The 144,179-nt window shown below is 38.1% G+C and overlaps 1 protein-coding gene and 2 pseudogenes across 2 annotated transcripts; 1 reads left to right on the top strand and 2 right to left on the bottom strand.

The window, feature by feature from the left end:
* Positions 1–33,332: 33,332 nt before the first annotated feature.
* On the bottom strand, positions 33,333–37,359 carry LOC123953640 (annotated as a pseudogene).
* An 877-nt stretch (positions 37,360–38,236) lies between these two features.
* Positions 38,237–39,970, bottom strand: LOC123953554 (annotated as a pseudogene).
* A 16,813-nt stretch (positions 39,971–56,783) lies between these two features.
* On the top strand, positions 56,784–136,974 carry ABCD3 (ATP binding cassette subfamily D member 3). 2 transcript variants are annotated; one of them, XM_046013898.1, is made up of 23 exons: positions 56,784–57,237; positions 82,697–82,733; positions 90,313–90,411; positions 94,157–94,245; positions 101,198–101,267; positions 102,608–102,705; positions 103,063–103,186; positions 106,492–106,548; positions 108,924–109,066; positions 111,786–111,855; positions 115,764–115,833; positions 115,923–116,020; positions 116,136–116,227; positions 117,345–117,436; positions 117,518–117,593; positions 117,721–117,784; positions 122,783–122,860; positions 122,967–123,032; positions 123,129–123,218; positions 123,657–123,776; positions 131,265–131,369; positions 134,528–134,584; positions 136,821–136,974. In XM_046013898.1, exons 1-23 carry the CDS (start codon positions 57,128–57,130, stop codon positions 136,896–136,898), a joined length of 1,983 nt encoding a protein of 660 aa, XP_045869854.1. In that variant the 5' UTR covers positions 56,784–57,127; the 3' UTR covers positions 136,899–136,974. The 2 variants fall into 2 exon arrangements, with proteins under 2 accessions (XP_045869854.1, XP_045869864.1); XM_046013908.1 differs by lacking the exons at positions 56,784–57,237; positions 82,697–82,733; positions 94,157–94,245 and having other exon boundaries at positions 90,315–90,411.
* The last annotated feature ends 7,205 nt before the right edge of the window (positions 136,975–144,179 follow it).

The following is a 144,179-nucleotide window of genomic DNA, read 5'->3' as shown; positions in this document are numbered from 1 at the left end:
CCCAATAATGGGTCCGTGATTAAAGGAGCGAGACTGATACAAAGCGAAGGTGAAGCAAAGCTTTATTTTGCGCCAAGCATCGAGAATCAAACTGACTGGTCAGGGCTGTCTCTTAGAAAGAGGCGACCTCTCTCTGCCTTACAGACTAGCTTTTAAGGGCAAATGCCATGTGGTTGGGCCTGGCCACACACAGGTGGCCAATGAGATTGTAACACACAGAGAAAGTTGCACAGTCATGCTAGGTCACACACGAGTGACCAATTGAATCAACTGAACTACAATTTACCCTATAATAGATATTTGAACTAGCCTATCACCTTGGTCAGAATTGGCGCCCAAAAGGCTCCCAAAAGGTGTCCAAAAGGCAGGGCCTATACTCCTCAGTAGCTAGGGAGACAGTATGCGCCCCCACTGATTGGATACCTCCCCTGGGGGAGGGGGGACAGGGACAGTTTAAGTTTTACTGTATAAACAACAAAGTCATTCAAAGTCATTGTTTAACCGGATGGAATCCCTCTGGCTAAAGAGGCCCTTACAGTTTCCTACAATGTTACTTAAGGAGATTTAACTTAGGGCCTCATAGTAAAGTGAAGTCCTCAAGAACGTAGTTTCTCTGAGGGAATGAAATGTTGTAGTTCAAATACGAAGTTCTTTAATTATCTGACTTGATCCAGGGATAAAGTCTAATATATCTGAAAGAAATGACAGATTGCATCCTTCTATAGATGTTATTTTCTGCAACAAAGCTTTGATAAGAATCAAGCAGCAGAGAAGTCAAGGATAGATTGTGTGGCAGGGACCTAACGTTTCAAAACTCTGTACTTCTGATTTGATGCAGGTATACACCAAAGAACTTGGCATTCATGTGTGAATAACGAAGGTCCCTAACCAGGTCCAGTATCTGCATAGACTACCTCTATAAAGAGGCAGACCAAGATGTACCCATGGGCCAGGGCCAGTTTTTCTTCAGAAAACAGACTTCGTTTGCTCTAACACAGCACATGGACAGCCAAAGCCCCATGGAGCATGACCACTGTGTGACATAAATAACAACCCTCCCACAAACATACATTCCACAGTTAAATATAAACTCAGTTTTCTGTTATCCTGTTTTGGTTTATTTATCCCATGCCTCCCCACCCATTAGGGCAGATAGTTGAGAACTGACCGTTAAAAACAAAATCAACCTGCAGAGAAAAAGTCATTTCGGATTCATGACTGGGGCCCTAGGCTGTTGGCTTCATGTTTGATTTGGCTGCTTCTCAATCCAGTCCTATAGGAGATAGCCTCCCCACAACCCCCCCGCCCCCAATATAGCTTCCTCTACCAGCAGGATGATTTTGTTTTTCAGAAAATATGTCCACTTGGTAAGCTGTCAAAATGAGTTGTACTCGAAGTATGCGTTATTCAGAGGGAGAGCATATTTTCAGCCCTACTTGAAGTCTTCATTTCTGACAACATATTAAGAATTCAACACAGTAATCTTATTGTTTTAGCTGTTGCTTTTACCATTACTCATGCAACATGACTGGAAAAAAAACTAATGATGATTTTTCCCTCTCGCCGTATTGTGTGTGTGTGTGTGTGTGTGTGTGTGTGAATTTTTTTAAACTTTTGGTTTGGCATGAATGCCCCTAACAATCCACCATCTGGTGTCCAAATATTTTTACAGACGTGAATCCAAATACCACAAAATCATTGCCACAGCTCAGGTTATGTGAGTCTTTTTCTGAGGCAGACTTTTTATTAAATGTGATTATTCTCGAACTCTGAGAATCTCAGCCAGGAACGTTAAGATTTAGCCTCGATGACCAATATAAAAATAGATGGAAGGGAGAACTCCCCTGGAGCTAATCTCGAGACCAAAAAATGAACTTTTATTTTTGTTATCGTACACAGCAGTATACAGACTGAATCCAAGTGACAACGTCTGCTGCAACATTCCTGCTCTAATCATCAGGAGTGGAGAAGATAAGGTGTGAGTAAGCTCTGTGGGAATCGAGTTTCAGCCCTGTCAGGTGTAATCAGAACCGTGGTCTTAAAACAAAGGCCTTCACTCCACCTCCCTGGTCAGAGGACAGTTCACTTCCCCATTCCCCCCCCTCCCCCCCCCCCCCCCCCCCCCGCCGCCAGACACTAAAAGGGAAAAGAAGGATCAAGTCTCCGTGTGAGAGCAAAATAAAACCAAACCGAACAACAGTCACATGTCTGAGTGCTAGCTATCTCCTCCCTCTTCCCACCCTGGGATTAATGCGTCTACATTAAACATTGGATACCCCCCTTCTCTAATGTAACAATGGCAACAGTTTTTAAAAATGAAGATTTCCTTCTTAGCCCTCTGTAAAGAAACTTGGTTTAGAGAGTCTGTGCATTATGAGGAATTCCTAGGACACCACCATGTCTTTTTCAGGAAAAAAAAAAAAGCAGCATATGTTTGCTCAAGATGTCACCCAAATTTTTAGAGCACAGAGAAATTTGCTCTTGTCAGCGAACGTGCCACACAGAGAAAATTAGAATTTGTATGGCTAGACTCCCTCGCAAAGTTAAAAATAGGGACAAACAGAGCCCAAAGGATGACATATCCTCACGGCGTCCAGCTTTGCTAGTGAAAACAATCGGAATAGTCATGAAAATAATCCCAGAACTCAGAATGTCCATAGTTTGTGACGGGTAGAACTGTCCTAGAAAGACCGTATTTTGATGCCGCTGCTTTGGAAAGAAAGGGAGAGTTACCGTTCCCATTTCAGCGACAGGCAAACTAAGGTATGGTGGCAATTAAGTAGCTGTGCTAGGGTCCCTGCAGGTCAGCGGGGAGCTGGAGATAGGTCAGAAAGGGAGAGGAAGTGTAGACAGGGGTGATAAGGCTCTAACTAGAGGAAATTAAAACCCTGTAGTGTGGGAAAAGAACAATTAGCCGAGACTGAGGAGCAGGAAGGAATACCGAATGAATTACAATCAGAGGAAACGAGCCAGCAACAAAGGAGAAGGGATGGGAGGTGGGATGCGGCAGGCTGGGAGCTTGAGAGGAGTCAGGAGAAATGATTTAGGAAGGCTGGCTCTCTTTGCCTCTGTCAGGGCCTTATTGTTTGGTTGCCGAGGCTCATAATTTAACCCCTTTAGACCTCGAATGTCACACTCTCAGGCAGCTATCTTTATTCATGAAGCTCTTCGAGACTGTTATACGAATGTTATGAATTCCAGATGAGAATGACTTCATGATTAGTTTAGAAAAACCTGTCCTTCACCCCTAAAAAAGGGCAGAAGTCTAAGCTTGCATCAGTAAGGAAAATCTTTCCATCAGAAACCCAAGAAACACTTAGAACGTGGGTATTAGCAAGAATAGATGGTTTAAGACCAAGAAGAAAACATTTGTGAAAATATATTGTGAACATGAGATTCTTCTTTTTTTTTTTTTTAGTAAAAACACATAGAAGGGTTTAAAAGTAATTTCTATGACTACCCAAATTACCTAAGGAGAAGAAATTATTTATAATTAGTGGGAGGTCATGGGAAAAAGTACAGATGCTTTATGACAATAAGAATGTGCTTCTCTTTTAAGTCAATGTGTGTAGCATACATGATGATTGGCACAAGCGAAAGAGATGTACCATGAGCCCAAAACAAAATTATGTTTGACTCACTCCTAAAAATCAATTGGCAGAATGCTACAAGGAAGCGCAATGTTAATCAGCCGAGAGGTTCATATCATGGGTGAAAGGCAAAGAGAAGGATGAGCTAACAGCTAGTCATTGAAGAGAAGGGAGAGTTGATTATAAAGTAGATGAGGATGCTAAATGGATTAGAAGAACCAGCTACTATTACAAAGGGTTGATTGAAGGGGCAAAGTGGATAATGAGGCAAAGTCAGGATTCTTTAAAATCCTCTGTGTCCAGGAAATGAATGAACTGCTCAGAAAAACTACTAGATGAGGAAGGATCACATGAGAGTGACCAAAAGTGACCAGGAGAAAAACAGAAGGCTCTTGATTTATAAAATCAGCATACCTAAAAAGGATATATTTTTTAAAGGGGGATGGGAGGACTGAAACAATACTTAGAGGGTATAAAAGAGAACTGAGAAAATTTGAAGTAGACAGTGATGGAAGAATGGCTTTCAAAAAAGCCACATGATGAAAGATTCTTTAAATACCATAAAAGTGACCGTGGGTGAGGGAGAACACTTGGGAACTCGAAGCATTGAACTCGTTTTTATTTTAACTTATTTTAGTTTAGTGTTTTGATCTTGTCTTCAGGAAGCCAATAAAATGTATGGACAGAAGAATGATGAATTAAGGACAATTGAGAATTTCTGTCCAATAAACTAAGCTGACTCAAGAAGAGGAGCTTCTGAACTGGAAGGAAACTCTAAAAAGATGAATTTTGCCTCAATGCAGCGTTTTGAGGGCTCCTTGGAAAGACAGAGATACTCGGGGAAACCAGAGTCAAGTAAATCTCATACATTTCTGGAAACAGACTGGTGAAGAAGTAGAAAATTGCTAGCCTTTCCCTTTTAACTCAGAAGCAACTGAACAATTTAAAGGAAGATAAAGCCTGGGGATGAAATTATCAAATGCCTTGCTAGGTATCAGTTCAGAAAATAAGACAATCTAATTTCAGGAAAAGTTACCTCTTGATCAAAATCCTTACAGAGGTTTGGGCCATTTACATTTAGAGAGAAAGCTGGTGAATAAGCATTTGTTGAGGTCACCATCATATTCTGCAAATGTTATGTGTTACCTAACATCACAGAGTGGAGACTGGTTAGGACATATGAAGAGCAGATTAAACAAGTCCTCGATGCTTTGAGACTGGATCACTCTCGAGGAGCCAACATCCATGCAGACACGAAGGTTCCTGCAAGCTTGGTCATCCAGAGGTGCAGTGCGTATGTGAGCAAGAGAACCTCAATCTCAAGATTCATCCACAAAGAGATGCCATCACAGAGAAGGTGTACATGAAGAAATCTTTGAAGAGAGGGCGTGGGGAAACAGTTTGCTTGGCAGACAGGGATGGAGGGATAAGGGTAGGCATTTTGATACAGGAGGAGCCTCTGAGAAGGCCCAGAGCCCAGGGTAGGAAATCAGATTGAGGACTCCCAAGCAGGTCTTGGTGAGAACATAGGTTTGGTAAGGCATGATGGGAAAGGTAAGGTATTCTAGAAAAACCACAGTTTAGGGCCTGGGCTCTAAGGGCATGGGCTCCGAGACAAACCAGGTTGGAATTCCAGCTCCATCACTGTCAATATATTTTTTAAACCTCTCCATGCTTTTATTTTCTCCTCTTATGAAGGGGATTTTAACAGAACCTAGCTTAAGGGTTGTTCTAAGAGTTAAGTGACTGAACAAGTGGAAAATAAGGACTTCAAAATAGCTATGGGTGTGAATGAATTGTAGTCAGCTTGAGGCTGAGAATACACATCCTCCCAGCTTCCTCAAGGTCATCTCTGGCTGACTTCTATGCCTTTTTCAAAACTTTTATGCTCTCCAAAGACCACAGCCCCACCTGGCTCTCTCTCTCTAAGACATTGTGGGAAGGCCCACTTCCCCCTCAATTTCTCTTTCTTCCACTCGGAGCTGGTCCATTTCTTCTCTGCTGATCTCCCGCCTGTGGTAGAAGACCCAGTGCTTCCACTCCTTTCCAAAGCTAGCCTTTCCCTTGAACCAGAGATTCAGTGGTGGCCTTGAGGTTCTGGAAGGATGATGTTTCCTGCTCTCCTGGCCACAGTAACTCCTCCACAGACTCCTTCCTCTCACGCTCAGCTTTTCTCTGGCTTTTATCTTTTCTGAATGCCTGACTTCTCTCCTTCCTGAAAGAACTAAACTCCTCTCTGCATTGTTGTCCCCTCACTGTTGAAACGGCTGGTCTCAGGGTCACCGAAGATGAATCTAACCATTTTTTTCTTCCTATTCTATCCTAGCTTCTTGCGATTCTGAGTTTACCTTCACTGACAGGTTGTTTCTCTCTGTTCTGATTGTTCCTTCTCAGCTTTCTCTTTCCGCATTCTGTTCCAAATGGAACCACGAGGATTCCACACGTCCCATCTTGTATGCTGTCCTTCCTCTGGGCAGCCTTTTCAAACCTACGATTTAACCATTTCTCTGGGTCATTCCTTCAACCTCTCCTATGGTTGGAATTTCCAGTTCCCTTTGAAAATCTCATGTCATTGTCTTTTCATTTCATTTATTTGTCCACTCAAAAAATATTTGAGTGCCACTGAAACCTCATCCACCTCTAAAATCATCTATTTCTCCATTCCTACTCCCATCTGCATTTTGTCCTGTCCTCTCTCTGCATAAATGACATCTTAATCACTCCACCTGAATGAGGATCTTAGAAGCTATGTTCAGCCTCCTCACCTACATCTGCTCAGCTACTAAGTTGGTATGATGGTATCCACGGCTTTTTTTTTTTTTTTACATATGCTTACTTTTCTCTCAAGAAACTAGAACCTAGCTTTATTTCTTAGGGGCAGAAGCTAATTTTATTTCTCTTTGCAATTTCTTTTTTTTAAAAAAGATTTTTTTAATTTATTTGAGAGAGTGGGGTGTCTGAGTGTCTTAGTCATTAAGCATCTGTCTTTGGCTCACATCATGATCCCCAGGTCCTGGGATTGAGCCCTGCATTGGGCTCCCTGCTCAGTGGGGAGCCTGCTTCTCCCTCTCCCACTCCCCCAGCTTGTGTTCCCTCTCTTGCTGTGTTTCTGTCAAATAAATAAATAAAATCTTTTAAAAAATTTGAGAGAGAAAGTGAGAAAGAGAGATCATGAGCTGGGGGGAAGGATAGAAGGAGAAGCAGATTCTCCGCTGAGCAGGGAGCCTGACGTGGTACTCGATCCCAGGACCCTGGGATCATGACCTGAGCCAAAGGCAGATGTTTAACCAACTGAGTCCCCCAGGTTCCCCTCTCTTTACAATTTCCCAAAATGACTTAGTAACATTTCTAGGACTGAGTAGAACTCCATAAATATTCTTGAATTATACTGAGTTGAAATCTCTCATGAAGTCATTGTTAAGGATCTTATAAGACATATCTGTTAATTCTCTGGCAAAAAAAATGCAAATGTACTCAGTTATCAATTAATACCTACAGTTAAGATTCTAAAACTCTGTAGAAATAGTACAGAAAAATTATGTAATAGGCCTAAAAACGTTAATTGTAAAGAGGGAAATAGAATTGTTCAGAGAGAAGACGATCCTTTATTTCACAAAAAACCTTGCATGGGAAAGATGAAATCCCCAAGGATAAATTGTCTTGTATGAAAAAAGTATCAAAAAGTGAAGGCTGAAAGCCAGAGGGAAATGAAGAGAGGAAGAGAAAGAGGAGCCAAGGGAAGTGAGGTGAGGGGTGATGTCAGGGAGCCAGGAAGTGGTTCAGAACAGTCTAGTGAGTTTTAAGCACAGTGGAATCCAGTATTTGTTTCCCAGTGTTGGCTGTGCTGTGCTGTAATTTCCCATAACTCCCATCACTCTCCCCTCTACCTCAAGAAAAGCCGGCTATGTGGTGCTCCAAGTCAGCAGTGGAGTGCCACTCAGATGCCACCCAGATTTCTCTCCAGGAGAAGCTGCTGCAAGGAACAAAGTGATGCTCACCTCCCCCTGGTGCACCTTCAGGACCCGCCTTAGTGTCCACGCCAAGACCACCATCTGCCTGAGCTTCCCCAGTCATTGACTGAACTCAGTGAGAGCTCTAACTGGGCCATTTCTGCCAGAGGGAGGACTCCTCCAGTGGGCTAGCTTGGCTCTAGATTTCCCATCTGCCTGCTCAGGACTTTCCCAGAGCTGTGCTGTGCTCTGAGGCTCTTTCATTTCTCTCTTCACAGGTGCCAGATCTGGGGTTCCCCTAACCCGCTCCTGTGCACATGCGCACTTTCTCTTTCTCTCTCTCAATCTCTCTCCCCTTTATCTTTCACAAGCATTTTCTGAAGAAATCTCTTGTATTTCTCATTCTGTCCTGGTGACTGAATCTCAGAGGAAGTGAACTGACACAGTGGGATGGATGTGTTTTCTCGGGAGTAGGGTGTGGGGGTGCTCGATTGGAGCAGTTTCCATGGTGGGGTGACATGGTATAGAAAAGGGGCTCTGCATGCAGGAGGTGATGGGCCAGAGGGGGGATGGAGAATTAATGGAAGCAGAAAACTGAGCCCAGAAGTGACTAGGAAAGAAATAATCTAGAGATTTGGAGAGAGAAGCTGGGTTTTCCATTTCATTTTAACCTTAAAGGGTAAGTTAAGCTTGCAGCTGGAGAACTTTCCAGGATATCCAGGCATCTTGCTGTGTGTGAGCAGGTACAGAGCAAGACGCTCATAATGTGCTCTGAAGGGAGACCTGCAACCCAGGGGAGGTGGAGGCTGGGAGCTCTCACAGAGAATTTACCTGCAGCACCTACCACGGGGCTCAGCAAAGAGGAAGCTGGAGAGGCTAGGCGAATGAATGAAATCTGCTGCTCTAAGTGAGAGCAAATTTCCCGATATAGATGAATTACATTAGATACTCAATGAACTTGTGAATGATGTCCCCAAACTACAGTTAGTGACCATTAAGAAATTCTGAAGAAGGAAACAGCTGTGAGCTAGGTATTGAAAAATGACACTGTGGTATTTCAAATGAAACCAGGATGACCTGCTTTGTTTACTCACAGTAGGAACACAGTATTCTCAATTTTACATTACTTTTTTTCATGACTTTTAATATAATTGCTTGATTCTGCAAGATGGTCCATATCTTTCTGCCTTATGGCCACATCTGGCTCACTTACTTCCCGTTGTCCAAAAACTCTGAGACTCAGTCCAGGTGGGGAGGTGGTGATATGCTAGCTGCTTCCCATGCATTTTATGAAACGATGTTTACCCGATTAAGAGGGTCCAATAATGAGATTTTTTTTTTCCCCTGGGGTGCCCAGGTAGCTCAGTCAGTTGAGCATCTGACTTTGGTTCAGGTCATGATCTCAGAGTCTTGGGATTGAGCTCCACATTGGGTTCCCTGCTCAGCAGGGCGTCTTCTTCTCTCTCTCATAAATAAATAAAATCTTAAAAAAGAAAAAGAAAGACTTTTCCTGAACAAAGAAAGCCTGCTCCCAGTTCTGGTGTACATTTTAAACACCTCTAAGACACCTTATTACCCCAAACTGTCAGGTGATTCTACCGACGAATGACCAGTTATTTGAGGAGATGGTCAACCAGATTCTAGAATGTGTTGTAAAGGGCAGTTTTGAAAGCCTGTTGTATAATAAATTATTGAAGAACTACCAGTGTTTAACTGAGGGTATCTGGCCCTGCGTGGTCACGGGACACCTATGAATCGCTACATAAAAGGAGAGTTCCTACAAAAATTTACTATTAGAGGTCTTTGTTCTGAACTGTCTTTCTGAACCAATTCTTTCTACTGTTTCTCTTCGCCTCCTAGCCCCCTGAGCTAACAAATTTACTGTTTGGTGTCCTTCTCCTGTTTCCTTTTCTACTTTGGCTTTAATGTTGCTCCTCCCAGCAAAGACTCTGGTCGTCCCCTGTTCAGGGCTGCATTTGGCAATTTCAGGTAAACGCCCTCCTAGAAAAACCGGGGAACCCTTCAAGTGGGCTCTAGTCCTGGGGGTAGAACACCTAGAAGGTTTGGTGGGAGAACCGGATACCAGGAAGGCGAGCGCTGACATGGTTTAGCCTTCAAATATTTGGTAGACGCCTTTAAAAAAATTCTCTAAGGCCCCAAGAGATAGAGGAAGGAATAGTGGTACATTAAAGGGACATAATATGGCTTAAACGCAAAAGCAAAATGTATTTCACAGCAGTCAGAGCAGCCACACCTGTCATTTCTTGTCCCTGGAAAGGTGCTTAAGCAAAGGCTGGCTAGCCATTACATGGAAACGCTTGATCGCAAAAGGTGTCGTGGCGTCGAATGGATTATGTTGCTAGAGGTCTACAGCTTTCTTCAGTGCTGAGCTTCTCAGAGTCAAAACTTTCACGGTTCTTCAAGTTGAAAAGAAAAAAGTCGGATGCTTGCTTCGAAGGAATAATTTGGAGTGAGAATTATTGGAGGGTCCCTTGTATACGGCTACTGCCCAGAAGGAAGCTATAGGTGGAGATGAGAAGCAGGACAGTTTGAATCTTGGTTGGAGGACGGGACCTGGTAAACTGTGTTTTTCTGTTAACTGTGCTATTCTCAGAAGGACCCGGTAAGCTGTGTTTTTCTGTGTCAACTGGATCAGCTAAGACCTGAAGAATGCTGGCAATTTCCATCTTCCCACATGGCCAATCTATAATAATTAGTTTTACTATTTTTTTTCACAAGCTATTACTTTAATTATTTTAATTAGATTGTTCATGCACTCAAGTTGTTTACAAGCACTTTCCTTTTCATAGCGCATCAATAAACAGAAGAAGGGAAACTACCAGCTTGGAGGAAGCCAAGTTTTTATCAGGTAGGCTGCGGCCGAGAGCATGGAGGTGCTCCTCCTACTCTCAACTGGGGACCACCCAGCAGGCCGACCTCCTTAGAGAGGACGCGAGTGCGAGTTCGTTCCATTGAGCAGACTAGGTCACGCGGGTATCCTCTGTTGTCTCCGCCCCTGCAGTCAAAGCAACACAGAGCAAATACTCGTTTTCTGTGTGTTCCTCCGACAACCACCACCACAGAGTACATACTACAGGCTGTGGATGGCTAATAGTCGTCTTTTATTAAAATTCCACATCCTTGGCCTCTCAGTTATTTGGTTTGAGTTCTGGTTCCACCCCTTACCGGTGTGTGACCTTGAGAGAGTAACTTCTCAAATTCTCGAATTGCCTCTCTGTCCAAGGAAGGCAAAAGCACCAAACCGGTCGAATTCTTTTGATTGCTAAATGAGTTTGCTTCGGGAGGGTGCTCACACGGCGTCAGCATAGAGCAGTCACTGGCCCTCATCCCTTCCCTCTTGCCTTCTTCTTTCCGTCCTCTTCTACTCTTCCCATCTCAGCCTGACAAAATTGGGACTTAGGGCTCCAGACTTCAGCCTCTTTCTTACTTCATTACTGTTCTTAAGCCTGTACTTCACGTAAATATGAAAGAGAGAAAGTGAAATAACGATTTCCAAGGAATTATCACTATTCGAATAGTCCTACTGGGACATCCGAAAGACCTCAAGTTCCTTTTCTCTGGGGTCGTTACCTCATGCACTCAGAAGTTTTGCGAAGGCGCCCTTTGGAACGTGTGTCCGGCAGCAGCGGGGTCTTCGCACCTCCTGGAATAGACCAGCGGCGGTGGAGGTGGGAAGCGGGTGTGCAATGCGGGTGCAAGAAGCTCCTCAGGTTCCCCCCACAGCCTCAGGGTATTGGCCCTCCCGGGGGAGGAGAGAGGGACTGAGGCAGAAGACCCTGCATGCCATTCATTTTTGTGATCTAAAATCCTACTTTGAGCTTTTCTTTAGCAAAGCCCAGCACTCCAGAAAGCCTTGTTGCTGTGCTCCTAGAGCTGTCTTTGTCCTTTGCTCAGCTGTAAACTTGGAAGAGAAACCAGGAGTCACCAAGGCAGCTCCGCCTTCACCATAATCTGTCAAAGTAGGGAACTGGGACTCTTTACAGCAGATCCCAGGAACCCCATTTTTTCCCCTCAGCAATGAGGCTGCTAAATCCCCACCAGTGAAGCGTAACTCAAAATTTAAAAAAACAAAATAAAATGAAACTGTCTTTAAATCTTTAATAGATTAACAGAAACACAAATTTTTCTCGAGGAGTTCTTCTATGGCTCGGATTTAGAACTGAGAAAGAAAAGGTTTAGTGTATGTTGAATTGGGATGTTGTACTTGACCCCATGTGTTGTATTTTTGTTCCAATTAAATGTAATTGTGTACTATTTTTGGTTTAATTTAAACAACCAAAGGAGGAACTGATCACTCAGGTTTTCAAAAGGAATCTTTGGGCACCATCTTGTGACTATTTATGGTACAATAACCAAAACCAAAAGCAGCCCTCTGAAGTTTTTAAAAGCGTACTTCTGGAACTCTCTAGTGGCGTATCATGGAACTGAGAAAAACAGCAGGTAATGAATGATGCTTCTCCTCCCAGATATTGTGAAGAGTTTGGCTCCTTCTGCTGTTATAACTTAGTGATTTGCTGAAGAATCAGTGCAGTCACACTCATTAATCTCTGTGTAAATTTCAAACACATACAAGAAATAACAATAAAGTCTCATTTTAATCTCAAAGATGGAAAAAAAGGGGAATCTCTCCAACATTTTAACATTTGTTAAGAACCCCCCAATTTTAAAGCTGGTCAGTCAGGGTGCCTGGGTGGCTTAGTGGGTTAAGTGGCTGCCTGGGGTTCTGGGATCGAGTCCCACGTGGGACTCCGTGCTCAGTGGAGAGTCTTCTTCTCCTTCTCCCTCTTCCCACCGTACTTGCTCTCCCTCTCTCAAATAAATAAACAAAATCTTAAAAATAAAAGCCTGATCAAAGAAAATGTTAACTGTCCTCATGCCATTGTAATGCAACACTGCATAAATGGAAATGCCCTCCATCTTGGTAAGCGTATTGTACTTTCTAATCTCTTTATGTGTGCCAGTAGTTAATTCTCACAACAGCTCTAAGAGCTCTAAGCTCATCCCCCACTGAGAAAACTGAAGCCCAGAAAGGCAACTAACTCCGAGGCCAATGACTGGTGAGTGCCAGAGCTGGGACACCATCAGACCATTTCCTCAGAATCCACGTCCCTCACCCCTACCTCACTCACCACTACCTCATGCTGTCTCTAGCTTAATGGTAGTGACTCTGGGCATGATGTTAGTGACTTTCGTTGTTCTGTGTTAGTCTTCACTGTTATGATAGCCCTTGAGCAATGTCACCTGAGTGCTTGTTAAATGGTGATGGTAATGTTAGTAATGTTAGTCCTGAGACAAATGTCTGAAAATCCTCCATTGATGTGGACTAAAAGTTAACTAAAAGTTTAACTAAAAGTTAAAGCACAATGTACGATGTCAATAAAGTCTCGTTTTTTAAAATAAAGTCTCATTTTAACCTCAAAAATGGAAATAAAGGAACTCCCTCTATACTTCCCACATTTATTAGGAAACACAATATTTTAAAGCTGGCCAGCCAGTTAAGTGCTGTAATGTCTGTGCTGTTGTTATAGGAGAGACTTCTCGGGGTTCCCCAGCCTTGGCACTGTGGGCATTTGGGGCCTGATAATTCTTTGTTGTTGAGGGATCTCCTGTGCAATTTAGGATATTTTGCAGTATCCCTGATCTCTACCCAGTAGATGCCAGGTTTGTTGAAGGTCCATGGAAGGAAAGCAAGAGCTCTTGGCTGGTGATGGTCTCTCATTGGCCAAGTTGTGGTATTTTCTTATGGGCTGAGCTTGCCGCTAGCCAAGAAGAAACTCCTCCTTCCTCCTGCTGGAGCAATAAAGTAGGCTTTTTTCTTGTTGGAAATGTAAGTGAATCTCTTCTTCTTGGGGTTTGCAGTTGACGATGAGTGATGGGGCATGAGAACTCCTTGTGGCCTTTGGTCTGTTTAGGTTTCCTTTATTCAGTTTCATTTAAGATGATTTCTGTGTTTTTATATATAAAAATACATTATAAATAGAATGTTTTTATATCCTCAACCGAGGCCCCACCCTAGAAAATGTGGTCTCGACCTTGACAAATCCATTGCAACTCACTTCTCCACTTTGGGAATGAAATGTCTATATCCTAATCCACTTGTCATCCAAATGTCAAATCAATCCAAATGTCATCTTCCTTTCCTTCAAAGTTTACTTTTCTCTGTAAGTATTTGGAAAGCTTTTGTCTGTATTCTACCTGAGTTATCTACCGGGAACTGTTCTTCAGTGTCACACGCTTCTTCCTCTTCTCATGGATGCTCCCTGCCTGGAATTCCTTGGCCTGGACCCCACCAGAAGTGCTCTTCCATCTGCACCAGTGGAGGAGTGAGTGTGGGCAGGCCACATTTTGTTTATTATACACTCCCTTTATTTTTCAGGAATACAGATTTACAAATGTTATATCCTCTGATTGGATTGACCCCTTTATCATTACATACTGCCTCTCTTTGTTACTTATTACAGTCTTTGTTTTAAGGTCTATTTTGTGTTGGGACACCTGGGTGACTCAGTTGGTTAAGCGTCCAACTCTTGATATTGGCCCTGGTTATGATTCCCGCACTGGGTGTGGAGTCTGCTTAAGATTCTCTCTCTCAGGGGCACCTGGATGGCTCAGTGGGTTAAAGCTTCTGCCTTTGGCTCAGGTCATGATCCCAGGATCCTGGGATCGAGCCCCGCATCGGGCTCTCTGCTCAGCGGGAACCTGCTTCTCCCACTCTCTCTGCCTGCCTCTCTGCCTACTTGTGATCTCTGTCTGTCAAATAAATAAATAAAATCTTTAAAAAAAAAAGATTCTCTCTCTCCCTCTCCTTCTGTCCCTCACCCATTCCTTGCTCAGAAATTAATTAACTAATTAATTAATTAAAGAGAAAAGATAATGAACATCTCATAGGCTAATGAGGGAAGTCCCTGGGAATTGCTAGTAAGCATGTTGACCAAATTTTATGACCAATGAGGTATTAAATGGTTCTCCATGCTTTTGCCATTTATCAGGAGGAACTGAAGTACAGGTTAAGTACCAGGAAGTAGGTTCAAAATCAGCTGTGCGAAACAGTACTTGGAGAGTTGCTAACCCATATCTGTACAGGGAGACCCTCACCAATCTGGCAGGCAGCTTCAGGTCTGCCCCACTGTAACAACTAGTACTAAATATTCATCCTGGATGGTTGGGAATTTTTTATTTTTTCCCTTTTTTTTGGAAGAATGGCAACAGCTGGATCATTTTTTTTTATTGTGTTACTTTAGTCACCATACAATACATCATTAGTTTTTTGTTTTGTTTTGTTTTAAAGATTTTATTTATTTATTTGACAGAGATCACAAGTAGGACATTGCTGCTGTTGATGACATTAGCCACACCAACTTCTTTCAAGACATATCTCCAAAAGCAAAGGAAACAAAAGCTAAAATGAACTTTTGGGACTTCAGCAAGATAAAAAAACTTCTGCACAGCAAAGGAAACAGTCAACAAAACAAAGAGGCAGCCCACGGAATGGGAGAAGATATTCACAAATGACATTAAAGACAAAGGGCTGATATCCAAGCTCTGTAAAGAACTTCTCAAACTCAACACCCAAAAAGCAGATAATCACGTCAAAAGATGGGCAGAAGACATGAACAGACACTTCTCCAATGAAGACATACAAATGGCTAGCAAACACATGAAAAATATTCATCATTATTGGCCATCACAGAAATTCAAATCAAAACCACATTGAGATACCCTTACACCAGTTAGAATGGCAAAGAATAACAAGGCAGGAAACAACAATGGCTGGAGAGGATGGGGAGAATGGGGAACCCTCTTATTACTGTTGGTGCAGCTACTTTGAAAAACAGTGTGGAGATTGCTCAAAAAATTAAAAATAGAGCTACCTTATGACCTGGCAATTGCACTAATGGGTATTTACCCAAAGACACAGATATAGTGAAAAGAAGGGCAATATATGCCCCAATGTTCATAGCAGCAATGTCCATGATAGCCAGACTGTGGAAGGAGCTGAGATACCCTTCAACAGAAGAGTGGATAAAGAAGTTGTGGTCCATATATACAATGGAATATTACTCAGTCATTAGAAAGGATAACAGCTGAATCATTTTATGACTTAGTCACCCTAGGGTCCATAATCCCACCCTTAGATCCATTCAGACAAGAACAAAATATCTCAGGAGTTTTTGCAGTCATAACTATCATGGCGTTTTGGGAGATTTCCCTGAGATGAACTTTCACGGGAAACCATAGATGAAGTTTAACTAATATTTGAACACTTACTGCCTGGGATTGGATTGACAATGCTGATGCAGGTGATCCATTGGAGAATGAGGAACTGACCCAAAGAATTATACTTAAATTCTTATGGTCAGTTCTCAGCCCTGGAAAACTTACACTGGAACTAGATGAAGTTCTAAGAGATATTATTTTGATATGGACTAGCAAATGCCTCAGATTGAAGTAGACTCCTTTAAAAAAAAAAAGAGTTGTTACTGTGTGAACCAAGCCCAAGTCAGTCAAAGGGTGAAAACCCAGTAAAACCAGCCAGAAAATAACATGGTGTAGCTACTGAGTCAAGAGGTTCCCAAGGCTGAAATAGATGGTATCAGTCATGAGGATCTTCACTCAGGGTAAATTGTTGAACCAGCCAAGAAATCATTGCAAGCTCATTTGGTTGAGCCATGAGCATACACCACACTGTTTGAAAGTAAACATAACTGTAAAGCCTTATTGGCCTGAGAGGCTCTTTCCTTCTTTGCCCCCTTGAGCCGTTCCTCCACCCTCTCTTCTTGTTTCAGCTACAGATAGTACAGATACTGTATGGACTTTCCATGCTCCTTAGATATCTAGCATTGACTCAAAATCCACAGATCCACAGATATCTAACATTGACTAAAAAAATGTCTGACTCTGCCTCCTTCACCTTCTGCTAGTCCATACACATGAGGAAGGTGGTTTGGTCACTGAATGCAGCTGTCCTTGGAAAAGGATCACTTCCTCATAGCTGCTTTCTAGGTAATGATGAGGACACAGGGATGGGAGGTGATACGGGCTTATTTTGAAAATCTGAGATTTCTCCCTGACCATTCTTGAGCATGGTATGTCTTTCTTTTCCCTAACAGCAACCCCAGGACAAACATGGTTAGCACACCCTCTAGATGGCAGCCCAATCAGATGGCTGGGGAGACTCGGACTTAATTCTGGTTCAGTCACCTGATTCTCTGGTTGGATCAGTATGGTCCCAGACCATAAAGATAGTTGTCACTTGGTTGAGTAATCATCACCAAATTCCCCTATGTTGCCTATACAGGCCAAAGTGGGAGCTATAACAGGTCTGTATAACTTTTATTAAAATGTCCAAATTATCCTTGAATCTTTTTTTAAAAGATGGGCTCCATGCCCGGTGTGGAGCCCAACACAGGGCTTGAACTCACCACCCTGAGATCAGATCAAGAGTTTGAGAACTGACTGAGCTACCCAGGTACCCCACTCTTGCACCTTTTTTTTTTTTTTTTTTGAATAAAAGGTCTGGGTGTGATTAAGTGATTGAAGAAAAGATGAAGTTATCAACACTGAAGTGGATACAGTGATTTTTAGGCAATTTTTAGGTATTTGACATCAATCCATCTTATTTACAAATGGGTTAAAGTTTTCCATCAAGTAAACTTAGGATAATCCTATTCCTCTCTACCCATAAAATGAGAACTAATGAGGGACTAAGGTGATGTTTGGTGTTCTTCACAGCTTCCTCTCCACCTGCAAGCTTGCCCATGCTCTTTAAACAACCCTCCCCCAGGGTCAAATGACCTCAATGGATTCCTCCAGGCTCTGCTTCCTGCTCTCTCTTGTGACATCCTATCTTGCCCCTGCAGCCTATTTTTTCTCTTTGTCCACCTTAGTTGTAGTGGCCATTGTTGGTTGGTATCTGGTGTCCATTCTCATCCATTTCTCCTAGCCCCAGTATGAGTCCCTGTTGGGGAAACATGTGGGAAACCAACACCATTCAGACATTCACTAATTTCAAAGCAGTCAGGGGATGCTGACCCTATCCCCATCTTCAGAGGTGGCACTGATTGGTCTATGAGCAACCCATTCTTTCTTTTTGTCAATAGATGAATTCCAGCCAATGAGATGCTAGAGGAAATGTGAGGAGGAACTTCTCAGAAAAGCTAGCTTTCTCCCAAAGGCCACAGAAAGAAACACATCCTATTTCTAGTTGTGACGTTTGGAGTTTCTGTAGCAATTTGATCCCAGCCAGAAAATGAAGCCACCATTCAAGATGGCAGAACAGAGAGAGGATGATAATGTTATAGTGCTCAGTGAACTGTGAAGCCCACCCTCCCTCTGGGAGATAATATATTTCCTAAATATATAAGTCTGCTTGAGTATTCGATTCTGTTACTTGTTACCATACACTGGGTTAAGTAACTACATGAATTCTTCTAAGTGCCTTAAATGAATTCATGTAGTTGAGGCTTGTAACAAACCTCTGGGTTTATTCTCTCCTTCCTGTGGAAGATAAGGAAACAAAGACACAGAGAGCTTAACTGCCCTGCCCAGGTGACACAGCTACTTAAAGTGACACAGCCAGGATTTGAAACCAGATCAGACTCAGAATCCACAGATATAACCACTACTCTATCACCTCTCACTATTTTGTTAGTCGTAGCCTAAAGCCTTTCAACCTATACTAACTACACCTTGCTTTTAAGACTGCTGATACTGACTACACCTTACTTTATTAAGACTTTTAAGACACCTTGCTTGTTAGACAACCAAGACTCACAACACCTTCATTTTTAAGACTCAACTGACACTTGGGCTTTGGACCTCCAAAGCCCACAGCAGCAAGCTAGCTTCACCTTCCCATGTCCACCTGCAGGGCCCACTGCTTGCCTGGAAGAGGAGATTTGACATTAACATCTAACTTCATTTCCTATTTGAACACCTAGGAAGGCAGCCAAAATTTAACATGTGAGCTCTGTTTTAACATTCTGTTTATTTTAAGCACCTTGATGTGAACAACTGGTTCAAAGGCCATCTGCTGTATGGACCAAATAATGCCTTTCAGGAGAGACCCTTTGCTCTTATGATCTGGCTGGCAATAACTGGGAGATCTTATATTTGCCCTGTCCCCATTGAGGAAATAGATAAGCAGCTCCTCAAGCCTGTCTCAGGGGTACACACACACACACACACACACACACACACACACACACATAACAGAGTTACTCCCCATATATGACATGGGGCAGGTAGGGATATAATTACCAGAAAACAATTACCCCTGTTCGCCAGCTCTTTGTCCTGGGAAGCTCTTTCTCCTCTCCCCATTGACAGTTCTTGGCTGTGATCAAGGGGAAATATGGACTGTACTGGATAGTTCTACAGCCCATTGTCCCCGCCAACCCCACCTCTTTCCACCAATACTATTGATAACCTATCAGAAAAATTACCAGATTTATTTTTTTAAATCATCAAAGAAACTAGGGCAGAGGTAAAAGACATTCTAAGTCTGGGGCGTGACTCTGTTTGGTTAAGTCAGGAGGGCACTGTTGCTTAACATTTTTACAGTAGAAATATCGAGTAACTCACTTTCAAGTTTTTCTGAATTACAAGGTGTGTAAACTTGAACAAAATGGACATACGAAGATGCCACATTTGAGGCGTTGTAAAATGTTATAGGATCTCCTTAGATCTGTACTTGGAGGACTTGGTTTTTTTCTCCTAAGGGTTTTTGTATTATAAACATCTGAAGCCTCCTTTAAAAAAGATCTTAAATGAAGCAGATGGTTCAAACTGATCTGAGTTTAGAGCTCAAAAAACTAGAAGGTCTCTTTTGTAACTCACACTGGGCTTTGAAGATAAAGGTCAGAGCCTTGAGAAGTCCCCTGTTCACATGGATAGCTAAAGAGGAGAATGCCCCGAGAGGGTTGGGATTTTTCTTTGTGTGCACCATGGAAGAAATTATTTATTTCACATTTAAGAAATTCAAATATTCTTGGGGTGGCTTAGCTGGTTAAGCATCTGCCTCTTGATTTCCACTCAGGTCATGATCTCTGGGTCACAATCTCTGGGTGGGGGGAGCAAGCCCTGCATGGACCTCCACGCTCAGCGGGGAGTTTGTGCGAGATCCTCTCTCCCTCTGCCCATCCCCCGCTCATACATACATGCACGGGCTCTGTCTCTCAAATAAATAAATAAAATCTTTAAAAAGAAATTTTTTAAAAATCCAAGTATTTGTTTCTCTAGACCGGAGAGAGAGAGACAGGGAGAGAGAGAGATGATAATAGGTATCAAGAAAAAAGGTGGAGGGACAACAGCAATGAAAGACTCTGGATTCTATTAGAATGCTTTGCTATCTGGGAGGCTGCCTGGTTTCTTAAAAGAATAATTCACTACCCAGGAGATGGTCAGGATGATGTGTTTGTCTTTTGGAATGAAGTACTAATCCTTACTTTAGATAACAAGCACTTATTTAATTATTCTTTTAATAATATTATTTTTAGTATGGTATATATAATATGATATAATATTTTTTCTGATTTTAAAAGCAACACAAGTTTCATGTAAAGAATAAAAAGACACTTCTCCTAATACATTCAACATAAATATTTTTGAGATCCTACTATATGTGTATACTAGGAATGCAATACCAAACAAAAACAGACTTCATCTCTGCTCTTTTGGACTTCAGAACTGAATGGAAAGGACGTAGAAGAAAAGGCATTCATTTATTCATTCAGAAAAATATTTATTGGGCCTTTCTTTTCATAGCCAAGTGAAAATTGCCTGTTATAGTGGTATTTGTTACACTTTGATAAGTAGTCAGACAAAAGGTGGGAAGATAATAGATACATACATACATACGTATTAAACACTTCCTGAATGAGTGCATTGCTGAGTTAATGTAAATTGTGCCATAAACTCAAATGAAAATACACTCATATCAATATTATTTTTTCCAAGTAATTCCTTAACCACTGAATAAGCCAGAAGTCTAGGAGCTTCCCCTGGAGGATTCTTTCTTTTTCTGAGCAGTCCAACTAGCCAGGTGTTTCCAAGATCTTAAAGGGAGGGTCAGTCTGATTTCCAGCTAAGGCTCCAGTCATCTCATACTACCCTCCAAGCTATCCTCTGCAGCTGACCTTGTGCCTCAGTGACCCAGATCATGATACCGTGTGCTCAGTTCCCTTAGGAAGTATGAAAAGGCCCTCAGAGCCAAGGGCAGTCCATGTTACTGTCTCCTGCACTCCAAGTGTTGTAGAATGTAGGGCACAACATTTTCAGCTTACATGGATAGTCTGGGGCATCAGCCAGCCCTAGAGGAATGGCATAAGACGGATCCCTGAACCCCTGACCTTCCTCTCGGCCCACTAAAACAATTGTCTCAGCGCACAGTAAGAAATACATTCACTCAACCCAATGGATGCACACACATGCACACCCACACATGCTTATAGATGAATCTGAAACAAAAGCTTCACAGAACTTGCCCGAATTACATGTGATTCATATGGCTATAATCTCTATCCTGTTATTCTATTTAAAAAACACGGGTTGTCGGGGTGCCTGGGTGGCTCAGTGTGTTAAAGCCTGCCTTTGGCTCAGGTCCTGGTCCCAGGGTCCTGGGATCAAGCCCTGCATCTGGCTCTCTGCTCAGCAGGGAGCCTGCTTCCCCGCCACCTCCCCCTCCGCCTACTTGTGAACTCTGTCGGTCAAATAAATAAATAAAATCTTTAAAAATAAATAAATAAAAAACACTGGTTGGGAATCATTAATGATTCAAGACCCACTGTTTGAAAAACGCTGTTCTAAACTTTGGTCAAAATCACAGAGGTTCTGATTGCCCCCTCATTTCCCTGGATGATAGAAATAAGGTTAAATTCTTTTTTTCTCCCCCGACATTTCTTTTTTAAGTAGGTTCGATGCCCATTGTGGAACCCAAAGTGACACTTGAACTCATGACTTGATCTGAGATCAAGACCAAGCTGAGATCAAGAGTCAGATGCCTGGGGGACCTGGGTGACTCAATCAGTTAAGTGTCTGCCTTTGGCTCAGGTCTTGATCCCAGGGTTCTGGGATTGAGCCCCACATTGGGTTTCTTGCTCTGTAGGGGGCCTGCTTCTCCCTCTCCCTCTGCCTGCTGCTCCCCCTGCTTGTGCTCTCTGTGAAATAAATAAAATCTTTTAAATTAATAGATATTACTTTAAATAATTATATAATATTTGAAATCAAAATAGCAGTTATTCTTGAAACATAGTGAGAGGAAGGGAACGGAAGAAGGCTTTTGTTTCTGGACCTAAGTTTTGGTTACATAGCTGTGTTCAGTTTGTGAAAGTTCGTCATGTATCACTCAATCCCCAAAGCAACTCTACAAACCTAAATGCCCAACAAGAGCCAAATGGTAAATACATGATGGAACAGTCACACAATGGAATACAATACATTAATGTGAGCGAGCAATTTACAATTACACATGATAGCTGAATCTCAGAAAGTTATAGTTGGAAAAGATGCCAGATACAAAATACTACACTTTGTATGATTCGTTGACAAGAAGTACAAAGCAGATAAAGCTAATCTGCCATTAGATATGAGGATGGTGAGAACTTGGGGACATAATGAAAGATGTCTGAAGTCAGAGAAATGTTCTATTTTACAAGCAAGGTGCTGGTTATATAGGTGTGTTGAGTTTGTGAAAACTCAGTATAGCTTAAAAATTGCAACAGCTCTATGAGAATATAGTTATTACTATTTCCATTTGCAGAGGGGGAGTCTGCGGTTTTGAGCTGATGACCTGAACAAGGTTACATATTTCTTAAGTGGTAGAGCCATGCTGTCAGGGTCCAGGTCCATGATCATTCTGAGGAGTTCCTGTTGCTCCACATCTTGACAGCATTTGATGTCAGTTTTTTTATTTGGGCCACTCTAATAGGTGTGTAGAGGTATCTTGTTATTTGAATTTGCAGTTCCCTAATGACACGTTGAGCATAATTTCATATTATTTGGCAACCACGTATCTTATTTGGTGAGAAGTGTCTGTGCAGATCTTTTGCCTATTTTTACTTTATTTAAAAATTGGTTTTATTTAAATTCACTTTAGTTAACATGCAGTGTATTATTACTTTCAGGGTAGAATTTACTGATTCATCAGTTGCATATAACACCAGTACTCACTCCATCAAGTACCCTCCTTAATGTCCACCAGCCAGTTATTCCATTGCCCCACCTCCTTCCCCTCCAGCAACCCTCAGTTTGTTCCCTATAGTTAAGCATTTCTTATGGTTTGCCTTCCTCTCCATTTTTATCTTATTTTATTTTTTCCTTCCCTTCCCCTATGGTCACCTGTTTTGTTTCTTAAATTCCACATATAAGTGAAATCATATGGTATTTGTCTTTCTGTAACTGACTTATTGCGTTAGCATAATGCAATCTTGTTCTATACACATTGTTGCAAAAGGCAAAATTTCATTCTTTTTGATAGCTGAGTAATAATCCATTATATATATACTTCATCTTTATCATCTGTTGATGCGCATTTGAGCTCTTACCATAGTTTGGCTATTGTGGACATGGTTTCTTTTTTTTTTAAATATTTTATTTATTTATTTGACAGACAGAGATCACAAGTAGTCAGGGAGGCAGAGAGAGAGAGAGGGCAAAGCAGGCTCCCCGCTGAGCAGAGAGCCCGATGCGGGGCTCGATCCCAGGACCCTGAGATCATGACCTAAGCCGAAGGCAGAGGTTTAACCCACTGAGCCACCCAAGTGCCCCGTGGACATGGTTTTTTATAAACACTGGGGTGCAGGTGTCCCTTCAACTCAATATGTTTGTATCCTTTAGATAAATACCTAGTAGTACAATTGCTGGGTCAAAGAGTTTTTAACTCTTTGAGGAATCTCCATACTGTTTTCCAGAGTGGCTGCTCCAGGTTTCATTCCTACCAACAGTGTAAGAGAGTTCCCCTTTCTCTGCATCCTCACCAACATCTGTTGTTTCCTGAGTTGTTAATTTTAACCATTCTGACACATGTGAGGTAGTATCTCATCACAGTTTTGATTTCTATTTTCCTGCCCTTTTGCCTATTTTTAAAATGGATTTTTTATTCTCTTATTATTGAATTTTAAGTATTATTTCTGTATTGTAGATAACAATCGTTTACCAGATATATCTTTTGCAAATATTTTCTCCCACTGTAAGCCTTGTCTTCTCATTCTCTTTGCAGTGTCCATTGCAGAACAGAAGTTTTTAATCTTGGTGAAGTCCACCTTATCAGTTATTTCTTTGATGGTTCAGGCCTTGTGTCTTAAAATAGTCATCGCCAAATCCAGAGTCGCCTAGATTCTTCTCCTGTGTTATCTTCTAGGTGTTTTATAGCTTTGCATTTTATATTCAAGACTGTGCTCCATTTTCAGTTAATTTTTTGATGGGTATAATTTTTTGATGTGTGTAGATACAGTTTTTTGCATGTGGTGTCCAGTGGTTCCAGCATTAACTTTCAAAGACTCTTCTCTCCATTGTATCACTATTGCTCTTTTTCCAAGGATTGGTTGACTATATTTATGTGGGTCTATTTCTGGGCTCTCAGTTTTGTTTTGTTAATCTATTTATCTTTTTTTTTTTCTGGTACCACACTGTCTTGATTGTTGTAACGTTATAGTAAGTCTTGAAGTTGAGTAATTTTGTTCTTCTCCTTTAATTTGTATTGACGATTCTAGGTCTTTGCCCTTGAATATAAATTTCAGAATCAGTTTGTTGAAAGCCACAAAATAACTTGCTGGAAGTTTCATTGGGATTTTGTTGAATCTATAGATGAAGTAGGGAAGAACTGACATCTTGACAATATTGAGTCTTCTTATTCATGAATATAGATTATTGTTCTATTTGTTTAGTTTTCCTAAATTTCTCTTATTAAAGTTCTTTAGTTTACTTCATATAGATCATGTACATATTTTGTTATATTTATACCTACATATTAAAGACTTTGGCTCTAATGTAAATGACATTGTGCTTTTAATTTTAAATTTCATTTGTTTGTTGTTAGTATATAGGAAAACAACTGACTTTGGTATATTAACTTTGCATCCTACAACCCTGTTATAATTCCTTCTACTTTCAGATTTTCTTTTTATTCTTTCAGATTTTTCTGCATGGGCAATCATTTTATAAATGAACAAAGGCATTTTATTTCTTCCTTTCCAATCTGTATATCTTTCATTTTATCTTCTTGTCTTATTGTATTAGCTAGGATTTTAAGTATGACATTGAAAAGGAGTGGTAAGAGGGGACACCTTTACCTTGTTTTTTATCTTAGCAAGAAAGATTTTAGTTTCTGCTTATAAGTGTTTTGTAGATTCAAAAAAAAAATCAAGTTGAGGAAGTTCTCTATTCCTAGTGTGTGAGAGTTTTTATCATGAATAGGTGTTGGATTTTGTCAAACGCTTTCTCCACAATTCTATTGACATGATCATGTGATACTTTTCTTTAGTCTTTGATATGATGGATTACATTAACTGATTTTTGAATATTGGATCAGCCTTGCATCTCTGGAATAAACCCTACTTAGAGCAATTGGTCATGCTGTATAATTCTCTGCTAAATTTAATTTGCAAATACTTAAACTTTTTGTGTCCCTATTTAAGAGGGTTATTAGTCTTTAGTTCTCCTTTTTTGTACTCTTTTTATTTGGTTTTGGTATCAGGATAATACTGGCTTTCCAAAATGAATTAGAAAATATTTGCTCTTTTATTTATAGGTTCTTAAGGGGAAAGTTCAGATTATTGATTTAATGCTTTTCCTTTTTTATAATGTATGCATTTCTTGCTATGTATTTCCCTCTCAGCACTGTTTGAGCCATATACCATAAATTTTGATATGCTCTATTTTCATTTTTATTCAGTTCAATTGGTGTATTTTTTGTTTGTTTCTCTTGAGATTTTCTCCTTGACCTATATCTTACCTATCAGTGTTGTTTAGTATTCAAGTACTTGGAAATTTTCTTGTTGCCTTTATTGATTTCTGTCTGACCCCACTGTTTTTGGAAACACACTTTGCATAATCTCAGTTCTTTCAAATTTGTTTAGGTTTCTTTTATACCCCAGGATACAGTCTATCTTAGTATATGTTTCACCGGTACTTCAAAAAAGTATGTTTTCTACTATTGTTGAGTGGAGTGTTCTATCAATGTCTCTTAGATCTTGTTGGTTGATGGTTTTATTAAGTCCTCCTGTATCCTTCCTGGTTTTCCATCTAGTTGTTCTATCAATTGCTGAGAGAAGACCTTGAAGTCTTCAACTCTAAGTATAAAGTTGTCTATTTCTCCTTGCAGTTCTATCAATTTTTCTCAGATATTTTGGAGCTCTGACATTTGTGCGTGTGTTTTTTTCTTTTTAATACACACACTGAAGAGAGACTTAGTTCAAAAAAAGGACATGAACTTTGTCACATGAAGTGACAAACTGACATGACTGTCAGCACCTGAGAAGGACAAGCATTAAAAGGGCAAAGTACAAAGGGCAAGTTCTTACTTCACTGGACAAATCATCACTCACCAGACACCTCTTAAAATTGCTATTTTTGACTGAAATCTCTGAAATGAATATATCTCTTAAAATAGAAGTCTCCAAATTCTCCACTGCTATTTATTATAATGAGATCTTGAAATGGAGTCAGTCCCAAGGTTCTTAATAATGGCTCCTAAAAATGAGTTTTTAAATGTGAACTAATTTACTTAATTCAGGCATGGCAATTTCCCTTTCCCAAATAAGGATACTGATGCCCAGAACTTTTAAATAATTGGCCAGCGGTCACCCCAGTGTGGCTGAGTCCAAACCAGGAGCCTGTTTCCTCTATCCAAGCAGTCCCTGCTTTTTGGTTCTGAGTCATTCCAAAGACCACATTTGCAAAGTTTGGGTGACTACTTTGTGCTAGGCTTCAAGGGTGATAGAGGACAGGAAGACAGGGGTTTTGATTTCAAGCAGCTCATGATCTTAAAGCCTCAAGTGCTACCATTTAAACACTCATTGCATTCTTGACTGCTTGCAGTATCTTGTCCTCACCTTCTCTCACTTCAGCAGAGAAGGTAAAAGTGAAAAGATGGATTGTCTTTTGAAGGTGTTGATTAATGACTTGGTGAATGTCATGAAGTGAATAAACCACCCATAACTTACACTAGATTGGTAAGAAATGACAGATTGTTTTAAATAGCCAATCCTTCTAGGTCATGTAAAATATCATTTGATTTACAAAGCTAAATGTACCATAGGTTTGAGGGAAAAGGTACATTAGCTTTTCAAAAGCCTTTTAACCCTCGGCCTCCAATGTCAAAGTTTAAGGAAGCACGGTCCTGCCAAGGATGTGAGACACCCCTTGGATCACTGCTTACCTTACTTTTTCAACAGGTGTTTTGCTTGGCATATGATCCTCCCTGCAGAAAACATCTGGTCCTACAGGTCCTTACATAACTTTTTCCCTCAATGCAAATGCTGTCCCTGCCATTTTATGCCTTGGCTCTTGCAGTCCATTATTTATTTAAATCTTTCATTTCCTTTGAGGGTCAGAGACAAGGCACAGCTGCTATGAAGACCTCCCGTTCCAATCCAGCCTGGAGGGATTTCCTCACCTTCAGTACAGAATTTAACTATGTGTACTGCTCGCTCAAAAACATAGGAAGAGCAGAGCATAATGGTTAATACTTCATACTCCTTACGTAGGCATGTCGATTTAAGTTCACCACTGTCTGGGGAAGTTTTTTTTTTTTTTTAAGATTTTATTTATTTATTTGACAGAGAGTGAGAGAGAGAGAGAGAGAAAGCACAAGCAGGAGGTGCAGCAGAGGGAGAGGGAGAGGCAGGCTCCCCATTGAGCAGGGAGCCCAATGAGGAACTCGATCCCAGGACCCTGTGATCATGACCTGAGCCGAAAGCAGAAGCTCAACCATCTGAGCCACCCAGGTGCCCCTCTGGGGAAGTTCTTTAGCTGAGCCTCAGTTTCTTCATCTGAAAATGGGGATAAAACCTCAGGTTAAGTCAGTTCTTATGAAAGTGCTTGAACAACCCAAATGCCCATCAAAAGACGAACGGACAAAAAAAAGTCATAGATACATACAATGGAATATTATTCAGACTTTAAAAAGAACAAAATTGTCACATGCAACAACATGAATGAACCTTGAGACATTATGTTAAGTGAAAGAAATGAGACACAAAATGACAAATGCTGTGTGATTCCACTTACATGAGGTAGTTAGAAAAATTCAATACATAGAGACAGAATATAGAATAGTAGTTACACAAAATGACAAATGCTGTGTGATTCCACTTACATGAGGTGGTTAGAAAAATTCAATACATAGAGACAGAATATAGAATAGTAGTTACCAAGAGCTAGAGGAAGGAGAGAAAGGGGAGTTATTGTTTATTGGATACAGAATTTCAGTTTGGGATGAATGAGAAAGTTCCAGCGAAGGATAGTGGTGATGGCTGCACAGCAAAGTAAAACATACTTTATACCACTGAACTGTACACTTAAAAATGATTAAAATGGTAAGTTGTAACAAAAAAAAGTCTAAAAGTGGGGCGCTTGGGTGGCTCAGTTGGTTAAGCACCAGCCTTCAGCTCAGGTCATGATCCTGGGTCCTGGGATTGAGCCCCCTGTTGGACTCCCTGCTGAGAGGAGAGTCTGCTTCTCCTTTTCCCTCTGCTCTTCTCTACCTCCTCCCCTGCCTGTGCTGTCTCACTTTCTCTCGCAAATAAATAAAATATATATATTTTTTAAAAGTCAAAAAGTACATTATACCACAATTAAATTTTATTTATTTATCTATTTTTTAAAGAAGTAAGTTCTGCTAGAGAGAGCCGGCTGGCTGACTTGAAAGGGCTCACCTTTTGTCACCTGCATGACAAAAGAGTGATTTAAAAATGGATTATGCCAAACAAAAAAAAGACAATTATCATATAGCTTCACTTGTAGGTGGAATATAAGCAATAGGGCAGAGGATCATAGGGCAAGGGAGGGAAAACTGGTGGGAAGAAATCAGATAGGGAAACAGACCATAAGTGACTCTTGACTCTGGGAAACAAATGGAAGGTTGCAGAAAGGGAGTTGGGTGGGGAGATGGGGTGATTGGCATTAAGGAGGGCATATGGTGGGATGGCACTGTGTGTTATATGTAACAAAAGAATCATTGAACACTATATCAAAAACTAATGATGTACTACTGTATGTTGGCTAACTGAATTTAAATTTTTAAAAATCTAAAAAAGTAAACATAAAAATACCGTGGAAAAGGAAGTGCCATACCGTGGAAAAGGAAGGCAGGCACAAGACTGGACCAAATCTCCACGGTTTACTTGGGTGAAAGATAGGTCAGGTCCCCCTAAAAATTATTTTTTAAGTGAAAAACTTCTTCAGAAAAATTTAGACTATATCCATGTGGCAGCTGGGTGGCTCCGTCGGTTAAGCGTCCAACTCTTGGTTTTGGCTCAGGTCATGATACCAGGGTCCTGGGATCAAGCCCCATGTTAGGCTCCATTCTCAGCAGGGAGTCTGCTTGAGGATTCTCTCTTTCTTGCCCTCTGCCCCTCCCCCTGCCTCACTCTCTCTCTCAAGTAAATAAATAAATCTTAAAAATAAATAAATCTTAAAAACAAGAAGGAAAAGTAGGAGAAGAAGGAGGAGGAAGAGGAGGAGGAGGTGCTGAAGGAGAATAAGAGGGGATCCTAAGGAGCTAGAGTGAAGGTCCGGAGAAATAAAACAAGGAGGGAGCAAAAAAACCAAGAACAACAACAAAAGAAAACAACCAAATTCCATAGTGCGTTATTCCTTTGGCGACCAGTATGGGTACCTGGTGCTCTATCCTGCCAGCACGTATTATTACTTTGACATGCTGACTTGGCCGAAGGAAGAAATAGTTTCAAGTTTCTTACCATAGTGCCTCTTACTTCACAGGTTGGGAAACCAATGTGAATGTACTGGCAGCTACTGCCTGTATGTGTCTCAACTACGTGCTCAGATACCAGAGAAATAACAACAGGGTAGATCCAAAAGACCTAGTGAACCCATAGTAAGACACATTTGAACTAGAGCTTTTATCACTTGGTTCCCTATCATCCCATTTTAACTGGAGAATAAGGAAAAGTACTTCAGGTCCCTTGATTCAGTATCAACACAGAGCCATGGTCCCTGTATTCAACTGTTCTTGAAAAGTCTGACAATTCCCTTTTGCCAGTGCATAAGCACCGTGATAAGCAGCTTTAGATCCCTTTGGAGAAGGATCAAGGGAATGTTTACCATAAATACTTGTAGTAACATTGCATTGTCTTTCCTCAAAGGGATCTATCTCTTCTTCAGTGAGTGGGCTTTGGGTCTGTGAAGTGACATATTTAGAAACTGGGTGAAAGAATCTTTCTCTCTGAAAGAAATGCTGGTGAAGGTTTCTGTTCACCAGCTCTCGATGTTTTCCATTTTATTATACAGGTCAAATAATATTCTGGTTGACTTTCCATCTGTCTTCCCCCTAGGAACACCATGACTTATGAGCTGAGAGTCAAAGCATACCAAATACTACTATAGCCTTGCTGCCCAATATGGCGTATACCCTCTTTATTCTAACAGTTAAGAGCTGCCATTGGTCTCTGCCATTCCAGAATCCTACTATTGCCTTGATATTAGGAATCTTAATTCCATGGTAAATCTTCTGTCAATCCCAGCCTGCACAAGACAGTTACCACAGAGTTTGTCAAGTTAACTGATGCTCCTTAGCAATGCTTTCCTCCCTGCTTTAGTGAAAGAAGTGTTCTTTGGGTCCTCCTAGGGAATACTGTCCAGTGCCCATTTCTCTGATCACAAATAATAAATTCATTCTAATATTTTTACCTCCCTGAATCTTTGGATGCCTTCCTCAATTCCATGCCAAGGCCATTCCAGCATCTCCACCTAGTAATCCTAGGCTATCATGGTATGAAATCTTCAAAGAGCCTTCCCAGCAGCATGTTGGATGGGATCCTGGTTTCCTTTGCCAGAATACTGAGCTCCAAGTCATGAAGGAGTGGCCCCAATAATAATAAGCTATAATCCGCCCAGTTTCCTAACCCTGCCTCCGCATGACCATTCCCAATGCAGTTTTCTCAAGATCCCTACACATATGTGTCCCCCAGATTCTTGAAATATTCCTATTAACAAGGTCCTGCAATAATTTTGGTACCTAAGCCTCTTCCTCTCAGAATGAGTGTGGTACTTCTGCTCTGGGGGCTATGTTGTATTCTTACTGTAGCTGTCAGTTTTGTTTTGTTTTTTTTTTTAAGATTTTATTTATTTATTTGACAGACAGAGATCTCAAGTAGGCAGAGAGGCAGGCAGAAATAGAGGAGGAAGCAGGCTCCCCGCCGAGCAGTGAGCCCCATGCGGAGCTCGATCCCAGGACCCTGGGATCGTGACCTGAGCCGAAGGCAGAGGCCTCAACCCACTGAGCCACCCAGGTGCCCCAGTAGCTGTCAGTTTGAGGAAGAAAAGTACAATCGTGAGAAAGACCCGCCTCAGATATGACCCTTCAAATGTCCCCAGACAGGGGCAAGTTGCTCTCTTCTATAAAGGTCAAGAGCTAGTGGTTAGAGAGCTGGTACAGTTGCCGGTATGGAAAAAGGCAGTCCAGTTCATTTACTTTAGATCTATGAGAAGCTGGTTCTATTCTAATGGACTGACATTGGCGGGGACACCCTATATTCTTTCTGGTAAGGTTTGCGCCATTTAGAAAGTTAGTAAAAGTATGTAAAATCCTGGGTTGTCTGGCTGACTCTGTCAGTGAAATGTATGACTATTGATCTTGGGGGTTTATGAATTTGAGGCCCATGTTGGGTGTAGAGATTACCTAAAAAGTCAAGTCTTAGGGGAAAAGAAAGACTATAAAATCCTAACATATGAACAACGTACAAATATGTAATCAAGTTTATTAAACACTCCACAAAGAGGAGGATACCAAACTGATAGGACTAAGTACACCTCCGAGCAGAGTTAACAACGGGTCACATTTTATTCAGATTCGGTGTAGCCTAGAGTCAGGACACAACAGAGGGAGACAAGGAGAAGGCCTTGGGCAAGTAGAGGAGCTTGGATGCATTTTTTAGATTTTGGTTAAAGAAAAAAAAAAAAAACCTTGGAAATGGATGTTCAGTGCTTTTCATTGAAATTATAGTCAAAGCTGCCTTGTCTCCACTGTAGCACTATAAACCCTCCAACCCGTGGTCATTTCCAACCACAGGCAGACATTGTGATTGAAGGTGTCTATGTATGTAAACAGGTGAGCAGCTGTGAATAAAATTTAGCGAATTTAGAATTCTGTGTCTACGGTGATTTTTTGAAATCTTCTTATTTGAAATCTAGTTTAAGGAAGAAAAAAACCTTTGGTAGTTTAATTGAAAACATTCGGACTGAGGAATTTGTGGAATTTGCCCTAAAACATTCTTTTCAATAATTTAGTTGTACTGCAAGCAGTTTAAGCAAAACTATTTGGACTTAGTGTTTTAGGAAGTTATGCCCTCCACAGAGAAGAATCTGGTCATTGTGATGCCATCTTAGCCATTTTCCTGATGAGAGGGAATCAATTACTGCTTGACGGGGGGGGGGGGGAGGGGGGGGGAACTTACCCAGATAGTTAAATTCTTTGCTCGCTCGCAGTAGGAATGGGGTGAAATAACCTTTAAGTTAAGAAATTTGGAACAAAGAGAGGAGCTGATACAATATCTGGGACAAAGGTGAGCCTAAGATTCAGAGAAAAGACCTAAATGTTAATATGTAGTAAGGGAGCAATCTTGCCTATGGGAAAGGAGGGAACAGTCTAATGTAACAGAAGTATCAAAAATGCTTAATCTGGTCTCTAATACAAAGTAAACATTGTCTTTTCCAGAATAAAGGCAGAGCTTGAGAACAGCTTTTCCTCCATACTCTCTGTCCTACTCTTTTTTTTTTTTTAAGATTTTATTCATTTATTTGACAGACAGAGATCACAAGTAGGCAGAGAGGCAGAGAGAGAGAGAGAGAGAGAGAGAGGAGGAAGCAGGCTCCCTGCTGACTGGAGAACCCGATGCAGGACTTTATCCCAGAACCCTGGGATCATGACCTGAGCCGAAGGCAGAGGCTTTAACCCACTGAGCCACCCAGGGGCCCCCTCTGTCCTATTCTTAACTGGAATAGTATTTGATTACTGTCCACAACTTATTTGTTTTATATTTAAGAATTTTTTTTTAAAAAGGGCCGCGCCTGACTGACTCATTTGGAGGAGCATGTGACTCAGTCACAGGGTTGGGAATTCGAGCCCTATGTTGGGTGAAGAGATTACGTAAATAAACACACTTAAAAATAAATAAATATTAAAAGCCGTGGAGTTTTAAAATTCATCAAAATACAACCAGTCTTACACTTTATCTATTTCTTTTGCCCCTGACCACAGATGTATCAATTTAGATGCAGTTTTAAGTGTTAATCCTTTTACTAAAAAATCATAAGCATCTTCTCTAAGTTACTACAGTCTTGTAAATAATATGCTTACAAAATTAAGTTTAATGGTGGTTTCCCTTATAAAAGATGCTACTTTGTCATTCTAAGAAATTTACAATTAGGAAAAGTCAAAAATTAGAAGGAAAAAAAGCACCTATAGTCTCACCAAATATAAATTCACTCACTGTCTGTATTTTGGAATCATTATTACAATATTTAATCACTGAGTAATTTTTAATCTTTTTTTTTAGGTGTCTACAATTTACTTTTAATATAATCTAAACAGATATCATTTAGAAACTACCAAGAAAAATTTATGTGTAAGAGTTGATGTTACTGTGGCGCCTTGGTGGCTCAGTGGATTAGGCCTCTGCCTGCAGCTCTGGTCATGATCAGGATCCTAGGATCCAGCCCCTCCAGGCTCTCTGCTCAGCAGGGAGCCTGCTTCCCCCCTCTCTCTCTCTGCCTGCCTCTCTGCCTATTTGTGATCTCTATCTCTCTCTGTCAAATAAATTAAATCTTAAAAAAAAAAAGTTGATATTATTGCATTTGGGTAAAGCTGGCAAGTTCTTGCTACTAGCATAGATCAGGAAACACCTCGGAGGAAACCTAATATATTGGAATAGATGTTGTGGCATTTAGCCCCCAATGTGATAGCTCTGAGAGACAACTAAAATTGTCAATGTTTGGTACTAGATGTAAAGCTTCATCTGTTACTCTGCAACCTTTAAGACTTCTTATGCATCTTATATCTAAATTCTTAAGGAGTCTGTCATCTCATAAATCCAAGTCTTCTGGAAAAGTCTGCAGTGCCAGACTTGCAAACAAAACATCAGTCTCTAGCTCACCAAAACGCAGTTTGATGCCTCTTCAACAGCCTTTTACACGTATCCCTAGTCTGTAGGATCTAAATGTGAAAATTGTTCCTCCAACATTTTCAATTACAGATTGTGGAAAATTTTTGCTTTCACTGATTTCTAGGATCCACTCTTTTACCAGGTTATTTAATTTTCCCCAAATTAAAATCCTGCGCTGCAGTTCGTCTTCCTCTTCAAAACCCCCAAAGGGTTGCAGAGTCTCAGTTGGTATCTGTGTTAGTAGGCAGTGTCCTTGGGGGCTGCTAAGCTGATCCGAGAGGTAAGGTCATAGTGCTTCTGGGGCTTAAGTGTTTGCTGTGATCCCTGCTCTTTAACTGGAAACAGCAAGGTGTCCTCAGCGGGCACCGCCCAGTAACTTCTCCGCCCCCCATGCCAGGCCCTCCTGCAGCTGATCCATTGAGGTTGGTGGGTGGAGGCGGGGCGCCTGAGGGCCACAGCCCAGAGTCCAATCCCCTTCCCTCCCCCACGCCCCACCACCGCTCCCGCGGCTTTCAGCCCTTCTCCTTCCCCTTAGTCTTAACATGGCCCGCGAGTTTTTGGTGGTTTTTTTTTTTAATTATTGGTATGTATTTGTATATTTATATATAATTATGTATATATTTCATTATAATAGATGATTGTGTTGAGATTCCTGGAGGGAAGTAGGGGCTGAAGGGGGTGGTAGGATTGGTTTGTGGTGGTGTTTAGTGCTGTTCTAAAATCTTTCTCCTTGGAAGCATAGGGTAGAATTCTATTTCTCCACCCTCTTGAAGTCAACCTTAACTTTACCTAATGGGATAGGAGCAGGAATGGTGTGTGTCTGTTGCAAGCAAGCGGGAGCACTGAAAAGTTTGTCGGGCTTCTTTCCTCCTGCCTGATGTGGAAAGTACCGGACAGTGGAAGTTGCATCAGCCTGAGTCTTTGTGTAAGGAGGAGGCAGAACAGAAAGAGCGGGAACCTCGAAAAGGTGTTTAAAGAAAGTATGAGATTACTAGGTACAACGGTGTGACAAGATATAGGGAAACTATAGAAGCTGGAGGCATACCACAGGGCTAGCTACAGGAGGACACCTACTGTCTCTGCACTGGAGAGGGCAAGAAGAGGGAAGAATGGCTGAAACCAATGAGAGTACAGCAGCAGGAGAGAGCTGTGGCCTTTGGTGTAGGAATGCATAAGCTGTCACCTCTCCAAGAGGTGATCAAGGGAATCAACCCACCAGTGTTTCTCTGCCCTCCCATTTTCCAGTCTCCTGCCAATCCTTCCCATTGGCCAAACCCAGCTGGAAACCTGGTTAATGCTGTGCATAAAAGTTGGGATCTTAGGGCACAGAGCAGAGTGTGAAAAGATGGTGAATGGATCTGAAAGAGCAAATGAAGGCTCTGTTCCAAGTCAACCCGCCCTCCTTTTCCCCCTCAGTGTCCACTATGATTCCTTTTTTTTTCTTCCAGGTGAAAAATTCTTTTCCCAGCAAACAGGTTACACACCCAAAGTCCCATCAGCTGGTATAGCCTCCCCAGGTGTTATCAGTTAAGTCATTTTCACACCTGAAACCTAAGACATTAACCACAACCAGTGCTCTCCACTGTGGATCTTTTAAAAAGAAGAAAGAGAGATAGTCAATTAGTGTAAAACACTGTTGCCATTGTCTAACATGGACAATATCCAGCAGTATGGCCCTCTGGCCCCTTAACATCCATGTGATTCATTAACTTGTGTGCTTTGATTATTAGACAATTGGAGCGCCCTGGAAGAAAATGGCTTGCAGGTGAAAATGGGGCCAAGAAAGAATTGGACTAGGGTAGCAAGAAAGAATGACAAACCAGGGGCACCTGGGTGACTCAGTGGGTTAAGCCGCTGCCTTCAGCTCAGTCATGATCTCAGGGTCCTGAGATTGAGTCCCATGTCGGGCTCTCCGCTCAGCGGAGAGCCTGCTTCCCTTCCTCTCTCTCTGCCTGCCTCTCTTGTGAATTCTCTTTGTCAAATAGATAAATGGAATCTTTAAAAAAAAAAAGAATGACAAACCAGGAGCTTCTGAGCTGAGTTGTCTTTATCATCAGGATCCAATTATAAAGGACACAGTCCTGATCAGCAAACTGTAGCCCATCTTTAGAGGGACATAGGATCCAGAGAAGGGACTTAAGTAAAAAGGAGGTGAGGTGGTGGTTATCAGGCTAACAAGCTGGTCTTCGGGGTGAGGGTAGGGAGTACTAATTCTATCTGGTAACAGCCCAGAAGTTCGAGGAGACAAGCCTCTTCTAGCAGGGTTAGATAAACAGGAAGCAACCCAATGCTCATGCAACACATTGTCATTCCATAAATATTGAGCATTATTTTGGGTCGTGTATCATCTTGAAAACTGGAGGTATGATGTTTAAAAAATAGGGAAGAAAATCCTTGTCTTTATGGAGCTTGGGTAGAAGTGAGGAAGGCAGAAGTCAGATACACTCATTGAAATGGTTCATTCATTGATAATACAGAAAACATGCCATGGGGAACTCTGTGCCAATATTCAAGCACACGCCGGGGCCCTACGTAGTCCGGAAAGTAGGGAAAGACCTTTCAGGGAGACGGATGTATCTGAATGTGTCCCAAGATCATTAGTGGCCAGTTGTGAGAGCACTGGACCATTTCCAGACACCAGCCCATCTTGGTGAAAGGGCTCCCCATCACTAACCCACAAGCCTTGACTCTGCCAAGCTGCAGGCCTGCACAGGACAGAGCCAGATGGAAGACTGACCCTGGAAGAGTCCAGAAGAGACATAGCTGGGAATGGTTACATGTGGTGGCTCCAATTCCATTTCCTCCATGAGTCTAATATTTTACTCTATGTGTGTGTGTGGCGGTGGCGGGGGGTGGTGCAGGGACACTTTTCTGTCTCTGTCTCCGCTGCTATTTCCTTGTTTGCTCCAATATTGTGTCTGTAAACCATTAAAAGTGAATCTCGGATACTTGAGGCAAATGCTAAACTTTCTCACGTCATTCCTGCCTCTTCTTTCTCTTTGTGGTTCCTGTGTCTGCTCAGATTTCATTCATTTTGTGTGGTGGCTCAGAGAACTCTGAAGCCCTATGAACCTAGGTCCCAGTGCTGGCTTCACCAGTCACCAGCTGTGAGACCTGAGGTAAGTTCCTTTCTGTCCCTTAGCTTCAATTTCCCTGGCTATAAACAGAGGCTAATAACAAAATCTCCCTCACAAGGCTAGTGTGGGAACAGAACAACTCTAGTTGTTATTCAGTTTTTCCACTCAGACCTGACAGCAAAATCTAGATCCCAAACTTTGCCACTCATCCTCCAGTACTCATCCTGCAGTACTGACTGCAGTTACTCTCAGGGCTGCTTCCCATAAACACCTCATCCCGTGCTGGGCTGTAGGACGCCATGACAGGTTTGGCCATGAAGTCCCCGCCCCTGGGGATATCAGGCAGCTCCTCCTCATCGTTCTTCTCTCCATTCCTTCTCATGCCTTAAATGGTTCCTAATATGGATATAAGGTTTTGTGTGGTTCTCCCCATATGTATGGAAGAATTTTATGTAAACTCTTCTTAATTTAAAAGTCACACAAATATAATGTCACACATTTCTATATCTGAAAAAAAAAAAAAAAAAAAAACCAACCCTAACAACTGAAATGGCATTAAGTGGCTTTGTACTAATGCTAATGTTTTCTATGGGTCTATGGGCCTGGATGGGAATGAAACGGTTCCCCAGCCTGGAACTAGATGATCTCCTGAGGTTCTTTTAGAGATATGAAATGCAAACTAATGACAAAATAATGAGTTCTAGGCTACATGATGTGCAAGGTATGTGTCCAGGCTTTGTTGGTAGGGTCAAGATGTTCTTGGCCAGTAATTCAAGAAAAGAGAGTGTAATGGTCTATAATCCTTTAATTTTTTTTAGGATTTATTTATTTATGCTAGTTTCTTACTTGATCTCTGGATGTAACAATAGAGTTCCTGATTAGGCACAACACATTTTTAATTGCAACACCAAATGCAATTTAAGCTAACATTTTTCTAAACTTTTTTAGGGGAAGCAATTTATATTTATGGATGTTTCGAAGATAGTACAAAGATAAATTACATAGATAGCACAGAGATAAGTTACAAAGATAGTACATAGAATTCTTGTACAGATATTTCTTGGAGATCCTGCTGGTTTGGTTCCGGACCCACCACAATAAAGCAGGTATCACAGTTAAACAGGTATCACAGTAAAACACAGTAAAACAAGTCAAATGAATGTTTTGGTTTTCCAGAGCATATTCAAGTTATGTTTACACTACACTGCAGTTTGTTAAGTGTGCAATACCATTATGCCTATAAAAAGAATGTACATACCTTAATTTAAAAATACTCTATTGCTGAAAAATCTCAATGAGTCATCTGAGCCACCAGCAAATTGTAATCTTTTTGTGGGTGGAGGGTCTTGCCTCGATGTTGATGGCTGCTGACTGATGAGGGAGGTGGCTGCTGAATGGTAGGTGGGTTCTGGCAATTTCTTAAAATAAGACAGCAATGAAGTTTACAGCACCATTTAACTCTTCCTTTCACAATTTCTCTGTAGCATGTGATGCTGTTTGATAACACTTTACCCAAAGTAGAACTTCTTTTAAAATTGGAGTCAGTCCTCTGAAACCCTGCTGCTGCTAAGTGTGTGTCATACTCTAAATCCTCTATTTTCATTTCAACCATCTTCACAGCATCTTCACTGGGAATAGAGTCCAGCTCAGGAAACCACTGTCTTTGCTCACCTGTAAGAAGCAACCCCTCGGCCGTGAAAGTTCGATCAGTAGATCGCAACCATCCATTCACATGTTCAGGCTCCCTTGCTGTTTCCACCACATCTGCTGTTCTGCCTCCACTGGAGTCCTGAGCCCACCAGGTCATCCATGAGGGCTGGGATCAACTTCTTCCAGACTCTTGTTCACGTTGATATTGTGACCTCTTCCCATGGATCATGAATGTTCTTAATGGCATGTAGAATGGTGAATCCTTTCCAGAAAGTATTCAATGGACTTTGCCCAGGTCCATCAGAGGAATCACTATCCACGGCAACTGTAGCCTTATGAAATGTATTTCTTACATAGTAAGACTTGAAAGTCGAAATTGCTCTTTGAACCACAGGCTATAGAATGAATGTTGTATTAGCAGACATTAATCTTGTTGTCCACCCCCATCAGACCTCTTGGGTGACAGGTGAGTTGTCAATGAGCAGCAATATTTTAAATGGAATTTTTTTTTTTTGAGCAGTAGTTCTCAACAGTGGACTTAAAATATTGGGTAAACCATGTTGTAAACAGATGTGCCGTCATTCAGGCTTTGTTGTTCCATTTATAAAGCACAGGCAGAGCGAATTTAGCATAATTCTAAAGAGTTCTGGGGTTTTCAGAATGGTAAGTGAGCAGTGGCTTCAACTTCAAGTCACCAGCTCCATCAGCCCCTAACAAGAGAGTCAGCCTGTCCTTTGCAGCTTTGAAACAAGTCAGCGGCATCTGGTCTCTAGCAATGAAAGTCGTACATGGCATCTTCTTCCAATAGTTTCATGTAGGTTGAAAATCTGTGGTTTAGTGTAGCCACCTTCATGACTTATCTAAGCTACATCTTCTTGATACCTTGCTGCAGCTTGCACTTTTATTTTATGGAGATGGCTTCTTTCCTTAAACTTCACGATCCAACCTCTCTTAGCTTCAGATATTTTTCCTGCAGCTTCTTCACCTCATTCAGCCTTCACAGAATTGAAGAGAGTTAGGGACTTGCTCTGGATTACGCTCTGGCTTTAGGGAATATTGCAGTTGGTTTGATCTTCTACACAGACCGCTGAAACTCTCTTCATAGCAGTAATTAGGCTGTTTTGCTTTCTTATCATTCACGTGTTCACTGGAGTAGAACTTTCAACTTCCCTCAAGAACTTTCCCCCCGGCATCCACAACTTGGCTGATTGGCTCAAGAGGTCTAGACTTCAGCCTGTCTCAGCTTTCGACACGGTTTCTACAATAAGCTTTGTCATTTCTAGCTTTTGATTTAAAGAGAGAGATGTGCAACTTTTCCCTTCCCTTGAACACTTAGAGGCCATTGTACGGTCTATGAACTGGCCTAATTTCAGTATTATTGTGTCTCAGAGAATGGGGAGGCCCGAGGGGAGGGAGAGACATGGGAGACTGGCCCATCAGTGGAGCAATCAGAACACACACAACATTTCTCAATTACGTTTGCTATCTTAATAGGACACAGTTTGTGGTACCTCCAAAACGGAGCACCAGAGTAACATCAAAGATCACTGATCACAGATCACCATGACAAACAGAACAGTGATGAAAAGTTTGAAGTAGTGTGAGAATCACCAAAATGTGACACACAGACCAGGAGTGAACAAATGCTCCTGGGAAAATGCCACCAGGAGTGAACAAATGCTCCTGGGAAAATGCCGCCGGGAGATTTGCTCAACACAGTGTTGCCACAAGCCTTCAATCTGAAAAGAACACAGCCTCAGCAAAGTGCAATTAAGTGAGATACACCCTGATAGCTTTCACGCAGCTTCCCTTAATGTTGTTACATTGCATGTGAGCAGGTCCCTTCATCAAACCTAAGAAATTAAAATTGGCACAGCACTATTAACTAAACTTCAGCCTTCATGAGAATTGCAACCATTTCCCACGCATGCTTTTTTCTGCTCCAGTCAGTAGGCTTCAGTAGGGCGCTACGTTGCATTTAGTCACGGTATTTCTTTTGTCTCCTCCAACTGGGACAATTTCTTAGTCTTGCCTTGTTTTTCATGCACTTGATACTTTCAAGGAGCACTAGCTGGATATTTTGTATAATGTCCCTCAATTTGGTTTTGTCTGATGTTTTCTAATGATCAGACTGTGGTTGCCAGTGTTTTAGAATATCACAGAGATGAATGCCTTTCTCATTGTATCATATCAGGGTTACACAATATCAACATGTCCTAATCATCTTACTACTGCTGCTGTAAACTTTGATTACTTGGTTAAGGTGATATCTGTCTGCCAGGTTTCTCCACTGTGATATTACTAGGTTGTGGGTTTCTTCTCCTCTTTTCATACTCTTTCCATTAGAAGTCATTTACTAAATCTACTTAGCATTTGAGAGCTGGGAAAATAAATGACTCCTTCTAGAGGTGGGATTATCAAAACATCTGTGAACATATGCTAAAAACCACCAAAACATTTAACAAATATTTGGGGGGAGATAATTTGAGACTATGCAACTCTTTTGTTCCTCTTCAAAGTTTCATCCCCAAACCTTGTCCACAATAATTATTACTGTGATGTTCAAATGGTAATTTTTTCTCTTGCCCTCATTCCTTCTACATATATTATTTGGAATTTTGGAGTTTTTCTGTAAAGAAGGGCTTCCATTCTCCCTCAGTAGTTAGCATGTATGTAGATGTAAGAGCTTGTCTGCTTCTGTGGTTTTTTTTTTTTTTTTTTTAATCTCAGTTGGTATGTATTTGTCTGACACAGTCTTGGCCCTTTAAATCTGGAAGTCTCTCCTAGTAGTTAATACTTCCAACCTCCATTCTCAGAAGTAACCAGTATGAAACCCTTTATTTCACATATGAGAAAGTGGAGAATCAGAGACTAAGATCATGCAGTTATTTAGACAAAACTTGAGGTGGAACTCAAGACTCAAGACTCCCAGCCCATTGTTCTTTTCACATTCGGTTGTTTTTTCAAAGGCTCAGATCCACCTGCCACCCAAATACGGTGAGTGTGAACTGGATAACTTGTAAAACACCCATGACGTAGTAAGTAAGTGGCTTTGTCCCTCACTGCTGCTGCTGTAGATAAAGGGGCACTTGTGTGTTGGGAGAAGGTCTTAATCCAGACAATTTTTATTTTCTAGTTATGCTTTGGAAGACTGTTAAAAAAAAAAACAAAACAAAACCTTTCTACCCTGGCCACCACAGGAATTTAATGGGGATTTGTACAGAAGCTCACGGACAGCAGGCATCTGCAAAGATTTTTCTTGTAGAAGTCCCTGTTTTGCAAAGATTTGAGCTGTAGCAATTCAAAGTACAGATTCTAGAACAATAAAAGAATCACTGATAAAAATCTGTGCCCTTGAAATTGGACTTTGAGGAACTGAAGAGAATGAGAAGCTCTGGAATATGTGTAGCTGTGAAAACAAGAAGCGTCCCCCCGCCACACATACACACCTACATACACATACACAACAGACCAGTGTGACACTCTGCAGCAAAAGGGGTCCAGGAGCAGAACCGGCCTGACCAAAGATGGAGAGCGGCCACAGGACAAGCACAGGATGTCACCCTAGTACCTGGCTGAAGATTTCACCAGCATCTAGAGAAGATAGCAGCTGCTCTAAAATTGCACTCTGACTCCAGGACCCGTACTTGGAATATGGCACAAATATTTAAACTTAGATTATTTCTGTCATGTAAGTTAGTTTCTCTGAATGAACCCTTTTATTGCTTGAAGAAAGTGAGCTCCTTAAAGTGCTGTTAAAGAGAGAAGCTGGACTGGGAGGAACCTACTACCATGGAATCGCAGCCCTGGTTGTTGCCCAGCGGCCGCAGACTAGGACCATGTGTCTGGTGCAGGATGGTGCCCAAACAGGCCTCAAGTCTACGGAGAGGTGCCACTCCTTACACATAGGAAACAAAAAACTCAGGCAGCAAAATCCAGAACTCCTTTTAAGTGTAGAAATATTGGTATTTTTATGGATTACAAACTGGTTAGCTATGTTTGAAATTAAGTGTACATCCTACAGAGCATTCTTAAATATTCTAAAGGTTATTTGAGGGAAAATGGTTTCTCTTGGACAGTTTCAAATAGGTTTTCTAGGTCTTCTTTAAATGAATTATTTCCCTTTCGTATTTTTAGATACTCCAGGTCTTTCTCAGGACACAATAGTCCTAACTCTGAAACAAATTCCGCTGATGTTCAAGTGGATGCAACCTTTGTTCAACCCAAATTTACCTTTAGGTATCTCCCTGAAAATAATTAACTTGTTTGTTTTTCATTCATTCATTTAATTAGAGTTATAATTTATCCAACATAAAAGGCACAGGTCTAAAATGTTCAGTTTGATGAGTTAGGACATTTGTAAATATCTGTGAGACTACCACCCCAAGCAAAATATAGAACATTTCATCATCCAGAAAGTTCCCACACACTATCTCCCCATCAATTTTACCCCACCCCCAAATGCAACCACCTTCTGATATCTATCATAAATTTATTTTCCCTGCTCTTGCACTTCATATTCATTGAATCAAGTAGTATGTTTTGTGCATGTGTGAATGTTCTTTCGCTCAGTGTTTCTGAGGTTCATCCATGTTGCTGTGCTTCTCGGCAGTTTTTCCTTTTTGCTGTTGAACAGTGTTGCATCATGTGGCTATGCCACAATCTGTTTACTCAGTGTCTTGCTGATGACCCCTGAGTTTTCTAGTTAAAGGCTGTTACGGAAAAAGTTGCTATGGATATTCTTGAGTTAGTCTTTAATTTCTCTTCTTTAAAAAATGTCTTATTTTGAAAGAATTTCAAACTTACCAAAAGTTGCAAAAATTAAAATGACAGAAAAACACTCATTTACCCTTTATCCTGATTTCTCTACTGTAAATATTTAACTTTGGCTTTTTCATTTGTGTATGTGTTCTCTACTGTGTGTGCGTGTATGTGTTTTCTCGTACCATTTGATCTTTTGCCCCCAAATGATGGCGCTTTACTACTAAAAAGTTCAGTGTATGTTCCTTTAGAGTATGGATATTCTCTAATAGAATCACAATACAGATCTTCCTTGGCCTATGACAGGGTTATATTCTGATAAACCCATCATAAGTTGAAGACATTATAAATTTAAAAAGCATTTAATACTCCTAACTTGTTGAACACCATAGCTTAGCCTAGCCTACATTGAACATGCTCAAAACACATCAGCCTGCAGCTGGGCAAAATCCTCTAACACAAATATTGTTTTATAGTAAAGTGTTGTTGTCATATCTTATGTTGTAACATGTTAAGTACTTACTAAATTACTTATGTAATTTATTGAGTACTATACTGAAAGTGAAAAACAGAATGGTAACTCAGGTACAGAATATTTGTCAGTGTATCACATGTGGTTACATGATCCCACATGCCTGGGAGCTATGGTGGTTGCTGCCCAGGTCATAAGACAGGATTATTTCATGTATCGCTAGTCCAGGAGAAGATCAAAATTTAAAACTCAAAGTACAGTTTTCTACTGAATGTATATCACTTCTACACCATCATAAAGTTGAAAGGTTGTAAGTTAAAACATCATAAGTCAGGGACCATTTATATAGTTACCAATTTCAGTGAATTTAACATCTACGTAATACTCTAATCTACCAATCATATTCCAACTTTATCAGTTATTTGCATAATTATTGGCCCAATGTCCTTAAGAAAGTCTTATACTGCTCTGCACGCCCAAAACAACAAAATCCAAAGCTCTTGCTTTTAATGGTTGCCTGTTTTTAGCCTCCTTTAACCTGGAATATTTCTAGAGCCTCTCTTTGTTTTTATGACACTGACATTTTTCACAAATATGGTACTCCTTTCTTGTTTTTTAAAAAAATGTTCCTCATTTGGGGTTGTTCTGCTCTATCTTCATAATTACATTCATGTTATACATTCTACACCAAAATACTGCATAGGAGGTATTGTATCCTCGGATAGCACATTTAGAGGCATGAGATATTCACTTCTCCCACAGTGGTGACATTAATTTGGATTCCCCCATCTAGATGTTATCCAATTTAGCCTCTAAAATCACCATTTTTTTTCACTGTTGTAACTAATAGGTGGTCTTGGGGAGATCATTTAGGATTATGAAAATATCCTGTCCCTTATCAAAATTTCCTCCTAGATTGAGTGTCCATTGGTGATTTTGCCTGATTCAAACTTAAGTAGTTCCCACTACTGCAATATTGATTATTGCAAAATGATAATCTTCCAACTTGTGTATTTCTCCATATTTATCAGTTGGCCCCCAGCTTTCAACTAGAATCAAGAGCCCTGTCCTCTGCTTGCTTATTTATTTATTATAGGTATGAACTCATTAATTTCTATTTCTTCAATGACTTACAGTTCATTACTGTACTTATTTTGGTACACAAATTATCCCAGATTTGGCTAGAGGAGTCTCTTCAAGAGGCTCTTGTGTTCTGACATGTCTCATCTTTTTTTTTTTTTTTTATCATTTCTTATTTTCTGGCATAACTAGCCATTCCAGACTCTCATTTACCTTGCTCCAGCATGGAATTAGCCATGTCTTTGAGGAGCGCTGGTTCATCTTAGTGAAGAATGATATTAAAGATCAAGATCTAGGTACCAGGTATTATCATTGTTACCAGAGCATCTTTGCTTCTTGGCCCTTTCAGTGGACAGAATTAATATATACACAAGTGTATATATACACATATACAAATGTACACCTATAAATACATTTACATAAAGACTTACACACATGCTTATATATATATGTATGTGTGTGTGTACATGTATATACACACACACCATATATACTTTTTAGAAATCATAAATTCATGCTTGAGATCTCCAATTCCAGCCATCCCCGCAAAGTGCTTTTTAGTCTTCTTCCATTCCCTATTTGTATGTCTCTCCTTCCTCCAGAAGATCTCTAGCTCCCCAAAACACCATTATCTTTGCTCAGTCTTGTAATATATTCTAAAATAATTTAGGGGCACCTGGGTGGCTCAGTTTCAAAGGTTAAAGCCTTTGCCTTCGGCTCAGTTCATGATCCCAGGGTCCTGGGATCGAGACCAGCATCCCTGCTCTCTGCTGGGCAGGGAGCCTGCTTCCCTCTTCTCTCTCTGCCTGTCTCTCTGCCTACTTGTGATCTCTGTCTGTCAAATAAAATAAAATAAAACAAAATCTTTAAAATAACTTAGAATCACATTGCTGATACTACTACAATAAACAAAACTCTAACATGAGTTCAAGATTCACTTGTAATTCTTCCCTGCGCCCCACCTTGCCCAAGACTAAGGGTGTATAATCAAACATGTTACTTGGCTCCTTCTTTCTTTCCTTCCTTGGCTCTTTTCTTCCTTATTCTTCTTTCTTTACAGTGTGGTTATAGTATTCCTTCGAAATACAATTAGTTTTCTTTTGCTTTCAGTTTTTCATTTTCCCCCATTCTTAGTGGTCAAATTTAATTTTTGAATGTGTAGAACACACATATGCTTTCAAGATCCAAAAAGACTGCATGCTGCCAATTTCAGTTATCTGGTTTTTCTGTTAGTGTTTCTTTTTGTAAAGATAAGCGAATGTATGTATATACCCCATTTCCCCTTCTTTTGTGCATAAAAGGTAGCATCCTATTTAAGCTCTTATGCTTTTTTTTTTTAACTTAATGGTAACTCCTGAAATAACTCCCTTTTAGTTTTTTGAGATCATCTCTGCTATTTTTTTTACAGCTGCATAGAATTCATTGTGTTTCTGCATCAAAGATTTTTCAAAGTCCTATGCTTGAATATTTGATTAGTTTCCATTATTTTGTAAGTTCAAATCAGGCTTCAAGAAATAACACTGTGCACACATACTTTTATAAATTTCTGGAAGTATTACTACTTCTTTGTGCATCTACATTCTTAGAAGTAAGATTGTTGGGTCAGGGCATATATGCATGTATCAGTTTGTATTTGCTTCTGTATTACCAAATTTCCCATAATTTTTTTCATTCCCACAGTGATATAAAGGGTGTCTGTTTTCCCCACAGTCTTGCCACAGAGTCACATTGTCAATCTTTTCAATTTTTGCTAATGTAAGGGTAAGAAATATATTTTAGTAGAGTTTATTTTGCATTTCTTTTTTGAGTGAAGTCAAACATCTTTCAATATGTTTAAAGGCCATTTTTTATATTATTGTAAATTGTCTGTTTTTGTCATTTGTCCACTTTTCTATCGGATCTTTCCCCTAAAATTTTAAAATGTTATAAATTAGGGATATTAGCCCATTATCTGCAAAGTAGGTTGCAAATATGTTCTTCTAGTTTGTCTTTTGTCTTTTGATTTTGCTTATACTGTTTTTTGACATATCAAGTGCCTTCTTAGCACAGTAGGAAGCATGTCAGTCTCATACTATTTTTTGACATATCAAAGCTAAAAATTTTTATTACTTATATTTTTCTTTTTTTCATTTATTGCATCTGGATATTTAGTCATAGTTAGAAAGCCTTTATTGATACCTAGGTTATAGAGGAATTCCCCCATATTTTCTTCTAGATTCCCAATACATGTATAGCAGGATAATTTCTAGAGATGTAAGTTTTTGTTTTCTTTCCCCAGTTTCTCCATTCCCTTCTTCTATTCAGGGAGCAAGTTCTATGCTTCGTTGACCCAGTTGGGCTTAGCAAGAGAGCTGCATGACGTTTGACTGTCTAAAGTCTAAACTGAGACTGAAGTTTGAGGAGAATAAAAACATGCTGCCAGAGACCGGAGGAGACAGGGTTCTTTAGCTGCAGCGTGTACCAGGTCCAGCTGGACGCTAAGTCAGAAGATCCTAGCCTCATCCAAGATCTCCTGTTGTGGACAGAACTGTGTAGGCTGACACAATGACACTTCAGTCACAGCTAGTGCAGACAGAGGACTGATAAATGGAGGTGCCTCTACAATGCCTTTGTGATTTATCAGACTCCAGAATTCTGACACCGCAAAGGAAAAAAGACTAAGTTGATCTGTTTGTTTTGTATTTAAATTTCATTTTAAAAATAAAATAGGTTCAAAATAGTTCTGGGATAACTGGAGATCTATATGCAAATTAGATAAATGAAATGAGAATGAAATTAGAAAAATACTTCACAACGTGTGCAAAAATTAACTAATTCAAAATGGACCAAAGATCCAAATGTAGGAGCTAAAACAAGACAACACTTAGGAGGAAACATAGGGGATAAATTTTCACAACCTTGGACTTATTTGACAGTGGATTCTTAGATATGTCACCAAAAGCACAAGAAACAAAGGGAAAATAGATGAACTTGACTTGATCAAGATTAAAAACTTATGTGCATTAACGGACATTATTAAGAAAGAGAAAATACAACCTAAAGAACAGAAAATTCTGTTTGCAAACTATATACCTAATAAGGATCTAGAAACTAGAAAATACAAAGAACTCTTACGATTCAACAACAAAAAGACAACCTAATTTTTAAAGGGTGAAGGACCTGAAAGACATTTCTCCAAAGAAGATGCCCAAATGGCCAACAAGCGCAGGAAAAGATAATAGTTAGGAAAATACAAACCATCAACACAATTCACACTCACAGAGATTGCTATAATAAAAGCGAACAAATAGCAGGTGTTGATGAGAATGGGGAGAGATTAAAACCCTCTTTCACTGCTGGTGGGAATGTAAAATAATTCAGCTGATGTGAAAAGGAATTTGGTGGCTCCTCAAAAAATTTAACATATGTGGGGCATCTGGCCTGCTCAGTATATAGAGCATGCAAATCTTAATCTCAGGGTCATGAATTCAAACCCCTTGCTTGGTGAAGAGCTTACTTTTTAAAAAAGTTAACAAAGAATTACCCCTTGTTTGGTCAAGAGCTTACTTTAAAAAAATTAACATAGAATTACCATATGTCCAACTAATTCTATTCTAGGTGTATATCTCAAAGAACTTGAAAACAGGTATTCAGTATAGATATTTAGAAGTAATACTTCTGAAAACATCTACATACCTGTTCAATAGCGGCACTATTCACAATGTCCCAAAGTCCATTAGCTGATGAGTGGGTAAATAACTAAAATGTGATCTATTCATAACATAGACTATTATTCAGCCATAAAAATATTGAAGTACTAATAAATGCTACAAATGTAGATATATCTTGAAAACAGTGTGCTAGATAAAAGAGTCCAGACACAAAATGTCACATAAATGGATGATTCTATTTACGTGAAATATCTGAAATAGATAAATCCATAGAGATAGAAAACAGATTAGTAGTTGCCAGAGGCTGGGAGGTGGGAACAGAGGGGAGCTACTGCTTAATGTGTATGGGGTCTTCTTTTGGGATGATGAAAATATTTTAGATCTAAGTAGAGATGGTAGTTATATAATCTTGTGATTGTTCTAAATGCCACAAAATTGTTGAGTTCGGTTAATTTTGTTATGTGAATTTCACCTCATTAGAATTGTTTCTTAAATATGACAGATGATGTATTGTATTGTTAAAAACTTAAAAGATACAAATTTATTCAGTGCAACTATTTTCCTGCCTCCCACCCCCACTCAATTGCCCTTCCTACAGTCAAGTCAATATCATCATCTTCATGAGTATCCTTCCAAAGACACAATATTCATGTATAAGCAAATAAGTTTATATTACTTCCTCTCTATTCCTTTTATGAATGGTAACATACTAACATACTGTTCTGCTCTTGGCTTTCTTCCTGCTTAATGTTATATTTTGAGATCACTCCATATGAGCATATATGGAATTGCTTCATTCTTTTCATGGATGTATAATAAATATTCCATTACACTATCTAATCAGTCCTCCACTGATGGGAATTAAAGCATGTTCCCAATTCTCTGCTTTTACAAAGATACCTTATATCTATGACATTTCAGTTATGTGAGAGTACATCTAAAGAATCAATTCCCTGAAGTAAATTACTGAGTCACAGGATATATGCATTTCTATTTTTAAGCTATTGATCAATTGTTCTATAATTTGTACTAATTTACATGTCTTTCTGAAATATTAATAAGAAACTATGTAATGTATTATCAAACTTTGGGATCTTTGCCATTTGGTAAATGAGAGTTGTATTTTAGGGTAGTTTTCTTTTCTATCTGTAACTATGTGTGATAAAAGCATCTTTTCATATTAATTTTAATTTTTTATTCCATAGACTATACTTCATATTATGTACCAATTTTCCTATTCAGATTATGGTTATTTTTTTTTTTTTACTGATTTGAAGGTATTCTTAGGAAAATAAACCACTAGTCTATGAAATAAGGTGCAACTTTTTCCTACAGTTTTCTTTCTGCCCTGTTTACAGTGTTTTGTTTCGTTTTGGTTTGGTTTGCTTAAGAGGAAATTATTTTTAAGTAGCCAAACATCTATTTTTTTTCTTCTATAGCTTCTGGATTTTAATACTTGTAAAGGTGTTCACCATGCTAAGATTATAAGATCATTATTTCATGAAGAATTCTTTCCTCTTTTTTCTCATAGTTTTATGGTTTCCTTATATATTTTTTCTTCTTAGTTATTCTTTGAGCAATTTAGAAATTATTCTGTTTGCAGTATGAGGTATGGATCCAAGTCTTTTTTTTCAGATGATACGAATTTAAGAAAAATAAGACTTGGTTTCTTCCCTTGTAATGGTTCCTTCCATTTAAATAAATAAACACTGTAACAGCTATGACACAAATCTGAACAGGGTGCATTGGGAGAATATTGAGGGAAGGAAAGGGGAGTCCAGTAAAGCCTTCATAAAGAAATAGATCTTTAATACTTCCTGATAATTTCAATTACCATTCCTATACCCTTCTGGAAACTCTCTTGCATCTTGACTTCTGTGATCCTCATGCCTCCAAATTTCCATATTGCCTCTTTAATTATTCTCACTGTCCTGGATCCCTTTCCTTCCTCCATCCTTCAACTGTAGGTGTTTTACAGGGTTATGTCTCACTTCCCAACTGCCCACTCTTCTTTTTAATTTTTTTTTTTTTTTGGTTCCAAGGATTCATCTGTTTTGTATATGGAGACCTCTAAATCCATATATTTTTTTCTGAATGTATCTGTAAATTGCTTATTATATGTGGGATTACTTATGATCATTTGATTAGTATCTGTCCCCTACGAGACTGTTCTGGATGAAGACTGTTCTGTTTTTCTCACCAGTGGCCCCAGTTCCTGGCACATATTAAGTCATTAATAGATATTTTCACATAAATAAATGCTTAGCACTGATCGTTTTCCCTAAAAACTTGCTCTTAATTCTTTGATTACCTGCTGGGAATGCCCATTTCCACCAGGCATTCCTTTTAGCTCCTCAAAATCAGTTTGTTCAGTTTAATGAACATTTACTGAGACTCTGCTCTGTGCCAACAATGTATAGGGCCCGAGGATGTACTTATTATAAATAAAGAGAAAGCACAATTGTAAGTGCATGTGGTTTTCATCAGTATGACTTGCATGAACAGTCTGTGATAAAAGTCACATATCATTTCCTATCATTTATTTTTCTAAAGAGAGATACCAAGAAACAGACTCTTAACTGTAGAGAACAAACCGATGGTTATGAGAAGGGAAGTGGGTGGAGGAGGGATGGGTGAAATAGGGAATGGGGATTAAAGAGTACACCTATCATGATGAAATAAAATACAATAAAATAAAATAAAATGATTTTTAAAAAAGAATCATTGAGAAGCCCTCTCACTGTTATGATTGGAAGCAGAGTTAGGTACCAATTGAAATCTTGACCTCTTTGCTTTTGGGTTTCAACATTATTAGAGCCTTTAAAACACACTGAGGTAGTCCTATCTCACTAGCTCACTGTCCTAAAGAGAAATTCTTCAGGAGGTGTAGGAAGTCTGAGCTGGTGAACTAGTTCAACGACAGTGCCCTGTGCCTGGGAGAGGTGATTCCAACACAGTATGAAGCTAAGCCAGGAAGGCCATCCCAATTCAGTCATCTAGGAACTACCCAAGATCTTTGAGAATAATGTCCAAGCATAGAGAACCCTTGAGAGTCCATGCCTTGGTCACTCTACCACTTTTATTTCCTTTGTTCTTTGTTTTGTTTCTTAAATTCCTCATTATAAGTGAGATCATATAGTATTTGTCTTTATCTGACTAAATTATTTTGCTTAAGATTATACTCTCTAGCTCTATCCATATTGTTGCAAATGGCAAGATCTCATACTTTTTTTAAAATAGCTGAAATAGATATATATCTCCCACCTCTTCTTTATCCATTCATCTATTGATGGACACTTGGGCAGCTTCCATGGTCTGGCTATTGTAAATAATGCTGCAATAAACATAGGGATGCATGTATCCTGTTGAATTAGTGTTTTTGGTCGGGTTTTCTGGGTAAATAGAAGTGCAGTTACTGGATCATAGGGTAGTTCTATTTTTAACTTTTTGAGGTAACTCCATACTGTTTTCCATAGTGGTTGTACCGCTTTACACTCCTACCAACAATGCAACCCACCAAAAAGTGATTCTTTTTTAAGTAAAGATGAAAAAGATGAATTTTTCCTAGTGACTTGTTTACCTTGTCAGAGAAATGAATGCCAGTTTCTCTTAAGAAACACCTTACTATAGGAATGTCTGGGTGGGTCATCAGTTAAGTGTCTGCCTTGAGCTCAGATCATGATCCCAGGGTCCTGGGATTGAGCCCTGCATGGACTCCCTGCTTAGCAGGGAGCCTGCTTCTCCCACTCCCCATGCTTGTGCTCTTTCTCTGTCAAATAAATGAATAAATCTTAAAAAAATAAAAGTAAGACCCTGCTATACACTAGTAGAATTAAATGAGACAGAAGCAGCAAAAGGAAGGAAGGGGTTTACTTGGCAAGAGATGGGGGCTTGGGGAACATGATCAGAAGAGACAGTTTGGAGGAGGAGACCATCAGAGTTTCATTTTAAAAGACAGACTGAGTTGAGAGTGAGGATGTTAGGGCAGGAAAGGATTGGTATTTCTGGCAGAAGGAATAGAATATTCTAGGGAAGACCACAGAGGGGAATGGCAGTATGCATTTGTCTTCTAGGCAGAGGTGGAATACATCTGTTCGAGGAGAGGAGCGTCAGGATAGGAATTCAGAGAGGTAGGTAGAGCTGATCTCATAACTAGCTTTGTGTAAGTTGCTAAGGATCTTGGAGTTTACCTTGGTGATGAAGATCTAGTGAAGAATTATTCATTTGCTTCTCATTATCTTCCCTACAAGAATGTTTCACTTCTGTGCTCCTGGCCTCAGGTAAATAATATCCTCCTCTCTGGTGCTCAACCAGGAAATCTCAGAGTGAATTTAAAATTTTCCTTCCTGTTAAATAACTATCTCACCATCCCCATCCAATTTGATTCCACAAAGTGCTTTCCTTCCTGTTAGCTCTGTGCTGCCTGAGTAGGTGTTTACAATCTTTCACCTAGATTATTTCAAGAGTGTCCAGACTGGTTTCTCTGCTTGATATTTCTTCCTTCAATCCATCCTCCACATTGCCACTGGCACAGTCTCTTTAAATAAATGCTGAGGTTACCATTCTTCCTCCAAACCTGGACTCCTTCCTTTTACATGCAGAATAAAATCTCACCTGGTTAACTGGGTGTTTTAGATCTTCCAAAAATTGACCTCCATTAAACATTTCAAGCTTTTGTCTCATTTAGCACCACTTCATGAACCTCTGTCCAACACCGTACTTAAGCATCTTGCTTTGTACCTTCTAGCGTCTGTATCTTTGCTCCTATTCTATCTTTTCCTAAAGCACCTTTCTTCTATTTTTGGAGGCCTGACCTAAATCACGTCAGCTGCATAACAAATTACCCTCAAATTTAGTGGCTTAAGACAATGGTAAACATTTACTGTCTCCCACAAAGTTTTTATGAGTCAGGAATTTAACAGCTTCTTGGCGGAACGTTCTTCATGAGTCTGCATTCATCCATGGGGATGGAAGATCTGCTTCCAAGGCTGGTAAGCCGGCATTAGCTCTTTCTGGAATCCTTGATTCTTTTTGAGGACTGTTTGAGTGCACTTTGTGCTAGCTGGCTTCCCCAAAAGCAAGCAATCCAAGAGAGGGAGGTGGAAGCCACAATGTCTTTTATAATCTGGTCTCAGAAGTTGCAAACTGTCACCTTCACCACACTCTTTTGGACACACACCCATCCTGACAGGAGGGAGATTATATTGGGCATGAGTACCAGAAAGCAAGGATCATGGGGACAACGCTGGAGGCTGACTAGCACAGTATCTCTTCAGGAGGATTTCTGGATTCCCCAACTCTCCCGGCCCCTCTTCTCTCTGTCCTCTGTCCTGTGCATACCAAATTGCCTAATTGTTGAATGAGATTTAAAAATCAGAGGTCTTGGATATCTTCCAATAAAATAACATTTTTCTTATTTATTAACTATTTCTGTGATCCTGAACATTTGTTTTGGTTAATTATCAAAGGGCATAGTGCTGAGGAACTTTGTTCTCTAAAACCTTAAGTTGTCAGAAACTCTGTTGTTCGAACTCATGTTCTCGAGACAGCATATCTTTACAGTGCAGAGGTTCAGATAAGGGGTTTTGGGGCATTACTACTATACTATTACTACTATATTAATGTAGAATATTACTATATTCTACATTAATGTTAAATTTATGTTTCCAGGGGAATAGAACCCAGAAGATGCTTCTCAACTCAGATCTGATATTAATCCCTTCACATACAGATCTGATTTGCTATGAGCCTATTAAATACTGTTTCATTTCAATTCTACCTAAACCCCTCCCTTCTTCTAATACTATAATAACCCCCATTTCTTCCTTTTTTTTTTTTTGGAGACATGCCCATAATTCCTCTGCTCTGTGGTATCCTTTCTGTAACAAGTTAATGAACTTAGCTTTGTTGGGTTACAGGTTTGTCCCTAGTGGTCTTTACCTGATGGACTTTATGAATAGCTAAAGTTAATTTTTTAATTTTTATTTCTTAATTTACTTAAATTTAATTAACTAACTAATTAATTAATTAATTAACACATAGTGTATTATTACTTTCAGAGGTAGAGTTCAGTGATTTGTCAGTCTTATATAACAGCCAGTGTTCATTACATCACATGCCCCCCTTAATGTCCATCACTCAGTCACCCCACCTCGATCCGTCCAGCAACCTTCCATTTGTTTCCTGAGGCTTTATGGTTTGTCTCCCTCTCTGATTTCATCTTGTTTTATTTTCCCCTCTTTCCCTACTACTCTGTTTTGTTTCTTAAATTCCACATATGAGTGAAATCATATGATAATTGTCTTTCTCTGATTGATTTGTTTAACATAATACCCTCTAGTTCTTTTCATGTCATTGCAAATTGAAGATTTCATTTTTTTGAGGACTGAATAATATTCCATTGTACATATATACCACATCTTTATCCATTTGTCAGCAGACGTCTGGGCTCTTGCATAGTTTGGCTATTGTGGGTGTAGCTGCTATAAACAATGGGGTGCATTTGCCTTTTAGAATATGTTGCCCAATTGGTCATTCTTATTCTCCTCTGAACTGTAATCTATTTCCTAAATATATTTTTCCTTTAATCTTGCATGCTCTTCCTTCATTGCTATAAACTCCAAGATGATACACCTCCCATAGTTCCTAACACTCACGGCTCTTCGTCTGGCCCATTAAGCTTTAGCTACAAAGTCATCTTCTGTCAAACCCTAATAGAAAGTTCCAGACAGGGATACCTGGACAGCTCAGTCAGTTAAGGATCTGCTTTCTGCTCATCTCCTTTTCAGGTCTCAGGGTCCTGGGATTGAGCCTCACGTAGGTCTCCCTGCTCAGTGGGGAGTCTGCTTCTCCCTGTCCCTCACCCGACTCTCGTTCTCTTTCTCTCTCACATTCTCCATCCTTCTCTCTAATAATAAATACTTAAAAATAAGTTCCAGACAAAACTATTTTCTTTTTCTTGTGCTGTCACAGCACAAAACGTGTTCATACCTCTAACGTGACACTTAACATATTTATAATTTTTTTTTCATATATTTCCTTCTCTGGCAACCTTTAGAGATCAGGAATTGTGATCTGTTTTTATCTTTGTTTTGTTGGTACATACCAAATTTTCTAACTGTTGCAGGAGATAATGAAAATGTCTATGTGGTGAACTGAGAATTTAGTTGAAGCTCCACTTTAACAAAATTTAGGCAGTTGAACACCTCTCCACACACACACACACCTTGTGATTCTTGTGATCTGTATTAGGCAACTCCCAGTTCATATTAAGTAAACACCTAGGAAACCACTGTTTTGTAGGCTACTTTAACATGAGTGTGTATTATGCAAGGTTTTATGTACTTACTACTTACTTTCTGACAGATACGCCTTCCTCTGATTTCTTAACTGAAGACAGGGATTCACTAAGTTACTGTACACATGCCAGTCTAAAAGCTAGGGATAATGATTTCCGTAGCATAGGGCCAGCCAGAAGAATGCTGTAATCTGTAATGCCCTTCTGATTCTGGGAGTAAGGCCAGCATGAACACAACGCATGATTGTTATTCCTGAATATCCCTTTGCAGAGAGCAGTGTTTCTCAAACTTTCTGTTTGATCAGAGCCACATTAAAGAAATACACTCTATATCACTGCTAGGGACACATGGCTACAAGACTGCAATAAAAATTTCTCAGAACAACTTGTTTACACGTGACACACTCTGCGTGTTCTATTGTCTTCCTACCCATCTCTCTCTCTCTCTCTCTCTCTCACACACACACACACACACACACACACACACACACACACACAGGAGTGGTGGTCTCAATCTACCACACTCACTCCACAATCCTCTAAAAGTTATAACCCGTGGTTTAAGGAAAAAACCTGGCTTGGAAAAAGGTTTTCGATTTGTATAGTCATTCTTCCCACATTTCCCTATACCGCTTCGGAGTTTCCGACAGGTGTTTTCGTCTAAATAATCACTGTGCCCTCAGTTTTGTATAAATGCTCTATGATGGGGCCATGCCCCTTCTTCCTGCGCTCCTTTAAGAGGGTGGTAACGGCCCTTCACGGTGCGGGGGAGGGAGGTAGGCGGAGTGGCAGGTCCCACTATGCCCCCCGCGCAGGGTAGGCCTGCTCTTCCAGTTCTTGTGAAACCTTGGGTGGGTGTGTGTGCGCGCGGAGGTGGGAGTAGGAGTGAGGCAGGGACAGGAACGAGGCCCGGAAGAACCAGTGAGCGCCTGAGAGAAGATCAGCACCATCTCCGCGCGGGCAATCCGGGTGACCCTGCGGGGGTCCACGCGTGCGCAGAGAGCCTCCCAGGACTGTTCCGGCCTCCGCGGCGCTCGCGCGCGCTCCCGCGGAGCCGAAGTCCGTGGTGGGCTACGACTCGCGGACGACGCGGCGGCGCGCGCCAGGGGGCGGTCCTGCGCTGCCGGCACCGCCCTCCCTCCGCTCGCTCTTCTCCTCCCAGTCTCCCCCGCGCTTCCTGCATTAAGGGTAGCTGACGCCGCCGCGGCCCCATTCCCGGCTCGCTTGCACTGGTGATTCCATGGCGGCCTTCAGCAAGTACTTGACGGCGCGGAACTCCACGCTGGCAGGGGCCGCGCTTCTAATGCTCTGCCTGCTCCACAAGAGGCGCCGCGCCCTCGGCCTGTACGGGTAAGAAGGCCCTCGACCGCGCTGCCTCTGCGCTCCCGACGCGCTCTCCTTTCTAGCCTGGCGCCCAGCGGACGGGTCCCTTGGCCCGGAGGGGTCAAGCGTAGAGAGGGCGGGCCATGGCTACTGCCAGGCTCTAACGTCAAGGTGTCTGATTTTCTCGCGCAGTCATCCCCAGTGTTCCCTGCTTCCAGCATTCTGCTCCCGGGAATGTCTGTCTCCGCCACACCCGCTAGGAAACCTGTACCTCCTGCCCCCAGGCCTCGTCCCCAGTGTTCCCTACGCCCTACTCTGACTCCGGGAGCGTGAGTCTTTCCCCAGCGCCCGCTAGCAGCCTTGAGCCTCTGCCCCGAGGCTGTCGCCTCCAGCCCACCTCCTGTATCAACTTTCTGGGTGCGTTCTAGTTTTGTCATCTCATCTCCTAAAAGACCGTGGGTTTGCTTTGTGGGTGTGTATTTGTGATTTGAGGCTGAGGATTGGACTCTCCAGGATGGAGACTGTTGCCTCAGTCACTTGGATGGGGTTTGGCACGATTCCCTAGTAGTTGCTGTTTTAAGTCGTGAGGATGGTACATATGAACTGCCCTGGGTCTGTTGGGTAAGATTGCTTTCCAAGGTGGTGTTCCGTGGGAGCTGGTCATTTCAACCCGAAAGGCTGAATTTGGAAGGCAAGGTTCCCTCCCCTGGCTGTTCAGGTGGAAGGTTAAAGTGTGATTTAGCTGAGGATCAAGAACCTTTTTGATTATACTCCACTTCTTCCTCCTCGAGAGAATCTTAATGTTTAGCTTTTGGGCGATTATAAGATTAGAGGAAGGAAAAGAGAGAATTGAGTTACTGTTGTGGGATTACAGACATAATATTTTATTCTCTGGGAGACACTTGGCTTCAGCAAGCAAATGAGGAAAGGTTACTTGCCTAGCATTCTTGCCAGTCATTGGATATTCCATATTAAATCTTGGCATAGTGCTTTCATGTATTTTATTTCATTGATCTGTCTGGGCAGGTACTGTTGCCTCTTGTTTTTGTTTTGCTTAAACTATCTGATTAGTAGTAGACTTTGGACTAAACCACTAACAAGCGGACTCTCATCCATGAAATTCTTATTAACCTTCTCTTGTCTTCCTTACCTTACTAAGGTCTGAAGTGGGGGTCTTTCTATTCCTTTCTCAATTCGATTAAGAGTTGAAAATGATTTACATCTCTGTCTAGACAATACAGTGCCAATCCACTTTTCTTCTCTTCAGGTAGCTTTTAAAATGATTTCTTCTGGAAAACATAGAGGTTTTTGTTTTTGTTTTTTGTTTTTTTTTTCTGTTGTGTGCTTTCTGAGCTCCCGGTTGCAAATGGAAGTTATTTGTTATCTGGGAATATGTCAGAAAATGTGAAATGCTGTAAGATAACTTTGTATTACCTTTTATTAGAGAAATGTTTCAGTGCATAGAACAGGTGTTTTAGTATGATGTAGGGAATTTGAGGACAGCTCTAACAACTGTAGTTTACTTTATCAGAGTATTACATGTATAATAGGAATATAGAAAAGTACACATTAAATGTAGCGCTTGAAGAATTTTTACTGATAGAACTCACCCATGTAATCAGCACTCAGATCTGCACCCGTATAAGAACATTATCAGCATCCCAGAAATGCTTCATGTTGGTTCCAGTCACAGTTTAGATAGCTAGTGATTTATAAGGCTGTAGATTATTGTAAGGAAAGTTTTAAATATCATCTCCTGGGAAATAGCAAAACAGTGTAATAGAAACTGTCTTACTAAATTTTAGGTGTTTTTTCATTTACATTTTATTGTAAAATGCTTTGGAAATCTTTTTGAGAAACAGTTGTTTTTGAGGGATTAAGTTAGACAACAACTAATTTGCTGAACAAAAGATTGTTAACCTTGTGCATTGGCATGAATAAGGAAGATCTTTATTTTCCACATTAAATATTTTGTGGGAGGAGACTGCAAATTAAGAATAGATAAGCATGTAGGAGGATAAATAGGGTGGCTGGGTTATGGACATTGGGGAGGGTATGTGCTATGGTGAGTGCTGTGAAGTGTGTAAGCCTGATGATTCACAGACCTGTACCCCTGGGGCAAATAATGCATTATATGTTAATAAAAATTTAAAAAAAAAAGAAAATAAAAGAGTAGATAAGCACGAAGTTTAAATTACCCAGATAAAATAATTGAATTATTTTAAAACATTCAAGAGTCTGTTTTCGTCTGGTGTTGAGTCTGTTTTCGTAGTTGTATTTCCAGAAACTTTTGGACATATTTCAAATGCTATCTTCAGCGCATAGTTTGAAGATTAGATTAGTAAATTCTAACTTTATATTTTATTGGCTTTTTGGGTATCATTTGTAACAGGGCTAATTAATTTTCCTATCTGATGCTTAATTAAGGAACCTATGGCTGCTTGGCCTTTTTTCATCTATGCTATTAACAATACGTTTGTCTTAGAAGATAGTCCTTAGAATCAACTAGGTAATTCTAGAGCTAGTAAAACCACCTTAAAAGTTATGTCACATTATACCGAACATTAGGAGAATAATTCATTTAACTTTCTGAGTTATTTTTTAGTTTTGTTAATGCATTTTTTTCAAAGTAAGCAGAATAATATTATGAACCAGCTATATGTTTTACTGAAGAAGTATCATCAACATTTTGCCATTCATGTTTCATCTATAACCCCTTGCTCCTACCCCTTATTTTTACAGGTTTTTAGGTAAACTTATATATATTAAACAGTATAATCTTGGTTATACATTTTTTAAGTAAATGCAATACAACAGTGTAACACACTCCTATCATAAATTAGAACATTTTCATCTTCCTAGAAAGTTGCCTTGAGTTCATTTTCCATTACCATATACTAACTTTTTCCCCTTAATTTTAAATCATAATTTGAAAAACACACATTTTATTTTATTATTTATGGGGAATAGTGGAATCTGTACTCATGGATAAAGGAGACCATATATTGAGATCAAAGGAAGTATCTGTTTTAAAATGTTGTATTACTGCCCTAAGCGCTGTGGGGTGGATTGGTGTTTGTGTATGTGTGTATTGCACATACAGTCAAAAAAATATATGACATCTTTTCATAGGGAGCTTACATTCTTGTTAGGGAGGAGAAATTTAAATACAAATTAGTTAAAATTGTAAGGTGGTGACAGAATGCAGGGTACAGACAGACATGCCTTAGATGTTCTGAGAAAGGAGAGATTAATGTGTTATGGAAGAGTTCGGAAAGGCTTTATGAAGAATATGAGCTAAGCCTAGGAAAGGGGTAGGAGTGGATAACTACAGATAAATTGAATGTTAATAGCAGCTTTATCAGATTTTTGTTGCATATTGTGGTAGGAAGAAGTTTTGTGGTACCCTTTCAGCCCATCTTTTCACTGCCACCAGAGCTGTTTTTAAGAAACACAATTATAGGGGAGCTTGGTTGGCTCAGTGGGTTAAAGCCTCTGACTTCAGCTCAGGTCATGATCCCAGGGTCCTGGGATGGAGCCCCACATCAGGCTCTCTGCTCAGCGGGGAGCCTGCTTCCCCTCTCCCCCTCCCCGCCCCCACCTGCCTTTCTGCCCACTTGTGATCTCTGTCTGTCAAATAAATAAATAAAATCTTAAAAAAAAAAAAAAAAGAAACACAATTATAATCTTGTTATTCCTTCATTAGAGTCTTTTGGTTATTCTAAAACACAAAATTCTTAGTATGAGAAAATCGTGTTCGTGATCTGGTCCTTTACTATTTCCTATACTCATCCAGCATTGTGGAGTAACACTCTCTTGAGTATGACAGGCTTTGTTCAGCCTTTGCAGTCTGATTATAATCACTGTCACCCCCAACACTTTCCCCCACCTTTTGGTGTTTATTTTCTTTCAAAACCCAGTCCATTTAACACTTTCTCTTAGGTGTTTTCTATCTTTTCCTGATTTCCAAACTGATGTTCTTGTCCTTTGCTCTCATGATACGCTAAGCATTTCTCTACTAGTTAGCACTCTGTATTGTACTGGTTTATTTTCCTGTCTTCTGTCTATATCAGAGTGAGTTTCTTGAGGTCATGTACTGCCTCAAGTATACATTCTTAGTTTGGACATGTCGCAAGATAGACATTAAGTGTTGTATGAGGTGAACAAATTATGTAGGATAGTTGAGTAACTTTTTTTTTTTTTTAGTTGAAGAACTTTTAAGGTTAAGGGTAATTGTCTGGCAGTTCTGGATGTAGGACCAGTACAAACATGAGTTGAGGCATTAGGTAATAGAGGCGATAGTTGTATATCTGAGAGTATGTCACATGGGCGAGGTAGTAGGAAATTATGGGCCAGTTTTAGAGGGCAGACAAAGAGACCAGTCTGCACTGCTGTAGTATTTTATAATCCTAAACCAAACACGAAGAACAAAAACAGAACAAAGCAGTTTCTTTCCCTTCCCATGAAGCTTGTCAAGTTCAGATTTCTCATCCTGGATTTCAGAGCCTTCCCTCACCTGGTCTCGCCTTACCTGGCTGACCTTACATGCCTTTGCCTGCCAATCAGTCTGCTCTGTTTCAAATAGAGCAGTTTTGCACTGTTCTCCGAGCTTTGGAGCTTTATGCATATTAACCAAACCTGGAATCTCTCTCCTTATATTATCTGTTCTTCAGCTCTTATCTTTTAAGGGTTAGGTGACCATCATCCATTCCAGAAGTATCATTTAACAACTCTGGATGATCTAAATAATGATCCTTTTTAACTTTCTGAAGCATGAATTTAGGTACCTTATTTATTTTTTTTTAATTTTAATTTTTTTATTTTATTATTATTATTTTTTTGGATCAAACCATTTTATTGAGGGGCCTGGGCAAAAGGTCTGCAGGCTGGTAGGACAGTGAGATTTGAGTCCTTAGCCTGGCTGGGATGTTTCCAGCTTCACAGTTGTCAAAAGCTTAGGTGCCTTTCTTGTTTTATCTATTAATTGCTTGACTGGGTGTGATCTAGTTTTCAGCTATGAGGGTGTAGCCAAGTCCCCCAGCTTATGGAGTGATCCTTTATCCTTTTCATTTTTTTTTCCTTTTTATTTTTTCCTTTTCTTTTTCCTTTATCCTTTCCAAAGCCCACTCTGTAGATGGTGGGAACACAGTTTTCTCCTTCAAATATTTCTGAGGTGTTTCAGGGAGCTTGTATTTTTCTTAGTTACACTTTATTTAACATTTTTTTTTTTTTGCCTCTGCTGTGTTTCGTTTTATTTATTTTTAAAATTTTAATATATATATTTTAATTTTTTCAATTTATTGTTTTAAAAGATTTTATTTGTAAGTAATCTCTATACCCAGTGTGGGGCTTGGACTCATGACCCAGACATCAAGAGTTATATACTCTTCTAATTTAGCCAGCTAGAGGTTCCTAATATAAATATATATTTTAAATTGAAGTATAGTTGACATGCACTGTTATATTAGTCGCAGGTGTATAACACAGTGATTCTTTAAGTTCATTAGTTAAGCTATATTCATCACAAGTATAGCTACCATACAAATGTTATTTCAGTACCATTGATCATATTCCCCATGCTGTGCCTTTTATCTGTGACTTATTCATTCTATAATTGGAAACCTGTACTTTCCACTCCCCTTCACCCATTTTGCCCAGCTCCTTTCCCTCTTTTGACCATCAGTTCTCTTTATGTATGAGTCTGTTTCTGGTTTTTGTTAATTTGTATTTTTTTGGATTCCACATATAAGTGAAATCGTATGGTTTGTCTTTGATTTATTTCACTTAGCATACTATCATCTGGGTCCATCCATGTTGTTTCAAATGGCAAGATCTCTTTTTTATGGCTGAGTAATATTCCATTGTGTGTGTGCATGCATGTGTGTGTATATACATCACATCTTTATCCATTCATTTATTAGTTTGTGTCTGTATCTTCGCTATTGTAAATAATCCTGTAATAAACATAAGGATGCATACGTCTTTTTGAATTCGTGTTTTTGTTTTCTTTGGGTTAACACCCAGTAGTGGAATTACTGGATCACACAGTACTTCTTTTTTTAATTTTTTTTGAGGAACCTCCATACTGTTTTCCACAGTGGCTGTACCAGTTTACATTCCTACCAACAGTACATGAGGGTTCCCTTTCTCCACATCCATGCCAACACTTGTTGTTTCCTGTCTTTTTTGATACTAGCCATTCTGACAGGTGTAGGATGATATCTTGTGGCTTTTATTTGCATTTCCCTGATGATTAGTGATGTTGATCATCTTTTCATGTGTCTGTTGGCCATCTGTATGTCCTCTTTGGAAAAATGTCTATTTAGGTCCTCTGCTCATTTTTAGTTGGAGTATTTGTGGGTTTTTTTGGTGTTGAGTTGTAGGAGTTTTTTTTTTTTTAATATTTTGGGTATTGGCCTCTTATCAGATATATTATTTGTAAATATCTTCTCCCATTCAGTAGGTTGCCTTTTTGTTTTGTTGATAGTTTCTTTCCCTGTGCAAAAGTGTTTGCTCTATTTTAGACCCTACTTATATCTTGTCTCTTGAGCTTGTCTTTTTGGTATCTGCCTTGATTCCTATAAATTATCAGGCGCAAAGCAGGTAATTGTAGTAGAATTTTATTGAAAATTTGGGAATGATGGCAGCGATTATATCTCAACAAAGTGAACAGCTTAAAATGGAGACATTCTTTTATTTATAAGTTCCTTTGACATTTCCACTGGCAGTTTGTTGACTATTTTTCGCTGAGCCTCAGCCCTCTGGTCTTTTGCTAGATCTTTTCTGTACCTCTTGAATATTCTCATATCTCTAGCTTTTATTCCCTGTACTCTCTCTCCACTAACTTTACAGCTCTTTTTTGCATACTTCAAATTAGCTTTCCTTCCTGAGATCTGCTCCTTTCGAATCAAGCTCTAGGAGAGGCTGGCTTCCCTTTGCTTAGTTTCTTTCACAGGCCCACTGAATGTTTTGCAAAGTACAAGCATGAGTCAGGTGAGGGGCTGGAGACGCAGGAGACCCTTGGGAAGAACCCTGCGTGGATGTTATAGGCCCCATTTGGATCTCAGAATAAAGAGAATGGTTAAGTAAAAGGCCTCAAAGAATTTGCCAGGAAAAATATATCTGTGTACTGAAACCAACTGATTCAGGTCAGATCCAGAAGCAGTGTTCTTAGAACTCTGTAGCTGTCTGTGGTCTGCTGGGCGGGAACTGGGTACGGACTGTTTAATTAATTATACTTCTCTGTTTTTGGCACAATAACATCTTTCCCGGCTTTTTCTTATTATGAGCAAATGCGGTATTTATTTTACATATTTATCTTGCTTATTGTATGTCTCTGCTGCTAGGATGTAAGTTCCATGACGGCAGGAATTTTTGTCTGTTTTGTTCATTGTTATAGTCCCAGTGACTAGAACTGTGGCTGGCATGTAGTTGGCTCTCAAAAAAAGTTTGTTGACTGACTCTCACTCTGAGATACTCCTTTCTTAGGGCTGTGGTTACTGTTATTTTAAATAACAAATTTTTCTTGTTACACATGTAAATGTCTCCTTAAGGATATTATGAGCTGTTTAGGAGCTGGGCCCCTTATATATGCATGGGTAAAACAAGTCTTAGAAATTTATAAAAATGGTATCATTATTGTTTTATAACCTTTTCACAGTTAACAATACAGTGGAAACAATAAAAATAATTTAAAAAATTAAATTATCCATAATGTCATCACTGTAACATATGTATTATTTATTTTTGTTACCTCTTATTTCTCGTTTATATGCATGCATTTTTACATAATTATAATGTACTTGTTTTGCTATTTTCATTTAATGTGTAGACAGCTTCCCTATGTTTCTACATGGACTTCATAACTATACTTTTTTCTTTAAAGATTTTATTTATTTGCAAGAGAAAGAGAGCCCGAGCACACAAGGGGAAGGGGCAGAGGGAAAGGCAGAAGCAGACTCCTGGCTGAGCAGGGAGCTGCGTGTGTTACTTTGTTGGATCCCAGGACTCCTGCGCAGAAGGCAGATGCTTAATCCACTGAGCCACCTAGGTGCCCCTGTAACTGTACTTTAAAGAAATACATAAATACTTCTTTGTGTGACTATGTCATAATTTATTTTGGGCATCTAGATTTCTTCTGTAATTTTTCTAGATAATGCTAAATTTTTTTGCTGGTGAACTTTTCTGTCTCTGCTGAATTATTTCCTTGGAATAGATTGCCAGAAATGGGGGTATAGAAAGAAAGCTAATGAACTTTCCTTAGTGTTTATGGAAAAGGTGTGAACATTGTGGAGCTACACAAATTACACCTGTTACTTCTCAAGAGTTGTGCCGTAGAGTACTCTGAAATGAGTGCAAATTTAATTCTCTCATCAATAAAGGGTGAATTTTTTTTTTACTACTTTAAAGGTATAAAATAATGTCATGACATTTTAATTTGCAAGAATGCACATTTTTACATGCAGCAACTTGATCTTTATTATGGAGGTGGTTTGGCATACTATAAAACATGGTTTGGTCTTTGGAGTTAGATATGGGTTCACTTTTTTTTTTTTAAGATTTTATGTGTTTATTTGACAGAGAGAGATCACAAGTAGTCAGAGAGGCAGGCAGAGAGAGAGAAGGAAGCAGGCTCCCCACCGAGCAGAGATCCCGATGCGGGGCTCGATCCCAGGACCCTGAGATCATGACCTGAGCTGAAGGCAGAGGCTTAACCCACTGAGCCACCCAGGTGTTCATGGGTTCAAATTTCTATGCAGCTGGGGCACCTGGGTGGCTCAGTGGGTTAAAGCCTCTGCCTTCGGCTCAGGTCATGATCCCAGGGTCCTGGGATCGAGCCCCGCATCGGGATCTCTGCTCGGTGGGGAGCCTGCTTCCTTCTCTCTCTCTGCCTGCCTCTCTGACTACTTGTGATCTCTGTCTGTCAAATAAATAAAATATTTAAAAAAAAAATTTCTATGCAGCTATTTGCTAGATCTGTGACCTTGTACAAAGTTTACTCAGCCTCTGAGCCTCAGTATTCTCGCCTACAAAACAGGGATAATAGTATTTATTTACTTAACTCAGTGGTCGTGAGGATAAAATCAGAAATTGTCTTAACTCAGTAGTCACTGGAAAAAAGCTCAATAAATAGCAGATAGCTTTAGTTCCCTGTGCTTGCTGAAAGGAAAACTAAAATGACAGCTAAACATGCCACTATTAGGTTCTCAAAAACCATTAAGCCTTCCTAAAAATTTCCTCAAATGTGCCCATGAAAATCTCCCTAAAGAAGCCTTTGTTGGAGTTGGAAAGTATTTACTTTCATGTGACATGGCTTCAGGGCCTCTGTGTTTTTTCATTTGCTGCTTCCTGAATGATATTTTTCACTTCTCCACCTCTTAAAGAAGTCCAAAACTAAATTTATTATTCTAAGTGTGGTCTGACTGACACACAGTAGAATGGCTTATTACTTGTTTTGTAGATCCTAAGCTTTTTAAAAAATAGATGAGGTTACAGGTATTATTTTTGTGACCATCTATACTCTTCACTTGGATTTAGCTTACACAGTTGTTTCCCCTTCATTTGCCCTCCTCAACTTCTTGTGATTTTAAAAAATTAAACCTGGGTGCACATATTTAGACTTATCTTTGGATGTATTACTTCCTCTGATTTTTTTTTTGATCCTGTATTTTTAATTGGTATTCCTTCTCTGTATTTTCCCAGTAAATTTAAGTTATTGGACAGGGCCAAGTATTGAACATGTGTTTACACACAACTCTGTAACCTTTCTATTATTTGATACCCTTGGGGTGTTATTATTATTTCTCATCTTCAAACTTACCTAACACTTTTTTACACCTTTCCTTCTGGTAATGACCTGACATTCTGACCATAGGACTAGGCATCAAATCCATATTGGGCCAGTGGGTGTCCTCCTTTGAGATGTTTCTGTTGGAGCTGGTAAGGAAGGGTCTTTCTTTTTCTTTTTCTTTTTCCCAGATTTATTTATTTATTTGACAGAGAGAGAGAGCATGCACAAGGAGGGGGAGCAGCAGAGGGAGAACGAGAAGCAGGCCCCTTGCTGAGAATGGAGCCGAACACATGGCTTAATCCCAGGACCCTGGGACCATGACCTGAGCCAAAGGCAGGTGCTTAACTGACAAAGCCACCCAGGCAAGCTTGGGAAGAGTCTTTCTTTTCTGGTCATGGAGTGGTGAAGATGAGACCCTAGAGCTGTATGTGGCATCTGTTTCTTTTGCATGGAAAAGATGGAGAACTGATTTAGTCCATTATCAAATGCTTTATAGCATAATAAACTAAGTTTATAGAATTTTCATGATCCCTTCAGAAAAGAAAATGAATTGGGTCCAACATGACTTTTTGGTGAACTTGTGCTTGTTCATAGAATTTACAGCTTCTTCCAAGTACTGGTGCCATATTGTCCATTTGCATAAATAAGTTGTAATTTTTTTCCTAGGATAAACATCAGTCTCATCCATGACCTGATGAATAGCATCACCTTCTGATCTGTTACAGTGAAATATAAACTGGAATTATGAAGAAGAATGATACCCTCTTTGCAGTTTTCTTTACAATTATATATGCCAAATTAAATTTTATAAAAATGGGTATTGTATTTCTTTATTGTTCTTTCTTTTGGAATGATTTGTATGGAATGTCAGAGTTGTTTAAGAATGCCATTTGTAGTCCATTTTTTTTTTTTTTTTTAAGATTTTATACATTTAAGAGAGAGAATGAGTGAGAGCGCACAGGAGTAGGGGGAGGAGCAGAGGAAGAGGGAGAAGCAGACTCCCCACTGAACAGGGAGTCAGACCCAGCTGGGGCTGAAGACTCTGGGATCATGATCTAAGCTGAAGGCAGATGCTTAACTGACTGAATCACCCAAGCACATAAGCATTTGTAGTTATTTCTACAAAAAACTTTGTATCAGGCTCTTGCTTAAGGACATGGCTCTCATTGTGCATTCTTTTTATGGAAAAAAACACTTGTTTTAGGTATCTCTGCCGATGATACAGCCATCTATAAATGTAAGGATAAAATACTTTTGATAGCTGATGGTTATGCTCTTCAGTGGGAGTTATTGTACATATTAAGAGAGTTTGAAGCCTTGAGTGTGCTTAAAAAGTGTTTTTTTCAAAAACACAACTTTGTAATCCTTTTGCTGAATTAGCAGACCTGAATGAATGCAATTAAATTAATGAAGTACAGAATTGAAAATAAACTTATCAAAGCATATTCAGCTACTTTGATTGTTGTTATCTGGGGAGGCTTCCCGTTTGAGCCTGACTTTAAGAGATTTGTAGTTTTTTGCTAAGGGGTAGAAGGCGTTTTAGGTAGGGAAAACTGCTTGAGCAAAGGCATGGAGTTAATGGAGTTACTATTTGAGAAGGGACTCCAAGGACATGTAGCTGGAAGTTTTACTATGAACTGTTTATTGATCACTTATCATATTTTAAGCATTACTGTAAGTATTTTATATTTATTCTTCACAAACAGTCTTTTGGGATAGTTGTTTTATTATTTTCGTTTTACCAGTGAGGAATCAGAAGGGTAAAAATGGTACCTGCTTATGAGAGTTTTTAAGTTTGTTTGAATTAGCCCTGTGGAAAGTAAAAGACGGAATAAAGTATTTTTATCAAATCCTTCAGATGGGCATAAATTCAAAAACCAGTCACCAATCATTCAGGGGCTAAGAAATAGTTTTATGTTAAACACAAAGTTAATTTTTAAAATTTTGTGGCAATATGTTGTTAAAATGTTAGAGTCGTGGTGAAATATTCTAAGATTTTAAATACCTTTTTATTATATATTATACCACAACTGAAAGAAATTACATAAAATCATATGTAACCTAATGACTTTTCTAGTTTTTAAGATAAACACCCTTGTAACTACTACACAGGTCAAAAAATAAATCTTTGGCTGCCATGCCACAAGTCTTCCATGTTCCCCTTTCCAGTCAGAGCCCGTCCCTCTTCCTTGCTATTATTGCTATCTTGACTTCTATAGTATTTGCATCTCTACATTTCTTTCTTATTTTATTGCCCAAATGTGCATTCTTAGGCAGTATAATTTAGATGTGTGTTTTCTTATTTGTACTTCTATAGTATTTGCATCTCTACATTTCTTTCTAATTTTATTGCCCAAATGTGCATTCTTAGGCAGTATAATTTAGATGTGTGTTTTCTTATTTGTTTCTCTTAATTTGGATGTTCTGCTGCCATTCGTCTTTCCCCTTTCTTTCTTACCGTTTGTTGAAGCAGTCAACTGTTTTGACCCATACAGATTCTGTCATCTAGGTTATGCTGATTGCATACTTTTTCTTCATTCTCTGTATTTCTTGTAAATTAGTAGTTGGATCTAAAAGCTTGATCAAAGCTTAGATTTTGTTTTTTATGTTTTTAGAAAAGAATGCTTCCTAGGTGTTGATGTGGTATACTCTATGAAGACGTATGTAGTGTCTGGTTGTTTCTCTTTTTGTGATTTTTAGCAGCCACTGTTGCTCAATGCATAAATCAGTGAATTTTTATTTATTAGAGCTTACAAAATGGTGGTATTTGTATTCGTTATTCTTCCTTTCTAAGGTGGAATGCTTCCATAAAAAGGAACTTCCCTTCATCTACTATTTTGGTTACCCAGTGGTACAGTTCAATTAGGAAAGGTAGGATAGATACCTAATTTTACTTAGGTAAAATACTTAATTTTACCAATTTTTAGAATACGCCATTAGTTACCTGTTATTCTCTTAAGTTCTTAAGTGTCATTATGAATTTCTTGATTTACTACAAGTAACTACCGATTTAATGCTCTCTATTTTATAGATGCTTTGGAGGAACCCAATTTTATGAATGTAGTGGATCTTATCAACAAAATATAAAATGTGCCTTGGTTATCAGCTCTTTCAACTATTCTGTATAATTTTTAGGATCAGCATGTTGGGATTTTGATGAGGATTACTTTTAATCTTTAGATTAATGTATGATTGCCTTCCTTTTAAAAAAAAAATTAACCTAGCCATAAGAGTGTAAAAATGTGTGATTTTTTTCAAAAATCCAGCTTTCAGTTTTGCTTTACCTCTATTTACTCTCTTATTTCCTTTTTTTTTGTGCCTCCCTCGGTATTCTTTTATTCTTTACACTTTCCTTGCTGAATTTTATTTTTCTAATGTTCTGAGAGTGATATGAATTTCCAGCCTTTCTTTTCTGAAGTATGCATTTGAGGTTTTAAAGTTCTCGCTAAGCAATGCTTCAGCAGCAGCACACAGTTTTTTTGATATATAGACTATACCATTTTAAACATATTATTTGATGTGTATACCATACATTTCAAAAATTTTTTCATTGACCCATGACTTTTCACAAGTTTATCTCTTTATATATGTCAGTTATCTATTGTTGGATAACAAACCACCTCAAAATTTAATAGCTTAATATAATTATTTCTCCCCTCAGTTCTGTGGGTTGCTGGATGGTTCTTTTGCTAGTTTTGTTCTGGGTTTGATTGAGGCTGCATTAAACTGCAGGATTGGCTACATGGGGGAAGTTTTAAGAAGGCTCCACTCATATTTGGCTGATGGTTCTAGTTAGTGGCTGGGGTGCTTTGGTTCTCATCTAAGTGACTTTTTATCATCTAGTAAACTATACCAGTTTCCTCATTTGTAGTCTCAGGTCAGCATTCCAAGAGGCTAAAATAAAAGCAAAAAGGTTTCTGCCACGCTCTGTTGGTTAGAGCAAGTTACAAGCTTGGCCCAGATTCAGGAATGAGAAAGTAGATTGCTTCTTTTTAAGAGAAACACAAAGGATCTGTTTCATATTTAATTTACCATAATTTCCAAACATTTGGGAATTTTTCTTGTAAATTTTTTCTTTTTGTTGTTGATTAAACAGCAAAATTGCTTTGTAATTTTTTTTTCATTATTTTTATTCCTTCTAGTAGTTTGGAAATTATTTATTTTCTGTGCCTTTTACTGGTTACCCTAGAGATTTTAAATATGTGTTAAAATTTTTAAGTCTAAACATTAATCAGTAATACTTCATCCCCCTCCTAAGCAGTAAAATGACTTTAAGAGCAGTGGTTCTGATTAGTTTACTCCTGATTTATATGCATTTATATTTATATTTTATTATTATATATTATAAATATATATTTATGTTTATATTTTTTAAGGTTTTTTTTTTAAGGTTTTTTAATTTTTTAAAGGTTTTTTTTTTTTTCCCCCCTGCGTGAGGCAAGGAGGGTCAGAGGGACAAGCAGACTTCCCAGTCAGCAGGAAGCCTGATGTGAACTTGATTCTGGGACTCGAGGAGCATGACCTGAGCCCAGGGCAGTTGCTCAACCACCCAGGCTCCCAGGTTTTGTTTTTTTTTAAAGTACCAAAAGACATTATTATTGTTTTATCTAATATTCATTTAGAGTTAACTATATATTTACTACTTTGGTTGCTCTTCATTCATTTTTGCAACCTGAACCTTCCAGCTGGTATCACCCTCCCAGCTACCACCAATATGACCTTTAGTAACAAATCTACTGATAATGAACTTTCTCCATTTTTGTCAGATAATGTCTGTATTTGCCTTCATTCATGAAAGTGGTTTTTTTCTCCTGAACATTTAATTCTTGATTGGCAATGATTTTCTTTGCCCATTGAATATTTGATTCTACCATCTTCTGGTTTCCATTACTGATACCGAGAAGTCAGCTATCAGTTTGTAACTGTTGCCCCATTAAAGGTGGTGTGTCTTTTTTTCTGTAGCTGCTTTTAAGGATTTATCTTTATCTTTAATTTTTCTGGAACTCATTCTGATTTGGTGAGGGGTGGATTTTTAAATCTATCCTGCTTAGGACTTACTAGGCCTTTTTTACTTTGTGGATTGGTGTCTCTTCCATTTTGGAATATTCTCAGCCATTATCTATGCCTCGTTCTCTTTATTCTTCCTGGACGCCAACTGAGATGGTCTCATTGTAACAACTGTCTCTTACTTTTTTTTTTTTAAACACTTCATAGATTTGTGTTTCATCCCTCTGGGGGTGGCCTGCTGATTTCTGTATAATTACAATTTTAGAACATTGCTGATGAAGTGAGCATTTTCTTATTTCTTTGTTTCCATCTTTTTGTTTACTTTTTGCTACACTCTGGATAGCAAATTCTGATTTAGCTCCTAGATTATTAGTTGACTCTTTGGCTGTGTGAAATCTACTAAAACTATTAAATATTTAAGTTCACTTGTTGGATGTGTTATTTTTTAAAATTACATTTGGCTCTGGGGCGCCAGGGTAGCTCAGTCAGTTAAGCGCGGACTCTTGATCTCAGCTCAGGTCATGATCTCAGGGTTTGAGTCTGCTTAAGGTTTTTTTTTTTTTTTTTTTCCCTCTGCCCCTCCCCACTTGTCTTTAAAAATAAACAAACAAACAAAAAATCTATTTGGTTCTCTTAGGTCTCTCTCTCTCTCTTTTTAAATAATTTTCTTGTTTTGGTAGGTAACCTTGTTTTATTTTGTGTATTTATTTCTTTAAATGCATTCTGCATTGTCTTATAGGATGTGTTTGGAAAGTCCAACATCTGAAATTTTCTTGAGTCTCCTTCTGTTTTCTTTAATTTCTGCTGGTTCCTGTTTATGGAGTCTAGTTTGCTGTGTGCTTGGTTATTTTTGATTTTGGTCTATGTATTTTATTTAAAATTAGGCCTGGGAATAATTTTGAGGCTTATAGTAAACATACTTTCTTTTTAAGAGGAAAGTTTGCTTCTTACAGTTCCCGGGAACAATATTCAGGGAACAACTTAAACGAAGTTCCTTAAGAGTAAATTCTGAAATTTTTAGTACAGCATTTTGATAAACAGATGGAAGACTCACATTTCAGATGCCATGGTTTTGTTTCTCAAACGACATATGTCATTGTATGTCCACCATCATTGTCATGTTAGTGCCTTTCAGATCAATATCTCTACTCTTGTACTTCAAATCAAAACTTTTAGAAAATTGTCTCCTGGACGATTCCATATAGTTAATCTGACTGGGACTTAAAATGGAAAAAGTTTACAATGAGTCCAATTATTATTTCTCTTAAATGTTTTTACTACTGTTATTCTTTTTGTAGTTAATGGAATCTGTGTCCTCTAATCACTCAGTGTAAATTATTTATGAAACCTGAGGAAAATGATCTTTGCCTTTCATGGCATTAGTTTGGAGCGGATGGTTTCTAATACCTCCTCTATCCTTACACAGTTCTTAAAGTCTGTGCCTTCTCCTCTCATTTCCGTGTTCAGTTGAACCTTGAACAATGTAGGGATTAGGGACATTGAAGCCCTGAACGGCTGACAGTCTGTATAACTTTGGACTCTCCCCAAATTTAACGACTAATATCCTACTGTAAAACGGACCAGAAGCCTTACTGATAATATAAACATTAACACTTATTTAGTGTGTTATGTGTCATATGGACTGTATTCCTTTCAGTAAAGTATACTAGAGAAAAGAAATGATTAATCAGAAAACCATAAGGAAAATACATTTACAGTCCTGTGTTGTAAAGAATCTGTGATTAAGTGGACCCGCACAGTTCAAACCTGTGTTGTTCTGATCTCCTCCCTCACCCTGTCATTTCTGGCAGTTTTCTTGTATCTTTCTTTCCATTCCCAGAAGCCACTGCCTGTTTTCAGTCCTAATTTACCTCAGTTGAGTGGGTGCCATGCACACACATACATACAGTTTTTGATATGGCTATGGACGTGAATTGAAAGAGGTTAGAGATGGTAAGGAAACTACTTAGAAAGCAGGTGGAACAATGGAATACTATGCAGCCATCAAAAGAAATGAAATCTTGCCATTTGCGACAACGTGGATGGAACAAGAGGGTATCATGCTTAGTGAAATAAGTCAATCGGAGAAAGACAACTATCATATGATCTCCCTGATAGGAGGACGTGGAGATGCAACATGGGGGGTTAGGGGGGTAGGAGAAGAATAAATGAAACAAGATGGGATTGGGAGGGAGACAAACCATAAGTGACTCTTAATCTCACAAAACAAACTGAGGGTTGCTGGGGGGAGGGGGTGTTGGGAGAGGGGGAGTGGGTTATGGACATTGGGGAGGGTATGTGCTATGGTGAGTGCTGTGAAGTGTGTAAACCTGGTGATTCACAGACCTGTACCCCTGGGGATAAAAATACATTATATGTTTATAAAAAAAAAAAAAGAAAGCAGGTGGAATAGTTATGGTAGTATATGTGAGAAATTTTGATGGCTTGAGTTGAAGTCTTGGCAATAGAGAAAAGAAGAGCTTACAGAGCAATTGGGTATGAAGAGTATGAGAAAGGGAAAATACCTAAGAATAATTCCTAAGTTTCTGGTTTGGCTGGTTTTATAGATGAAGGTACATTCATTGAGTTAAGGCCCAGGTTCAGTATGAGAAGATGGAAGAACAACTTGGGGGTGGGAAAGTGAATTCAGACATAGTCATTGAATATTATTTAATTTTTAGAATTTTGTTTTGCATATACTAATAAATCGATTATCTCATCAACATTAATGAAGTAGTGATTTATTTATTTATTTATTGTAATTTTATTTATTTGACAGAGAGTTCACAAGTAGGCAGAGCAGCAGGCAGAGAGGGGGGGAGAGCAGGCCCCCCACTGAGAAGAGAGCCCGATGCAGGGCTCTGTCCCAGAACCCTGAGATCATGACCTGAGCTGAAGGCAGAGGCTTAACCCATTGAGCCACTCAGGCGCCCCTGAAGCAGTGATTTAAAACCAATTCATTGTTTACAAAAGAAAAATAATGATTATAAAAAAACTTAGACATCAACTGGAATAGATAATTCTTTCTATTCTTTTATCCCAGCGCTGGTGTTTAGTTGTAGCTGTGTTATTTCCCCTACCACTTTAAATGAATGTTGATTCCATTTTTATTGGCCTCGAACTTTTGCCTGTTTTTTAAATGATAAATGTGTTGAAGAACTGTAAAAAAATAAAAAGTAATATATATTTAATTTCATGCTTATACATATTTAAGGAAGCACCACTTTAAGGCAATAGTAGTATCTGTAAGATTTTTTTTTTCCCCTTCAGAAGACGTTCATACATTACTACTTAGAGTAGTACTTACTCTACTACTAAGTCTAGGATATACTGGCCTCGTTTACTTAGAATGAGCTAGGTGAGAAAAGTGTTAGGGTCAAAATTACTGTTCTGGTTAATTAAATTTAATTTCCAGTTAATTAAATTCTGGTTACAGTTTCCAGTGTTCTTCCTTTTTCACTTTGTCTGAAATCTCTTATCTAAAAACTTCTCTATTTTAATTTTTGACAATTTCTTTTTCCTAGTCTTATTATTGCCTCCTCCCATATTTAGGGGCAGTTCCTGCCTATTAATTTCACGTTTTGCTGGCAATACTAAGGAACAGTTAACTCATCTCCCTATCCCTCACTTCTTCCAAAAATAAGGAACTAACAAAACACTATTCTGTTATGTTCTTAGGAAAAAGTCTTTCCTAGGTTGTTGAAACATTACTGATATACAGTAAACTGCTGATATTAAAAGTACACAATGTGGTGAGTTTTGACATATAATACCTGTGAAAAAATTACTACAATCAAGATAACGAATATTTTATCACCCCAAAGTTCCCTTGTGGCTCTTTCTAGTCCTCTCCCTGCTCCTTGCTTGAACTACTGATCTGCTTTCTATAACTACAGGTTAGTTTTGGTTCCTCTCGAATTTCATAAGTGGAATTGTATACTATACATGGTTTTGTCTAGCTACTTTCAGTCAGAATAATGCTTTTGAGATTATCCATGTTGGGTTTATCAGTTGTTTTTTTTTTTTAATTAGTGAGTACATTTTATCGATATACCACAATTTTTTAATCCATTGTTGTTGGTGGACATTTGGATTGTTTCCAGGCTTTGACTATTAAAGATAAAGCTGCTCCTTACACCGCACATGACAATAGACTCAAAATGGATGAAGGACCTCAATGGGAGAAAGGAATCCATCAAAATTCTTGAGGAGAACACAAGCAGCAACCTCTTCGACCTCAGCCACAGCAACTTCCTCCTAGGAACATCGCCAAAGGCAAAGGAAGCCAGGGCAAAAATGAACTATTGGGACTTCATCAAGATCAAAAGTTTTTGCACAGCAAAGGAAACAGTTAACAAAACCAAAAGACAACTGACAGAATGGGAGAAGATATTCGCAAACAACATATCAGATAAAGGGCTAGTATCCAAAATCTATAAAGAACTTATCAAACTCAACACCCAAAGAACAAATAATCCAATCAAGAAATGGGCAGAGGACATGAACAGACATTTCTGCAAAGAAGACATCCAGATGGCCAACAGACACATGAAAAAGTGCTCCACATCACTTGGCATCAGGGAACTACAAATCAAAACCACAATGAGATACCACCTAACACCAGTCAGAATGGCTACAATGAACAAGTCAAGAAATGACAGATGCTGGCGAGGATGTGGAGAAAGGGGAACCCTCCTACACTGTTGGTGGGAATGCAAGCTGGTGCAACCACTCTGGAAAACAGCATGGAGGTTCCTCAGAAAGTTGAAAATAGAGCTACCCTATGACCCAGCAATCGCACTACTGGGTATTTACCCTAAAGATACAAATGTAGTGATCCGAAGGGGCACATGCACCTGAATGTTTATAGCAGCAATGTCCACAATAGCCAAACTATGGAAAGAACCTAGATGTCCATCAACAGATGAATGGATAAAGAAGAGGTGGTGTGTGTATATATGTATATGTATATATATATATATATATATATATATATATATATATATATACATATATACACACACACACACACACACACACACACATTGGAATATTATGCAGCCATCAAAAGAAATGAAATCTTGCCATTTGCAATGGCGTGGATGGAACTAGAGGGTATTATGCTTAGCGAAATAAGTCAATCAGAGAAAGACAATTATCATATGATCTCCCTGATAGGAGGAAGTTGAGAGGCAACGTGGGGGGTTTGGGGGTAGGAAAAGAATAAATGAAACAAGATGGGATCAGGAGGGAGACAAACCATAAGAGACTCTTAATCTCACAAAACAAACTGAGGGTTGCCTGGAGGGAGTGGGGAGAGAGAGGATGGTGGGGTTATGGACATTGGGGAAGGAATGTGCTATGGTGAGTGCTGTGAAGTGTATAAACCTGGCGATTCACAGACCTGTACCCCTGTGGCTAATAATACATTATATGTTAATAAAAAAATTAAAAAAATAAAGCTGCTATGAATATTTGTGTAGAGTTCGTATATGGACATATGCTTTCATGTCCCTTGAGTAGATACTTAGTAGAGGAATGGCTGGATTGTATGGTAGGTGTATGTTTAACTTTTTAGGAAACTTGTCACTGTTTTCCAAAGTGTTTTTGTATCCTTTTATATTCCCGTTAGCAGTATGGAAGATTCCAGGTGTTCCACATCCTTGGTAACTTGTGATCTGTCTTTTTAATCTGAGCCATTCAAGTGGGTGTATGCAGTGCAGTGGTTTCTCACTATGGTCTTAAAAGGGAACATTTGAGCATTTTCATGTTTATTTTCCGTCCATACATTTTCTTTGACACAGTGTCTGTTTAAATCTTCAAATGAATTGTCTTAGTCTACTCTAAGAGTTTGTTATGTAAGAGCAAAATTTTGATGAAGTCCAGTTTGTTGGTTTTTTTTTTTTTTTTGGTGCAGCTTATACTGTGGGTCCAATTTAACAAATCTTTGTTTAACTCAAGATTACAAAGTTTTTTCTTCCTGTTTCCTTTTCTCTCATAGTTTTAGCTCTTACATTTAGGTTTGTATTCCACTTCAAATCAATTTTTTTTGTGTATGGTGTGCAAGTGTTGAGGTTAATTTTTTTTTACATATGGCACCCACTTGATCTGGTACTATTTGCTAAAAAGATTATTCTTTGCCCGTTGAATTGACTTAGCACCTTTGCCTTAAATCAGTTAGCTGTGTATGTGTGGGTCTGTTTCTGGACTCTTCTGTTCCTTTCATCTATATTTGTACTCTAGTATCATACACTCTTGTTTATTGTAGCTTTATAATAAGCCTTGAAATGAGATACAATTCTTCAGACTTCATTTTTTTTTCCAAAATGTATGGATTATTCTAGGTCCTTTGCAATTATAAATGAATTTTAAAATAACCTTGTTACTCTGCAAAAAAGCCTGATGGGATTTTGATTGGGATCCCATTGAATTTCTAAATCAATTTGGGGAGAATTGACATGTTAACAATATTGAGTCTTCTGTTCTGTGAGCATGTTTTATCTCTCTCTTTAATCATCAGTGATTTCTCTGCAGTGTATTATAGTTTTCAGCATATAGGTCTTATACATCTTCTTTTTCTTTCCAAGTTTATTGTGAAATAATTACTATTTGGGGTGCTTTTGTAAATGATATGTGTAAAATTCTAATTTCCAATTATTCTTTTCCTATATGTAGAAATACAATTGATATTTGTATATTGTATCCTAGAACCTGGCTGAACTTGCTTAGCTTTTTAATAGATAGATGCCTTAGGATTTTCTATATAGATTTTATAAAATTTGCAATAAAGATAGTTTTACTTTGTCCTTTCAATTCTGTGTGCCTTTTATTTTTCTTACCTTTTTGCATGGTGTTTTCCAATAACAGTATTGAATAGAAGTAGTGAGAATTGCTATCTTTGCCATATTCTGGATCACAGAGACTTAGACTTTCATTAATAAATACAATGATAGCTGTAGGGGTTTTTGTTTTGTTTTGTTTGTTTGTTTTTTTGTTTTTTTTTTAAGATTATTTGAGAGCAAGAGTGTGAGCTCGAGTAGAGGGGTGGGTGCAGAGGGAGAGAGAGAAGCAGACTCCCCACTTAGCAGGGAGCCTGATGGAGGCTCAGTTCTAAGACCCTGAGCTCATGACCTGAGCCAAACACAGATGCTTAACCATCTGAGCCACCCAGGTGCTCCATAGCTGTAAGTTTTTATTGATGTCCTTTATCAGATTGAGGAAGTTCTTTTTATTCCTTTTTTGGTAAGAGTTTTTATGATGAATAGGTGTTAGATTTTATCAAAGCCTTTCTTGTATATCTACTGATATGATCATATGGTTTTTTTTTTAAGACTGTTAATATGGATGAATTATGGATTGATTTTCAAATGTTAACCTGATCTTCCATTTCTTGGGTAAATTTCTCCCATCCTATACTTTTTATAAATAGTTGGTTATTAGTCTTGTCTTTTTTTAATAATGTCTTTGCCAAAGAAAAAGAAGCTGGCATAAAGCACTTCTTGCATTATACCAAAATGCAGAGATTGTCTTGAGCGTATGCACTTGTAGTTGTTTGAATTTTGAGTGAAACTAGCCTTTTTTTTTTCCATTTTATTTATTTTTTTCAGCGTAACAGTATTCATTGTTTTTGCACAACACCCAGTGCTCCATGCAAAACGTGCCCTCCCTATTACCCACCACCTGTTCCCCTTTTTTACTTGGAAGAATGACTAAATCACTGTAGTTATTTGGCCTTGAATATTGCAGACATTCTCTTGTAGTGCCCTTGAGGAAAAACAGTAGTGTTTGTTGCTGATGTTACAATTTAAGCTTTTAAGTGATAATTAAAATTTGGAAAACTTGTCTCTGCTACCATGAGCTTGATAGCTTGATAGCTTCCTCATGGTTAAGACTTATCTGATGAGATAGGTTGGGAGTATTGACAAATGTAATTCTAAAAAATATTGCATAGTAAAATATATTGCATTTGGAAAGTCTACTGTACAACTCAGGGAATCATTATTTTCCTTTTAAGATTTTATCTTATTTATTTGTCAAAGAGCGCACAAGCAGTGGGGAGTGGCAGGCAGGGGGAGAAGTAGACTCCCTGCTAGGCAAGGAGCCTGATGTGGGACTCAGGATCCTGGGATCATGACCTGAGCAGAATGCTTAATTGACTGAGCCACAGGCGTCCTGAATCATTATTTTCCAAGAGACTAACGCGTATTACAAAATTTTGTGTGGGCAAAAGATTAATTGGAAGTGTGATATAATGCAGACCAATGGATTTTATTGTATAAGATACAAAGTTCATTGATAGGGTTTCAGACTGCATTGTAACATTATAGTATCAAGGAAGAATATCCACAGTTATGAAAATATTCCTGTTTTACAACTACATATCTCTATCACAATAGATAAAAAGAATTCATACTCTCATACAAAAACCCAGTTTTCTTCTATTAAGTCAGACATTAATGAGATTTTCCAAAATATAAAACAGTGCTTCTTTCCTTACTAAATTTTTTTGTTTGGGAAAATACAGTTCTTTTTATAACAAATTTATTTAACATGTAATATATGTATTATCTTTAAATGAATTTTGTTATACCCTGGAGCGTAACGAGAAAACTGATGAGTAATGATTGTTGTAGATATTACAGATGACCTTGCCATTAGTGTGCAAATCAACAATACAGTTTGAACATGTTGAATACCTTTATTTTAATGTATTTAGCTGATAAATTGATCTTTTCAGTAGCCAGACGGAATACACAAGAGTAGAAGACATGTCTTATTTGTTTCAAACCTTTTTTAGTTTCATAGGATAAAAAAATACTGAAAATTTGTTAGAATTGAATCTGCCTACTAGTAGATCATGTTTTTGGAAGTAAATTAACTTCTCTCCAGTCTTTAGCATGACATTTCTAGTGAAAAAAATGTAACCCAATATTTAGGATTCTAGCATACTGTTCTAATTTATCCAGAAAGATGTATATATATTTATATAGTTAATGTCTTTGTATTGAGAACATCCATGGAAAACATTAAAGAATTCTTTAAAAAGAGGAATTCAGAAATCCTTATAAAAGGGGCTCATAATTAACTGCACATGCCTGAACATATATAAAGGAATTTTCTGAAACAGTTTTACAACCTCATAAAAACTTTAAAACAAATAATCCTGTAATGCAGTTAAAAATAGAAAAAAAAAATAAACCCAAGCACTCTTAGAATAAGAGCATTTACTGAATTGTAATTAAGTTTGGCTTTCTATCCTTTTTCAGTGACCCTGGTATCTTATTACTGGAAGTGTTCATTCTACAGATTGTTGGAGCTCAACTAAGCATTGAACTTAAAGGGTTGATATATAATATGTGCTCCCAAGAATAGATGTGAAGTTGTGCTACCTAGATTCTTCTTCAAAGAAGGGCCTACTGTCCAGCTGAAAGGAGTTGGATCACCAAGTAACCCTTTCTGGACACACCTTAAGGTCTGCCGTAGTTGCAGAGCCACCTTCCCTGAGCTCATGACCTCCTTGGAGCAGGATGGGTTTGTAGACTGAGCAAGATAAAGATAAAAAAACCTGGCTGTTTCAGTCTTTCACAGACTACTCTGATGGATAATACTTGCTACAGGGCTTCCTGCCTGATTGAAATTTTACTGGGCCTGCTTCACAGTTTTAGCTTTCCTTGCCTTCATTTCATAGGTGTTGGTCCCCAGTAAACATTTTGTATCCCAGGTACCACCTCATGTTTATTTTGGAGAGACCAACCTGCAATAGCTCCTGATCTCATGAAACTGATTTACTGGGAGGAAATAGCAATCAAACAGGAGATTTAAAATGATATCAATGTTGTATAGAAGTGTAGGGTGCTATAGTAGTGTGTTATAAAAAGAACCTAAGTCTGGTTGATACATTGCTTGGGTAACCTGGATTAGTGGTCAGACCTGGGTACAATTGCCAAATTAATCACTTTGAGTAGCATGAGCCATACCACTAACCAAGTCAGTTTTTAAATTTGTAATGTGGAATGACACATGGTCTTCCCTGCTTTAGGCTACTAACCTGGGATTGCTCACATGGCTAGGAGAAGAGTCCCAGCAGCAAGAGAGAGAGGGCCCAATGCACATTTTTCAAGCCCTTGCTTGCATCAGTTTGCTATATCTCATTGACTAAAGCAGTTCACATGGCCAAACCTTGATTCAAAGATAGAGAAATAGACTCCACCTCTCCATGGGGAAATTTGTAAAATGAGTGTGTGTGTATTAAAAATAACTAATATAATGCTTGATATAGTAGTAGTTAATATTTATTAAGCACTTCCTATAAATAATATTGAGTAAGGGACAAGTGGACTATTTTATTTAATATATATGTTTTTTTAAGATTTTACTTATTTTTGAGAGAGAGAGAGAGCGAGCGAGTGTGCATGAGTGTGGGGAGGGGCAGAGGGAAATCACACTCCTGCTGAGCAGGTAGCCCAATGCACAACTCAATCCCAGGACCCAGGATCATGACCTGAGCTGAAGGCAGATGCTTAACCGACTGAGCCACCCAGGTGCCCTATATTTAATATATTCTATCTCTGTATGATATGAAAAAGAAGGAATTCATTTGGAGAATTTGGTGTATTCTTCTGATCTCTTAAAATAATTTTTATGATGGGAACAGTTTGCAAATAAAGCTCTCTTTTCTTTTCTCTACAGTAAGAAAAATGGAAAACCACCATTACAGAACAACGAGGTAAAATTTTAAGTACTTGACTCTTTGGGATTTCATATATTTATTTATTTTGTTACAGAACTTTGAAGATTTGTTTATTTATTTTAGAGATAGAAAAGAACCCATGTGTGAGCATGGTGGGGGAGCAGAGGGAGAGAATCTTCAAGCAGACTCCCTCACTGAGTGCGAAGCCCCCTAGGGGCTTGGTCCCAGACCCATGAAATCATGACCTGAACTGAAGCCAAGAGTCAGAGGCTCAATATACTAAGCCACCCAAGTGCCCCTTGTTACATAATTTTGAATCATAATTTTAGAATTAGAAGGGGACTTAACTATTATCTTTACTCCACTGTGTATTATAGCAGTTCTTTTTGAAATAGGATTCCTTGATAGGTGACTTCTAGTATTTACTTGAATCTGTTCATTTGATGAAGAAGTACCACCTAGGAGGCAACCATTACCATATTAGTTCTAGCCCACGATGAGATTAATCTTCCCTTCTGCCCTCTCAGTGATTGATTCTATTTTTGTCTTTTGTAGCCACACAGGACAGGACTGCTGTATTTTTTCTAATTGACTCTCATAATGTTTGAAGATAGTTGTACCTTCTGAGTCTTTTTTTTCCATGCTAAGCAGCCCCTCATTCCTTCAAGTGTTTCTTAATCTCTCATGTTTTCCAGTCCTTTTTCAATTCCGTATACGTTTTTCTGGACCTATACTGCTTAGTTTCCCTAGACATTATTTTTAGTCTAGAACATAGTTGTCCAGATGTGGTCTGATTAGGATGGGACACAACAACACTATTACAAATATCTTGTTATGAAAGCCATATTGCTGAAATTCAGCCTAAAATTGCTTTTATTTCTTTAGCCCTAACTGCTGTTTACATTGAGTTGAGTTATTATAAATCATAACCTTCAAGTATCTGATGAATAACTCTGTTGGCAGATTGCCTATAACTGTATTCATTAGTTGGTTAGTTTCTTTCTTTTTTAATAATGACTTTACTGAGATATAGTTCAAAGACCATAAAATTTATCCATTTACGAATACAATTCAGTGGGGGCGCCTGGGTGGCTCAGTGGGTTAAGCCTCTGCCTTCGGCTCAGGTCATGATCTTAGGGTCCTGAGATTGAGTCCCGCATCCGGCTCTCTGCTCAGCAGGGAGCCTGCTTCCTCCTCTCTCTCTCTCTCTGCCTGCCTCTCTGCCTACTTTGATCTTGCTCTGTCAAATAAATAAACAAAATCTTCAAAAAAAAAAAGAAGAATACAATTCAGTGGTTTTAGTATATTCACAAAAGAGTTGTTTGGCTAACTAATTTTAGAAGATTTTCATCTTCCCAAAAAGAAATAGCATGCCCATTAAAAATCACTCCTCATTGCCCTCTTTTCCTAGTCCTTAGTAACCAACCAGTAATCTGCTTTCTGTTCCTGTGATTTGCCTATTTCAGACATATTCTATAAAAAGAGTCAGATAAGATGTGCTCTTTTGTCCCTGACTTTAACTTAGCATGATGTTTTTAAGGTTCATTTGTGTTGTTGCACGTATCAATGCTTCATTTCTTTTTATTACCAAATAATATTCCTTTGTATGAATTGACCACATTTATCCATCTATCATTTGAGGGAAATTTAGGTTGTTTTCATTTTTAGGCTATTATGAATAAGGCTGCTATGAACATTCATATGCAGGTTTTTGTGTGAACCTGTGTTTTCATTTCTTTTGGTATATACCTAGGAGTGGAATTGCTGGCTCATATGGTAACTCACTTATTTCTTTTTTTTTTTTTAAAAGATTTTTTTTATTTATTTGACAGAGAGAGATAACGAGTAGGCAGAGAGGCAGGCAGAGAGAGGGGAAGGGAAGCAGGATCCCTGCTGAGGAGAGAACCTGATGCAGGGCTCGATCTCAGGACCGCGGGGACCTGAGCCGAAGGCAGGGGCTTTAACCCACTGAGCCACCCAGGCGCCCCTCACTTGATTTCTTTTGACTAAACATTAGTTTATTCCTATATATGGCAGCTTATTGGATCTGTACTATTAGTCTATACTCTAGTATGTCTGTACTGTTAGTGTAAATTTTGAATGTAATTCTAGCATCTAATATGTTAGGTAGAAGGCATTATTCATAATTTAAATTGGCCTTCTCTTTTTTCCTCACCATTGCTGATAATATTGACTGTGTAAAGGACCAAAGAAATTACTCTGGCATCTCTTAATCTTTGTTTGCTTGCTTATTTTTGGTTATGGTTTATTTGGTTATGATTATATTCAACATAGCAAAATCTGGTTCATATTTCTTATTAAGGACCACAGTAATTTTATAAGAAACATCAAACCCTTGAATAATTTATTAATTCATTTATTAAGTCAGTCTCTCAACAAATATTGATTGAGCCCTCCTAAATGCCTAGTTATTGGTCTTGGCTCTGGGTGCATAGCAGATACAAATATAAGTCCCTGCTCCCGTGGAGCTTAGAGTATACTACATGTCAGTGAATATCCTTAAAAAAGAAGAAAATGGAAAGAGTTAGACGTGACTTATTCCTAGGAAACTCATGCCAGCTTCTAGTGATTTGTGTCTCTTAAATCTTTCTACATCCTCCATATAATGTCTGTTCTCTGAATATCGTGGAGATTGATAAGAAAATTGCCGTTCTTTGGTTTCTGTGATCTTTTTCTCTGGCTTTGAAAAATGGGACAAGGGATGCTTTTCTTCTTGTCTGGCATATCTCCATCTTCATAATCTGTCCTACCTAAATTATATCTGAGTAATCAAACCTTCATTATCTTATTATAGCTACCAACTGCATATTATCAAATCTTCAAGGTCTAGGGCATCATTAAAACTTGTCAGTACAACTAAATTCATCTAGTGATTTTTTTTTTTAATTCTCTTTTTTGTACAACTTCTTTTAGCATACACTTATTTGCTCATTGCATAGTGTGAGCAAGATAGCTTTAGGTTAGATTACATTTTGGACAAAAACAAGATATAATGTGGTATGTACACTTATAGCACATTTGCAGAATTTATAGGAAGTGAATGTACATACACATATACACATATATGCTAAAATGAAATCTGGTAGGATTATGTGCCAGATATTAACAGTTGGTATCTCTAAATGGTAGGTATAGTCTCCTTATTTTTGCTTATCAGAATTTTCTAATTTTTCTATAGTTAATGTGTTATTTATGAGGGCAGACAAATAAAAAGGGAATTTTTTTATTGAACTTTTAACTTTTTATTTTATTTAAGCTTTTTATTTATTTGACAGACAGAGATCACTAGTAAGCAGAGAGGCAGGCAGAGAAAGAGGAGGAAGCAGGCTCCCTGCTGAGCAGAGAGCCTGATGCAGGGCTCCATCCCAGGACCCTGGGATCATGACCTGAGCGGAAGGCAGAGGCTTTAACCCACTGAGCCACCCAGGCGCCCCTATTGAACTTTTTTATAATGTTTGGTGAGATGGTAAAGTTTTCACAAGACATGAGATTTCGGAAGGAGAGGAAGATTTAATAGAGTTAGTGTAAAGAGGTAGTTGACTGGATTTAAAAATACTTAATTTTGATGACTGTATACATGATATAAAATTCAAAATAAATACTGCTGGGGAACTATAAACTTAGATGGGGAACTTAGCATTCCCGTGCATATTTTATACTGATGAGGTGTGTGTATATTTGTATATCTTTTAGAATAATTTTTTTTAAAGATTTTATTTATTCGACAGAGAGAAAGAAATCACAAGTAGGCAGAGAGGCAGGCAGAGAGAGAGGGGGGAAGCAGGCTTCCCGCTGAGCAGAGAGCCTGATGCGGGGCTTGATCCCAGGACCCTGGGATCAGGACCTGAGCCTAAGGCAGAGGCTTAACCCATTGAGCCACCCAGGCGCCCCAATCTTAAACCATATAGGTAGAATTATTTTGCTTCTTTAATTTTATAAGTTGATCATGGTGTGTATCATCCTACTTTCAGCATATTTTTTAGGTCCTGTGTTAATGTTTATGTTGATAGCTGTAGATCTAGTCAGTTTAACGGTTTGACAGAATTCTGTTGTATAAATAGGAGCAGCTTCCTTTTTTATGGTGTAGAGTTTTCATTTCATAAATTTTGTATAGTTTATGTAATTTTATTTATGCATATTTAGGTTTTTGATTTTTATGATAAGATAGTGTGCAGATGTTTTTCATTTATGTGTTTAGGCATATGTGCAGGAATACCAGTAGGTTAAGTACCTTAAAGTAAATTTGCTGAGTTATTTTACAGTCTGCGTGCGTTTTACATTTTGATAGGGCACCTGGGTAGCTCAGTTGGTTAAGCAACTGCCTTCGGCTCAGGTCATGATCCTGGAGTCCTGGGATTGGAGTCCCACATCGGGCTCCCTGTCTGGCAGGGAGTCTGCTTCTCCCGCTAACCTCTCTCCTCTCATGCTCTCTCTCTCTCTCTCAAATAAGAAAAATAGTTTTTAAAAAACCATGATGATAGGTGCTACTGTAGATCTACCTAATAGTTGTGTTGATTTACACTTTCTCCAGCGATGTACAGGAATGTTTATACTCTTGTCAGCGCCATAGAGCTTTTTATTTGTTGTTTCAAAGGTCTTTTTCAGTCCATTCTAGTTCATCTCACCTTTCTAAGTGGATTGACACCTCAATAGGAACTTCTCTTTGCCCTTTGACCTTGTTGCCTCCTGAATGTCAGGTATATTATTTTCTGGTTGCAGTATTTCTTTAACTATTTAAATGGTCTTTATCTAATGATTTGCTTTTTCTGTAGTTTACATTTTAAATTTATATCCTCAAAGTGTTTTTTTTTTAAATTTTTAAAGAAATACTGGAAAGTTCACAGGTAGAGGAAAGTCAATTGTGAAATTAAAATGAATTCATTGGAGAGGCTAGTAGTGTTTACGAAATGTACTATCTCTGTAGGTACTCTCCTTTAGATTTGGTTTCAGATATGAATCTTATTATGTATCAAGAATGGTAGAATGTCATGGTATTTCTTCATCCTTTCTGAGCCAGCCCTCTAGTCCAGGTGTTTCTTTGCAGAATATGCTGTAATGACTTCAGGAAACCTATATGCAATTCCTTCATGGCTTGAAAGGTAATGGAAATCAAGTCAGGCTTTCAGACAGTTTGTGATTTTGAAGTGATGACAATAGGAATAGAAATAAAAGAGGAGGAAGAATTACATAGCATGTAGCAGTTAATATTTTAAATTCCTTCAATGTGACTTTCTTATAACTTTTTTTAAACTTTCTTCATTGTTTTCCCTAGATCATTTCTTGAAAGCAGCTAGAAGCTAGAAATAGGTAATCCTCTGTTTAAGTCAGAAGGTAGCCATTTTATTTATTATTACTCTGTCTATTCAAGGGTGTTCATGACATGTGCAGTGGGGTGAGGTAGGAAGGCAGTGATAGGAAAAACTTGAAAGTAGAAGTTTAATTTTCTTTTTTTTAAAGGTACTTGGTATCTGTTGCCTTGTCTTTATTTTCTTCCTGTATTTTCTCAGTTTGGGAAAGTAAAAGGGAAGATTTTTTTTTTTTTCCCCTTTTTATTTATTTTTTCAGCGTAACAGTATTCATTCTTTTTGCACAACACCCAGTGCTCCATGCAAAACGTGCCCTCCCCATCACCCACCACCTGTTCCCCCAACCTCCCACCCCTGACCCTTCAAAACCCTCAGGTTGTTTTTCAGAGTCCATAGTCTCTTATGGTTCGCCTCCCCTCCCCAATGTCCATAGCCCGCTCCCCCTCCCCCAATCCCACCTCCCCCCAGCAACCCCGGAGGGAGACAAACCATAAATGACTCTTAATCTCACAAAAGGGAAGATTTTGGTTGAAGTTGTAGCATTTGGCTTGAGGAAAATAGGACGAAGTAAATATACTGTGAGTAGTGCTTTTGGCCTGTTTCAATTTCTGGTGTGTTCCTGTCATTCAAAACAGTGCCTGGGACTGTGTTGCTGTCATTCAGAACAATGCTTGGGAATATTTATTGAATGAATGAAGGAACACATGCATGTGTGACTGAAGTAACTGGACCTCTAATTCAGTAGGATGAGGTTTGCAACCTTCATAAGGTTTCAAAGATCTGAACTCTGTTACAAGAGTTACAGGATAGACTGATTCTTACCTTAGTCTTCCTGATCTAACTCTACACACACAGTGCCTTCTGAGTTCTTGATCTGTGATTCCGTAATGCATTCAGTGCCTGTTAGGATCATATAAATATAAAGCACTTAGCAAAGTGTCTGACATATAGATGGTAGCTTATTATTATTCTAATTCAGTATACAAACTATTCATTTCAAGTTCCTCAACTTAGATAAAACTTACACTAAAGTTTATCTAATTATAGAATTTATTAAACCATGGGTATTTATCAGGTGCATAGTATTTAACAAATAAGTGAATTGTGATTATAGGAGTTGGGGGAGGGTCTCAATAGGGGGATCGCATCCTTCTCGTGTCTGTTGCTTCTTGCAAGAAGTTTCTCCTGTATGTTCTTCTAAACAGTTCAGGTGTAATAAAGTAAATAGCCTCTACCATATCCAAGTTATGTTACTTTTTCTTATTCCTTCAAAAGAAATGTCTGAGGGTGATGAGATTTAATTACTGCTCTTAAGTTTCTCTGGTAGTTCCCACTACACAGACTAAATAAACTTTAAATCTTTACTGTGGTTTCAAGGGTCTGTCTTTTGTTGGTCCTGCCAACCTCTTCAGCTTCTCTCATTTTTATTCTCTTTGTTTTAGCAATTCTACTGTCTCGTTCTTCAGTGTGTGCACTAAATTTCTTCTGGACGCTTGGTTTTGTGCTTGATGTTCCCTGTGCTTAACTACCTTCCTTCCCTGAGGTTATCACATGGCTTCACTTTATCTATGTCTCAGCTTAAATATCACCTCCCCACAAAGAACTCTGGCTTGTCATCCTGTCTGAATCTTGTCTTTTGCTCATGGCCCTGCCTAGTGTATCTGTAACAACTTATTGGTTTATTTTTATCTGTATTTATCCTGCTAGAATGTGAGCTGTAGGAGTGAAGAAACCTTGTTTGTCTTTGAGTTTATGAAGAAGAGAGAGTGAATTGGTAGATTGCATGCTGGAAATGCTAAATGCTAAATCTAGGAATCTAAATGTTTTCAGTAATTACTATCAGGAAAATTCCTGTTCAGGATTTTAAAAACATTCTGCTGTTAATCAGGAAGTGGATAATAAACAGTCAGTAAGTAAGTAAGACATTTCTTAGCTGTCTCTCTGATTTCATCTTCTGCTACCATCCCTTGCTTATAGTTCCAGTCAGACTGGCCATTTCGTTGCTTCTCAAGCAATTAAATGAGCCTATACCTTGGCATTTTGCACTTGCTGTTTCTTCTGCTTGCAGTATTCATCTCCCAGATATTTGCATGGCCCCAGAACTTCTCACTTCCTTATTTAGTTTTTGATAACATCTTATTTTCTTGAAAACATGTTTGAAGAGCAGTGCAAGTTTGCACTCTCTAAATACAGTATCCATTTTGATAGTTTTTATTATTGACTTAGGTGAAATGTGGTTCTTTAATATTACTTGTTATAAATATCTTAATTTTTTTGTTTTAATGTAGAAAGAGGGGAAAAAAGAGCGAGCTGTGGTGGACAAGGTGTTTTTTTTAAGACTCACACGGATTCTGAAAATCATGGTTCCTAGAACATTTTGTAAGGAGGTAAGTCTTGAATTATAATGTTAAGTGTTTAACTTTTAAGCTTACATGAGATCAGAACAATAAAATTATAAAGCTTTTGTTATACTACAGATCAAATGTTTTCTTGTGTAGGTAATAAAGACTACTAATTTTTTTTCTTTAAATTGTCTGTTATCCTTGCAAGTACCCTTGTTGTTTGGTGCCAGATTTTAAATAGTTTCCTCTTGTTTATGAAATAGGATTTCATTATCTTTTATGTGAAATATTAGACTACTTCAGTGCAGCTACTCTAAATGGTGTTGTTTTATTATAACTAAGTTCTATGAATAAAAACAAGATTAAATTTAGAAAGACAAACCTTTTTATTACATTGAGATCTTCATAAGTCACATTGATATGGAATACGTTTGAAGGTTGTTCTTTCATATTTGATTAAATATGTTTTGAGATACCTAGAATGATATATGAATTCTTCTAGTATTTTCAGGAGATGAGCTGGTTTTAGGAATAAAGTTTTTATTATCGTTTCCTTTGCCCTTTTATCAAGATTATCTTTATCATTACCTGAGGAGTATTTTTAATGATTAAAAAAATAAGATAATGCTGTGTTCTCCATCTTTAATCACCTTTTGTAGAACCAGAAATATCATCACCTTTGTCTCTTTACTCCCCATACTTCATCCTTTCAGCCACTGGTATTGGGTCATTTTTCGTTCTAAACATTCTTAACATGGATATTGTAGTGTTCATTGTTCTCGTTTCAAAGAAGCTCCCCTTTTTTATCTTCTCTGCCAAACTTATTTTCTTGTAGTGTAATGTTTTCCATTGTTCAAATTTTAAAAACCATTGGACTTACAATCTATTAATAGCAACAAAAAGATAAGATATTCCCAAAGCACTGTAATCCCCAAAGAGAACCCATATCTCCCTATCACACTGGACTTGCTCTCTTTCTCCCTCATTTCTGCATCATGGCTTGTAGATTCCACCCTTTCCAGCCTCTAAAACATAATTTAATAACTTTTTTTCCCTAATAAGATAAAGATAATATATTTTCCTTGAAGAAAAATTAGAAAATGCAGATAGATTTCTTTTTCCTTCTTGGTGCCTCTTAACCTCTCACTCAGAACTTCTATCAGTATTTCAGTGTCCAGAACATATTTTAATAAAAATGAGCTCACACTGAGACTTTTTAAATTTGCTCCCTTCCTTATTTTTAAATATTTTCTCTTTGTGTTTCTCTTGAATTAGTCTCCCTTTCCATTCCTACTGTTCTCACTGTAGTTTTCTTACCTGGATTATCATCATCTCTTAATTGGTCCTTTTGCCTCTTCTTGTTTTCATAATAGTCTTTTTTCTAAAACCCTAATAAAAGCATTTGTCTTCTTTTTTTCTTGGAGGGTACATCACAACCTAACTTTGATCTTTCTTGCACTATCATCTGCTTAGAAGAGTTTGCTATTTTGTTGTCAGACTCTGTGCTCTTATGCTTTCATGACCTCATGTCTGTGACATCTGTCCCTGCCCCCCAACGAAAACAGATACTTACTAAAAAAATAGCTTGATGCTCATTATTTTCTTGAAGTTTTCTCTTTCTACAACCCACCTGATTGAAGAATTCCTGTTTAAAATACAATCTTCTCTGGAAAGATTTATATATTCCTCTCTTGATCCGTTAAGAGTTCAGTGCTCATTTGACTTTTTAGGAGGGGTTTGCTGAGTGTAAAATGAATATGAGATATTGGATAGATCTCTGGTAGTTAGTAAGGGAGATACCAGGGCCTAACTTGACCAACCTCCAGCTTTCTCTAGGCCCAGCCATGCTGCAGAGTCATTTTACACATGATCTTTGAGAATTATAAAAATCCAAGTTTAACCTCAGTTGACTGGGGGTTTCACTTAGAAATAAACTCTCATAGAAATGACAGAAGATTGGAAGTAGGGATAGAGAGACTAGCCAATTTAGGAAATAGAGAAATGATAATGTTGCATACGAATAAATGGAAGTTCATACATATCATGAGGTGAGGGGCTGCCTAAGTCATTGCGGTTCTTTGGTTTCTGACATATTCCACAAACCCATTCATCATGGAAATAGTAGTGATTCTAAGGTCATCCTTTGTAGAAAGGCACTTCAGGAATATCAGAAATCAAAGTTTGCCAGATTTTGCTGAGACAAGTAGGTACTTATTTTAAGGAAAAATTAAACTGAGAACAGAAAATCAAGGCAAAATAAACAATCTTTGTCTAGTGTTACCTTTATGTGTCAAATGATTAATTTAGAGTTGAGACTATATTTAAGGTCTGAATTAAAAGTTAGTATTACATACAGTTAAAGTGACATCTACAGATACTATTTATTACAATTAAGAGGTTCTTCTGTTGCCAGTTGAATACCTAACTTTCAAACGGGGACTAGAGTAGGAAGATGGGATCTTTGTTTTCTGGCCGACTTTGGGGTAGCGGCTATCATTGCTCAGTCACAGAAGCTTTCTTTGACATTGTCTTTTCTTGTGGCTTCATTATTCTGTGTTTATGACTCCCTGCCTCAACTACACCTAAAGTGCTGTACTTCTAGTACTTTCATCTTTTTTAACAAAAATATTTGTTTTTCAAAAATTACATAAGTAATAGTTGCAGTTGCCATGCAGCACCATCATTTTGAGTTTAAATATATTATCCAATAAATGTCCCTGCTGCTACATGCCCTCTTCCTGACTTTAGCTTGTATCTTACTGTCGTTATTCTTCCAATTTAGAAGATTTAAATAGCGTTAGCTTTGAATGCGCGCGCGCGCGCGTGTGTGTGTGTGTGTGTGTGTGTGTGTGTGTGTTAGAGGTTAGAGGATAGGTTCCCATCTCACAGAGAGAGAATGGACTTCTGACTTAACCTCTCATCTTTTCCCCTTGGTAATCCATCTTCCACAGCATTGCTTAAGTAATGTCAAAATGACACTTTTTAACATTTTGTTCTACCTAGAGGCTTGCAGTAGTTTAATATTGCTAAAGTCTGCTGGATATGCAATACTGTTATTCATATGGTTTCAGTCTATTTCCTATTTCTCATTAAATCCTTTATCTTTTTTAACTCATAATCATCATGCTCTCCTTTGTTTTACTTGGTCTGTTTGATATCATTCTAAAATCATAATCCTCTTTTGCCACTCAGGCCTTCATATTCTCCCACTTGTTCCACGAAGTGATACAAATATACTTATCTACTATGCTGTTTTCTCACTTTCTGTGTATAAGTTTTCATCACAAAATTGAGGGCAGGGGCAGTATTAGAGATTTTTCCAACAAAGTGAACCAAGTTTATTGCATTAGGCACAATTTAGCCTTCAATATTTGCTTAACTGTACATTAATAGTTACTATCATTTTTTGTTTTAGACTTCCATATTAAAAATCTAAGACAATCACAGTACACTGTGATTCAGGTAATCAAAGTTATACTACTACCTTCTAGTATGAAGACAGATTATTTATAGGAAGACAAATTATTTGACCTGCCTGGGATTCACTTTTGAATTCTGGATGAGAAAGTTAGATTAAATGATGTATAAGTCTTTTTCATTTATATTATATTTTTAAATTCTCTTAAAAGTATATTTAAAAATTGCCTATACATAAAATGTCAGCCATTGTATTAAAGCTAGAATAAAGATTTGAATTTAGAAATAAAAAATCATTATCTTTGCCAAGGTAATGTTTCTTATAACTTTTAAAAATGCATTTATTTAATTTACTATACCTGGTTTATTTTAGACAGGTTACTTGGTACTTATTGCTGTTATGCTGGTGTCTCGAACATATTGTGATGTTTGGATGATTCAAAATGGGACACTCATTGAAAGGTACTTTTCTAATTCACCTTCCTCCTAAATGTACAAAATATTGATTTGTCTCATATTTAACATTATCTTAAGCAAAAATTAGATTCTTAATTAGGTATAAATATTTAAGTCAAATTATGTATTTGTTCATTTACTTAACAGATGTTTATTGAGTGTCTCCCATGTGCCAGGCATCCTGCTACTCTGTGATAGGGATATACTGGGGAACAGGAGAGACTTTGTACCAAGTCCTGCAGAGCTGACAGTTTATAGAGAGTTAGGGACAAGGAAATAAATTAAAACGCAGTATAATAAGTGCTGGAACAAGGGCTAAAAAGTCACCAAGTAGGTTGTCTAAAATTAATGAGATAATTTGGAGGAAAATACCAAAGCACTTCAGAGAATCATATTGAGAATATTTATTAGAAGGAAAAAAACAATTTGTAGACATTTCCTTCAGTTTTGAAGGTAGTGCTTTGTACATTTTTTTCATTATAGTCTTTGTACATATTATCATTATGATTGATAATTTTGAATTTAAAAACTTATAGTAACAGTTGGGATATTAACATTTATCTGTTAAAGATTGTATTCCTGATGATACCAGGAATGGTATGAATGTTAGAGTAAAACATTTTTCTTGGAATTCTCTTTCCTGGCCTGCAGTATTTTATCAGAAAATTTCTTAAAGTACTTAATCTAATAACTTTTTGAAGACACTACTAAAAATTTTTGAATGTGTTCCCAAATTTTGAAATAAAGTACTTTTTTTTCCCCCCTCATATTGTTGATTTGTTTCTCAGGATTTGTAGGATGAGGAAGAACGCTTTATGCACATGTTTTCTGACTCATCTCTCTTGGCAAATAGAGAAAGTATATGCATAGGATTAAAACCCTAACTACATGCCTCAGAACATGTGTAATTGTGCAGGCTCTTGTATTAAATACGGGTCTCCCTGAAACCTGTGGTCAGTGCCCTGCCTTTTTTTTTTTTCTAATTATAGTAATATATGAACAGCTTAAAAAGGAATACATGAACACAGCTTAATGTCAAATAGTGTTACTGGACTTAATAACAAACACATCAGTTCTCTGCCCCATTCTTCTACTTGTAACTGCCACTCCCAGAGCCAGTTGTTTTCTTTTTACTGTTCATCTGTACCTGTGTATTTCAATGTAACTTGTTTACTGTCCTAAATTTCTCAGTTTTAGAGAGCATGCATTTATTTCCTACTTTGAAAGATGAGAATTAGCTCTTTTACACTCCTACCCATGACCACGTTCATCCTCTTATGTTGTTTTATCGCATTTTTTGTCATCAGAATTTATTGTTTACATGATTTTTCCTGTTTACAGCTGAGCCACATGCTGTACTTTGGTAGTTTCTTTGCTATACAACTTTTTGTTTTTCCTCGCATTTGAAAATTGCAAGTTTTTGTTTGTGTACCTTAGTTCTTTGCCTACTTCTTACTAATTCAGCTTAAGCTTATTTGACAACACTGTAACATCTTCTCAGTATTGTAATATGGTCATACATACCAGGTGATCTTTTGATTTTTGTCTATTACCACCGCACCCTATACCTCTTGTTAGTTTCTTGTCTTCCTGCCCTAATCTGTACTGATTGCACTTTAAGGCAACTAAAGAGCAGTCCACTTTGAATTTGCTTTAATTATGATCTTAGGAATTTCTTTTCTTTTCTTTTCTTTTTTAAGATTATTTATTTATTTATTTGACAGAGATCACAAGTAGGCAGAGGGGAAGGCAGAGAGAGAGAGGGGAAGGAAGCAGGCTCTCCACTGAGTAGAGAGCCTGATGTGGGGCTCCATCTCAGGACCCTGAGATCATGACCTGAGCCTGAAGGCAGAGGTTTAACCCACTGAGCCATCCAGGTACCCCATTTTGGGAATTTCTTGTATCTTTCTCTTGTGCATTAAATACCTGTTTTCTGAAACCTCTGTCTTCCTTTTCCTTATTTACTTTATCATTTTGGCATGTACATGGTTTTTCTGAGAAAGGGCACAATAGAAGTAAATTTTTGAGACCTGAACTCTTGTATTTGATTGATAGTTTAGCTATAATTATACATTCCAACTTGGAAACCATATTTTGTTAGAATTTTGGAAGCATCACCCTGTTGACTTCTGTAGAGCTCAGCAGTTCTAAGCCTTGGTTGCAGGATGATTAGAATCATCTAGGGAATTTTGAGAACCTCTAATACCTGGGCTCACCCCTAGAGATCCTGCTTCAATTAGTCATTAGTTTTTGAGACATCCCAGGTGATTCTAATGTGCAGCCATGGTTAAACACTGCTAGTCTAGTTGCTGCATTGGGTACGGAGGTCCACTTCTGTGCTGCTTGCCCTTCCTTAGTGGTGGGTCTGTTTTTAGCCCCCTGTGGAAGCTTTTATGATTGTGTGTTGTTGTTTTTGGTGTATTGCTGGTGTTTAGGATTTTACTGAATGTTGCTGTGAATTTTTTTTTTTCACTGTGCTGGGCTTAGGTGGGCTTTTTCAATTGAGAAACTCATTCTGCATTCTGAGAAATTTTCTTGTGCTTTTAAAAAATTCCTCCTCTTTTTTTTTCTTTATTTTTTTCTGGAATCTTTATTACTTGAGTGTTGGAACTCAAGTTATAAGATAATCAGATGATTATCTTACAATTTCTCTACTGTTTCATCTCTGACATTTTATTTTCTAGGAAATTTCTTTTTACTTTATCATCCAGTGAATTTATATTGTCATCATTTTATTTCTAAGAGTTATCTTTTTGTATATATGTTCATTTTTAGAGCAATCATTCTTGCAAGTGTGTGCCTTTTTTTTTTTTTTTTTTTTTTAGCTTCCTGCATTCTTTCTGTTTTTTTCTCGGTCCTTCGTTCTCATTTTTGTTGTTCATATTAGAGGCTTTCCTTAAGTCTGTCACTCTTCCCTGTCTACTCATCTTTAAAAGTGAAGGCCTAGGGGCACCTGAATGTCTTAGCAGGTTGAGCCTCTCCCTTCGGCTCAGGTCATGGTCTCAGGGTCTGGGGATCGAGCCCTCCATCGGGCTCTCTGCTTGGCAGGGAGTTGGCTTCCCCCCTTCTCTCTGCCTGCCTCTCTGTCTATTTGTGATCTCTCTCTCTCTCTGTCAAATAAATAAATAAAATCTTTAAAAAAATAATAAAAATGAAGGGCTAAAAAACTTGCTAGAAGCCAACTTGAGCACTTACTGATTGTTGGTCTCCCTGAATGGTGTTCAGAGAGAGTCTGGTCATTTTTGTGTATGTGCCTCAGTGAGGAGAAAGTCCAAGAAGTTTGTTATAAACATAATAGAAGTGTTTATTGGTTGCTGCTAGCGTATCAGCCTTGGAAGATCAATTTTACTGCTAAGTCCTGCTTATATGAGCTGTGTACATAAGTAATTTGAGTCCTTTGTATATGTTAGAGAAGACATGTATGTCCTTTTATATGGTTATAAAATTTTATATTTTTTCCTTCAATAACTTTATTATCTAAGTACCCTATCTATTAATAAAAATACGGGATCCCCAACTATACAAAAATATATATATATGTAATATATATATTACATATATAATGTATATAACTATACAAAATATATTTTGTTAATAACAAAAATATGCAGGTTATATCTACTAATCATCATGTTAGCTATCTGTGTAGAAAGTCATACATTGCATATAAAGAACCTTCTACAACCTTGGTATAGTGTAGAAGAGTAGTTTATTTTTTAAACTTTACTTTTCACATTTTATGATTTCATGTTTTTGTAATCCAAAAGAATAATACTTACTCTTCTAAACTAGACATTTCCAACTTTAATTGAATAGATGCTGATTTTAATTTTCTCATAGTCTTAAATGCCCTGGGGAAAATGCATTGCCGAGAGTGGCATGAGCCAGCCTATAATTTTATTGAGTAATCAATTTGTTGGGTACCCAGGTTATTATTATTTTTTTTAAGATTTTATTTATTTATTTGGCAGAGAGAGAGAGATCACAAGTAGGCAGAGAGAGAGGGGGAAGCAGGCTCCCTGCCGAGCAGAGAGTCCAATGAAGGGCTTGATCCCAGGACCCTGAGATCATGACCTGAGCCAAAAGCAGAGGCTTTGACCCACTGAGCCACCCAGGCACCCCTGTTGGGTACCCAGTTTTAAAATTTAGATATGACATAAAAAATGAAAAAAAATCTTAGAGTTTCTAAAAAACATTATTTTGATACTACTAAACTTACAGAAAAGTTCAGAAACAGGAAAAAACTTCCATATACTCTTTTTTTAAAGAAAGTTTTTTTAAAGATTTTATTTATTTGATGGAGAGAGAGAGCAAGCATGAGCAGTGGGGAAGGGCAGAGGAAGAAGCAGACTCTCTGCCAAGCAGGGAACCCGATGTGGGGCTTGATCCCAGAACCCTGGGATCATGACCTGAGCCAAAGGCGGATGCTTAAACTACTGAGACACCCAGATGTCCGACTTCCATGTATTCTTAACCCATATTCATCAATTGTGAAGCAGTCATTTTAAAGTAATTTGTTAATTTGTTAACTTTCTCTTTCATAAGTATTTTTGAGCTTCTGTATATGAGATCTTTGATACTTAAATTTAACATTTTTAAACATTGTGAATTCATAATATGGAACAGTTTTATTTGAAAAACAACACATTGCTCTAACTTGCTACTAAAGCTACATTATAAATTGGTTGTGTTTTTTTCCTTTTTGCTTTTTCCAAAGAGGTTAGATTCATCTATTTCTGCTTAAAAAAAAAAAAAAGTCTGAAAGAAACTCATTCTGGTCCTTAATTTACATTTTAATATCCTTTACATCTTTTTGGCTTATTTGTTAGCGGTGGCTAAAGACTTTGGAGTATGGGCAAATTTTAATAGGACAGACTTCTTCAAGGTAGACACAGGAGATTTCATATGAAGGCGAATCCTTCCTACCTTGTTGTTGTTAAAATGTAATTATAAAGATATATTTTATTTCTAGCCTTTTGCCTACCGGCATTTTAAAATCATTTTAAAATCACGAAATCATCTTTTATAAAGATCCTTACGTATTTTAGAAGTAATATGATATAAACTGTAAAATTACTCTTTTTATTATTTTTCTTTTGCAGCGGAATAATAAGCAGAAATAAAGCTTTATTCAAGAAACCATTTTTTAAATTTATAGCTGCCACTCCAATGGTAAACCGTTGCTGAATGATAGCATGTGCTTCACCAAGCTTTATAATCTTGTGTGTTTCACAGCTTGGGCAGCACTAAAGCACTGGTTTTATGTGAAGTTTGGTTCAAACAATTTTAATCTAAACCTCTAAACTTTTTGTACCGTCTTAAGTGCTCTTGTTTTTAATATTCTGATTTCTAGAAACATCATTTTTATGTGGTTCAGTTTTAGGTATTTTCTAGTCAACTTAAACTTTAAAAACAATTGTTTAGAAGTTCTATCAAAATTGGACTACAGATTTTTCTATCTGTCTAAAGTAGCATTTCCCAAACTATGATCCAAGGAATGCCAGCCATGACAGAGGAAATGATACCTGCTATAAAGCCCTTTCAGAGAGTTTGAATGTACAAGTTTTATGTTAAGATCTTTGAGGTCTTTGAAAAAGACGTTTGTTAGTTTTGTTTAACCCAGGTTTTCTCAAACTTATTTGACCATGCATCTTTTTTTGCTCTAAAACACCCACTAACATTACTTGGCATTATTCCCTATTCCCTCATAAAAATCAGATTATTTCCATATCATATACCATATCTTTTTTTCTATGTGGAGCTAGGTTTAAAACATTTAGCGCAATATTTTTCAAAATACATTTTACTGACACTCTTCGAAAAAAGAGTGTGTGATCAAATAAGTTATATCTTTTTTTTTAAATGATTTTATTTATTTATTTGACAGACAGAGATCACAAGTAGGCAGAGAGGCAGGCAGAGAGAGAGGAAGGGAAGCAGGCTCCCCGCTGAGCAGAGAGCCAGATGCAGGGCTAGATTCCAGGATCCTGGGATCATGACCTGAGCTGAAGGCAGAGGCTTTAACCCACTGAGCCACCCAGGTGCCTCAATTATATCTTTTTAAAGATCATAGATGTATGGTCCTCTGAGATTCTTTACTTATATGATATAATGGTTTTCAAAAAGTTGTAGAATTCTTAACTTTAAATAAGTTCTTAATGGATATTTTTAGAACAGGTAAATATGTAAAATACATTAAAAACGTGAAAGAGGAGTTGGTCTAGTTGAAGTGTGTTAACAGATCTGAAGCCTCTAGAGAACCATTCTGAGGGTCTGGGGAACCCCATTAGTCTACTCTCTGACCTGTGATTAGTTCTAGTGTCAGCAGATAAGGCTCCATGGGTCTAATCCCACTGCCGTCTGTTTGGGAAAATTTTTTTAGGATGCAGCCAGTCTCATTCTTGGCTGTTTTTCCTCTGCCATAGGAGAACACAGTAATTGGAACAGAGCTCTTCTGGCCCACAGGAGCTTAAAATATTTACTCTTGATCTTTTACAGTGAGAGTATGCTGATCTGTCATTGGGCTATCTCTGCCATTGGTTCATACAGATGGGAATCAGGGTATTAAAAATATTTGAAAACATACTAGTTTATTTCATCCATAATAACCCATTGCTGGCTCTATAAATTTGTTAGTTGTTTCACCATCTAAATTCCTTTTGTGGCAGCATAAGCCTTTCTTTAAATTACCATTTTTTATGAAGGAAAAGAACTAAGGAAATCGTTCTTATTTAATTTTGCCATTCATAGAGTGATGTTCAAGAAGTCTGTTTCAAATGTCAGATTTCAAAAGTTGGAAACCTGTTTCTGCAAGAAAATGTTTTTCGGCATCTTTTTTTCTTACTGAATCTTTTGAGTCAATAAAAACTTCCAAGAGTAATTTTAGAGCTTTACAGCTTTTCTTAGAGTTTGATATTGCTTCTTTTGCAACTAATGCATTGCATGTGGTGGTTTGCAGTGGTATCATTGGTCGTAGCAGGAAAGATTTCAAGAGATACTTATTCAACTTCATCGCCGCCATGCCTCTCGTAAGTGTAATTCTTTAAGAATCTTTACATAGGAATAAACTTGGATCTTCCTAAAATCTTCAGAGATTTTTGCTTCTTAAGTTTACTTTATAGATTTATGGTACTAAGTTCCTATCTCAAGTTTCATTTTATAACTTAGAGCAGAATTTTGCAATGTAAACCTTTATACTTGATAGTAAAAAAGGAATTAGGTTGGGTTTAGTTTCATGGTATACATATGTAGATGTGTCCATATGTGTTGTTTTGTTCTAACCTTTAGGCCAGGGTTTCTGTGATGTTTAGTAGCATCCCACTTAATGGCAGTAGTACCCCTCCCCCCAGTTTTAACAACCCCAAATGTCTCCAGGACATTGGCAAATGTCCTGAGGAGGTTAGGGCTTGGTTAGGCATGGTGGCAAAATCTCCCTGATTGGGAACCATTGCTTTAGGCCCTAAACTATTAGAGTAACTTGAACCACTGATGTAGTTTAATGAAATTAGAGTTTAATATCTGAATTTATTAAACATAAAGGTCAGTGTTTGGTTTAAATCATAAGTGATATTCTCAGCTTGGTTCTTTCTTTTTTTGCTACTACAAGAATTTTATTATTATAAATATGGGAATAAAAAACTCTATTTTAAACTCCAGCTAATTAGAGAATATGTCAGAAAATAAATAAAGCTTGAGGATACATGTACACGGCTTTTAGACTTTAGAAAAAGTTGAGATAAGAATTGTAGATGTCATTAAGAGTTGGAGATTTAGTGAACAACCATTGTTTTCTTGAGAAAATGTTTACGTAAATCTGAGTTTGGAACTATGGAAGACTTAATTTCAATATAATGATGGGAATGAGAAGTAAAGATGACTGTAGAAATTATGGTATTAGTTGGTATGAAATTTATAGGTTTTTTTTTTAACAAATGCAAATAGAATTCATTGTCTAAGGTCATAGTGCTTGTAGAAGGAAACAAGATACAAACATAAATGTCAGGACTCCTTTACACTGAATCCAAAGGGGACAGATTTTGCTTTTTGTTTGTTGACAAAAGAAGTGTCAAGATGCTTCTCGTAATTAATGTTATTAACATATTAAAAACCTGAGTTTCAAGTAGAGTTTTAATATATCAGCATAATAGAGCATTTAATAATCAGCATAATAACAGCAATTGCATTTGCTTTGGGATGTTCTCTTTGTATCTTTGCACATTCTGAGTAAAACAGAAGCGAATCATTATCAATTTGGACAATCAGTTACAAAAATCATAGGATTTGGGGACAGAGCCAATGCTAGAGCAATAAATAATAATTTTGTGAATGGAAATGTAGTAAAACAGTAATATGTGTTTGTTTGTTTCAGATCTCTGTAGTTAATAACTTCTTGAAGTTTGGGTTAAATGAGCTCAAACTATGCTTCCGAGTAAGACTAACTAAATACCTCTATGAGGAGTATCTCCAGTAAGTGATAACCTATTTTTATATTAAACATACTTGAATTGAATAGAAACGGTGATGATATTGAGATCTAGAAGTTTTTCTCTTGTATTGGATATGTTTTTCGAGGAAATTTTCTTAGACCCAGAAGCACATAGGAAAGACCTCAGCAATTTAATGACTTTAATCCTAGCTCCTCCATTAATTTGCAAGTCATCCTTCTCTGGTCTTGCTTCCTTATCTTTAAAGTAAGGACAATCTTTAAGGCCTCTTCCAGCTCCAGACCTTTCCATTTCTGTGAATTTGCCCTATGTGCTAGAATGTGAATTTTTTTGTTTTTAAAATCCCCAGTTTTCATGTCATTTCTTTCATCTGTTTCAGAGCTTTCACATATTATAAAATGGGAAATCTGGACAACAGAATAGCCAACCCAGACCAGCTACTTACACAAGACGTAGAAAAGTTTTGTAACAGTGTAGTTGATCTGTATTCAAATCTTAGTAAGGTAAGTTTTTCTATTTTCTTTTTAAAAATTGTGTTGATTTGTTGAGTTTTGAATCTTGGCATATTTATATAGAAGTGTTTTGATGGACATAACAGCATATAACTACTAAGTGCTTTTTTGCGAAAATTAGAATTGTTATAATAGCTTTAACTGTAGTTATTTAATTTTCTCTATTATTTTTGTGAGGTGCTTTGGCCAAGAACGAAGAATTTAGTGTGTCTTGTAAAGATTTTCTATGAATTTTGCAGGCTGATTTCAGTAAAAGAACAGAAATTTGGATTTTTGTCACTTGACCTGGGGACTTGTGGCAGTTGTTAGAAATCGACCATCAGTTTATGTTTCTAGTTCCACATGTGTAACACTAGGCTGGACTTCTTCCTGTTCATTTCCGTGCTTCAGTATCTCTAATTCTAATAGATCACTAGAGTAATGGTCAAAAAGTCTCCACAAGATACCAGTTGATTTCAGTTTTCTAATTACTATCCCCGCTCCATCCCAGAATATTGCCAGAGCTCTTGGGACTGAGGATCGGCCCTAACCAGGTTTCTTCCTGCCAGTTTCCTCAGTTTTTTTTTGTACTATCTTGTCTCACCACCCTTTACAGCTTTTGCTCTCATTAAGTCATTAAGTCTCATTAAGTCGTTGTCTTTGCCATTACCTCCTGCCTTTTCTGGGACCTGTACATCTACCCAGCATTTCCTCCTCTCTTCTTCTCAGAGGCCCTATTTCCTACCACTATCCAAATGGCTGCTCTTGGTCTGGGGTGAGAGCTTGTCTCAAAGTGGATCAGTTATAGTATCTTTGTTCCTGGCCACAGTTGATCCAGATACCCAGTCTGGGACAAAAGAACTCTACACAGGGGCCTGGGTCACATTGTAAGAAGAGGAATGCTCCTGCTTCAGCCATGTGGCTGGAGGGAGGACAGGCAATTCTTAGAAAAGTGCTATTGATCTGCAAGAGTTCCCCCACTCATGACAAGCCCATTAGTAGGATGCCTTTTCACATGCCACACTTTTTATTCAGCTTTCCAGAAGCCTTTGCTAACTGATTCCGTACTGTAGGAATTCTGACAACTATAAATTATTGATTAATTCATTACCGCATTTTGAAGTTTGTTGTATATGTTTGTGTAGGGGCAGGGGAGTGTATATACAAATATTTGTGTAATTCTGTACACACTGTTATGTACTACTTACATCTTGGCACTTGAGCAACTCTACAGCTCAGGTCTTGTCACATTGGCAATAGGGAAAAATATAATTGTAGTGGGCCCTGCGCTACAGTATTTTTACTGTTTTTAATATCTCATTGTTTGAACTGTGACTTAAGTGATGAGTCATTTTTGTCAACTTTTAAATGTACTTATATTTTACAAATATGTCTGTCTTCTTGATAATTTATAAGGCAAAAAAGAACAGGTTAATCCTTTTTTTTTTTTTTGACTTTCTTCTTTATTTTTTCCAGCAGAACAGTATTCATTGTTTTTCCACAACACCCAGTGCTCCATGCAATACGTGCCCTCCCTACTACCCACCACCTGGTTCCCCCAACCTCCCACCCCTGCCCCTTCAAAACCCTCAGGTTCTTTTTCAGAGTCCATAGTCTCTTATGGTTTGCCTCCCCTTCCAATTTCCCTCAACTTCCTTCTCCTCTCCATCTCCCAATGTCCTCCATGTCATTTGTTATGCTCCACAAATAAGTGAAACCATATGATACTTGACTCTCTCTGCTTGACTTATTTCACTCAGCATAATCACTTCCAGTCCCGTCCATGTTGCTACAAAAGTTGGGTATTCATTCTTTCTTTCTTTCTTTTTTTTTTTTTATAAACATATAATGTATTTTTATCCCCAGGGGTACAGGTCTGTGAATCACCAGGTTTACACACTTCACAGCACTCACCATAGCACATACCCTCCCCAATGTCCATAACCCCCTCCCCCTCTCCCAACCCCACCTCCCCCCAGCAACCCCCAGTTTGTTTTGTGAGATTAAGAGTCATTTATGGTTTGTCTCCCTCCCAATCCCATCTTGTTTCATAACCCCCCATGTTGCATCTCCACGTCCTCATATCAGGGAGATCATATGATAGTTGTCTTTCTCCGATTGACTTATTTCACTAAGCATGATACCCTCTAGTTCCATCCATGTCGTCGCAAATGGCAGGATTTCATTTCTTTTGATGGCTGCATAGTATTCCATTGTGTATATATACCACATCTTCTTTATCCATTCATCTGTTGATGGACATCTAGGTTCTTTCCATAGTTTGGCTATTGTAGACATTGCTGCTATAAACATTCGGGTGCACGTGCTCCTTCGGATCACTATGTTTGTATCTTTAGGGTAAATACCCAGTAGTGCAATTGCTGGGTCATAGGGTAGTTCTATTTTCAACATTTTGAGGAACCTCCATGCTGTTTTCCAGAGTGGTTGCACCAGCTTGCATTCCCACCAACAGTGTAGAAAGGTACCCCTTTCTCCGCATCCTCGTCAGTATCTGTCATTTCCTGACTTGTTAATTTTAGCCATTCTGACTGGTGTGAGGTGATATCTCATTGTGGTTTTGATTTGTATTTCCCTGATGCCGAGTGATGTGGAACACTTTTTCATGTGTGAACAGGTTAATCTTAATAGAAGTCAACAGAAAGGGATGGCTGTAGACTTAAAGTGAAAGAATATACTAGGGGTTTTTTTAAAAACACTTCAAAATAAACTTTTGATACGTCATTTGAGTTGTCTCCGTGTGTGAGGAGCAGTATATTAATGTCTTAGTTCTAGACACTTGAGTTTTATATCAGAAAATTACAGGCTCATTCAATTATTTCAACATATGGATATTGTGATAAGGTAGTAGAATTAAAGCAATATTACAAGCAGGAGGAGCCTTTCATTTTATAGGTATAGATACATAGAAACCTGGAAAGCTGGTACTAGATTTGAGGTTACAGTGCTTTTTATTCATTGTCTTTACACTGCATTGAGAAATTACTAAGTTCTAATGGTTAATTATCATAGTTGAACTACCTTAGTTGTTGGAAAATGGAAAATGTTTTTCCCACTTGATTGTCAGTAGCCTTTTATCATGCTATCTCTGTTTTAAGTTTCTTGAGAATAAGAACTGTTTATTTTATGTATTTGTTGGTCTGTATTCTGTTTTTATAGTACATTACATGTGGTGGGAACTCTGCATGTTGACAACTATATGTTAAATGTTAAATAGCATTTTATATTTATCATGTTTTATTAGCTGTCAATCTACACAATCTACTTCTTTTTAATTCTTTACCTTTTAATATTTACAGCCATTTTTAGACATAGTTTTGTATATCTTCAAGTTAACAAGTGCAATAGGAGCTCAGGTGAGTTTAACCTATCTTTTAAATTGCTGTAGTACTATGTTGTAAATAGCTGGATTGTAGAAATTTTTATGTATCTCAAAGAATGTGTTTTTACAACATGTACCTAATAAAGTCTAGTTATAAAATAATACTGTATTAGAGACTTAAAAAAGTACTCTAATTTGGTGTTTGAATTTTCCTTAAGTCATGTACTTGGAAAATTTTTGTGACATTAATAACGAGAAGTGCTTAAACATTGACATCATGTACTTACTACTGTGAAGTAATATCTAAAAAGAGATTTGGAGACAGCTATTTTAATATGAAACTTGAATGTTAAAATATGAGAAATACCTTGAAATATAATGTTTTTTTTTATATAATATGTAGTTTTATAATTATATAAATGGTTGACTATCTCCTGAGCCTTACCCTGTCTCTTTAGTATTTGTATTGGTAAGGGCGCCTGGACGGCTCAGTGGGTTAAGCCTCTGCCTTCGGCTCAGGTCATGATCTCAGGGTCCTGGGACCGAGTCCTGCACTGGGCTCTCTGCTCAGCAGAGAACCTGCTTCTCCCTCTCTCACTCTCTCTTTCTCTCTCTCTCTCTGCCTGCCTCTCTGCCTACTTGTGCTCTCTCTCTGTAAAATAAATAAATAAAATCTTAAAAAAAAAAAATTTGTGTTGGTAAGAATGACCTTTAAATTTTCTCTGAGTATTCTCGTTGAAATACAACTTTAATCATGTAATATGTGATGTCACTCTTACATATTTATTATAACAACCATGTAATAGTGTAGCTGTACTATGTATATATGTACATGTATATGCATACACATCTTATAGTTGATTAACATATAACTTATATAGTAGTTTTTGCTACTTTCCAGAACACTGGAGAAAGTAGGTTTTTATTTGAATTTTCTTGTCTACCGTCTTAACATGCTAACCTATGATCTGGGTTTAATCATTCTTGTAGCTTGTTTTTACTATAAGCAGATGAATAGGCCTAATCCCTTTTGTCTTTGTGCTGTAATATTTTTATGGTACTTATTACATTTTTATAATACCTAAATATCTCTCCATGTATTCCTGTTATCTGATTCTGCATTTCTCAAAGGTAAAAACTATGTTTTAGTTCTCTCCTTTGCCCATTCTTGCACTGACTGTTGAAATACATTTGAATCAATCATATTTAATTTAAAAATACTGAATACAAATCATAGTCCACACATGTTGTACTAGGTAGTGGGAAAAAAAAGGTGAGTGAGGTATAGTTCCAGCTAAAGAAGGTTTACAGTCTAGTGAAAGAATAGGTATTCAGTTTTAATGCAGAATGATGAGTGACAGACGTTTGATCAACATATTTAGTGTCCAGAAGAATTGGAGGTGATATTTGAGTTGCTCTGAGGAGGATGAGTAGGTGTCCATTGGATATGTCAGGCTTGCTAGGCACAATACTGGCTTCCTTAAATGGCATGTTTAGGAAATAGTTTATTCAGTATGGCAGAGTATAGTATATAGATGGGAATGAGGAAAGTGCCTGTGATAAGTTTGGAAGGTAAGCTTAAAGCTTTCCTCTTGGGTTGGTCAGTGGGTGATGAGGTTACTCACCAAGTTAGAAGGTATGGCAGCTACAAGCAAGGTGTAGGAGAAGGGAAAGCCAGGTAGAGCTTGTTTGGGGGACTTTAGCTTGACACCCTACAGAGTAGTGAGCTAAGTACTCTGTATAGTACTTGGTACTTAACTTGGAAATACTATCTTGGATTTTTAAGAGTGATTGGAGTAGAGATAAAAAGGAGGAAAGATCAAAGGAAGAAATCTCAGGGAATATTAACATTCTAAGAGAAGGTCTGAGAGTGTCTGTGGAATATTAAGGGAATATCAGGTAGAGTTCCATCAGAAGAGTTTCAGATCCATAAGAAGAGTGAGGATGCAATTAGGAGTTTTTATTTTTATTTATTAATTTCTTTTAAAGATTTCATTTACTTAATTAGACAGAAAGAGGGAGAGGGAAAGAGCGCAAGCAGGGGGAGCGGCAGGCAGAACTGAGCAGGAAGCCTGATGTGGAGCTCGATCCTAGGACCCCTTGGGATCATGACCTGAGCCAAAGGCAGACACTCAACAGACTAGTCTAGGCCACCCAAGCGCCCACAATTAGGAGTTTTTTAGGTAAGCAAATTCAGAAGAGCTGGGGATGAGATGCATGTTGGAAGAGGAACAGAATAGATGAGTAGTTAAACGTGTGAATGCCCAATGTGTGTTTTCCCAAAAAAGAAATAATTAAGGGGGGAAATTAGCCAAGTCACTGCAGTTATTTATAGAAATTGTGCATGTTGCATCTGGTGAATTATTATGATATCCTTGAACATTGTATATTCTCTTCCAATAATAATAGGGCCCAACAAGTATGATGGCCTACTTGATTATTTCCGGGCTACTCCTAACTCGACTTAGAAGACCCATTGGTAAGATGACAATAACTGAGCAAAAGTATGAGGGAGAGTATAGGTTCGTTAATTCCCGGCTCATCACAAACAGGTAAGAAGAAATGTGTTAAATTTAGCTGTACTAAAACTGTTTTTATGGATATTGATGTCATATAAGTTAACTCCAAAAAGTCTGGGAGACACTGTTACAAAATTGTTTGTTTATTTACCTCTTTTGAATAATGCATTATTAAAAAATACCAGTTTTATAAAGTAGTAATCTAATCCTCAACATTTCTCTTTTTAATTGTGTAGTATCCCTGGTTCACCTCTTCATCTCTTTTATTGACTAATTTTCTGTTAATTTCACTTTAAACACACTCAAAATACATTCAAATTCAAGTTTACTTATAATATTTCTTCAAAGAAAATTCTTTCTCAGTTTATCCACAAATACTTTTATTTTGAGACTGTGTATGCTCAGTAACTCAATCTTCCTGCATATGTGTCTATCTATTTTCCTGATAGTTTCCAAAATAGGAAGAAAAAGTATTAGGCTTTGGAGCCAGCCTGACTAGTTTCACAATCTGCCTCCCTGTCTTATCAATTATATATTATATGACTTCTGGCAAGTTAGTTATAGCTTTACTTTTCTTGTTTATAATAGAGAATATAGGACTATCATAAGCATTAAATATGAAATACATACAAAGCTTCCACCCTAAGTTTTGATATGTAGTAGGTACTCGGTAAATTTTCTCATGTATTGATCTGTAAACTTTAAGTCATTTTGAGGGTCCTAATCTTTATGTAGACCCTAAAGCATTTACAGAATTACTTAGATTACTTTTTTTAACAGTTCCTTCTTCCTTTGTTTCCTTATATTGCTAAAATGGTACCAGTTTTAAATAGAATTCTGTGCCCTAGGGAGGCAGAGGAATAGCTTGTTGGTTAAGTGGAGAGGTGATCTGCCAAGGTATCACCTAGAATGCTTTCTTTTGCAAGAAACAGAAAACCCTGATTCAGGTAGCAATAACAATAAGGACATTTACCACTTGACATAAGAACTCTTAAGGTAGCCCCATTCTATGTACAACATGATCAGGGCTCTGGTCCTTTGATGTTCTCTTGGCTCAGCCCTCCTTTGTATGTTGCTGCTTTCCTCAGCCTAATTTTTCTCATGATCACAAGATGGCAAAAGCAGTTTCAGATCTCACCAGCCGTCCTCCTCTGTAAAAAGCCCAGAAATAAAAACAGGCCATTTCTTCAGGAGAGCAGGGAAAGTTTCCCAGAAGCCCCACCCTTGACTTTGTTTCACCTCTCTTTGGCCAGAATGATCACTTGCCCATGCCTGAAGCAATCACAGCCAAGTGATTGGCTTAGACCAAATGGAACTCATCATTCTTTATAGATGGGGTTGAGGCCATTCCTAAACCCTTTGGTGCATAGAAAGGGATAAATGGGTAACTAAGAAAAGTGGAGTTCTCTTACGTGAGAAGGCTGTAGAAGAGAAACAGTGATGGATAGGCAGCCATAGTATTCTCGGTTATTTTTTCCCTTTCAGGTTTTAGATTGGGGCTAAAATGAGAAGGAAGTAGAATGCGCTTCTCATCTTCCATAGGCTTAAACATGCAGAGGGGGTAAAAGGAAGTAAGAAAAGAAATATAGGTATAGAATTATTTGTTAAACCGGAATTGTGATACCCTGGGTCTCTGTTATTGTGTCAAGGAAATGGTGAAACACAGGTCAAACATGATTCATCTTTATACAAAGTTAATTTTGTTTGAAAGGGTTGAGGTAAGAGCTACCTTGTTTTTGTAATGGAAAAGATGCAGATATATTTTGGAGTAGAATATAAAATTCACATACATTTTTAAGGGGAAAAAAAAGACTTTGAAGATTGGGGGTTTATCGAAGGCTTTTTAAGTGTACCCTATAGACTCCTGGGCAAATCTTTACTTTTCTCTGCTGTAAGTTATTTTTTTGGAAGTTTTTTACATTGTACTGAATTGGGAGTGGAATGACTAGACTTTAGAGTCAGATATGAGTTATAGTCTTAGCTGCTTGACTTGCTAGCTATAAGACTTTGACAGACTTTTCTGAACTACAGTGTCTTCATCTGTAAGAATGCCCCTTTTCTTCTAGTCACAATTCTTGTGGCCCTTATGGACCCATTCAGGCCAGCTCAAGAAAAGGGGGGTTGTTGTGAGGATATGGTGAGATTCCCAGCATAAGAACGACTGTGCAGCCGGGCCTCCTGGAAGCTGGCTGTGTGAAGTCATTTGTACTTGGTTTGCTTTTCTGTCTTTCAAAGACTTTATGTCATGGCATCACTCCAAAGCTTCTATTAGCTGTTGTTTTCTCCTCTCCCTTCTGTAGGGTCTATATTCCATTTGTAATCTATAATGGCTGTCCCAGCCCTCCTTCCTATACATCATAGCAACCTCCTTCTTATTTCTTATTAAAGAAATTAAATTAATTTTCTGAGAACTTGCCCAGCACATCTTTTCCAGCTATATATGGCATATGCAGCATGTGGCTCCTGTTCAGTCTCTGATCCAGTTTAGGTGTGTATTTCTTGTGCCCTCTAATCAGTCAGGCAAGGAGTAGGCTCTCAAATACAGGACTGTGGCCAGACGCACCCACTAAGCTTACAGTCTTAAGTGTCTTTTATATTTATTTAATGTTCATATATATGTTATATATCTAAACATATAAATATATTTTTATTAATATTTAAATAAAATATGCAGTCATCAAATACTGTATTTCAATTATTTTTCAGGCACCAGTAATATCGAAATTAATTACCAAATTATTTTCTTTAATAGTGAAGAAATTGCCTTTTACAATGGGAATAAGAGAGAAAAGCAGACAATCCACTCAGTCTTCCGAAAGCTGGTAAGGTAGCATGCTTGAGACTCATGTATTTAGGGAAATATTTTTTTTTTTCTTGGCATTTGCTGGTGTATATCTGTATCAGTCTATATAGGTATATATATCTTTAATCTCTAATCTCTAAGATACTTATTTTTAAGTAACTATGAGTATTTTTATAAAAAATAAAAGAATAAAAACTATCATGTCAGTATATTAAGCCGCCCAGTTATAAAAATAAGTTGATTTTTTAAAATAAAAGTCAGTGTATTTTTAGAGGTTGCTTAGGAGTTTTATTTAGTGATAAAATCTTTTGTTTCTGTAGCATTCTTGAAGATACTATGATGGTTATGGTTATTATTTATAGTAGGGGTCAGCAAACGATTTCTATAAAAGACAAGATAGTACATATGTAGTTGAGACTTTTCAGACCTTATCGTCTGTATTGACACTCAAAAGTAGCCATATACTCTAACGGAAGCAAAGGCAAAAATGAACTATTGGGACTTCATCAAGATAAAAAGTTTTTGCACAGCAAAGGAAATAGTTAACAAAACCAAAAGACAGCTGACAGAATGGGAGAAGATATTTACAAATGACCTATCAGATAAAGGGCTAGTATTCAAAATCTATAAAGAACTTATCAAACTCAACATGGAAAGAACAAATAATCAAATCAAGAAATGGGAAGAAGACATGAACAGACGTTTCTGCAAAGAAGACATCCAGATGGCCAACAGACACATGAAAACGTGCTCCACATCACTCGGCATCAGGGAACTACAAATCAAAACCACAATGAGATACCACCTCACACCAGTCAGAATGGCTAAAATTAATAAGTCAGGAAACGACAGATGCTGGCGAGGATGCAGAGAAAGGGGAACCCTCCTACACTGTTGGTGGGAATGCAAGCTGGTGCAACCACTCTGGAAAACAGCATGGCGTTTCCTCAAAAAGTTGAAAATATAGCTACCCTACAACCCAGCAATCGCACTATTGGGTATTTACCCTAAAGATACAAATGTAGTGAAATGTAGTGATCCAAAGAGGCATGTGCACATGAATGTTTAATAGGAACAATATCCACAATAGCCAAACCATGGAAAGAGCCTAGATGTCCATCTACAGATGAATGGATAAAGAAGATGTGATGTGTGTATATATACATACACACAATGGAATACTATGTAGCCATCAAAAAATTGAAAATCTTGGGGCACCTGGGTGGCTCAGTGGGTTAAAGTCTCTGCTTTCGGCTCAGGTCATGATTCCAGGGTCCTGGGATCGAGCACTGCATTGGGCTCTCTGCTCAGCAGGGAGCCTGCTTCCTCCCTTCTCTCTCTCTGCCTGTCTCTCTGCCTACTTGTGATCTCTCTGTCAAATAAATAAATCTTAAAAAAAAAAAAATTGAAATCTTGCCCCTTGCAGCAACATGGATGGAACTAGAGGGTAGTATGCTAAGTGAAATAAGTCAGTCAGAGAAAGACAATTATCATATAATCTCCCTGATATGAGGAATTTGAGAAAGAAAACAGGATCATAGGGGAAGGGAGGAAAAAATGACACAAGATGAAACTAGAGAGGGACACAAACCTTAAGAGACTCTTAATCTCAGGAAACAAACTGAGGGTTGCTGGAGGGGAGGGGTGGGAGGAATGGGGAGATTGGGTGATGGACATTGAGGAGGATAAATGCTATGGTGAGTTCTGTAAATTGTGTAAGACTGATGAATCACAGACCTGTACCCCTGGAACAAATAATACATATATATCAATTTTTTAAAAAGGCATATACTCTTTGTAAATAAGTAGGTGTAGCTATGTTCCAGTAATACTTTTTTATAAAAATAAATGGCAGGCTGGATTTGGATTGTGGGCCAGTTTGTTGACCCTTAATTTAGAGTTAAAAACAATGTTTCTTATGAAAACTATACATTATATCAGTTTTTATTTTCTTGCCATTTGGAAAACTGGGAAAATTCAAGTAGTTTTATTACTTCATTTAAAAGATACTGAGTGCCATCTAGATGCCTGTGCTTATTCCAGGTGCTAGTAATAATAGTGGTGGACATAATGTACAAAATCCTGCCACCAAGGAGCTTACATTTTAGTGGAAGCTGGTGAAATTAAATCTATATTAAGATGACTTAAATAGAAATTTTAAATGATTTCAGGGTGCCTGGATGGCTCAGTTGGCTGAGTATCCAACTGTTGGTTTTGGCTCAGGTCGTGATCTCATAGGTTGTGGGACAGAGCAGCACATCGGGGCTCGTGTTCAAGAGGAAGTCTGCTTGAAGTTTCTCTCCCTCTGTCCCTTCCCACCTCACATATGCTCAAGTTCTCTCTGTCTCTCTCTCTCTAAAATAAATAAGTCAATCTTTTTAAAAAATGAATTATTTTAGACTTTGAATTTTTTGTGTTATTTAGATTTAATATGACTGAACTTTGATAGTGCTGAGAAAATGCATTTAAGGTAATTTTCCAGGGATCTGCTATTATATCAGCTCACTCTTTACATGGCTTACTTATTCTTATCCTTTAGATTTTAGCCCCAAAGTTAACTTACTGTGGCTTTGCTTTTCTCTGGTTAGTCTGTCTGAAATGGCTTTCTCCAGTTCCCAATTTAATGATCTGTTTCCTTAAAAGAAGGATTTATAATTATCTTATTTGTTTCCTAGTTTGTCTGTTTCATTAAAATGTATACTTCATGAACTCAGAGACCTTTTCTGTTTTGTCCATTGTATCTCCAGCATTGAGCACAGCATGTAACAAATGGCATTCACTGATTAATGTTTCAGTCATTGTGCTTTTGCAAAAGATAGGAAGAGGAAACCACCCTGTACTCAGAAAACTCACATTTTAGTGGGGGAGACAGTAAATAACAACTGACTATTTTATATGCTTTTGGGTAGTCATGAATTCTGTGATCAAAAATAAAATGGGATGAAATGGTACAGTGTGATGGAGTGGTTGCCTAGCTATTTTGGGTAGGATGACAAGAAGGTCTTTTCTTGAGGTGGTGACATTTTATCAGAAACCCACATGGAATGAGGGAGTTAGTCACAAAATAAAACTGTCTGGGACAGCAACAGTATTCCTGATGGAGAGAACAACAAGAGGAAAGCCTTAAGGCAGTTTGAGGAACCAGTAATTCTAGAGCTCAGTGAGAAGGAACATGGAAGCAGATGAAGTTTATGACAGAATCCAGTGCCAGATCATGCAGGGCCTTGAATAAGCTGATAGATGCAAAAGTTGAGAACACTGAAAAGGCAGAATATAAAACATTTTTAGACTTGTAATTTTGAGTGCTCGCTTCGGCAGCACATATACTAAAATTAGACTTGTAATTTTGAGGTAGAGTGTGCTCGATTAAAGCTGCAGACTAGGGCTGTACAGCCTTGATGACATTAGCACTTGCTTCAGATCTAGTGTAGTAAGATTCTTAAGGAAAACATAGACCAAATATCTGCAGCTAAAGCAAAGCACTGAGTGCCGATCTAGACTCTAGTGTTTTACCTAAATTAGCTCATCCTTCTGTGTTATTGTTGTTGTTTTGATTATTGACCATTTTTAATGCAAGTATGTATCTGATAATATTGTGAAGTATGTATCTGATAATATTGTGAATACAGTATTATATACAAATGATACCACATTAACATTTATATGTAATTTCCATTCTGTTTGCATAAAAGTGGTTTCATGAAGTATTTGGCATCTGCTCTGTGATAAGTATTGTACATGAAATGTGATGTACAGTATAATCAAATCAGACACTGTTTGTGGAATCAGTAAATTATACATTTTCAAAAAATTTTTCAGTAAGTATTTGTGGAATAAATAGCTCATGCAGTTCTTTTTATTTTCAGGGTAAATTCATTTTTTTATGTACACATATAATATATATTTTATTGTTTTGTTTTCTGCCAGGTGGAGCATCTCCATAATTTCATTTTGTTTCGGTTTTCTATGGGCTTCATTGATAGCATAGTTGCCAAATGTAAGTATGCTTTCAAAGAGATAGTGGAATGAAATTTATGGGGAAAGTGAAGTATTGTTAATGTTTAAATCTTAACGGTTTTGTTTCAGATCTTGCCACTGTTGTTGGTTACCTCGTTGTAAGTCGTCCTTTCCTAGATTTGTCTCATCCTCGACATCTCAAGAGTACACATTCAGAACTTCTAGAGGTAAAGTATTAGTAGTCATAGTCATAATAAATTGAAATTTAAATATAAAAACAAATAAAAGCTAGTTTTTAGTCTTAGAAATACAAGTGAAAACTAGTATTTATTTCTATTTAAGGATTACTACCAAAGTGGAAGAATGCTTTTGCGAATGTCTCAAGCTCTGGGTCGGATAGTTTTGGCTGGCCGTGAGATGACTAGATTGGCTGGGTAAGTAAGATTAGTAATACTAAGCAATTGCAGAAAATAAGTTTTAAGAATATATTATACTTAATGATTGTGCCCAGTTGAGGTTAAGATAAGGGGCAGTGGAAGCCCCATTTCTTACTCCTGCAAGCTGATTTTGATAGACAAATTAAGGAAGATTTTTCTTTGAGTTTTTCATGTTTCCTTAAGAGCTGTTTTGAGTCTTCAGCCAGGTTAATGTTTCTCAAGCTGTTTGCTCCATGGACAGTAGTATTTAGTAAGTTAGAAAATGTTAAGTCATGGCAGTCTTTTCTGAATTCATGGGAAATTAAGTTAATGAATAGAATTTTTGTATTTGAACTTTTTTGTCCTCCACTGTATTTTTTTTCCTCTTAGGTTTTTGAAACTGGCAACCTAGCAAAAGATAAAGATGAAGTTGATTTTAATGGGGAAAAAGTGAAAAGTCACCTTGTGGTATCTGTAGATGCAATTGCAAATATGGTCATTCTGTCTAGTAAAATTGTTCTTAGAGCATAATATGGATTTAAGTATTTCAGTATTTTAAACTCTATTATAAAGGGCTTTGGTATGGCATAAAAGAACACCATAATGTAAAAAGTACATCTAAAGAAATTGGATCATTTCAGATCCTTCCCAGACCTGTGACTCATCCACATATTTCTTCTTTATTCCTCCTCTTCTATGGCAATTTAAGTCTTCATGGCAAAATGGGGGAGATTGTTAACTACTATGAGGAGTCTCTCTTTCTTGAGAATGTAGATATTCTTCCTAGTTGTTAATAACTTTTCTTATGCCTTTATGGTTCATGGTAAATGGGGTGCTTCTTGTCCTTCAGGAGGTTTCTGCTTGGTTTTCACAGAAAATTTATCTTTTGCTTCTTTGATGCAGATTGCTTTCTCTTTGACCATCATGCTATTTTTATTTCCTCGATGTCTTGGCATGAGTGTTGATTTCTCTCTGTTGCTTCAGTGATTTCTATCTCATATTAAGAATACTTCACTTTTCTCCCATTTCGGAGTAGGAAAGAGAGGAATCTTTTTGCTAGGAATCTAGCAAAAATAATAGTAAAAGATATGATGGCCTTTGGAGTTTTCATTATGACTTTTTTTTTAAATTTCAGTTTTACTGCTCGGATTACAGAATTAATGCAAGTATTAAAGGATTTAAATCAAGGCAAATATGAGCGCACAATGGTCTCGCAACAGGAAAGGGGTAAATATGAATGCACTAGGTCCCATAGTTTAAGTTTTGGCTGATGTCCTGTGATGCTCTAATACTTATTTTCCACTTAAGGTATTGAAGAAGGAACACAAGTCATTCCCTTGATACCTGGTGCTGGAGAAATCATCAATGCTGATAACATTATAAAGTATGTATAGGAAAAGTTCTTTAGCACCATAAACATTTGTTAAACGATGTAGTGGCATTCTCTTTCAGCTATGTTTTCTTAATGTTTAATGTAAAATTGTAATTTTTTTTATCGACTTCTTCTGTAGATTTGATCATGTTCCTTTAGCAACGCCAAATGGAGATATCTTGATCCGAGACCTTAATTTTGAAGTAAGTTATTAAATGATTGTATATAAGCTTAGATTTAAAATGCGAAATGAAAAGCTAGTCTAATATTGTAAAATAACTGTAAAGTTTGACTTAGTCTCTGAATCCACAAAATTCTTTTAAAAAGTAAGTCTTTGAAATACTTAGAAATCTACTTTTCTTAGTTGTTATGACTTATAAAAAAACTTTTGCAAATAAAGCCTGTTTCAGAAAAGCCACAGAAGATATAGTTGATTGTAATCATGGGAAATGAATATTTAAACATTCAATATAATTTTAGTTTAAGTTAAAAAAAATTAGAGTTAGGAATTGCTTTGACTGTGCAGGAGGCTCTGTCCCTATACAAACCAAATATAGACTCTGCTGTCACTGGAAACAGTGGGAGAGCAACATAGTAGCACTGGGTAATATCTCATGCTCGGTGAAGAGTGATGCTAATTCAGTCTAGTCTCTTAATCAAATGGGACTATGGCAGACCCAATTAAAAAGAAAAAGAAAGAGGAGTATTTTTGTATATTTGTAAGACACTCCCAGACCCAAACCATTAGGATATATGTCTATTATGACTTTATGAGTAGTTCAGATCAGAAGATCTTGATGATTAGTAACAGATTCCTACCATGTAGGCTGTCTCTCAAGTCTAGAGCCCACTCGATACCACTTCTTTAGAATTACTCTGTCCAGTAGTTAAAAAGTTTCCAGGAACCTCAATAATACAGTGTTATTAAGAACTTCATTTCAGTGAAAATTACCCTTATCTTTTAGTCTTAATTTAACCTGGGGGGAATAAAAACATTTTTAAAAATCTTTACTGTAGAAAAACTATTGCTGGCTTACAGGACTGATATCGTAATTGGAAGTTTGTCCATCATTACCAAAAGTCATGGGGGTAAAGTTAATGCTGAATCTAAGATGTTTGAGCATTAAAGAGAATGCCTGTGGATATCTCTTAAGTCTAGTTATTATGTCTACAGATTATCATATATTTGGTTTTTGGGTTTCCTGGCATATTGCAACAAATAGTATGGAGAAGTATTGGCCACCAGTGAAAACCACAATGAACAGTTAGGAACAGAAGGCAGTGTATGTGGCTGACATTCCTTAAAGCATAGTAGTAGGGGATCATTTAATTAAAAGCTCTGAACTTTAAGAGCTCAGGATATCACTATTATAACAAAGTAAAATTATATGATCAGAAGTATTCACTACACTCAATTTTACAGGAAAAGGTAGTAAGTAGGTAATTGCTTAGGAAGAAGTCTGTCAGGAATATTCACTGCCTTCAGTTTCACAAGAAATTGAATTATCAGGAATACTCACAGTGTTCGGTTTTGTAGGAAAAGGTAATAGGTAACTGCATAGGAAGTCCATCAAAAAGATTCTTTAAAATAATTTCTCAGAAAAAGGGACAGTTCATTTTTCTGGAAAAATCATTCCATGTAGTTTATTTCTCTAACACTGATATGCATATAATGTATTTTATTATAAATCAGTTATGTGGTAGGCTAGTAATTCTCAACCTTTTTTAGAAGCTCATTTTTTTAAAAATAAGATTTATTTATTTGAGAACGAGAGAGAGCAAGAGACAGAGCTGGGGTGGGGCAGAGGGAGAGGGAGAAAGAGAATCCTGAAGCAGGCTCTGCAGTGAGTGTAGAGCCCAATAGCAGGCTGGATCTCATGACCCTGAGATCATGACCTGAGCTGAAATCAAGAGTCAGCCGCCCAACTGACGGAGTCACCCAGGTTCCCAGAAACTCATTCTTTTTTTTTTTTTTTAAGATTTTATTTATTTATTTGACAGACAGAGATCACAAGTAGGCAGAGAGGCAGGCAGAGAGTGAGAGGGAAGCAGGCTCCCTACCGAGCAGAGAGCCCAATGCGGGACTTGATCCCAGGACCCTGAGATCATGACCTGAGCCGAAGGCAGCGGCTTAAACCACTGAGCCACCCAGGCGCCCCCTCATTCTTTTTTTAATTGTGGTAAAATATCTGTAACATAAAGTTCACCCTTTCATCCGTTAAATTTTTTTTATTGTGGCAAAATGTATGCAACATAAAATGTGCTCTTTTAACCATTTTTAAGTACACAGTTCAGTGGCACTAAGTTCATTTATAGTGTTGTGCAATGGTCACCACTAACCATCCCAGGACTCTTTCATCATAACAAATAGAAACTCTATACCCATAAAAAAGTAACTCCTCAGGGTATCATGCTTAGTGAAATAAGTCAATCGGAGAAAGACAACTATCATATGATCTCTCTGATATGAGTACATGGAGATGCAACATGGGGGGTTAGGGGGATAGGAGAAGAATAAATGAAACAAGATGGGATTGGGAAGGAGACAAACCATAAGTGACTCTAAATCTCACAAAACAAACTGGGGGTTGCTGGGGGGAGGTGGGGTTGGGAGAGGGGGAGGGAGTTATGGACATTGGGGAGGGTATGTGCTATCGTGAGTGCTGTGAAGTGTGTAAACCTGACGATTCACAGACCTGTACCCCTGGGGATAAAAATACATTATATGTTTATTAAAAAAAAAAAGGATGAATACCCAACTTTTGTAGCAACATGGACGGGACTGGAAGAGATTATGCTGAGTGAAATAAGTCAAGCAAAGAGAGTCAAGTATCATATTGTTTCACTTATTTGTGGAGCATAACAAATGACATGGAGGACATTGGGAGATGGAGAGGAGAAGGAAGTTGAGGGAAATTGGAAGGGGAGGTGAACCATGAGAGACTATGGACTCTGAAAAACAACCTGAGGGTTCTGAAGGGTTGGGGGTGGGAGGTTGGGGGAACCAGGTGGTGGGTAATAGGGAGGGCACATATTGCATGGAGCACTGGGTGTTGTGCAAAAACAATGAATACTGTTACGCTGAATAAATAAATAAATAAATAAATAAATAAATAAGAAAAGGAGAAAAAAAAAAAGTAATTCCTCATCCCCCCTCCCCCAAGCTCCAGGTAATTACTATTCTACTTTATGGATATGACTGTTCTAGGGAATTCCTGTAAATGGAGTCACACAGTTGTTGTCCTCTTGTGTCTAGCTTACTTCACTTAGCATGATGATATCTTCAGGGTTCATCCGTGTTATAGCATATGTCAGAATTTCATTCATGGGGCGCCTGGGTGGCTCAGTGGGTTAAAGCCTCTGCCTTTGGCTCAGGTCAGGGTCAGGCCCTGCTCACCGGGGAGCCTGCTTCCTCCTGTCTCCCTGCCTGCCTCTCTGACCACTTGTGATCTCTGTCTATCAAATAAATAAGTAAAATCTTAAAAAAGAATTTCATTCATTTTCAAGGCTGAATACTCTTCTGTTGTATGTATAGACCACATTTTGTTTATCCATTCATCCTCCTCAGTTGCTTCCACCTTTGGCTATTGGGAATAATGCTGATGGCTCTGTGTTTCATCAAAGTAAAAGATAGTCCTTTCAGTGGCTCCCTGTGTCCTGTAAAATTTGCCTGCACTGCCCTTCCCCAGCCTCTTACTGTTCTGAGTTCTTTTCCTACTCCTCTTTCTTCCCTGTCAGTTTTCTCAGCCTCTTTTCTGTTTTTTGACCAGGACAGGTACATTTCTGTCTCACTGCCTTTGAACAAGCTTTTGGTAGGAGGGTTTGGGCCGGAGCAGTCTTCCTCTAGAAAACTCCTAATTCATGCCATTCAAAGTTGCCCAGTTACCACTTTTTTCTTTTTTCTTTCCTTTCCTCTTCTCTTCTGTTCTATTTTTAAGATTTTTATTTATTTATGACAGAGAGAAATAGGGAGAGAAGGAACACAAGCATGGGGGCGCTGGAGAGGGAGAAGCAGGCTCCCTGTCAGACAGGGAGCCCCATGCGCCTGCTGGATCTCAGGACTCCTGGGCCGCTGGGATCATGACCTGAGCTGAAGGCAGACCCCTAACGACTGAGCCACCCAGGTGCCCCCAGTTACCATTTTCAGTGAGACCTGGCCTGACCACCTTAAAAATGTAACCTCCCCTACCAACTCCCAAATTTCCTTACCTTGATATATTTTTTTCTCCATAGTACTTACTTTCCAATACACTATAATTTACTCATTTATTGTGTGTATTCTTTATTATATGTCTCTCCTACTAAAATGTAAGGTAGTAAGAGCAGGTTTTGTTTTGTTTTGTTTTGTTTTATTAGTGTAGCCTCATTACCTAGAGCAGAACCTGACTGTGAGCATTCAATAAATATTCACTGAGTTAAATAATAGGAATGTAGGGCCTCAAGAGTTAAGGAAAATTGTCAAAGCAGGTTCCACAACCAGAGTAACTCACATCTTTGTTGTCTTCTTTCCTGCTGTGATTCCCTGCTGTGTGATATTGTGAGCTGGAATTGTAACCCAGATTTTTGATTCTTCACAGGATTTATTAAATACTTACATGAGACTGTAAGCTCAGAACTTAATCACTCTTGATCACATTTTCTCATTTAACTTTACATTGTTGCAGAGCGATTTGGTAGCACTGGTAAATATTTATAATATATGTAGACTTCTAAGAACCTGATTCATAGAAACATTTCTCACTAATACATAAATTCGCTCACTGGTTCTGGTTCATTGCAGTATTATCTAAAAGAGCAAAGCAAAATACAAATGACCTAAACAATTAACAAAAAGGAAGTTTTTAAAAATTAGGGTACATTCTTAGAATGGAATACACTGTAGGCATTAAAAAAATAGAATGGGGAAATCTGAATATACTGACTTGGAAGAATATTTGTGATATATTGTTAAATAGTAACATGTAGAACATATATCGTATGATTCCATTTTTTAAAAACAAGACCATATACACACATACTTGTTTTTGAGAATCTTCAAAATTTATAAGCTGTTGTTCTGTATTCTGATTAAGTTGATTTTGTTCAGTGATCACATTTATAGCTAAAAAGAAAGCTTAGCATTAGCAAAGAACAATTTGACTGTAAGGAAATGTTCACTGAGTATATATTCACTATTAATTCATAGACTGATTTTCTTTCAGGTTCGATCTGGGGCCAATGTTTTAATTTGTGGTCCAAATGGCTGTGGGAAGAGTTCACTTTTCCGTGTTCTTGGTGAAGTAAGTACAAGTTGGCCTCAAGATTTTGTGGTCTTGTTTTGCCATACAATCTATCACATTGTGAAATTTACAACTGCTCTTCTCCCCACTCCTTTTCCTTTTATAGTTATGGCCTCTTTTTGGAGGACGTCTAACTAAACCTGAGAGAGGAAAGTTGTTTTATGTTCCTCAGGTAAGACCTTGTTTGAGTTATTTTGTAATCTTTGATGTAAAGATCTTTTATTTTTTAAAAGGTCACTTAAAATGATTTTTGCTCTGTCACTATCAGAGACCTTATATGACCCTTGGAACACTTCGAGACCAAGTGATATATCCAGATGGAAGAGAAGATCAGAGAAAGAAGGGGATATCTGATCTAGTAAGAAAATGTTTATGTCCTAAATCTACTGGAAATACTCCATTACAGATTCTTTATCTTAATCAGATTAGTTAAGTATTTTAACTGCCAGGTAGTTTACCCTATCCTGTAAAACCTTCTAAAATGTTGTCATTACTTATAACTTTCCAAGTGGAGGTAAGATGTTAACTACTCTACTTAAATAAGCCTTAGTGAGTATTTAACCTTGTCTCTCATCCTTTAATTACAGTAGTGTTATTTTATTTAAACTACTAGATACGTTTTGTCAGAATTAGTATAGATAGGAAGTGAGGGTTCAGGGCTATCTTTGTGTCATATTCTTTTGTGAAGTGATACTGGCAATAGAATTATAGTGATTGTAGTTTAAACAATAAAAGCAAGATAGAGAATGTTGGCTCACATTATGTTTGATTTCATCTTTAATCATTGTGCTAAAAGGTACTAAAGGAATACTTAGATAATGTCCAGTTGGGTCATATCCTTGAACGTGAAGGAGGCTGGGACAGTGTTCAGGATTGGATGGATGTCCTCAGTGGTGGAGAAAAACAAAGAATGGCAGTAAGTATACTCTGAACACATTGCATGACAGTGTTACTGGTTGCATAAAGTCACTTTTAGAGTCCAGTATTTTGATTATTTTTACTAATTGATTAATTTAAAATTATTATTTTAGTCTTTTCATTTAGCAATTGTTATAGTACAGATTAGTTTAAATGATAATAGAAGTGCTTGAAAATGTATACCTTGCATGTGCATTTAGAATTCTTAAAAATTCATAAGTTTTCCAATTATATACTATTAATCCATTGAGGATTAATTGAAGTGGGGGAACCTTTTAGCATATTGATCCTGGGTAATATGGTAGTCCAAGATGTCTTAATATCTTTTCCCTACTGACCCCTCACTTAAGCTGTCTCTCTGAAGTTTCTGAAGGTGTTAGAGATGATCCACTCTGTGTTCCCACTTTATTCAGCTCCTGCCCTCCCCTCTACTGTTATGCCATTATATCTATCCTGGTTTCAGGGCTCAGTGTCTACGACCCAGAGTTATTTAGAACTTTTACATTTTCCCTAATAGAAGCATCTGAAAAGAGCTGTTTTAGTTTTATGATTGTCTCAACTTATTCCTGGTCAAACATGACTGCAAAACACTGCCTTTTAAGAGTGATACCTTGAATACTCGGTTAAGAGGGTTAACTTTTAAAGAGTAATTCTCTGACTATGCATACCATAGTTTGAGCAGCGGCAGAGGAATTTTTTTTTTCCCTGAGTGTTAATCTTGTGGGAATTAGAGAAAACTGTAACCAACGAAAAACAGCAAAAGAAGTGGCTTATTGCCGAATTGCTTACTCATTATCTTTAAATTATACCCTCCCTTTTTTTTTGCCTCTTATTCCCTGATAGTGCCTGTTATTTTTCCCAGAACATACCCATTCTGTATGAACTTCATGTCGGCCTGTTCTTGTGATTTTGTCTGGCTAGTGCTGGAACATGAGATTAATCTATAGAGTGAAGAATGAATCATAAATAAAAGAAAAGAGATGTCAGCCATACTCAAAGTGAAAATTGGATGGCAGGAGTGAGAATTTGAAGTGATTGAGGTTTCTGCACTCAATTAGAAGATGACTGTAGAAATAACTGCAAGTCCTGAGAACAAATTTAAGTTCCTGGTACTATGACTTCAAAGACTATGGAAGGATAGGTCAGGATTCACAAAGCCACACAGTATAAATGCAGAGAAAGAAAAATAAATGTGCTTAACTAAGGAATCCTGTGGATGGGGGTATAAGTGTACAGAGGGGATAGATTTTATTTGAAGACAAGAAATTCAAGGCCTGGAGGAATGAGGGGATATCTTGGGGGAGAGGGAAGGAGTGGAAGGAGGAGCCTTGTAAAGCCAGATGAACCGTGATAGAGTTGGTTGGGAAAAGAAGCTCACCCGTGACACTGCTGCATGACCAAGTCGCTGGCACGGATGTTCTGTATAGACCAATATTTGGAGAACTGGTTGGGAAATTTAAAAGAGAGCTTATTGTTTTGCTACCTTCAGAAGTTTTGTGGGGAGACAGGGAAGGCTAATACAACAAATGTCGAGGCTGGTGAAATTGGGCGAAGTTTGTGTATGGTCATTTTAATGCTCTTACAGTTTTTGGTTAGGCTTGAAAATTCACAGAGTAAAAAGTGAGGGAAGTGAGGACGTACTTTTTATAAATTATAAAAATTAATTTATAAATTATTTTTAATATAATTTATTTAATTTAATATAATTATATAAAAATTTAATATAATTTAATTTTTAATTAATTAAAAATTGATTTATAAATTATAAAAATTATACATTTTTAGGAAAAATGGACTTGAAAGGTCTAACGACACAAAACAGTGAATATATAAGAGTGGAGGTTGGTTGGTGTAAACAGATGAAACAAGGGAACTTTTGGGTAAGGAAAGTCAGATTTGAATTGGAGGGAATGGAATAATACTACTGAATAAAAGGGAGGTCTGGTGAACACATTTCTAAAATTCCTTGAGGAAAGTGAGTAAATGAAAGGAAATAAGATCAGTATTCCATAATTTTAGTGAAAAACTTAATCATGGTATAATTTCCCCAGAGTTCACTCCCAGCTGGGGGGTCTACTCTTTGCAAGGCTCTGAGATAGGTGTCTGCCCTTAATAATCTAGGTAGGAGATCCAGGTATTCTCAACTAACTGTAACACAAGGCAGTTTTCACTTATAGCTATAATAAAAGTACACTGGAATAATGATGAGGGAAGCATTGGTTTTGAATGGCAGACTCTATGTAATTCTCCCAACAGCCCTGTGAATTAAGGTACAGTCAAGGGAAGGACTTGTAGGGCCTAAGCAGCCTCCTAATGCCATGTGGCTACTGAGTGGCAGAATGGAGATTCAAGTGCAGGTGGGTGTGATGTCAGACTTCTTGCTCCTGAGTAGTACATTATATAGCCTCTGATGTGCCGGTGGACTGTCTGTCCAGTTCTCTTCTCTCAGTGCCCCTCAGAGTCTCAAGTAACATTTTTCTTACCTCATTGCGCCCCTTTGGGCCCAGCTATTACCAGCCAGGGTTGCTCTACCCAATATCGTAAGTCGTGATATCTTATTTCTCTGACTGATAATTCTCTTTCCCACTCCACTCTATTTGTCCTTCCTATTTAGTAGTGGTCTTTTTTTATTATGAATTAGGAAAAATTATGTAAGGTAAAGTTGGAGTATTTATGAAAGTATAAATAAGGGCCAAAACCAGGGTACCTGGGTGTTTCAGTTGGTTAAGCAGCTGCCTTCGGCTCAGGTCATGATCCCAGGGTCCTGGAATCAAGCCCTGCATCGGGCTCCCTGCTCAGTGGAGAGCCTGCTTCCTCCGCCTCTTCCTCTGCCTGCCGCTCTGCCTACTTGTGCTATCTCTCTCAAATAAATAAATAAATAAGTCTTTAATTAAAAAAAAAGAAGGGTCAAAACCCCTTACTAGGGATAGCACTCTCATAAAATTGTTAGTGTTTTTTAAAACCAATTTTGTAATTAATTATTTTTCTTTTAGAAATTGGCAACTGTCTCCCTTCTTCAGACTTACAGATATCTTGAATATTGACCCCTCCCTTTTCTTATGATTACTCAGTCCCCTTCTGACTCTGCCTCCTTTCCTGTCCAGTACAGACTTAATAACCTGGCACATAGGAGGTAGTCAGGAAGTATTTCGTAAAGGAATGAACAAATGTTCCTTTTCCCTTAACTTCCTTTCCTGCTTTTTGTTTCCTCATATTACCTTAGCTGCAGCCCAAGAACATTTCTTTGCCTCAGTGTTTCTGTATATAGGCCTCTGAGCGCAGCTGAAAGATCAGAATTTGTTTGGTGCCACCACACTTTCATGTTCCCTGGTGATCATCTTCCTTTTGCCCCCTCTCTCATTTTTCATGATAATCACTTAAAAACTACCAGTCTCAGGCTTTCTACCCCATATCCTACTCCCAGCAGAACAACTCACTTACTACTTTAAAAAGCTGGTATTATGTCAGTTACTGACAGCTCATTTTTATTGAGTGTGTAATAGATAGGTGGTAGGCTAAGTCCTTTATATTGAATTCTTGTCAGTCCTTTGAGGCAGGAACTGTTGAGTGTCCCCTTGTACAGAGGAAATTGAACTGTAGCACCATGAAGTAGGCTGCCAAGCAAGGATCGCTAGTACAGGTTACCGTGTGGGGTGGGGGCGGGGGCTGGCCAAGCTCAGGTGGTAGTACCACTGCAAAGTTCACGTGCTTGCTCACCTTACAGTCTTTTTTTTTTTTTACCACATAATTTCTTTTTTTAAAATTTTTTATTTCTTATTTTTTAATAAACATATAATGTATTTTTTTATTTGTTTATTTGTTTATTTATAGCATAACAGTGTTCATTGTTTTGGGATCACACCCAGTGCTCCATGCAGTACGTGCCCTCCCTATTACCCACCACCTGGTTCCTCAACCTCCCACCCCCACCCCCGCCCCTTCAAAACCCTCTCGTTGTTTTTCAGAGTCCATAGTCTCTCATGGTTCATCTCCCCTTCCAGTTTCCCTCAACTCCCTCTCCTCTCCATCTCCCCATGTCCTCCATGTTATTTGTTATGCTCCACAAATAAGTGAGACCATATGATACTTGACTCTCTCTGCTTGACTTATTTCGCTCAGCATAATTTCTTCCAGTCCCGTCCATGTTGCTACAAAAGTTGGGTATTCATCCTTTCTGATGGAGGCATAATACTCCATTGTGTATATGGACCACATCTTCCTTATCCATTCGTCCGTTGAAGGGCATCTTGGTTCTTTCCACAGTTTGGCGACCGTAGCCATTGCTGCAATAAACATTGGGGTACAGATGGCCCTTCTTTTCACTACATTTGTATCTTTGGGGTAAATACCCAGCAGTGCAATTGCAGGGTCATAGGGAAGCTCTATTCTTAATTTCTTCAGGAATCTCCACACTGTTCTCCAAAGTGGCTGCACTAACTTGCATTCCCACCAACAGTGTAAGAGGGTTCCCCTTTCTCCACATCCTCTCCAACACACGATGTTTCCTGTCTTGCTAATTTTGGCCATTCGAACTGGTGTCAGGTGGTATCTCAATGTGGCTTTAATTTGAATCTCCCTGATGGCTAGTGATGATGAACAGATAATCATATCGAAAAATGGGCAGAAGATATGAACAGACACTTCTCCAACGAAGACATACAAATGGCTATCAGACACATGAAAAAATATTCATCATCACTAGCCATCAGGGAGATTCAAATTAAAACAACATTGAGATACCTTACAGTCTTCTTGTACTGTGGTAGCGAGGACTGACAGCATGGTGGGAGAGAGACACCTGAGAAAATTGCCATGCAGTATGCCAAATGTGGTGATGAAGGTACAGAGTTCCATGGGAACATGGCGGGGGGGGGGGGGCATTTGTGGCCTGCCTTCAGATAATCAGTCCTCTTAATGAAGTTCACACTGGACTGTCCTGACCTCCCTGCTTCTGTACATGGAGGGTATGTCATCCTTCTTCTTGAGAAAGGCTAAATGTCTCCATGTTTTTGGACCTTCTCTCCTCTGACTGTATCATACTCTTTCCTTCAGTTATGCGTGTGTGCAGATACACACACCATATATTTAATCTCTTCTGGTTTTTCTCTTTCAGAAAGACATTTTCAGATCTCCCTGATGTAAAAAGCAAACTCTGGGGGCGCCTGGGTGGCTCAGTGGGTTAAGCTGCTGCCTTCGGCTCAGGTCATGATCTCAGGGTCCTGGGATCGAGTCCCGCATCGGGCTCTCTGCTCAGCAGCGAGCCTGCTTCCCTCTCTCTCTCTCTCTGCCTGCCTCTCTGTCTACTTGTGATCTCTCTCTGTCAAATAAATAAATAAAATCTTTAAAAAAAAAAAAAAAAGCAAACTCTGCCTTAACCAATCCTCTGTAGTCTATACCTTTCATTCTCTGCACAGCTGAACTTCTAGTAGTCTGTACTTGCTGCTTCCCCTTTCTTACCTCATCAGATAGAGAGTACTGCTTATGTTTTAGTCATTAATTTATCAAATATCTACATGTTTCCTTCATGCAAGTGTTGGGTGTACAGTAGTGGTTAAAATAGAGTTTCTACTTAAATGAATATAATAGTCTAGAAGAGTGGACAAAGAGAGAAAATACAGTTCACAGCATACGAAGGGCTGCAGAGAAGTTGCAGGAGGGACCCACTTGGATTGAGGGGGAGGGCTCAGGGTAGTTTTGTTTTTTTTTTTTTAAAGATTTTATTTATTTATTTGACAGAGAGAAATCACAAGAGAGGCAGGCAGAGAGAGAGGGAGGGAAGCACGCTCTCCGCTGAGCAGAGAGCCCGATGCGGGACTCGATCCCAGGATCGGGCTCAGGGTAGTTTTGAGGAGAAATTTCAAAGATGTAAAAAGCAGACAAAAGCAAAGTGTTTGAGACAAAAGGAAACTGACATGTACTAAACCTCTCTGGCTTAAGACCCCTTGTGTTCTGGTAGTTGAGAAGAGGCAATTTTGGCCAGAATGTTGAGGTTAGAAAACAAGAAGGAATCTGATTCTGCAGGGACGCCCCAGTAAGAAGTGGATTTTGTTCAAAGTGAAGTGGGAAGTTGAAGAGAAGAGTGACATTTCTGAAAAATCCTTTCTGATTATAGGGAGAATGGATTGGAAGGGAGTGAAAGAGGAAGTAGGCTATAAGCAGGAGATGGTTGTGTTCTGGGCTGAGGGCATGATTGTGGAGAAGGGAGAAAGTGAGTGGACTACAAACTCTGAAGGACTTACTCGAATGGACTAAAAAAATGAGGGTGGGGGTGTGAAAGGGAGGAAAAGAAGCGAGGACTCATGGCCTTCCAGCTTGAGCAGCTGTTTGATAGTGTTATTTTCTGAAATGTTTAAGGTGCAGTGGGGTGGATGGATGGATTTTAAGGGGAAAATTTGGAAAATTTGATGGAAATATCAAATAGGAATTTTTTATTTAGCAGTCTAGAAATTTGAAGAACAGAAGGTACAAGAGATAGGTATAGAGGGTTCACAGATGGAAATAATATTTGGAATCATGGGAATCAATGAGATCATTCAGGGAGAGACAATATAGGATAAAGAGCAGAGGACTTACAAATTTGCCCTGAGGAACCCCAAAATTTAATGGTCAAGTGAAGAAGAAAAGGCTGGTAAAGAAACTGAGGAAGCAGCTTAAAAAGTGAGAAGAAATGTTAAGACTATGTTTCACTGTCACTTTCTCATGAAGGAGGAAGTGGTCATCTGAATTGCATGTAGCAGAAAAGATAAACTGGGTAAGAATATAAAAGTGTCCATTGTGGTCTTGGCACATGGTGATCGTTGCTAGGGGCAGATGACCAGTTGGAATATCTGTTAGGCAAAGGATCAGAGTAAATAATTCCCCGAAAATAAAATACATATGGAAAATAAATGAGAAAGTGTTCAGCATTTTTGCTCATAGAAGGAATGGAAGCTATTACATTCTTGGTGTTAATTTTTACTAATAAAATTAGCAGACCCTTAAAAATGAGCACATCTAGTATTAACCTCAGGGACATAAAACGGGTGCACTCAAAAATTATTGGTGTAAATGTTATTGGCAGCTTAATATTAATTGATGTTACTTAAGCAATAAAATGTTCAGAAATAAATACATTTTTGCATTTAAGCCATCTGGAGTCTGAATTCTAAGATTTGGTTAAAATATGTACCCTCTAATCTTGTTTAGAGAACATTCTCTAATAGTTTAAAATTCAACTTCATTTCACATCAGTCTTAAATGTTTTGGATTAACTCTTAACAGTAAATTTCCTATGTGTTACATTTTCCCCTTTGTTTGAGATGATAGTAAAGACACGTAGGTTTTGTTTCTTTTAAATATATTTCTCTTTTGGGGAAGTAGGTCTTTTGAGGTAAAATAATTTTCATTCTTGCTTTCCAAGACTCAGTGTATATTTAATTTAAGGTAAATCTATTTTAGCTTATTAATTTCTGCATGTGATTATAAAATATTTCCTTTTATGCTTCAGATGGCAAGATTATTTTATCATAAACCCCAGTTTGCCATTTTGGATGAATGCACAAGTGCAGTTAGCGTGGACGTGGAAGGTTACATTTACAGTCATTGTCGAAAGGTAAGCGTTTCAGGTTCTTAGTTTGAGGGTCCCTGTCATTCTTGGTTTACTGTGTATCCAACCAAATGTCTATCAAAGAGATTTCAAAATGACTATCAAAGGGTGTTCTATCTGCTTTAATAAAGATTTCAAATGATAATGATATGAGTTAAAAAATTATAAATGAATTTTGTATATAATTCTCTTCAGCTGTATCTTAGATTTGAAACAAATACTGTATTTAAATTTACTTCTCTTTTACCTCATTCCCTGTACTCAGAGTTAATAAACTGAGATATTCTTAATGTGTTCCATTAAGAATGAAATCTAAATATCTTTTTTTTTTAATCAGGAAAACTTGACAGAAGTCATTTGGTAGTTTCAGTTTGTCCTTTTTTTCCCCCTCCTCTGGCCTGGGCAACATTTTACCAGAGTCTCTTGTGGTAACCTTTTCTGAGTCTGTGTATTGATACCATTCTTTAACTCTTTGGTAGTTCTGTGGTGGTTGTCATAGTCTTGTTGGATTTGGAGAATAAGAGCAGTATATCCTAACTTTTTACAGTGTTAGGTGAGTAAAAGAAGTACAGGAGTCTTTTAACAATTTGTAAGTGTTATTGGGGGTTTACAGTAAATATAAAAGGTCATGTTGCATATTTATAGTATGAATTCATATTGTTAAGAGTATGGTCTTGGATCAGCATCTCCTGGGAGCTTGTTAGAATGCCGCCTCTCTGGCCCTACCAAATTAGAGTCCACATTTTAACCAAATTCCCAGAGTATTCAAATGCACATTATAGTTTGAGAAGCATTGGTACAATGATGAAAGAATGAATTTGCTACATGAATCTTTGTAGGAAGATTTTTCTGTACTGATTTTATTTCTTTAATGGTTTGTTTTCTATTCTTGAATCAGTTATGTTCATTTATAATATTTTTATGTATCTGTTCCTATAAACTTTCAGATTTATAGGTATTGGAGGTGTAGTCTCTATTTGATCAGTGATTTAGAGGCTCTTTGGTGGTAGTCTTGACTCTGTGGTGTCCCCTTATGTTTAGTTATAGGCTATATGTCCCCACAAAAGATGCAATTTTCCAATAAGAGTGTAGATTTTATTTAAAAGAAAATTCTTACGGGGTCCCCAGTTTCTAGTTTTAATTATATTCCTGTAATAACAGTTAAAATGAGATATGAACTCCTTGAACTTAGAGCTCATTTACAGCCACAAAACAAATAAAAATTTACAAATTAAGTACAGACAAAAACAGTTTCAAGATGGTAACATTAAAGAGACCTCTGATACTGTTTTGCTGAAACTAAACCACCAGTTTGGGATTTAATTATGGAAAGATACAGTCTGAGGTCCAGATCTTATATTTTGAATTTTTGCTTATGTATCTTATTTAAGTAATTCAATCAGAAAGAATGCTTTCATTAAGCTGAAAGCTGATCCAATTATTGTAGAATCATAAAAAATAGTATCTGAAGTGAGCTTTCAAAAATCAAGTAAGTGTACCATTGAAATGTTTTACTAATAACTTATTTTGTCATGCAGTTTGTATGACAATTTGAAAACTTTTCCACATGGCATCCAAAGTTATGGCAAATTAAAAGTGTTAAGTGCTATCACTTTATTTATTTATTTATAGAGAGAGAGTGGGGAATGGAGAGACAGAGGGAGAGAGAATCTTAAGCAGGCTCCACACCCAACACAGAGCCCAACTTGGGGCTCCATCTCATAACCCTGAAGTAATGACCTGAGCCGAAATCAAGAGTCAGACACTTTACTGACTGAGCCACCCAGGCACCCCAAGTGCTCTCACTTGAAGTAATCACTATGTACCAGCAAAGTAGAAACACAGACTTGGGCACTTAAATCTCATGGTAGAAATGATCCAGAATATGCTTAGGCTAATTTTTAAAAATTTATCAAAATTAAAATAAAATTAGAACTCATGTTGGAATTATCTGGATACTCAAGCATTTATCTCTGTCCGCCTGAAGAGATCCATTTTAAGTAACTACGATCTAGAGCAGAGTTTCTCAGTTTCAGCTCTGTTGACATTTTGGATCAGCTAATCCTCAGTTGTGAGGAGCTGTCCTTTGCTTTATAGGATATTTGATAGCATATCTGACTTCTGTTCATTAGATGCTAGTAGCACTCTCAATTGTGGCAATCAAAAATGTCTCCAGACATTGCCAAGTGTCCCCTGATGGATAAAACTCCTCCTCCCTCCCCCAAGTTTAGAACCACTGATCCAGAGCATCTGCAGTTATATTGATTGGTGGGTTGTTGTTGTTGTTGTTTTAATCTTTATTAGAAATCTCTGAATCTTTATTTAGAGTTTAAAAACCAGAAGGTTTTGGGGCACCTGGATGGCTCATTTGGTTAGATATCTGCCTTTAGCTCAGGTCATGATCCCAGGGTCCCAGGGTTGAGCCCCATGTCAGGCTCCCTGATTCATGGGGAGTCTGCTTCTCCCTCTGCCCCTCCTTCTTCTCATGCTCTCTTTTTCAAATAAATAAATAAAATTAAAAAAAAAATAAGGTCTCAAAACTAAAAGATTTTTCATTACTTTGTAGCATGCTTAATTGGGTAGCCAAACCTTGCCTAAACTAACAGAAGATATTTAAACTCTTAACTTGTCTCAGTGTCGGTGTTATTACGTTGCCACAGAAACATTCAATTTTATGCCCCAGAATTTTGCCCCAGACACAATCCAAAACGGGTTCAAATAAAGCAGTGTGACCCTGTATTTGAAAAACAGATTGACTGTAGACAGTACTATGTCAATTTAATTTTCCTGACTTTGACCTCTTGCTATTTTTACTATTCTTGTACTCTTTCCATATATTTTTCACAATAAAATAGAATCTGGGTCAGGATGTATATTTTCTGCCCCAAACAAAATAGTACATTTAATGCCAGTACCTGTTAGGTTTTTTTTTTTTTTTTTTTTTTTTAAGAATTTATTGATACTTGTGTGTTTTTATTATGTGGTTGATGGTCTGTACTTTGCATTACCTTGAACATCGGCATCATTTGTTATTTTTTCTCTTTTACATTGCTTTTTAATTATAGCTTCTGAAAACAGTCATTTTAATAGTTTAAATATGTAGATGAGTTTAATTTGTGATTCTGTATTACTGATAAATATCTAAATCATTTTCTTTGTATTAGGTTGGCATCACCCTCTTCACTGTGTCACATAGAAAGTCTCTTTGGAAACACCATGAGGTTTGTATTTCTTATATTGAATGGTATAGTGGAATTTTATCTCATTTAAATTCTTGAATTCAGGTGATTATGGTTTTAGATTTCCTGGTGTATGTTCTTTTACAAACATATACCTTGAAGGACAAAACGTGATTCTAAGTTTTCCTTAAATATTGTAGTTATCAGTTTTGAAAGCTCTAATACATATTTAATAAGCCCTAGTTGATTGGAGAGAGAGTACAGAACCAGTTAGTGGTTCTCCATTTTTAGAAATTTTAGAAATGACTATTGTATAATAACTAACTAAAATTTACACAACCATATCACAGCTATGGCTAAGTGAAGTTTTTCTCACCACTCAGTATTGACAGAAGGAAGGAGTCTTAGGAAGGATTAGATGGCAGAAAGTTTAAGGACATTTTTAGTGAGATCATGGCTGTACGGGGAAACTGAATAATGTTAGCTGTGTTTATCATTGGACTGTAATAAAACAGAATCATTAAGTAGTCACTACAATTTACATAGCCATTACAGTGAGGTTTGCACTGGTACAGATCCCTTATGTATCCTGGTGTTCTAACAGTGCTGTTCTCAGTATGGCAGTTCTTTTCAGCTCTTCAAGATCTTCATGACCAAACCCCAAACTAAACCCTGTTAACTCAACTCTTCCCTTCTCTTCCCTCTCCTCCCTTTCCCTTCCCCTCTCACTTTCTCTTTCTTCCTTCCTAAATGATAAAGACATTCTAGGTAAAAGAAAGGGTTTGAGAAAAATTAGAACAAAGGTACAGGGTATCTTGGTCCATAAAATACATACCTGATGGAGCAACTTTTTCCGCAAGTACTGAGCTGAATGTCCTTGGGGGATACAGAGTACTGTCTTTACCTTCAACAACCCTATGGTTAAGATGATAACCATAGTGTACAGATGATAAAATGAAGAGTATGGGATTTGAACTCAGAAAACCTGGGTTCAAGCATGACTGTGCTGGCATCCGTTGCTTCCTTCATATAATAAAGTTATTGACCCTTGCCTTCCTGTCTCTCAGATTACTATGAACATCGAAGAGGTAGCCTCTGTGAAAGTATTTAGTAAAAATAATGGAATTCTGTATAGCTGTGTGACTTTTAAAGATACTTTTTAATTCTTATAATTTGTCCATTAATTCTTATAATTTGTCCATTTTTTCAGAATGAAATGAGAAATTAAATAGCTAATAATCAAAGCAGTTTAAAAAGTATCCAAGCCTTGGTGTTTTCTCAGGAGCTCATAAATATCATAGCCACAGGGCTGTGAGAGTGTTTGGATTTGACCTCCCCTCTTCTTCTGGTGGGAGAGACAAGTGCAGAGTACCAAGCAGAGATTGTGTGAAGGAGGGATGACATAGACTGCAATGTCAGAGGCCAGAATAGATAGAAGATGGGAAAACACGTCTTTCTGTAAATAAAAAGCTGCTAAATAAAACAGAAGCCTTTCTAGCTGTTGTCCTAAGTGTCTTCATAGGATGGGATATACAGGCATACTGTATAGCTCTTTTACTCCTCTACTAAGACCACAAACAAATAAAAAGCCTTAAGTTAGAGTTCCGAACTGATCCAGGAAACCAGATAAAGGAAGTATTCAAGAATTCCCCGTTGATTAGGCTTATCCTTAGTGCAGTTCAGCCTGTGGTACATTGGATTGGATGTGGAGTTATGGAAGCATTCTGATAGGTAGGATACCTATTTGTTTCCTTCAAAATAATGAGGAATTTTGGTATTTTAGTTCTTATAAAGGAAAGTTCTCTGTCCACTCCAAGCAGAATTACATTGTTGCTGTATTAAAGAGAGTGGACCTCTTCATTCAGTCTTACCTTTCTGGGTATAAAACTTCTGAAGGTATTAGTGGCTTAAAATAATTTCCATTTACTTATTTGTGAAGCATAACAAATGACACGGAGGACATTGGGAGATGGAGAGGAGAAGGAAGTTGAGGGAAATTGGAAGGGGAGGCGAACCATAAGAGACTATGGACTCTGAAAAACAACCTGAGGGTTTTGAAGGGGCAGGGTGGGAGGTTGGGGGAACCAGGTGGTGGGTAATAGGGAGGGCACGTATTGCGTGGAGCACTGGGTGTTGTGCAAAAACAATGAATACTGTTATGCTGAAAAAATAAATAAAAATAATTTCCATTTTCTTATATTATAACCTCTGCATAAATTCCTGACAAAAATGAAATTATCTTAGTCATTGATTTTTTCCCCCCACTTCTTTCCCGTAGTACTACCTGCATATGGATGGCAGAGGCAATTATGAATTTAAACAGATAACAGAAGATACGGTTGAGTTTGGCTCTTAGAATCTGGAGAGCTGTTCTGCTTCAATGAAATCATTACAGAACACACTTAGAAATACACAGTATGTTGTAAAATAAAGTTGAGCTTGGGTTTTTTTTTTTAAACAAAACAACAAATAATTAGATATGAAATAATTGAGAGCAAGTTGTTAAACCATTTAATATTATATAGGATCTTGCTAATTGTGTATATGTTGGTTTAATTATTAATATGTACTAAGAATGTCCTTATTCTTGTGGTTAAAAACCTGCCTAAATTAAATTGGGCTTAAATCAGTGTAACCTGATTCATCCTGGGATGTAAACCATTTGAAGTCAGCTAATTTGACTTTTATGGCTCTATCTTTTCCTTCAATGAAGAACCCTATTGAAAACTGGGGTCATCATTTATCCTGTTCTTACAAGATAGTCTTGAGTTTCATTTTCTTGTGCTCCATGATTGTAGGAAACAAATCATAGTATTTTATCAAAACATATAACCCAAATGCATAATAGCATTTATCGCACAGTGGCAGATTGCTTTAGCTGCCACCATTATACTCATTCCTTGTATAGATCTTGGGGTACATTTGACTCCAGGAAAGCCATTTGAAATTTCTTTGGCTAAATAATAAGCGTGCCCCCTCAGTCTGCAGTATTGAGTTGTTCTGAGGGTTCTTTGTGGGAATATAACGGAAGTTTATGTGCAGTCTTGCTTACGAGGGGTGGTTACCATGTTTCACACCTAATCTTCCCAATGTTTGGGATATTAAGGCATAAGGTCCTTACATGTCAAGCTCAAGCTCTTTAATAAGAGTTTCAGATTTTTTAAAAGAATTGGATGGATCTGTGTATGTTAGAAGCCCATTCATTAGAAGTGTGGTGGTTACATTTGTTAAACTCCAAATGAGCCATAGGAATGCACTACATGAAGTAATGCACTGAGTATGCAATGTTATCACTGTCTTTGACTGTGATTTTATGTTTAAAAATGTTATAATTACGCACATGGGTGAATTATGTTTCCTAGGCACTGGTTTATCTCTGTGAATCTTGAATAACATTTTATATTTGGGTCATTATGTTGAACTATCCCAAGAGAAATTGATTTCACCTCACCAAGCCACCATTAATGACTTACATGTATTATTTACACAGGGAAAACTGAAACTGAATTTTATCAATAAGCTAGATATGAAATCAGTTTTATCAGACTAGGGTTCAGAAATGGGCATTTTATAATCTTGTTTCAGTATAACTGATTTTGTTTTTTTTTCACAGAATTAACTATAAGAATCACCGGCTACCAAAGTAAAACTTGATGTACTGATTCCATAATATATAACATTCAGTTTTTACCACTCTCTTTGGCAAACATGTCTACTTACTTATTTTCTGTTCAGATTAAAAAGAATCAGTTATCCTGTACAACCTTTGCTTGTTCTTTTTATTCTGGTATCTAAAAACCGGGTAGTTCATACATAGTTCACACAACCTTGACTTAAAAAACACGAAAATAAATTGACATTCAGAAATCCCTTTTAGCACCCAAAGTCTCTTTTTCAAAAAGTATGTCAAATGTGATTTTTAAAGATTTTTTTTTTAAATTTATTTATTTGACAGAGAGAGACCACAAGTAGACAGAGAGGCAGGCAGAGAGAGAGAGAGGGAAGCAGGCTCGCCGCCAAGCAGAGAGCCTGATGCGGGACTCGATCCCAGGACCCTGAGATCATGACCTGAGCCGAAGGCAGCGGCTTAACCCACTGAGCCACCCAGGCGCCCCTCAAATGTGATTTTTAACAGAATGAATTTCTCTTTTAGAAAAGCCACATAAAACCTTCCGTGTGCCAGAGCACCTGGCTGATTCAGTTGGTGGAGCATGTAACTCTTCATCTTAGGGTCATGAGTTTGAGCCCCACACTGGGTATAGAGATTACGAAAAAAAAAAAAAAGTGAGACCCCCCACAAACATCAGTGTACCTCACAAATGCAACCAAATAGCCAGGAAACTTTAAAAGATATCATCAGTCCTGGGAAAGATTTTAAGTTCTGGGGGAATTTTGAGATTTTCAGATTTCTAGGTTACCCCGAACCTGCTAGCAGCTGCCTCTTTATTCCTTCTGTAATGGATTTTTACCATCATAAAACCAGTTGAGGTTTCTTTTTTTCTTTATTTTTTTCTTCCTTTTAAAATTTAACAAACATTAAAGTGATTCACTATTTGAGGCATAGAGGAATATCCTTTTCCTGGAGAATCACCATATACACTAATGTAATGACGGTTCTGCGAAGACCGACAATAAAGAAATCCAACGTTTCTAAAATATGATTACCGTGAAACATCTTTTTCTTCACAGTTCCTCTTAGCATATTCTATAGGCCTTACCGGGAAGTGGCAGCTTAATCTGAACAATAAGCTAAAGAATAAATTCCATTCATGAGCAACATATTGCATCCCAAGGGTACCACTCTGTGTTCCAATACCAAGCTTCTATTTTTCCTACAACAGAAAATAGGGGTGTAAACAACTACGGTTGTTTGCTGTGCATTAACAGAATAAAATGTATGTAGGGTTTGCCTCTGCAGGGGAGGCAAAATTTTATCTCTACCATCTTTGGGTTTTTGATTGGGCCTGAGAATTAAGTTGACATAAGATAGGTAAATAGAAAAAGCAATACACGTTTATTTAATACAAGTTTTAGGTGCTATGGAAGCCCTCATAAGGAGATGGCTCAAAGAAGTGACAAAACCTAAAGGCTTTTTATACCAGATTGAACAAAGAGAGGCAATTGTGGAAAAGTAAACTACGTGAGGAAGCCAAGCAAAGGTAAGAAATAAATGAGGTTTATGTAGAATTCTGTCTTGACCTGACATCCTTGATGATGAGAATGATACTTTCCTTCTGGTTTAGAGAGGACATCTTCCATATGGGGATGGAAATATTAGCTTATTTTCAGGAGGAAAAGGGGACGAGTCAGAGTGCCCTTCTTGTACCTGTTTTTTTTTTTTCCTTTATTTAAAAAAAAAATTATTTATTAGAGCAGAAGCAGGAGGAGCAGCAGACAGAGAGAAGCAGGCTCCCCGTTGAGCAAGGAGCCCAGTGCTTGGTTCAATCCCAGGATCCTGGGACTATGACCAGAGCTGAAGGCAGCCGCTTAACAGACTGAGCCACCCCGCACCTGTTTTTTTTTTTTTTTTTTTTTTTTTTTTTTAAGTGTTTTTAGCTCAGAAACAGTGGTTACACCAAAGTGGTGTATTCTGGGATGGCATATTGCCACCCTTCACCTTGTTCCCTTCTCTTAGTGATTAGCATGTGATTTAAAACTAGTGAGACTGTAGTGTCTATCATTTCCTTATGGACTTTTTAAACTTCTAAACTTGGTGTTTAAAAGTATAATTTGCCTAAAGGCAGAGTGAATTCTGTCAGGTGAACTTTAGCATTGCTAGTTGTAGGAAACTGTTTACATCATTTTTCCTGTGTGAATAATTGAAATATTCTTACCTATAAACAAACATGCATGTCACTTAAAAAAAATTGAAAACCAATTTCCTCTTCATCCCTAGGAGCAACTATTTTAATTGTCTTGTGGTGATTGCATTTTTTCCCCTTATTTTTAAAGTAATATGCTATACAACTGTTTCTTGATATATTAATTTTAGATATTTCCTATTGCCCATTTTGTCACTGGCCTGACCCCCTGAACTCAGGGCTAACTTCCTGAACTCAAGAACTAATAGAAGCTTTGAATTTTAGAATGCACAATTTTTACAAGCACTTGCCTTTAAACCTAATAGAGTTCTTTTATAAATGACTTTTTGCAATACCATTCAAATGTCAAAAATACCACCTAGACAGACACACACACAAAAAACACCTTATAGTTATGATCGTACTTATCCTTGACAACAAGTAACTTTATGGAAACTGAGGGCCAGGTTTTGAACAGGGGTGTTTAATCTTGGCCCATTTCACAGGTCAAAGGCTCCAGAAATCATTTGGTCTCTTCTTTTCCTGAGACTCCCTTATGTTACATTTCTATTGGAAAGGCTACCATTCTGGGTGTTTCATAGAGGAAAGGTGGTTCTCGTCTCAAGGAGTTTCAACTAGCTCTTCCCGTACTGCTAAGGCCACAGGGGCTCCTCAGGGGAGATGAGGATCTGGTTTTCTACAAGGGGCACTGGAGTAATTTGGTTTTGCCATCCCACTTCCCTTTCCCAGGCAGTTTGAGCAATCTGATTTCCAGTGCCCCTCTTGCTTCAAGTCCCAGTATGTGAACTGATTGTAACCCAGTTTTGTGTCTGGTCTCTTGGTCCCGGGATTGGGGCTGGGGACACTTACCCATGGGGACTTCCTTTCTTCCTCTGGATTACCTCTTGCAGACTAGAGCTACTGTCAGAAGGGCAGCTTGCCTTTTCATTTTCTTGTCTTCTTTTTCATCCTCTGTCCCATCTATTATTGAATACCCTAAAAGCTGTCTTTGCTGAGTGGAGTTAGTGTTGGGACCTGTTGCTAATTTTTGAAGCTTTCTGCGGGTATTTGGAGCACTTTGAGATATGATATAGGTATTAAGGACCATTTGACTAACTTGGGCCTTGGGGTCCCAATTTGTATGCCTTTTCGCACCATCCCACAGGCTTTCTGGGAAGGCTGATGGGTTTTTAAACAACAAAACATCAGGTGCCCCTGACAAGTAGACCAAACAACCAGGTACCCAGGCTCTACTCAAGTCCTTTGCCAGGGGAGGTGGAGGGTGTCCCTGCTCAGCAGGGAGTCTGTTTCTCCCTCTCCTTCCGCCCCTCCCCCTCTCATATTCTTTCTCTCTCTCTCTCTTTCAAATCAATAAAATCTTTTTAAAAAGAAAAAAATAAGATCTCTAAGCATTAAGAATTCTAATAAATGTAATTAGGACTACTGGGAATAATAGGGAAACAGCTGTATATGCAAGGAAAGAAAGATGGGTGTTTTTGGTAAGCAAGGTATGAGAAATAGAAATACGCTTTTGGGGACGCCTGGGTGGCTCAGTTGGTTAAGCGGCTGCCTTCGGCTCAGGTCATGATCCCAGCGTCCTGGGATCGAGTCCTGCATCGTGCTCCGTGCTTGGCAGGGAGCCTGCTTCTCTCTGTCTCTGCCTGCCACTCTGTCTGCCTGTGCTAGCTCTCGCTCTCCCTCTCTCTCTGACAAATAAATAAAATCTTAAAAAAAAAAAAAAAAAAGAAATACTCTTTTGTTGGGGGAAAAGAAAGTAACTTTGTCCTTAAATGAGACTGGTTGTATAGGAGATGGGAAACTTAGGACAAAATCTGAATTAAAAAGAGAGCTGTAGAAAATCTAAGAAAAAGGAATCTCTGGAAAGGAGTTTTATATTTTATACGTAATTGAGACTGAGATGGGAATGAATGAGGTTTAAGAGTACACTGGTATAGGGGCCCCTGGTTGGCTCAGTCAGAAGAGCATGTGACTCTTGATCTTGGGGTCATGAGTTCAAGCCCCATCTTGGGTATAAAGTTCACTAAAAAAAATTTAAAAAACACAGTGGTATAGGTTGGAATTTGGTTTACTTTTGATAAGAAATTGTAAACCAAGTTTTTTCTTTATCTACCCAGGAAAAATAGTTTCTATGCTTTGTCTTTATCAGGTCTTTGATTACTTAAGAAAATCCAATCTTCTTAATATTAAAAGAGCTAAGTTTGGTTAGCAACAATAAACCCCCATAGAATCTCTTATTGCCAACTTGGTTAAAAGTTTTGTAATGATCTGCAACCCCACTTAGATGTGTACTTTAAAAGCTTCTGATATTTTTGACAAACTTCTCCAAAAAATGAAAGCATTATCAACTAAGCGATGATAAATCTTCTTAGGTTATATTGTGTGGGTAAATGCCCTGGCTGTCCCAGAAATTATCTAAAATCTCTGAAGTTCTATATGTCCCGGTATAATGTCATCACTTGTAATTCTGATTATGAGGTGTTGTGTGTCACAAAAATACTATAGTTAACAAGGGCTACATAAGGTATCAAAAGAAAAGGCCCCAGTATCTAAGGAAGCTGTAAAACACTGGGAGTTTATTATGTCTGAGGGCCAATGAGGTAGGTCTTCCTCAGAAAGGAAAATAGCAATATGTCAACTCGCCCCACCAAGGACCCACAAATAGTTGTGTAGGTTTTGGAGAGTGACTGATTTTTGTCACATCTGGATTCCTAACTTTGCCAATTGCAAAACCATCTAAGATAAGCTTTGTGGACCTGAGACAGACCCATCTGAGTGAGATGAAAGCATGTGATCCAGTTTACTGCAGTCACAAAGATCTTGGAAGTGAACCCCTGTTCGATACAGAAGAAGTATGGATAAATATGTTTCCATTTTAGGCGTGGGTGGGGGAGTGGGCAGGCCTCACTGAAAAGATAATACTTGAGTGAAAGTTGTAAGGGAAATGAGGGAGCTGGCCATATGGATATTTATTCGAGGCAAGCACATTTTAAGCCGAAGGCAGTGGTAAATAGGAAAACCAGGAGGTGGGCCATGCTTGGCCTGTTAACGTATGAGAAGTGGCCTCCCTGATAGCCCCCAAAGATTCTCACCCCGGGTAGTCTCACCTGTGTATCATGTGCCCTCATGCTGAGTTCGTGTTGGCCGGGTGTGATGAAGGAACAACAGAAGTGACCGTGTGCAGTGTCGGAGGCCAAGGCATCAAGGGCACTGTGGCTTCCCCTCTCCTGCTTGGATGGCTCGCTCTGAGGGAAACCAGCTCCTAGTAAGGACCCCCTGGTGGCTGGAAGGAAGGTCACAGGCCCTAGCGAGGGCTGACTTGCCAGCCTATTAGTAGGCCATCTCAAACGTGGGTCCCCAGCCCCAGGGTTGCCTTCAGAGATACCTGCAGCCCCAGAGGATGTCTTGACTGCACATCTCTTGAATAACTCTGAGTGGGAAGTGCTTCTTAATCCCTTTCCGAATTCTTGACCAAAGGAAAGCATGGCTTTGGTTGTGTTAAGCTGTCAGATTTGGGGATCTTTAGTGATGTGGCCCTGGAGTCCTAATGCCTTAGGAAACATTGAAGAGGCACAAATAATAAGGGAGTGAGTGTGGGGCAAGGAGCAGGGGATAAATTCAGAGACAGAGGGCCCAGATTATGTGGGACTTTGTAGGTTCCTGTCCAATGGGATGTCATTAGAGACATGAACAAAGGGGTGAACTTGATCTGGCTTAGGTTTTGTGGGCTCTCAGGTCGCTGTGCTGAGGCGCCGACAGCAGAGGGGTGGAAGCAGAGGAAGCAGGTAAGGAGGTCCTTGCCATAATCAGGTCAGAGG

Source organism: Meles meles, chromosome 1 (assembly GCF_922984935.1).
Source record: "Meles meles chromosome 1, mMelMel3.1 paternal haplotype, whole genome shotgun sequence".
Lineage (NCBI taxonomy): Eukaryota > Metazoa > Chordata > Mammalia > Carnivora > Mustelidae > Meles > Meles meles.
Note: the sequence above shows the minus strand (reverse complement) of the source record. Positions and strands in the feature narration are given on the sequence as shown.

What these genes read in the sequence shown, in the direction of transcription:
- ABCD3 (XM_046013898.1), top strand. Translation starts at nt 57,128, where the DNA reads ATGGCGGCCTTCAGCAAGTACTTGACGGCGCGGAACTCCACGCTGGCA. An exon ending in TGATAGCATAGTTGCCAAAT is followed by an intron (nt 115,834 to 115,922) that starts GTAAGTATGCTT and finishes GTTTTGTTTCAG; the next exon opens with ATCTTGCCACTGTTGTTGGT. An exon ending in CTCTTTGGAAACACCATGAG is followed by an intron (nt 134,585 to 136,820) that starts GTTTGTATTTCT and finishes TCTTTCCCGTAG; the next exon opens with TACTACCTGCATATGGATGG.